The 144,179-nt window shown below is 39.0% G+C and overlaps 5 protein-coding genes across 9 annotated transcripts in view; 1 reads left to right on the top strand and 4 right to left on the bottom strand.

Moving 5' to 3' along the window:
* Window positions 1–30,086: 30,086 nt before the first annotated feature.
* On the top strand, window positions 30,087–32,468 carry rnf26 (ring finger protein 26). Its single transcript, NM_001078738.1, has 2 exons — window positions 30,087–30,162; window positions 30,890–32,468. Exon 2 carries the CDS (start codon window positions 31,024–31,026, stop codon window positions 32,356–32,358), a length of 1,335 nt encoding a protein of 444 aa, NP_001072206.1. The 5' UTR covers window positions 30,087–30,162; window positions 30,890–31,023; the 3' UTR covers window positions 32,359–32,468.
* Window positions 32,469–48,284: 15,816 nt separating this feature from the next.
* Window positions 48,285–57,985, bottom strand: c1qtnf5 (C1q and TNF related 5). Its single transcript, XM_018096071.2, has 3 exons — window positions 57,767–57,985; window positions 51,351–51,568; window positions 48,285–49,360 (listed from the first exon to the last, which is right to left on the bottom strand). Exons 2-3 carry the CDS (start codon window positions 51,565–51,567, stop codon window positions 48,831–48,833), a joined length of 747 nt encoding a protein of 248 aa, XP_017951560.1. The 5' UTR covers window position 51,568; window positions 57,767–57,985; the 3' UTR covers window positions 48,285–48,830.
* Window positions 57,986–58,140: 155 nt separating this feature from the next.
* Window positions 58,141–71,080, bottom strand: mfrp. Of its 2 annotated transcripts, XM_031906114.1 has the most exons (13): window positions 70,688–71,080; window positions 69,353–69,520; window positions 66,653–66,752; window positions 65,127–65,255; window positions 63,753–63,854; window positions 62,343–62,550; window positions 60,492–60,622; window positions 60,283–60,408; window positions 59,867–60,092; window positions 59,615–59,745; window positions 59,365–59,499; window positions 59,111–59,238; window positions 58,141–58,842 (listed from the first exon to the last, which is right to left on the bottom strand). In XM_031906114.1, the coding sequence occupies exons 2-13, from the start codon at window positions 69,497–69,499 to the stop codon at window positions 58,618–58,620; spliced, it is 1,788 nt and encodes a 595-aa protein (XP_031761974.1). In that variant the 5' UTR covers window positions 69,500–69,520; window positions 70,688–71,080; the 3' UTR covers window positions 58,141–58,617. The 2 variants fall into 2 exon arrangements, with proteins under 2 accessions (XP_031761974.1, XP_017951559.2); XM_018096070.2 differs by lacking the exon at window positions 69,353–69,520 and having other exon boundaries at window positions 70,688–71,077.
* A 1,867-nt stretch (window positions 71,081–72,947) lies between these two features.
* On the bottom strand, window positions 72,948–131,927 carry usp2 (ubiquitin specific peptidase 2). 3 transcript variants are annotated; one of them, XM_012966197.3, is made up of 13 exons: window positions 131,709–131,927; window positions 96,897–97,591; window positions 85,170–85,220; window positions 84,967–85,087; window positions 84,673–84,784; window positions 83,762–83,872; window positions 81,569–81,633; window positions 79,573–79,676; window positions 78,758–78,838; window positions 78,131–78,209; window positions 77,578–77,685; window positions 77,035–77,155; window positions 72,948–76,123 (listed from the first exon to the last, which is right to left on the bottom strand). In XM_012966197.3, the coding sequence occupies exons 2-13, from the start codon at window positions 97,548–97,550 to the stop codon at window positions 76,036–76,038; spliced, it is 1,695 nt and encodes a 564-aa protein (XP_012821651.1). In that variant the 5' UTR covers window positions 97,551–97,591; window positions 131,709–131,927; the 3' UTR covers window positions 72,948–76,035.
* A 4,321-nt stretch (window positions 131,928–136,248) lies between these two features.
* thy1 (Thy-1 cell surface antigen) overlaps window positions 136,249–144,179 on the bottom strand; it is a 9,446-nt gene continuing 1,515 nt past the window's right edge. The window contains exons 2-4 of one of the 2 annotated variants that reach the window (XM_002935007.5): window positions 142,846–142,902; window positions 141,161–141,508; window positions 136,249–138,624 (exon numbers count right to left, since the gene is read on the bottom strand). In XM_002935007.5, the coding sequence (XP_002935053.1) occupies window positions 138,512–138,624; window positions 141,161–141,508; window positions 142,846–142,882 (498 nt within the window). In that variant the 5' untranslated portion in view covers window positions 142,883–142,902 and the 3' untranslated portion in view covers window positions 136,249–138,511. The remainder of the gene's footprint in view (window positions 138,625–141,160; window positions 141,509–142,845; window positions 142,903–144,179) is intronic. The other variant, XM_031906253.1, reaches the window with a different exon arrangement.

Below are 144,179 nucleotides of genomic sequence, written 5' to 3'. Positions count from 1 at the left end.
TTTTTATATTTTTGTCTATTATCATATCCTCCCTATGTTTACTAAAGTCTAGTCCTAAATGATAGCATAGCCAAGCCAAAAATGATGACAATTTCTATTGCTATCCATTGTGTGGAGTTATTTAAAATGAAGTCACAAAACTGTCTAAAGACTGGTCTCCGTTAATAAATGAGGGATTTACTTGTGAATTAGCTGATAAAATTAATAACCAATATGAATTGACCATAAATAATTTGTTAATACAGGTATAGGATCCATTATCCAGAATCTCATTATAAGAAAGCTCCAAATTATGGGAAGGCCATTTCCCATAGATTTGATCCTAGCTAAGATATAATTAAAATGTATAGGTTGTAAAACAATTTTATTGGGTTTAATTAATATTTAAATTATTTTCGAGTAAACTTAAGGTATGGAGATCCAAATTACAGACCCCTTATCTAGAGAACCCCAGATACCGAGCATTCTGGATAACAGGTCCCATACCTGTACATTTATAAATTGTTTAGAGTTACTATATTATTACATGTTTATGATTATACATCTAAACCAGTGATCCCCAACCAGTCACTTGTGAGCAACTTGATGTTGCTCCCAGTGTTATCAAAGCAGGTGGTTATTTTTGAATTCCTGGCTTGATAACAAGTTTTGCTTGAATAAAAACAAGATGTATAACCAAACAAAGCATAGAGGCTACTAAATAGCCAACCACAGCCCTTATTTGGCACTCCAGGAACTTTTCATGTGTTTCATGTGGTGCTCTTTTTACCTTTGACTGTGGTAAGGGCAGTGGCATACGGGGAGATTAGTTGCCTGCGGTTAAATCTCAGCTACTGCAGGCAATAAATCTCCCCTGAATGCTTTGCCACTGGTGATAAAGTGAGTCACCGGTGGCAAAACACATGTGGCACTTCAAGTTTTTCTGAACAGAAAACTTTGAGTTTTTGGAAAACGAAGTGCCGTGTATGGTATGCCTTCCCACCAACGATTGAATTTATTGCTGGTGGGAAGGCATTTCTAGGCTACCGTGGGCAACTAATCTCCCTGTGTGCTACTGCCCTAAGAAAGGTTTGGGAACCCTGATCTAAACTATTTGTTAGCATCACCTTTTGTAATAATTACATTCTTAAAGCAAGAAAATATTCAAGGTTTATAGGTGAAACCGAAAGTGCCAGCAAAAAACTCTGAACTCACTAAAGTTAAATGGGGCCTGTCACCTTAAGAAATAATTCCAAATCCTTTCCTATCGTGTTGGTTGAGCAAAACACACTTTACTTACACTATATAAATTATTTTAATGCTTTTCTTTCAGTGGACTTTCAGTGGACTTTACAAATACAGCAAGCAGGCAGACACCATTTTGTGGACACTGGTTTTAATATATCCATATATCACTCCAAAATCTTGTGTATGTGTCAGAATAGGCGACCTAATTCCCATCCAAATGCTACATTATTATAGACAGTGAGGAGAGAGGGGGACTGTAGGGAATGCTGAATGGAAAGTAAAAGCACTTGACTGCCCCACCTCTATGCCACATAGAGGTTGGACAGGCAATATAAGATTGACAGATAAGATTTTATATATATTTGTAGGGATCCCCAAGAACTGGCCCCTTAGGTGGTTCTGGTATAGACAGGCACTAGAGGGTGATCCTGTGGGATTTGGACACCTAAGGTGGTCCTGTAAGTTTATGTGCTAAGAGGGAGTTTTCCTGCAGTTTCAAGCAGCAACCACTAGGTGGTGTGCTGGAATATAAAAGGGAATGTTTCCAAGTTCAGTAACGTTTTAGTCCTGGGATCTCCCTCTGTGAAGAGGTGATTTACAGGCTTGAGCTCTAGTTCAGAAGTTATTCTACTAGATCACTCTAGGAGTGGCAGACAGGGATAGTAAGAACGGGCAGGAGTAAGAGGGGTTAAGACCCCCCGGCAATCCATCGCCGGAGTTATATAGTGGTTAGTCTAGGTGGAGCAAGTGACCACCAGGGAGATTCCTAATCGAAGGGTGCTCAGGCGTGAGTACCGGGGTGAGGCCTCAGGGAGGGTCAGCCTGGCGGGAGTACCGGGGAGAGCTCTAAGAGAGAGTCTCCTGGCGAGAGTACCAGGGGAGCTCCCAAAGAGGATCACCTGGCGGGAGTACCGTGGGTAGCCCAGAGAGAGAGGTTCTCCCAAAGAGAAGTAAAGGAGAGTGTACCCTGAATTATGTGTGTGACATACTCTTGCCCTGTCTTCATTAAATAAACAAGTTCATCTGGTTCACCATCACAGCCAGTGTCTTGTCTCTTCCTGAAGAGTGGATCCTCAACTGCCCGGTAAGCAGCTACCCCAAGGGAGGGGCGAGGTACCGGGAGTGACTGGGAGTCCCACTCCTTGAGGACAGTACAGAGTTTCCCAGGGGGGGAGTGTTATAGTTCTACCTATACCTACCCTGGGTGGAGGCACGCCAGTAATATTGTACCTGCTACCCCATAGTAAGCGGGGACACAGGGCTCCTGTAGCGCCAAAAGCATACAATTGTATGGTAAAAGTAGCAGCACCGTCTAAAGTGGGCTACATATTTATAACAGGTAAGGATGTTTTATTAAAAAAAAAAGTATTTCATGTTTACTTTGCAAAGAATGTTTACTATACAGCATTTTATGTCTGGGTGACAGGTTCCCTTTAATGCTGATATTAGCTATTACACTTGTGTTAATAACCCCAGCTATCACAAGACAAATTACATGCACTGCACTGCACTTTATTGAACATAAGCAATGCATTAACTTTGGTGCTGAAAAAAACTGGGCCTTTATGGCAATGAGATATTAAAAATGATAAAATATAGAAAAAACACAATTTAGATAACAGACCCCTGTAATATAGCAATGCTTTAATGTTTGTAACTCTGGTATAAGCTTAGGGTGCCCATACCAAATATTGGACCTTAAGGGTACTGGCAAACAAGGAGATTAGTCACAATAAATATTTGCTACTGCAGGCAACTGATCTCCTGCAAATGCTTTCCTACCTGTTATAATAAATGTAAAAATATAAATGTAATTGCAATAGGTGTTTTTTCCCAAATGACAATGTTTTATGTATTTGGTTATTTCAATTAGTATGTAAAGGCAATTTAATAATAACAGATGTACAGTTTGCTCTAACCAATCAGCAAGAGGTATGTACTGATGTGCTCTTTGACAACTTGTTGGTTGCTTGCTATAGGGTACCAGACTACCATTTGGAATATTATAATGAAAAGTCAAAATTTTCCCTTCATCTAGTAACCCCAACCAATCACTTCTGAAATACATGTGAAAGTGCCTTTATTATTTTAGCATGGGCAGAGCTCTTTGTACATTATATTGCACTCAGGTCTGAAATGTTGCTTTTCATTTCTTTTTCATTTAATAGGAATTGCGCTGAATATACTTTTCGCCTGTTTTAATGATGAAAAATCAGTTTTTTGTTATTTCTTTAGCTAAACATGGCAAACAGGGAAACAGAGGCTAGCCTTTGCGAGGTTGATCATTATCGTGACGGGTCAGGATTTGGATTCACTAGAATCCCAATTGTTCAGCCAAACCAAATGCTTAAAGTCATATAACTTTAATACCAAGGAAAACTTAATAGCACATTTTTGTTCAAAATGCATAGAATTTTCTTGTTTTAATTTGGTACGGTATGGGCGAATTTAAAACTGATGGATTGTGCACATGTTCATTTCCTTTTACCCCAAATAGATGGTAAAACTGCTGTTTTCAGATTATTTGGGGAAGTTTACTTTAGAATTCAGGCAGCTAGAAACAGTAACAAATGGAGAAGAAAATAACCTTTTACCACCCAATGTATAATGTAGTTGCTTTGTCCCTTCTGATAAGCTGAGTAAAGCAGTATTAGGGGCAAATATACTTTCTAACAGCTTGAAAATTGTCCATTCCTCCTTAGCATTGTGATGACTGATGCTTCTTAAACTGTAAGGCCAGCCTCAACTGCTATTCTGGTGAGGCCCAAGAGAAATTCTTGCTCCCCATACATGGCAGTAGCTGCTGTAGTCCACAACTTTTCTTGTCTCCTTGATGCCCATCTGCCTTCTCACATCAAAATTTGGAACTGTGGCGTGATTTTTATCCAGCTTTGGTTGCTTTGGTGCTCCAACATAAAACATAGAGAAGAATGCCCAAAATTGTGTATCATTGGCTGCTAGCCCAGCATATTGAGGGAAATTTAACATATGCAATACTTTTCATATATCTCAGCAGAGCAGCGCCCCCAGAGATATCCAATGCTTCTTCATAGGATAAAGTGATTTGCCATATGTGCTAGACCAGGATGTCTCACATTGAGCACTGAGCTGTACAATTAATGGAGTCAACTCACACAAATCACATCATGAAGAAAGACATTCACTTAGGTGAGAGGGCACACATACTCAGACCCTGGAGAGTTTCCTTTTTTAATGTTAAGGTGAACCTACGAATCTTCAGATTTAGTCATATATCATGGATAATAATCTGGTAAACTAAGGATCCTGGGAGTTGCAGCCTGGGTAAAGTTGGTTAACCAAAGTGGATCTTGAGCTACATCACATTAGAATCTCCCCATGATGTCAAGATTTCACACTATATGACAATTGAAAACACTTGTTTTTAAACAGTATACCGGTATATATATATTTGTAGAAAAACGGACCGCTCCACACAGGACTTATAATGAGCAAAAATATTTATTACAGCAAATAAAAAAGACTGACGTTTCGGCTGGTATACCATCCTTTCTGAAGTTACAAAAAGCACTGTGGGACAAGCCTAAATACAGGATCTGGCGGGAACCAACACCAGTGACGTAGGGATATGAAGTAAGTGCACAATAGACACCAATCAATTGCATAAAAGCCACGTAAAAAATCGCAAAGAATATGCAAAAACACCAAAGTACACAACATAATATCTAATGAATGTGAACCAAAAACAGTGACCTACTGCGGAACAGTGTCAATATAAGTGCGCATCTAAACTTACCACTCTATAGACATTTGCAGCGCTGTTTAAACACTTTGCCGCTCCATGGTTGTTAGGGCTGGCATGCATGGCAACTGCAGGAGCAGTACAACCATTTCTAGATTACCACCAAAAAAACATGTAACTTACCCAAAAGGGAAAAAGTTGGTTCAGGAGATTCAGATACCAGGCTAAAGAAAAATTGCGGCACATAATAAATTACAGTTAGCCTGTGGTATCTGAATCTCCTGAACCAACTTTTTCTCTTTTGGGTAAGTTACATGTTGTGACACCGCTCTTTGTATGTTTTTATTTTTTCTGTATCTCCCACTTGTTACTTCTCATTTGAGTTCTCTTATTTCCTCACTCCTTGCTTACTCTCTAAAAACCGTTTTTTTGGTGGTAATCTGGAAGCGGTTCTACTGCTCCTGCAGTTGCCATGCACGCTGGCCCTAACAACCATGGAGCGGCAAAGTGTTTAAACAGCGCTGCAAATGTTTATAGAGTGGTAAGTTTGGATGTGCACTTATATTGACACTGTTCTGCAGTAGGTCACTGTTTTTGGTTCACATTCATTAGATATTATGTTGTGTACTTTGGTGTTTTTGCATATTTACGATTTTTTACGTGGCTTTTATGCAATTGATTGGTGTCTATTGTCACATTCCTACGTCACTGGTTTTGGTTCCCGCAAGATCCTGTATTTAGGTTTGTCCCACAGTGCATTTTGTAACTTTGAGAAAGGCGGTATACCAGCCGAAACGTCAGTCTTTGTTATTTGCTGCAATAAATATTTTTGCTCGTTATAAGTCCTGTGTGGAGCGGTCTGTTTTTCTACAAATATCTATGCATCAAACCTAGGACTGCACCCAGGCAACGGAGTTCTTTTTTTCGTGAGTGCCTACCTGTTGGGACTTTAGATATATATATATATATATATATATATATATATATATATATATATATACACAACACGGAGGTGCACACCAAAGAATGTAATACAAATCTTACCGAGTGCAAGGAAAAACAAAAAATAAGCAAGAAAAGTTCTGCACTCATGGGTCTTTGCTAATAACTCAAAATATTTATTTAATCAAAAGTCCAGTGTTTCAGTCACTACAGCCTGACCTTCATCAAGTACCTGTGTATGCACCCATGAGAAAGGTCACACTGTAGTGACCCAAACTTTGGAGTTTGCATTTCATTAAAGAAAATGTTTTATTTACTTTCCAAAGACCTGTGAGATACAAACATTTTTTTTAAATTATATTATATTTGATTATATTTACATATATATATGAAATTGCAAACAAACACCTCTTTACTCTCTTTTTTATGCAAGGCTCTCTTCTGTGCGCAACCTATATGGTTTTTCATTTCTTTATTTATCCTTTCTCAAACTTTGCTCTCCCCTGAGTAATAAAACTCCCTCACCCTTCTTCCATTTTTTCCTCCATGCAGATTCCCCACCCTTTCTATGGCCTCTGCAGCTGTCTCTGTCACTCAGCAGCCTCTGATGAGAATAAGCTCCTTCTTTCCCAGAGCAGCTCTTGTAGCTGAATCATCCACAGGAAAAGAAGACTGTAAGGGGGTGGAAGCACAACCCCCTCTATGTAATGTCAGGGCTCTTCTCACGAGCCCCAGACCCTTTCCCAGGGCTCCACATTCTATTTCCGTCTCAGAAAATGCTACTTTTAGAATAAGAGGCTCATCTGGAAATAGTGATCTCTTGGTCTGTTCTAACACAGCTGGATGGGAGTTTGCCCGAGAATGCCTTTGTCAATTGAAGACATATCACCTGTGGCAGGGAAAAACCGACCTTTAGAACTAACATGGTGTGGGAAAAACCATATGATACCTGATTGCTATAGTTTGTCCTGCGGGGAGGGAGAAAATGTCAAGAATACTGTAAAAAGGAATGTGCATATGCTCCTTTAAAGTAATATGTAATATGTAAGTAAAATGTGAGAAATAGTCATGCTGGGAGTTAATAAGAGAGCATAAATTAATATGGAGAAATTGCCAGGTCATTTAAATGCCTGTCTCCCCCCCAGCTTTAGGGTAATGTCACACACATCAATTTCTCTGCTGGTGGGAAACTCTCAGTGCTGCCCATGAAGGCTGCTATTCATTTTAATGGCCACTATTTATTACTTTATGTAAGTATGCTTTTCCAGTCAAAAATTCTTAGGAAAGAATTTATTCACATTCAGATTTCCAAGGTTTTACAGTTTTTTGAAATAATGACTAAACTCACTTCCAAAAATGTTGGTCAATTATCAAAAGTTTTGAATTGAATAAGCATGAACGTAAAAAAAAAAAAGACAGAAAAAATGTGAAAACAACGTTTTCATTTTGTTTCACGAAAACTGTATTTTTCATATTGTCATACAAAAGCCAGGGTAAAAAACCCCCAAAAAACTACAAAGCAAAGAAAGTTCTTCCAGCTGTAAAAGGGACACCTGCCATTGACTTCTACATGATCTAGTCAGGTTTTAAAATGGCGTATTTGTTGTGGATTTGTTGCAGATTCTTGGCATGTGGCTTAGGCTAATGCTGCACATAGTGTAGCTAGCATATTCTCAGCAAGCCGAAAACGCAGAGAATATGCTACGTTTGCTTCAAAATCCTCCTACCATGTAGCCGATATCCACCAAAAAACACTTCCATTTGACTTTGCATTTTCGGCAGATATTGGTTCTTGCTGAGAATACACTACCTATGCTATGTGTGGCATTAGACTTAAGGCTTTAAAAATCTGCATGTTGTTCCTGCATCTGGAAGTGTCACCTTGGTCTGGTGCAGGCAGACGCAGTGTATTTCAGCCCAAAACTGCATACTTGAGCAATTTCTGGCTGAAATATGCTGTGTGTCCCTGCACCCAGGCCGAAGCTATGCTTCTGGGTGCAGGCACAACTCACAGATTCTTCAAGCATAGGGGCAATTCTCTACCACATGTGACCTAAAATCTGGGAGAGGAAGTGCAGTGTATGATATTAGCATTAAGATCAGATCCCTAATAAGTCATAATTAGTGTGAAACACTGCACTAATAATATAAAAAAATTAGTAAAATAAACTCATTGCCTCTGTTACTTAGTTACAGCACAAAATAGCTGCAAACTATTGTACCTGAAAGCTTTAATGTAGTAAGGTATCAACAATGGTGCAAATTAATATTTTTTTTACACAAGTATTGTTTTAGAGCATACCAGTATAATAGTCTAGGCACAAGCCAGTATAAACCTTTGTGTCCAAATCTGAACCTAGTAGTGTATGTAAGTATATTAGTTACCAGTAAACATAAAGCCAGGTAAGGTGGATTCATAAATCCCATAAAAAGAAATCAAGTGCTTGGTGTCCATTATCACTTTGGGGTATATATTCATCCTGCTGTGTAAAAATGGAGTGAAGCATTACTGGTCATGTTTCCCAGGGCAACCAATTAGCAATTGGATTTCAACAGTTATAAAACCAATACAAAGCATCTGATTACAGAGAAAAAGTAAAACCATTTGAATTATTTGCTTATAATAGTCTATTGGAGACAGCCTTACCATAAGTCAGAGCTTTCTGGATAATAGGTTTCCGGATAATGTATCCCATACCTATAACAATAAGGTTTCCCAGAACTTAATAAAATCATTTAGTGCAGTGCCACCATATTCACTCATTTTTCCAGGGATCCCTTGCAATTTATGTATGTACAATAAATTACTGTACTGTGAATTTGTCTTTCTGGAGAGTTGCAGGTGGTTCCTAGAGCATGAACCAAAATGGTGAATGTGGAAAAAGCACAAAACATAGATAACTGGAGACTAACACATTTTACCATATCACCTCTGAGGGAGAACAGTGGAAATCAAAATGTTCTTCTCTGCCTGCAGTCATTACCAAATAACTGCCTATAACAGATGCTAGTGCTGTCAGGTGGAGATCACTCCAAAATGCTTACTTCCAGCAAAGGCACAGGTGGTCTTCTCTACTACTGTAAAAACGTTAGTGGAGAAAATGTCAATGTGGTTCGAACTGCATCCACTTGTCAAAATCAACCCTGTTAATTAATCAAAAGAACTATATTGGTTAAGGAGAGAAAGGCTAAAAGGCACCAAAGAGTTCTTCTAAAATGCAAGACATGCACTGAGGGCCTTCATAAAACAGAAGGTATTTACATCACTCATGCCATATACATAGTACTGCCTTAAAACCAAAAAAGAGAATATGTAATGTTCACTTGAGGAATTATGGGTGGAGACATGCAAATGACCCCTTAATGTCCCTGTGGCCAACTATGCATCCAGAGCCGCTGGTTTAATAGCACAGATACAGCTTAATAGTTTAGAGCTGTATATCCAAGAATGCATACAGCCAGTTTCAATCTCCTTAGATCTTATTAATGCAAGATATTGGAACAAGGCTTCTGAGAGGGTAGGCCTTGTGAAGCAGTGTAGCAAAAGAACCATACTGTATAGGGAAAGAAGGGTTAAAAAGAGCCAGAGGGCCCTTCTCAAATGCAAGCTATGGACAGAAAGCCTTAATGCAAGATTTGAGATATTTGAGTTATTTGCTGTCAAAGATATTCTCTGGCTATGGCTGAATGAAAGGTGCAGCAATGTTTTCTACAGTCCAACAAATATGGAAGCTCCAGCATCAAAGATCAACAGGCCAAGCGCTTCTCCCCCTCCACAACACTTCACATTCGGTCACCTGCTTCTCATCATGTGCTGCGTGTGCAGCTCTCAGTGCTGATGGATTCCAGGCACCTGCCTGGCTGAGAGGGGAATCATATAAGGGAGGTGAGGTTTTATGGAGAGGGAAAATAGAAAAGCAAGAAGAGAATGCATTGGTTTTTCCAGTGACCAGAGACATGTCTGAAGGGATCACATCATGCTCCAGATATCCACCCGTTAGCTGGAAATGAAATAAATGAAAATAAGAAAGACATGTTATGGGCATTTACAGGATAAAAGGGGAGGGGAACTTAGCTCAGCAGCTGCTTCCAGCTGGTAACTGCTCAGCAGTATTACAGTGGGTGCCGTGTTGACTTTGCGGAGGGGGTTGATGGGCAATGACTGTGACATTAGGTCTTTGTGTAAAGTGACAGCTGCCTTTTGCATGCTGTGTGGTATTATTTACTAAAGGACTATTTAGCAGCCCTGTCACTCCATTCAAAGTAGCACTGCTGTCTGTATGAGAATAGGAATCATATACAAACAAAATTGAAAATAAGCATTTAAAGGGGTGGTTCACCTTTAAGTTAACTTTTAGCATGGTATAGAATGACCTATTACTGGTCCTTTTTATTTTTTATAGCTTTTCAGTTATTTGCTTTTTCTTCTAACTCATTCCAGCTTTCAAATGGGGGTCACTGATACCGGCAGTCAAAAAACTATTCCTCTGTGAGGCTACAATTTTATTGCTGTTGTTGTTACTTTTATTACTTATCTTTCTTTTTAGGCCCTCCTCTATTAATATTCATTTAAACCACTGCTGGGTTACTAGGGAAAATAAGACCCTAGCAACCAATAGTTGTTGAAATACCAAACTGGAGAGTTTCTTAAAAAAAGCTAAATAACTTAAATAAAAAAAATAAGAAGGACGCCTAATTGCAAACTATCTAAGAATATCATTATCTACATCATATTAACATAACAGTTAATTTAAAGATGCCCTTTAATGGGCAGACTAACTGTATCAATGTTCTGGCAAAAACTATTATATTCTTATATGCAATTTCTAATGATGATCTGATTTTCTGTTGGGCAGAGCAACAGCTTGCATATTAATGAGAATGTCTTAAATAAAGAATTGAAATCAGTAACTAGAAACACATAGATGTATAGACAAGACATGCAAAAAGACAGACAGACTGAGAGAAAGAATAAATAAGGCAGAATTCTTTTTAGTCTAATCCTTATTCAGTTTGGTGTATATCAAACCCAAATGGTTCAAATCAACAAGAATACCAGCAACATACAAGCTACATACAGTATATTCTACTTTATGCATGGGCACTAGATATAGGCTTCATTTCATTTCCTTTAGTCCCTCAATCTGGTTGTCTTAATTGCAGACTAACTGGTCACTTTCCAAAATCTTAGTAAACATGCCACATGGTCCCTTCCTGATGGCCTGCCCGATATCTGGCACAAATCAGCCTGATATCTATCCAACAGGCTAGAAAATGTTATTAGGCAATATGGACCTCTCCCAGCACGTCTGCATAGGCCTTGCAGTTTGATATGATTGTTGCCCAGACAAGCAGATCTGTGAAAGTTAAAGCTCAGCTCAAGGCATCCATTTACTAAGGTACAATAGACAGCAATAATGACTTGTGGCAGAAAAACCACAAAAGCAGACTTACTAAAGTGCAAGCATTTTTGTCATTGTGAATTTCATGGTGCATTTTATGGTGCACATATATATTATCACCCATTATCGCATTCATGCTACCTAAGTTGTCTTGCAAGGTTTACTAAAGATTATTGCCAGAATTGTCTCCAAATATAGACTAAATTGTCGCCAATTTTTATCGCCACCTGGAGAGTGGTGTTATATTAAACAGTCAGAAACTGTATAGTGGGAGCAATATAAAGTTTTTAAACATGAGCAGCGAAAATTAGTGATTGCACTGGGGAATAATGATACTTATAAATGTATTATTATTCAAGTAATTAATAATAATTGAAAAATAATCAATTCCTGAAATTACTTTATTGACCATAAGTCTCATCACACTTTAGTAAACATTGGAGCAGCGTTTATTTTGTCATATGAATATTAATTAATAAATAGGCATTAGTTTATAGATAATTTTTATAAACTTTAGTAAACAGACGCCCAAGTCATGCAGCATTTACCTTGTTGTAAGGTGAACAAAAAAATGTAGTTTGACTAGCTAAGGCACCTATAACTAATAATAAAATAAAACAGAGGAAGACTCTGAACTTGTAGATAAAGTTGTAATACACTATAACTCAATACATCTTTATTTCAATGCTGAATGGTTTCTAAACCTTAATGCAGGGGTGGGGGTTATGATGACCCATGCAATAAACAGCATGGTGAACCATTTCTAGGTCCAAAACCATGTTAAAAACTGCTGCCATAGAGAAAAATGTTTTAACAACAATAAAGTGCACACAGTAAGTCTCCCAAATTAAGTTTTCAGTTAACAAGAACATTGGAGCCAGAAACGGGGGGGGGGAGGGGTCACTTGTCTAGAACAAAAATGGATAACTGTTTAGGAAACAGAAACCCCCAAGAGATATGATATGTTTTAATTAAATCAGTTTCTGGGAACCTTTTTGTAACTTTTCATGTATGTGAATGGAAAATATATCTGTCATTTCATGAAAAGGCATTATAGTCTGAGGTGGCTACAAATTTTACATTTGAACTACATAGCATTAATTTAAGTTGGTTCATCGCATTAGTTCAAGTTGATACATATTAGTTTATGTTGCTTTCATGAAATGTTATTTACTATCAGGTTTCAGTCACATCTATTGTGAAGAAACAGAGGCATAAGAGCAAAAGCAGTCACTTGAGAGGTTACAAGCAGGGACAATTGCCCAAAGACCCAGTCTTTGCTACCCCACCTACCAAGAATCAGTTTAAGGCAGATGCAGTAAAACAAACCCAATACTCTTCAAATATTTAAGACTTTTCATACGGTTGTGGCATATCGTGTTAAGAAGTGCAGGATTGGGGGCAAAAATAGATAGATGAGATCTATACAGCCTACAGCTCAAGGCTGTCAAGGGGTACTGGGAGCAACAGCAGGAGGTTGAATAGCCCTGTATTATATAAATAACCCAACACCATTTATATTACACAAGATTTTTCTTAATTTTTGATCTTTAATTGTTGAAACCTTATAGTGGTCATCATTTGGCAGACCTGTTGCTCAGGCTTTTTTTTCTACGTGGAATTCTCTAAATGTTCAAAAGTATGCAGCAACCATTTTTACTTAATAAAATGGTCTATTTAAGCCACACCCTCTGTTAAAACAGGAGTAATTAAACACACAGCCATGTAACAAACATCGGAAGTAGAATTAGTCATAATCAATAACTTAGTAACTATGGCACCATTACAGGATGTCACCTTTCAGACACGTAACATAGTAACATAAAACAGAGCTAAAATGTACCTGCTAAAATACATAAATACACACTGCCATTGTATTTGTATGTTCTATTCAGCCTTGGAGTGCTCCCACAACCCCCTCTTGTGTATTTATGCATTTTAGCAGAGTTACTCTGCACGAAGAATGGCCAGATTTCCATGTGGTTGCAGCAACCCCACACCTCTCCCTTTAATGATTGTCTTATGCCTTTAAAAAATGGGTGTTGGTCAATGGGTAGTCTTCTCCTTTACAAAGCTCAAGCAGGGGTGGCTTAAGCCAGTAGAACCAATGCTGTGGTCTCGGCAATCTCTCTGTACAAAAGCTAAAGGCATGGGAGTGGACTAAGTTCTCTAACTCAAACCAATGCCCAGGTCAGGAGACACTTATCCCAAGAAAGGCTACTATGCACGGGAATGCCAGCCTTTGAGAAATATGACCAGAGATAAACAGTTAGGTCCACCATATGGGGTTTACCTTGAAGTGGTGGTATGATGGCTTATCAATCTTATGATCATAATTTTGTAACTAAAAGCCCCTGTTTTTAAAAAAAATAAATGCACTAGCATAGATACTAATTGACTTATGAAACGGGACCAGGGAATGTGCATTGTTCAATCCCCCTCTCTTTTTTGCATGCTTGTAGCTAATTTGGCCAGATCAGTCACACTTCAATTGTATTTGTATATTCTATTCAGCCTTGGAGTGCTCCCAAAACCCCCTCTTGTTTAACATAGTAAGTTAGGTTGAAAAAAGAGATACGTCCATCAAGTTCAACCTTAATGTTAGTTGATCCAGAGAAAGGCAAAAAAACCCACCTGAAGTTTCTTCATCTAGAGCTGCTCTAATTGTGATGTGGAAGCAACTAGGAACAACAAAAACTCAGTTGTACAGTGGCAGATCACACAAACGCACAGAAATAGACCATTGAGTGCTGAAGTATTTTGGGTCCTCAGTTGGTATACTCACTGCCAAGTTCAGTAGCAGAACATGGAGTAAACTTCCAGAGCACCGCATTTTACCATAATTGGGATTCATCTTGAGTTGGGGGTTCAGTAAAAAAGAGGGTGTAGCTTACTTATTACATGACAACATTGCGGCTGTATGCATTTTGCATTATATCTTTAGCCGAATCAAAGCCTATTTTTTGACACCTCAGGGCATTCGTATGACAGTACTTGGATTTCGCACAAGCTGAAGCTGAGCTGACAGCTATATATGAGATACCAAACTGTCAGGAAACATAAACTGCTTTAGTATACCTATTAAACAGTATGTTCATACTAGAATTAGCTTTTACTGTGGTGACATTGCTATTTACAGGGAGTCTGCAATTGGTGTTCTTTTACTCTGCTCTGTGTAAGGTATTTTTTTTTAGTAATTTGTTTTTCTTTACTCTCTACCATAAAATGTAAAGCGCTGTCTTCTTGCCAGAGACACTGAAACCTGTCAAGTAGATTAATTCTGAGGCTAGATTTTTATTATTATTTTTCTTTCTATTAAGTGTCTCTACTATTTATCTTCCAGCCTGTCAATCATAGCATAACCTGATTGCTAGTGGAACCCTAACAACAAGATCTGTATCCACACATAGAGGGCCATTTTGACCAATGTATGCACAAAAGTTGATGAACAAACAGATCTCTGGCGGGTACAGAAGACTATTAGTAGATAACTGCTCACTTGAGCTTGCTATACATGACTAGATTTGGTTGGCCAGTCTGGCTAGTTTTGAACATACATTGTACTATGTGGGCATACTGTAAGTATTGTACAATCTGGGTATAACTGGGTATAACAGATCTTGCAAGCCTATCCTATCGATCATTTGGCACTATGGCCAAACAATCAAATTAGCCGATATCGGGAGAAGATCCGGTTGTTTTACTGTGTATGGCCACCTATTCAATGCATTGCATGTAATTTGATCAATCTCAGATGAGGGCAAGAGGTAAACACATACCATATAAGTAGAAAATATGTTTAGTTATAGGTATCGCAACATACAGCCTTATTTCAGAGCTTGACAACATGTGAAAATCCACTACAGACATAAAGATTAGAGAAATGTGACATATACTTTAAAGGGCAGCTATCACTGAAAAATTTTGTTCCCCCACTTATTATGCGCATGTATGTGATGTAAACATTCCTACATTACGTGCATGCACATAATGAGAGAGCCAAGAGACTAATGCATATGCGCATTAGCAAACATGGCCACCCACACCGGTAGGGAGTGCTAACAAGGAGCATTTATTTGGGGAAAAAGTATTGTTTCCCCACATCCAGAATGCAGGCTCTATTAGCCTTCACCTATGGTGGGAGAAACTATTTTTCAGTAATAAGGTAATGTTCACCTTTAAACAAACTTTTTGCTTACATAATAACATAATTTTTCAATTATCAGCCTTCCTATTCTGTTCTTTATGTCCTACAACTGAAAATGGTTGTCATGGTCACTGACTCCATTAAACAAAAATCAGATTGACTGAGGCTTTAGAACCATTCTTCTTATTTTTTATTGCTAATATTTCCTCTATTCAAAGTTAAATAAACCCTGACAACCAGTATGCTTTTAAAAATAATATAAATATGAAGGTGATGATCACCTACATTAAACATGAAGGTAAAAACCATTTTAAAGTGGAAGATTTTGCCTGGCAATCTGGGCTTTCTTTAAAAAATGGCAAAAGATTAGACTACAGCGGCCTCTCTGCTTTGTTTAGGAAAGCAGAGACTTGCCACTAGCCCCCCCCCCCACGAATACAGCACTGACTGCTTTTATCAGTGCTGAATTGGCGAGGGTTTTGAAGCCGGGAGGCTCATAGGCTTTTGCACCCTTTAATGGTCTAGCACTTGCCCCTGCGGAAATGTAAATGACCCAAGAGAATAGGAGTTGAGAAATGGGGTGAGCGCACAGAAATGCAAGGTCGAGGGCTTTGGGTATCAGCAAAGCCTGGGTGAGATGGTGGAAGTGCAAAGCTTATGAAATCCAAGAGATAGGAAGAGATGGTGCAGGGTGAGGGCAAAAGGAAATGTAGGGAGGAGGGGGCGAGGGCACAGAAACAATGAATAGGGAAAGAGAAATGGGATTGATGTTGGAGTGGCCTCACTGGGTTGAGGCTGAGGCAAGGAAACTTTTCAGAAATGTACTAACTACTGCAGGTGATGTCTCAGTTCACTAACACTAAATTATATTTAAATATTTTGCAATCACATCAGTGTGAGACAAATGCCTAGGCTAGTTCAGATATCTGGAAACTGAAGTTAGGCAAAGGTCTTAAAGGGGACATTCTGTCAAAGAATAAAAGTTGACATTCTTGTTACTCCAAAAGCCTCTTTAATTTAATTAAAAAAAATTCTCACAGAAATTTAAATTTTAGACACAGAACTCTTATCAGTGATGATGAGTGCTGCTCTAAAGTTAGGACAAAGGAATGCATTGCGCATGACTGTTTCACATTCATCATGGTTTCTTGTGATCCTGAACTGCTGAATGCTGCGGATTTTTTTTCATAAAATTAAATTTTTTGACAATATGTGCCCTTTAATGTGGCCATACACACACACATAATATCTACAAGACAAAGCTTTATATGTTGTCTTAGAAATCCTTTTAAACATTAACACTACCTGCAGCGCCGGATTTGTCTTGTGGCCCCCATTGGTCGCCCCGCCCCTCCCCGTGAGCGCAACCCCCCCGCCCATCCACCCACCACCCCCGGGCTGCAAGCGTAAGTGTGCATGCGCAAACGTTTAAAGTCCCATACGGAGCAGTGGGAAGAGGTCCCTATTGCTCCGTATGGGAGCCAAATTTAAAAATTTAGTTGCGGCGGGGCGGCATGCCGCCCCTAAATTTGTGCTGCCCTAGGCCCGGGCCTTTGTGGCCTCTCCACAAATCTGGGCCTGGCTACCTGAACAGACTGGATATTTTAGATTTTTTTGCAAGTATGATACTTTGGCTGGGTTTTCTCCAAGGGGACCAAAATGTATGACATAATGTTTTAAATCTGGCTTAAAATAGCATTATTCAGCACATTGTCTCAGCACATTTCCTTACCTTAACAATGCTAAGCAGACACTTATAATCCTAAAAACACTTCACAATAGGCGATTCCCAGTGTTTTTCTGCCCACAAAATTTCCAGTGTGTGCCCCATTTGAGTACAGGAGGTTAACATTCAAATGAATGGAGGGGCAATAACAAGCAGTTTGCTGACCATCCGCCAATTGGTGATCAGCCTGTGTGCCAGTTCCCTAAGGCTAATGGCACAAGGGTCAGTTTCTTAATTGGTGTATAAATGCCAATGAAAGCTGATTCATTGTCTTCTCCCTAAAGGCACAGGACCAGCATATACACAGAGCGGATTTTGGTGCAGAAAAGATATAGTATGAATTTTTGAGACAAAATCTGTTCAGTGTGAATACTGGCAGGTTGACCCCTGGCATCTCAGCAGGCACACATTATAAGTGGAAAGCAATAGATTGGCTTTTTCTGCTGGCATTAATACACAAGTGGAGAACCCGACCTGTGTGCCATTATCCTAAGGCCAAAGGCACACAATGTGTTGGCTCCACTGCTTCCAGCCTACGTTTTTTTCCACTCCAGCTCTGTTTATCTGCACTGAAAAGTACAGCTGATACTTGAGTGCTGGTACACAGAGCAGAGGCAGGCTGAAAAACACAAAAGCAGGCATTTTTGGGCTGACATCCACTTCATGTAACTGCACTCAAGCGGAAAATGTACTTTTGAGTACAGATACACAGAGATGCAAAAGAGAGTGTAAAAAATGCAGCCTGGGTGCAGCGGAGCCAACACTTTGAGTGTCCTTGGCCTAAGGGCTGTACATTTCATTTTATGGAGGTTGAACTAAAGAGCTAGAATATAAATCTAAATTCCATATACTTTGCCATTCAGAGGCATGCACCCTTCTGGGAGACGAAATAGTAAAATTGTCTGGTAAGCGAGATATGATTAATCAATTATTAGTACAATAGAGCATAAAAATGCTCATAATTTTCCTTGGTAAGATTCTAATTGCCCAAATTAGGTAGCTAAATCTGTAAGGAAGAAAGACTAGTTAAGTCTAGTGATAAAATTGTTGCAGATCTGATTGAGTACCAGAGCAGAGAGGGTAAAAAGGCAGGTTGTAGTTCCAGGTCTGCCGAATATGACCATATTGGACACTTTCACTGCTTGTTATCATTCAACATGCATGTGGAATTAGGCTCCAGCAGTCAGGGGAATAAATTAAGGAAGAGGGCACCATGGCAGAGATCCTGGTCACATATTGTTTTTGCAGAATGCTGCTGTAGTTGCATACAGCAAATCTCTGCAACTAGAGAAACAGTTACACAAACATTTATTTATTATAAATTATAGTGTACTTTCAGGGATATCTTGATATAAAGTTCTTATAAGAAATTCTATCAAGTACATTATTATCCTCTGGAATCAATACAATGTTTTCCTTTATTCCCCTATTCAAAGGAAAGGGCACAGACATGATGTTTACAGAGGATTTTCTTTGCATCCGCCTGGATAAGGAAGAGGGCACATATAGCCTTTGTTCCCTTTGTCTAGATAAAGAGTAAACTATTTAATTACGCACCCCATAATGAATGGTGTCGTGCTTAACAGGAATGTCTAGTTAAGTTAAATATTTCAGCTACTCCCTTGAGGAGCCTTGGAGGTACCAACACAAAGAAATGTGAGGAAAGACAAGTGAAAATTAACCCAGCAGAAGTGTGTTTATAAGCAAACATTAGGAATTGTCATTTCCAATCATCAGTACGTCAGGCTTAGTGTGTTTCCTGTCCTCACTTTTGGGTGCTGGTGCCTCAGCAGGAATTACAAAAGATGCAGTTGTCGTGACCAAGAACCAAGAACAGAGATTTAGGGGCCATTGATCTTAGTGTTTGAGTAAAAACCTAGGATTAGACTGAGCTGTGAAACAGGTAGTCAGGCAAACAGAAAGAAGCTTTATTACAACAGAACAAAACAAAAAGGCAGGCACATGAATTAATGGACAAGGCAAGTCCAGAAGAAAGTTTTATGGCTAAGCAGAGCAAGGGTTAAAGCGGCACAAAGTCCAGTGATCAGACAACAGGTCAGGGCTGGCAGCGTTCAGGCAAGGTCAGACAGATAAGAACAGAAACAAGGAAGCAGCAGCACCAACCATAGGCAACTAGGTGACTAGAAGAAATAGGGTCAGTAAACTTGCCACAATTATTGAAGTCCTGAAGCTTTAAAGGATATTTTCACACTTCATCAGAGAGCTCACTGACCTAAGTTCCAGAATCCTTGGTGTCTAGTGGGCATGGGCTGGACCTTTGCTTGTCAGCAAGTCACACCAGCTCAATAACTAACCACTCTGCAGATGCTCTGGTTTTTTTTTATCCGTAGAATCCACCGCTATGCTCCAAACTGCTTTCTTATGTGCCTACACCCAGAACCACTGCACTGGCCCAGGTGCAGGCACAAGGAGCAGGTTTTTAGCTCTGAAATGCATAGTTGAGCCTTTCAGTGACAAATTCCATTGCGTGTGTCTGCACCTGGGCTGATGCAGTGGCACTAGCCTTAATCTTGTGCCTATGATTAAGGGCAGATGCACCCAAAATGAGTAAGCCAATGGACACTGTTGCTTGTTTTTATTATACTCCAAGACTTTAGACTAAATCTAAGATTTGGAGTGTGCAGCCATTGTCTTCTTTTGCTTTACTAGCTTTTGTCTTGCCTAACTGTCTCTCAGGCTGGCTAGATAAAGCCTTACTTATCACATTCAGTAATGCTCCTTTAGTACTAAAAAGGGACTGGTGTGGTCAACTGTGCTTAGTACAGGCCCAGAAAAAACTTTGGATGATGCCCCTGCTATGTAGTATTCTGTTTGGCTAATGGCTGATGGCTTAACACAGCATTATTACTTCAGTGCTGACTTCAGAAGCCACACGAGAACAATTTGTCCCAAAAAGTGAAAAAGTGAGAGGAGTTCCTTATCAATATTCTTTATTTCAATTGTTTGTTTAAAGAGTTGTACTTACTTTACTTCTCATAAGGCATTGCACTGCACATAATCATCCTGGTACAACTGGCACAAGTATTTTGATCTGAAGATCCCAAACCCCTCAGATAATAGGGTGAGAGTCATGTAACTAACTTCCACCAAAGGAGTCTGACTTCTGCCCTCCAGGCGCTTTATGTGTTTTAAAAAAAGAAAAATGAATAGCTTCTCTTAGTAGCCTTGGAAATTGGGTGTATGAAGGCTTATGAATACTTGCCTACTTTTCTTTGAAATGATCAACAACCATTATTTGATTGGCTGTCTCACTTTGTGCTTTATAAGTCTACAGTCTTTATTAACCACCCACTAACACATTCCATTCCTTTCATCTCATCTTGAGGGTTCCCCCTCCTTTTATGCACATTGTACAGGAACTGTAGCTAAATATTTAATGAGCTTTTATGAGAAAAAATCGGCAGCAGTAAGTAGAGGGGGAGGACTAAAATGTAGAATGAAGAGTGAAAACTAAACACATGATAGGCTCTCTCTCTGCTGCCAGAATTGTGAGTTTAGAATGAACTGTTAAGAGCAGGTTTATTTTAGTAATTGGACTAAATCCTGAATATAAAGGGTTGTGTCAAATTGTAAAACTCCAGCTTGGTTGATTAGAATTCCAGAGTCTTTAACGTCCCTTAAAGCAGTAAGAAGTGGAAGCTGTAGTCCAACAATAGATGTAAGGCTGCAGGTTGGGAAACCCTGTTGAAGAAAAAATAGATGCTCCTTGTGATCCAATTGTTTAGATCATTAAAGGATAACTAAACCCAAACACAAATATGGCTTGAAATGCCTTCTTTTCTATATGGACTTACTGCACAAGTCTAGAAGTTATCCCTATAACACTAAAAATCTAGGCCTTTAAATTTGTGCAGAGGAACGTGTCATGTCAGATTTTTTAAGGCCATTTTGTGAGTGTTATTGACACTACACATGCAAAGTGTTTTCTGAGTAGCTTTTGAGATGCTTAGTTTAGGTATTGTTGCAAGCAGAAAATGGCATTCACCTATTATAGAAGCTGATGTTACAGGGCTGATTATTAAATTCTGATGCAAAATGCAATTGTTGTCTGAACTGCCATATAATGAGAATCAGCCTTTCTCTGTGACTTTTATAAATTCTGTATATTGTGAGTCGGTCCCTAAGTTGACAGCAACACAGAGCCTGGGAAATATTGAGGGCATCTTCAAGGCACAAATCTGCTAAAGGGCTGTGGTTGCCTTGGGCTGGTACAGGACCCTAAAACATACTTTATTGTTAAGCTTTAGTTCTCCTTAAGGTAGGCTTACATCAACAGTAGAACACTGCTTCAATAAGAAATAAATGTGGTAGCTATGCCCTATAAACTGTCTTATGCTTAAAGGAGAAGGAAAGGCTAATAAAGAGTTTATCTTAAGCTGCAGGCATACCTTCAGTTGTCTCAATAGTGCCCTTAAGTCTCCCCATATTTCACCTGTTCAGGAGATCAGAAGCCAAACATGAAAAAAAAACGCTGAGCTTTGTAAAAAAAGTTCCCATAATGCCTCACTCCTGCACAGACATGCAGACCCAAGTGAACATGCTCAGTTAGTCAGACTATGAGTCAGCTTCCTGCTGATTGGCTCAGATCCACATTCCTAAGGGGGGGGGAGTGAGTTCTTAGCATTCTTGAGGGAGGGGGTAGCAGGAAAGAGCAGAGAACAGAGAGCTGCATGTCTCTGGCACAGGAATTACAGACACAACTAATCTTTTTTCAGAGAAGTCAGTGAGTGAGAAGTCAGTCCTGCTGACTTATGGCTGTATTTACATAGACCTTTCTGATAAAGATTACTTAGTTTTTACCTTTCTTTCTCCTTTAAGGGCAACAAATCTGCTCTATTGCAGGCGACTAATGTTCTCTTAATGCCTTCCCACTGGCGATAATGTAAATTACTGGTGGGAAAACAAATGCTTTGTTTTATCAAATATCCTGTTCTATCCAATAGGCTTGCATGTTGATGTGAAGTGCATCAATATTTTGGAAATGCACCTGGAAGCACAGGAGAGATTTCAGCAGGGCTTAATGTGACAAAGAAAATTATCATTAGTATATTCTATAAACCATCCTGTATAAGTGAGGAGGATAAGGACTAATACAAATGGAGAAGGCTTCACAACTAGTTATTATGAAAGCATTCAATTTAGCTGGGACAGCTGAAACTTTCATCAGGTAGAAGGAAGTCAATTAAGCATGCAAAAAAAGCAAGCTAAAATAGAGAATGAAAGGGGTATTGCAGCTAGGGGTAAAATGAATCCCAAATTATTTGTTAAATATGTAAATAGCAAGAAGCAAGAGGGTACCTTATTATCACAGGAGGGGTCAGTTGGTTGATGAGAACAGGGAAAAAGCAGAAATTCTGAACTCTTATTTTTCATCTGTCTACACAGCTGAACCAGCTAATGAAGGCTTCCCTTTTAAATAAACCCAATTCTAGTAAAATAACTACTGATGCATGGGTAACTCAGGAGGGAATTCAAAAGATACTTGAACAAGGTAAACAAAGGTACAGAACCAGATGGTATTTATCCCAGGGTATTAAACGAGCTTTGCTTTGTGATTGCCAAACCTCTTAATTTTTTGATTCTGGGATGGCAGTGGATGTCATCTACTTGGACTTTGCTAAAGCATTTGATACAGTACCGCAAGAATAATATTTGTAACTGTATAGAGAACTGGCTAAAAGATAGATAACAAAAAGTGGTGGCTAATGAAAGATTTTCTTATTGACCCAGTGTTAGTGGAGTACCACAGGGTCAGTTCTTGGGCCTTTGCTTTTTAACTTCTTTATTAATGAACTGGAGGTGGGCATAGAAATGATGATGGCCCTGGGGCCAAACGATCGAATTATACCAATGGGTATAGGCAATGTTGGTCCGATCCGACTAGATTTTTTAACCTGCCCGATCGATATCTGGCCGATTTCAGACCAGATATCAGTTGGCAGGGTCGTTGGTAGTGCCCATACACAGGCTGATTAGCTGCCGAATCGGTCTAAGGGACCGATATCAGCAGCTAGAATCGGCCCGTGTATGGGGACCTTAATTCCAGACAATGTCATTTAATGGCTACGTAAGCAAATAAAGTGCTGTCTTGTATATAAAAGGAATTAACTCAAGGAATGAAAACATAATTTTGCCGCTTTATAGGTCCCTGGTAAGGCCTAACCTTGAGTATGCAGTGAAGTTTTGGGCTATAGTCCTTAACAAGGATATTAATGAGCTGGAGAGAGTACAGAGACGTGCAACTAAATTGGTAAAGGGGATGGAAGATTTAAACTATGAGGTTAGACTGTCATAGTTGGGGTTGTTTTGTCTGGAAAATCAGCATTTGAAGCTACATGTGGTTTTTCACAGTGAGGGCAGTGAGGTTGTGGTATTCTCTTCCTAGTGATGTTGTGATGGCAGATTCTGTTGATGCCTTTAAGAGGGGGTTGGATGATTTCTTGAACAAGCATAATATTCAAGGCTACTGGGATACTAAAACCTACAGTTAGTATTGCTGTTGGTATATATAGTTTATACAAAGTATTGAGTGTATAGATAGGTCAACATAGGTTATGTGTGTGGGGTTCACTTGGAGGGGTTGAACTTGAAGGACTTTGGTCTTTTTGCAATCCAATATAACTATATAACTATACAGGACCTTTTGAGATGGAATCTAGCAAATGCAATAAAAAAAATTAATGTGTATCACTTGCATACTTACCCCCCAACCCTTTCAAAAAGACCCAGAGGTTCCCAATAAACTGCTCACCCCTTCTTTCTGCATCATAGTTATGCAACCCATCCAAGTAAACCCAGCACACACAACCCACACCTAGCACATACATAAACTATATATACAACCACTAATACTAACTGTAGATATTAGTATCACGATAGCCTTGGATATTCTGATTGTTCAAGAACTCATCCAGGCCCCTCTTAAAGGCATTAACAGAATCTGCCATTACCACATCTCTAGGAAGGGCATTCCATAACCTCACTGCCCTCACCGTGAAAAATCAAAGGGGTGACCTTTGGTGCGTTGATTGTTTTTATGGGAAAAAAGAACATCCCCTATCTGCCTATAATCCCCTCTAATGTACTTGTACAGAGTAATCATGTCCCCTCGCAAGCGGCTTTTTTCCAGAGAAAACAACCCCAACCTCGATAGTCTAACCTCATAGTTTAAATCTTCCATCCTCTTAACCAGTTTAGTTGCACGTCTCTGCACTCTCTCCAGCTCATTAATATCCTTCTTAAGGACTGGAGCCCAAAACTGCACCGCATACTCAAGGTGAGGCCTTACCAAGGACCTATAAAGGGGCAAAATTATGTTCTCATCCCTTGAGTCAATGCCCTTTTTTATACAAGACAGCACTTTATTTGCTTTAGTAGCCACAGAATGACACTGCCTGGAATTAGACAACTTGTTATCTAAAACCCCTAGATCCTTCTCCATTAAGGATACCCCCAACACACTACCATTCAGTAGATAGTTCGCGTTTATATTATTTCTATCAAAGTGCATAACTTTGCACTTATCAACATTGAACCTCATTTTCCAGTTTGCTGCCCAGTTTTCCAATTTTTCATATTGCTCTGCAAAGCAGCAGCATCCAGCCTGGAACTTATAGTTTTGCACAATTTAGTATCATCAGCAAAAATAGAAACAGTACTGTCTATGCCCACCTCCAGGTCATTAATAAACAAGTTAAAAAGCAAAGGACCAAGGACTGACCCCTGCGGTACTCCACTAACCACACTGGTCCAATTAGAAAATGTTCCATTTACCACCACTCTTTGAAATCTATCCTTCAGTCAGTTCTCTATCCAATTACAAATATTATGTTCTAGGCCAATATTCCTCAATTTGATCATTAACCTTCTGTGAGGTACAGTATCAAACGCTTTAGCAAAGTCCAAGTAGATTACATCAACTGCCATTCCTGCATCGAGGTTCCTGCTCCCCTTCTCATAAAAGGCGACTAAATTAGTCTGGCAGGATCTGTTACGCATAAAATCATGCTGGCACAAACTTATAGTATTGTGAAATGCAATGTATTCAAGTACCCCATCCCTTATTACCCCTTCCAAAAGTTTTCCTACTACTGATGTCAGACTAACAGGCCTATAGTTTTCATGCTGAGAACGGGATCCCTTTTTAAATAACGGCACCACATTAGCAATTCGCCAGTCTCTCGGCACTATGCCAGACCTCAACGAATCCTGAAAAATTGTGAAGAAAAAGTGAAGAGGCTTGGCAATCACAGCGCTCAGCTCATTTAATACCCTGGGATGAATCCCATCCGGTCCTGGACCTTTGTTTACCTTTACATGTTCAAGTCTCTTTTGAATTTCCTCCCGAGTGACCCATGCATGGAAAAGAGGGTTAAATATGCAAAACTGCACAGAAACGAGAAATACAAAGCGCTGTCAGAGTAAAGGAAGGTGGGTGAAGAACAGGAGTTGGAAGAGGTGTGAGGTGAAAAGGGCAGAGGACAAATAAAAGAATGGCAGCTGGGACCATCTTTTAAAGAGAGCTGTTCAAGTTATAATTATCATTGTATCATTGGACCCCCTACAGTTATTGGATCCCTACCTATTACTGAGGCCGCTTTTTCTATTGTTTATCTCCAAGCTTCTTGGGCTAGGACTGTAACCAATTCTTCTACACCTAAACACTGTAGCACATACAGATCTTATGGTCTAGTAATCCCCAGGTGAGACTTTCTTGGGGAATTAACCCACTCAGGGCCACTATACATAAGGGAGTAGGAAATGAACCTAGGGGAAATATATCTCCCTTCAAACTGTTTTCCTGTTATCAGTTCACAGTATTTATTTAAGTATGAATGATGGTCTGCCTTTTAGTAAATCCTGCACCACTTCCATTGTGCCTCAGTCCACCAAAACCTCAAGCCACATATAACCTAAACAATTTTCATACAATGAAAGATTCAAACTGGTTAATTTTAATGTTTGCCTGATTTGGTCTCGAAAGTGGACTAATCCAATAGGTAATGATCAGATGCCATGGAGGGACTGTGAAGACCTGTCCAGAAAGGAACACATCCATGCCCAGTGAGGTCCTCAGCCAGCAGTATTTTCCTGTCTTAACAGCGCATGTCTGACCAATTATTCTGGTCTCATGGGCATGACAATAAGCTGCCTATTCAGTTAACAGTGGACAAGTCAGCAGCCAATATCAGTCTTTGTACGGCCTGTTTAAGGCTTTGTACTTCTGTTTTACAGAATAGCAATACATATTAGCCAAATTGCAACCACAGCAATGAGGGTGAACTTGTGGCTCCAACTTTTATTCTTTTCATGTGATGCCACAGGATCAGCGTTCATTCACTTCAGTCATTCTCTCTGGATCTAGACTGTCTGTACTAAGACCCTATATTTTCTTGCTTTTCTCTCTTCCCTTTAATTTTGTAAGGCACTGCATAAAGTGTGTGTACTATATAAATAACATAAATATTAAATAAGGCAGTTTTATCTCAGTAATGCATGTGTGTGGATTCTCTGTGTACAAGCAGTTACTCAGCATGCCAATATTGCTTTTGTTTCTTTATTGATTTTTCACTGATTTCCTTTCAGTTGTTCTTAACTGCCTCATTGCCAGCCTGCAACATTATTCTAGGTATGGGCAAACACTAGTGAAGGGCACTAAGGGATGCACAAGGGTAAAAAAAATAATTTATCTTATTTAACACAACGTCTAATCGAGGACAGTCATGAGTAACATTAAGCATGTTTTTGCTGGCCATACACACCCAGCTCTGTAAGGCAGCTTGGCTGCACCATCTGGGCATCTGCAAATACTTTGTCAATACTCAGTTACAATGGTGAAATGGCCAGTTCAGCATAGCACTAAAAGTTCTGTCCTATTCTAAGGCTTTTTTTGTAAGCAGTATCTATAGGGATCCATATGTCCCGGTTTTATCAGGAAAATAATAGATTCCCCAGGTTGCACTGCCTCTGGTCACTCTCTTTACCAGTGTTTCCAATGAACTTTAACAAAAATCTGAGCATGGTTTTTCCAGAAACATCTTATATTTTGCTGTCAGAATGCTAAATTGCCATGGTTTTACTGAAACATGTTAAATGCTACAATGGACCACTTATTGAATTATTTTTTTAATGGCATTCAGTTAGAAGTGATTGTAGCTTGCAAAAATTTTCCCTACATGTATTTTCCCCCACACCCCTGCAACCCCTCTTTAAGAAGGGAAATATTGGAATTTCTAACACAAAGGGGTCCATTACCTGAACGTTTATGCTCTAATATATAGATATATCCCTTTTATCATAGTTCATTAGCTATTTTAGTTATATTCAGATTACTGCCCTCATATAAGCTGACACTTGCCATGTCCAATTCTGCTTCTCATTATTTAATTATCCCAACTTCTGGATTAACCCAGCATAACACGCTCCCCCTCTCACATCCTCCACTAGCACAGGCCTGGCATATCTCCTGTTGCTTTGTATGTAGCAGAAATAGTTTTGTGCTTCTAAATTTGGACTGGCAATGACTTCAGCCAGACACGCACAACCAGCGTACAGTTAACCATGCTGTAAATAACTGCATACCAGGCTCAGTAAATCCATATAATTATTTGGGGATTTCTCAATTCTGGAGTCTATTTTGAAAAATTAGATAAATGTATGCCACAATACAAGAAAGGGATTTTGACATACATATAAGTTACTAAAGGTTAAAAAGCAAAATGTATATATAACATCTATATATATAAAGAGGCACCTTGCACATACTTAAGATGCTATAACACATACAGAAGATAGCCTAACATTTGATGCAATAAAGGCTTTCAACATGAGCCACAGGGAGAAAAATCAGTCTTATTAGGAAAATATTAGTATACCCTTACAGTATCTTTGTATATCAATGTCTGGAATTTTCAAGTGTTAAGGTTGCAACTCAAGCAAGCTATGACCTTTAGATATATGTATTCAACCTGTCATACCATACCACATTATATACACAGTATGACTAGTAAGTGGCCAGTTAGCAACTCTAGAAAGTAATTATTCCTATAACTCTGCAATATAAAGTGTCATACATGAACTCATGACATGACTCATGACCCAGACAGCTCCTCAGGTTATTAACAGAATGCTGATATACAGTAGCACCCCGAATTTACGTCCACGGATCTAATGTTTTCCCACCTTTTAACCCGTTTTGTTGTGGTTCCACCAATTTTAATGTATCTCTAGGGGCTTTATTCCTGGGTTTTACATATGAATTTCCCGCATTTTACAATGTTTTATGCCTCTCCACAGCAAATCACTTAATTTTAAGGTGAAAATACAGCTTACTTTAGAAATCAAAGTTTCCCCCATATCTTGTGATCACAGGCACTATCTTAGGAAGGTCAGCATCACCATTATTGCCTCATATGCACAAGAATGAGGAATTTGTAATTGTGCAACAGAAACACATGTAAAAGGTGCAGATCCTGGTTAAAAGGGTATAGATTTTTGTTTTAGATGGAACAATACAGCTATGTACAGTGTTCTTTTCTGCATCTTTTTATTAATTTATAGTGATATTCAAACTTTTAGCAAAGACATGCATTAAAGGAGAAGGAAAGTCATTTTGGCATTTTACTGCCAATAGATTTGCCACATTAGTGCCACCTAGAACACTATATTTATTCGGCAGCAAGCTTTATCATTCCTGAGTAAAGAGTCCTAGAAGCTTTCTCTGATTGCAGCTGCCATTTTAGCTTAGTGTTCATAGCTTCCTCCTTGCAGTCTAGCCGTTATAGCTCAGATCACGCATTCCTTTACGTAAACCTTTCCGATAAAGCTTACTTAGTTTTTACCTTTCCTTCTCCTTTAAATGCAAAATGTTTTACAGTACTGTATGAGTTTAAAGTTGTTTAGTAACTGCTAAAACCTGTGAAAATAACACTTTTGCTACCTGGCAGAAAAAAAGCCTAAAATAAAATATTGATGTTCAAGCACATAGGCTGCATTTATTCCAGAGAGCACACAAGGTCTACACAAGTGGCTGGGTATCTTGTCTGCAGGAATACTTAGGGCAGTGGCACACGGGGAGATTAGTCGCCCCACCACAAACCTTCATAACTGTGGGCAACAAATCTCTCCGCAATGCCATCCCACCGGCAACAATGTAAATCGCCGGTGGGATGGCATATGCGTTGCTAAGATTCGGGAAATCATGGGATGGCATTGCGTGGAGATTAGTTGCCTGTGGTAATGAAGATTTGCCATGGGGCGATTAATCTTCCCTGTGCCATTGGCCTTAGCCTCAGCAAAATGTAACTGACCTTTGATATTTGTGCCTTTTGCACTGGAATAAATCATTGTTTGAAAATTACCGCCATTATAATTGTGACATCATGGAGGCAAGAAATGGGCAGAAAGTGGGCATGACAACCGCCATATAGCTGCTTGTCATTAAGAGTGCGTCAGAAAGCTTAAAAATGCTTGTTGTGGCAGAAACTTCGGGGGCAGAGACTCTGGCGATAGAAGATATTGGGTGCAAAGTTCTTTTGTGGTTTGCTCCCTGGCAGGAAACAATCTCCAAGCAGATAAAACAAATGAATTGCACTTGGGTCAAATAACGTATTTATCTTTGACCCCTGGCACAAACAGGAGTTCAAGCAATCAAAAATAAATATGAATTGCTTTAGGTAAAATACTGGAAGAGGAGGTCGTGGTGCCGGCTCGTACTGCTGCTAAACACCAGTTTCTATTCTCTGCTCCCTGGCACAAGTCAGAGCTGTGGGCAGAGCATTCCGCCATATGCCTGCATTAGAACTCTCCCGCCCCCTACTGGCGCACCTCGCGTTACTACCGATGTATAAGTGAAAATCGCGACGTCGGAATCTCGCGAGATTATGACGCAATTGTGAGCGCGTCCGATAGAAGCCAAGGAGCGGGACATATAAACAGCTATACGGAAGTGAGTGTCGTAAAATCTGGCCTTTTGCAGGTATGCCAAGCATTTATTCCTTATTGTATTTGGTAAGAGATGTCTGTGTTTTCTTTGTCCTCACTGCTCCGTTCTGGTAAGACTGGAATGAGTGGTTGTGCTGTATGGCTTTTCCTTAGTAGGTATTAAGGTATTGATGCCAAAGATTTCCCAAGTCTTACCAAGTAATAATAACTACCGCACGTTTGTTTGCATTACTCATAATGATGCTTTATATCAGAAACTGGTAAATGGCGGTTGTTGTGACTGGGGGAAGCTGTTGGTGACCTCCTGCCCTGCCTTCCGAAAAGCCTGCACTTTGTTGTGTATCCCATTGACGGCAATAATGGACTGCCACAGTTGTTTCTCTGTTCACACTAAACCACCACAACATTGACCTTAAGGTGGCCATACATGCACCAATATTATTGTACGAAACAAGGTTCCATATTGTATTCCGTGTGTGTATAGGTGGTCTTACACAGGCAGCTTTCTGCTGCCAATTTGGGCCCGTCAGAACGATTTGGCAGCTTATCTGCCCATTAGTGATGTGCGGGCCGACCCAGTGCCCACAAGTTAACCCTCAGGTCGGGCAGCTTCGGGTCGACCCCACCCACAAACAAAAAGGATTTGCTACTTTAAGAACAGTTGGAGGGCCATAATCTTTATATACCTACACTGCATTATAACAAAATCAGCAATACAACATTTTATGTTTAATAGCTAAACCGCTTATGTTTTATTGCAGGAAGTAGAAGAAAATAACTATGATGGAAGTACTGCCTATTATCTGGCCCTGGAGATCCAAGTAAATGGCATGTCCATGAAGGGGAATTCTTTCCCCTATGTCTCACCCGCTAACAGCTTCATACTTCTTCAGACATGCAGGGAATCATTCTGTTCCTCAATGGGCTTGGCTGGACCCTGGACATGTTGTTCCTGTTGCTGGACTTAAATTACATGCTTGTTTCCTCTGTTGTATCAGTTTTGTGTTGGACCATTTGCTTTATCTTTAACCTTCCCTGGACCCTGACCAATGGCATTCTTCAGTTGTGGGAAGCTGTATTGGGATTTGTGCTTATGGTTGGTGATTCTTCCTGCAGCCTTGCACTGGGCACAGTGCAGACATTAGTGGATGCTTTATGGGGATGCCTTGCTGGTTTAGACAGTTTGAAGTTGATATGGAACTTGTTGTGCCACCTACTATTCCGCAGTAGGGAGCTGATCCATCGAGGGCTGCTGAATATCACATTCTCTGTACAGACTTTTCACAGGAATTTCTGGGAAGCATTAAGTATCACTGGAGGTTTGGCAGCTTACTTGGTTAATAGCCTGGTAAACATATGTCTTATTGCCATCCAAAACATTTTATCAGCTGCAGTGGCTCTATGGCTTTCCATGGTCAATGTCATCTTAATGGGAGCAGAACTAATGTTTATGCTGCTGTCTCAGTTTTCCAACAGTGCTGTGGCAGTGGCAATTCTCTTGTGGACGCCTTGTCAACTGATTTTAGATGGCTTTGCATCACTTAGTAGGGGAGTAGGAATAATATTTTATCAACACCTGTACAAGATTCTTATATTTCTGCTTCTCGCCATTATTTGCAGAATCATTTTTAGACCTTCCCCTGCTGTACGCCAATTTCAGTTGAAAGTAATTCAGATATACCGCATGGCCCTTGTGCTTGCCTGGTCACTGCTGCATTGTGAGGTTTTGAGAAGGGTTATTGCAAAAAGTGCTCAGATAATACGAATGTTTAGAATATATGGAGCAACCCTGGTCAGAGGATGGAACTTGAGAAGAACCAGGATACAAAATCCACCTGCTAGGCCTGCCACTGTGCAGAATCCAGCACGAATAAGGGAGCGGAACCAAGTTCCCATGAGAGAGCAAAATCCGCCTTTGAGACCTATTCAGAGCACAGTTCCTAACAGGGTACAGAACACACAACCTGCAACACACATTCCTCAAGCCAGCTCAGCATTCACAAAGAGAGGAGAGCCCTCGCAAGATCCATGGAAGTTACTGAAGCAGCAGGAAGAGAGCAAAAAATGTGTTATTTGCCAAGATGAAAATAAAACTGTGCTCCTTTTGCCTTGCCGCCACCTATGCCTCTGTGCCTCCTGCACAGAGATCCTTCTGCAGCAGCCTGTCCATCAGCGCAACTGCCCACTGTGTAGACAGATGATTCTGCAAACTCTAAATGTCTATATCTGACCATCCTGCAATGAGTTATCACTATGCTGGACACTGACTTGGATTACACTGACCTAAAGGATTTAAATAGGTTGAGAAAATGTGAAAAATTAAATATTTTGAAATGTTTACCAGGACTGCCTTCTTTTAAGCCACTGCAGGACATCTGTTATGGCAATTCCAAAGATGCACAAATGCATGAACTTCCTTACTTTCAACGTGCCTGCTGAGTTTTTAAATAGTTCATTGTTCTATAACTTATTTTTTGGACAATGGTGGCATATAATGTCAGTAAATATTAATGAATGTATGATGTGATCGCGCACAACTTAATGATTGTATGATGTGGTAGCGCACAACAGTGTGTCTCTGACGTTACTGATTACCTCGGTGTAACACATTTCTTGCTATGGGACCATAAACTGTATTATCTTCATTCACTGTTTAACAAAAGTTGTTAAATATCATTTCAATGTATATGTTGAATTTCCATGAAGATAAAAATGCTCTTTATTATCAGGAAACATTTGATGAGAACTACTGTATGTTTTGGTTTCCAGTTTTGCCATGGGGAAAATATATAGAGTGTGAGGTTGTCTGTGGGTGGTAAGGGCAAAACCTAAATGTCTAATTCAGTTATGTCAGAAGCAAAGATATTTTAGGACCAATACACCTTTGCAGCATAAAGCACAAATGGCAGACAATGTTTCACTTTGTTAGTAATGACATCCCGGTGTCTGACAAATACAATTACATGCATTCTATAAAGACTCTGAAAGTAATGGTCTTAAAAGTACCACATTCCGTTATAAGCATCTCTATAATTATTTCTTCCCACTTAGACTACGTGCTTTCTTTGCTTCCATCAAGGTTATTGCTAAATGTTAAAGGCTAACCGATTAAGTAGCCAAAATGTCTCTTTGTACAGCTGCTGGATTTAGGGGAATGGTTTTAGTAAATTTTATTCTCAATACTATACTTGTGCACTTAGCAGTCAGGCAATGCCAAGTCTAATGCTATTTAATGGGAAAACAGGCAATACATTAGTGCCTGCCATTAGGGGAATAATTTGCAGGGTAAAGAAAGGATAGATGTGCAGGTAAAGATAAAGGAATTGGTTTCATGCTCATGTTTATAGGTTAAACTGCATACTTTTGCCTGAAGGTGCTTTTATGTCACTATGTCCCTTCTTTGAGGGAAAAACAACTTCTGCTTTAAAGCACAAATAAAGCAAATATTTAGTACAATGTATATCAGCTGGGCACATCTTCCTCACCCAAATGGCATACATTTCATCAAGAATGCTGGCTCACACAGGCAGAACTATCTGTGATTAAAAAAAAGTCCTGCTTTTCTTGAGCACTGTAATGATTAAAAGCTGAGGTTAGGAGAAAAAAATAGGAGCAGACAGCTAGAGCTAAGTTTCTGTGGGAACCAGCAATGCCATCTCTTCATTGGCTGCTAGACTGGAGGATGTGTTTAGTAATCTGAGCTTAGAAAACTGAGCATGCCCAGGAGCCAACAGCTAAAGCAAATTCCTGAAGGGGAGTGAGTGGATTACACGAGGAGAAGGAATTTTAAGTGATTAAGGGAAGGCTGCAGCCTTACTGTTAACCTTTTAACATCCAAGTGGCAGGTATTGTTCACTGATTTTTGTGTGTGGGGTTTACATGTCCTTTAAAAAGGCAAGTAACCCCAAAGTTAAAAGGGCTTTTTATGTATGCAACCATTTAACTGCCAACTAGACGTACAGAGTGCCAGGCCATGTAGATTCCACAATTCTGGCTGACTTTGTTTTCTTACTGTGTTGCCCCCTCCCACCAAAGTGGTGGACAATGGTCAATTATCATACATGTGAGAGATGGAAGCAAATGCTCCTTCTGAATAAATGTCTTGCAACTGGCTTATCCAATTCCATCTCTCCGTAGAGTCCCTAAAGGCTGTCAGGTCTTACCTACACAATACATGGTCAGATATTATAGATTGTAATCTGATGTGCAGGTCACAGTGTTGAATACTGCACCTGAATACTGCATTCTGTGGTCTGCGTGAAGAAAAAAGTGGGTTTTTAACCATTTCATATTGGTCCCTATATAATGCATTGGCCTGCACATGAGCAGAAGTTGTACTTTTAAATGCAGATCCGCTTCTCTCAGCCTGTAAAAAAAAAAATGCAGTCTGAGAGCAGCAGAGCCATCACTCTGTGTGCTCTGGCTTTTATTAATCTTAGACATTTATGAGTGTTCTGAGCTATCAATAGCAGTCTGGTTTAAGAGGGTCTGTCTTCCTAAAAAATAATTCCAAATCCAATGTTATCCAAGTTCTTTGACCTGTATAAAGCTCATGGTTTTTTTTTTTTTTGGTTTTTTTTTGTAACATTTATTTTTGTTTTTCACAGATTTTCACAGAATAACAAAAATAAAGACAATATATATAACAAATTGGGGTAAGAAAAAAAATAAAAAGGGGGGAAGGTAAGTTACAAATGGAGATATGGAAATGGGGAGAGAGAGAGGAAAGAACAAAGTAATTAACTCGGGTACTCTTAAGATTTTTCTGGTTGGCTCTTGGATCTGCTATCCATGTAAATATACAGCTTACTATGCAGTCATGTTCTAAAATACTTAGGGAAGGTTTTCGGTATTCAGCTTTATCTGGTTTCAGTTTCTTAGTTTGGGGGGTTCAGTTTTATCCTCTTAGGTTGCCTAGGTAGGAGTGTTGGGAGGTTTTGCCAGGAGCTTGTAGGGGGCCCAGATATCCATATATTTTGATACCCTATTTTGTACTTGTGCTATTGCACTTTCGAAACTCATGTTTCTGACCAATCTTTTGTGAACTTCTGCAATTGATGGGGCTATTGTTTTTCTCCAATTCGCCGATATCCGTATGCGTGCTGCTGTCAGAACATGGTTTATCAGTTTCTGGGCACAGTTTGGGATGCCTTTTAACCGTTTTCCCAAAAGGATGATTAAGGGGTCCCTGGGTATAGATTTTTGAGTGACCTGCTCCATTACTTTGCATACTTCTTCTCAAAACTGGGTGATACAGGGGCAGGTCCAGAATAAATGGTACAAAGTACCGAAGTACTGGCATCCTCTCCAGCATGTATTGGGGACTAGGGGAGAGAATTTATTCACTCTCTTTTTGCTTTACACAAGTGACCATTTGTTTTGCATTATACCATATCGAGTCCCATGCCTCTGGCTTTATAGTTATGTTTAAGTCTCGCTCCCACTGCTGCATATACTTATGGCTCAGAGTTCCCATATCTGGGGGGGGGGGAGTAGTATTTTAGAAATATTTGATAGAAGAGCCATTTGAGGCCAACCTTTTTTAGCCAAATTCTCTATGAAATGCCTTATTTGTAGGTACTCACAGAATTTAATCTTAATATCAGGATTCTTGTTTAATATATCTTCATATTGCAGGCATTGTACTGTATTATGGGTTACAAAATCCAGTATTTTAAAGAAGCCTTTGACTTTCCAATTGTAATAGAAAGATTTCTGAGTTCCTGGGGGGAATACCGGATTGTAAAACACCGGGGCCATAGGGAATTATCGGGTGCCAACTTGTGTTTGTTTTTGAATCTCTTCCAAACTTGCAGTACAGTTTTGGTTGAGCTCAAAATTGTTTTGGGGGGGGTTTGTATGAGTGCTCGGGCTAAAGAGTAGAGCTCTGTAGATGGCCATTTTCAATCTGAGACCATAGGGACTTATTATTCGGGTATGTCCACACTGGGATATGCCGTACATGATATTTTTGTATAGAAGGAACTGCCAACCCTCCTTGGAGTTTGCTAGCTACTAAGACCGACCTTAGGACCCTAGGGAATGTTGCCCCATATATATTTGTAGAAAGCTACTTGTATTTTATTTAATATTTTGGCAGGGACTAGCACTGGTAAAGTTTCAAATAGGTATAAAAATTTTGGTAAAATATTCATTTTGATGGCTGCTATGCATCCGAATTAGGAGATTGGGTGATTTAGCCATTTTTGTAGTGATGTTTTTGTTTGCTGTATGAGGGTGGGGGGAGTTCTGTTTGTAAAGGTCCGAGTATTTGGGAGTAATCTGCATACCGAGGTAGGTAATGTAATCATTTTTCCACTTATACTCGAATTTTGATTGTAGAGCTTCTTTCATTGTTGCAGGCATACATAAGGGGAGAGCTTCTGATTTTTCTATGTTAAGTTTATAACCAGAAAGTTTACCGTATAGGTTTAGTGTGGTGTGGAGTATAGGCAATGATACTTGGGGGTTTGAAAGGGACAGCAGATCATCATCCGCAAAAAGGGCTATCTTGTATTCTTTCATAGCAGTTGTTATCCCTTTAATATTTTGTTGATTTATAATGTATGCTGCTAGGGGCTCGATGCTTAAAGCATATAAAAGAGAGGATAATGGGCAGCCCTGTCTGGTTCCATTGCTAATTGATACCAATTAGCAATGGAACCAGACAGGGCTGCCCATTATCCTCTTTTTTATATGCTTTAAGCATCGAGCCCCTAGCAACTCCCTGTTGCACCTGGGAGTTTAAGGTTGGTAGTTGGGTTGGACTATATTGACTTGATGGCAGTGAGGAAGGGGCCCCGTAATCCCATATGAGCCAGTAAGCTAAATAAATATGGCCAACTTAGGCGATCAAACGCCTTCTCCATGTCTAGGCCCAGAAGGATTGCGGGTTTATTTTGGCGTTGGATAGCTTCTAGTAGGTTAATAGTGCGTCTTGTATTATCTCCTGCTTGTCTGCCTAACATAAAGCCCACTTGGTCATCGTGGATTAGTTTAGGGGCAATTGTTGGCTAATATTTTAGTAAATAATTTTAAATCTGAGTTAAGTAGGGCTATAGGCCTATAACTGCTGCACAAGCTGGGGTCTTTTCCCTCTTTGGGTAGCAATGTAAGGTGGGATGTAAGCATAGTGGTCAGAACTGGGGCCCCTTTCAAGAGTTCGTTTTAGAGTTTTAGTAAATAAGGTAGAAAGATTTTTAAAGGTTTTATAATAAATGTAGGGAAATCCATCTGGTCCCAGGGGTTTTTCCATTGGGTAGGGCTTTTAGTGTTGCTAGAATTTCCTCTGCAGAGATATCTGCGTTCAGAAGCTTATTGTCCTCTGGATTCAGTTTGGGTAAGTTGGCGTCTGATAAAAAGTCTTGGAGTGATATTGATGGAGTTTGCGTATGGCTAGTCCCTGCCAAGTTTAAATTACTGTATATACTCGAGTATAAGCCGATCCGAATATAAGCCGAGGTACCTAATTTTACCTAAGAAAACTGGAAAAACTTATTGATTTGAGTATAATTTGCACACAAAGGTCAGAGGGTGCTAGTCTGGAGGGACCCATGGCACCCGTCTCGAGTATAAGCCGAGGGTGACTTTTTCAGCACATTTTGGTGCTGAAAAACTAGGCTTATACTCGAGTATATACAGTAACATTTTAAATAAATAACATATAAAACACATAATGAAAAGGTGGAACATCTAAGGAACAGAAAATTAAAATATGATCGCTTTTTGAAAAAATATAGATAATTATGATGGTATGTTTTTGATTTTAAGAAAGTTAACATGTTGCCCAATAGATTAATTTAGCAACACAGCAATGTATGCGCATGAGAATAACCTACATATGTCTGGGCTCCTGGAAATAAGCATTTTAAGTTGCACTCCATATCTAGCTAGTCATCTCGAAGGAGTAAATGAGAGCTGTGTAATTAACAAGTTGCTAGCTATCTCTTGTGAAACAGGACACATGGTGTACATTGCTAATCATTCATTTATTTAGATGCATATTGCTAATCTCCTGGTCCTTTTAGTGTTTCACATTTTCCTTATTGTTACTTGGATAGTTTTCATAGATGGTGGTTACAGTCTGCCTTTGTTTCCAAGTAGCCATCAGTTTAAAATCAGGATCAGTTTAAAAAGGCCATGTGCTTGATTGCTTTTTAAGAACAACATATATAAACACCTCTTTATGGCTTATTTTATGTGTTCTTTTTAAATGTGATTGCAGGCAGCAGTGCAGCACAGGTTATTTACTTGCAGGTTGGGTTGAGTCTGGCAGAACTGCTTCTCCCCTTCCCATCATGCCTTTCTCCTGTCCCTCTAATTTCTTGTCTTAGGTGAGCTTTGGGGGTTACCTCTAACATACCTGGTATATTTTTTTTCTACTTTGCTTCTAGATTTAAAGGAATCATATGGCAAGTATAGCAGACCTGACCTGAGATAACTTTAGGTTTTTAATATTTGTTGTTACTACTGACTCTTAGATTAGCTGTGCTAGCTATTCCACTTCATCTTTTAACCTAGACACATATTAAATACTTACCAATGCCCACTAATAATTTACAAACATACAGACTAGGTATAATAATAAAATTCATAAGGAGTTTTACCCAATGTTCTTTCAAAACGGTACACCTCAAGTACTTACAAATTAGTACTTCAAAAATACTATGTATCCTCCCCACCTCTCTACACTTGTGCCATTTCTTTGCATTATTGTAAGACTGGCAGCCCAAGGGGTTGATATTCTGTGCAGGAGGCTTCACCACTCACAAGTCAATGATACAGATATATATAGAAACTGGTTTAACAGTCATCCCTCTGTAATTCCAGGAGTGTCCAGGGCTGGAAATAAACACTTGCAACACAAAGATAATGCATAGTTTAAAGTGCTTCCCTTGGTTTCAACAATCCCCATGGGGCTTATTGGTGCCATGCAGAAAGTGTTCACTGTGGAGAGTCAATAGTATTAATGCAGAGAATGCTTCAGCAAAAGCTAAAGACACATTTAAATTCTGCAGTGTGCATGCTTTATATATGTTGCTACACATTTCCACTGGATTAATAAATGGCTAAAAAGGCACAAGGAATATTAGAAAAAAGAGAAAAAAGAAGAATAAAGTACCAAGAGGAAAGAATGAGAAAAATAGGCCAAAAGACATGAGTGCTTAAAATGAGGAAGTGAACTGGACTTCAGAAAGGAATAAAAGACAGAGGGAGAGACAAAGGGTGAAAGCATAAACTGGATGATGAAATGGAAGTGGAGAAATATATAGCAGGAAAATGGATTAAGAAGAAAAGCAAGAAGAAAAAAGTAATAAAAGACAAAAAAAGGAAAAAGAGACCAGGCCAAAACAGGATAGAAAAATATAAGGCAATGCTGTCCAGTGTAGTGGGCCAGTTAAGTGACATGCTACATATTTGTGATTTGTGGTATAACAAATATGATGATGTCATACACAGCAGTCTATTGAGATTGTAGGCACGGGGCTGTAGCATTTCTTTGGGTGGCCACATCCAGCCTGAGGGCCACAAATTGGACAGCCCTAGTACAGAGCTAAGAAGAGATTTGAAGGGATATAGGGAAAGGACAAAATAGGAAGAGAGGAAACAGTGACAGAACACACAAAAGTGTAAAATGGACATGCATAATAGAGAGTTGAGAATAATTAAAGGGTAAAACAATATAAAGTAAGTGGTGAGAGAAGAAGAAAATGAGAGCAGAAGGAAAAATAAGGAAAATCAGAAAAGAAATATGAAAATAAGATTTTAAAAAAATGTGAGCAACAAAAAGTATGAAAATGACGCAAGAGTAGGAGGAAAGATGAGAAAGGTGAGAGGCTAAAGAATGTGAAACCGGAAAATAAAAAAAACATGATGAAGAGGTGAAACAATGTAAGATGTTTGCCAACAGGAGAAATGCCATGATACAAAACAGGTCTATACAAGGAAAGCAATGGAGAGAAGGGCCTAAAAAAGGTAAAATAGAAAAGGACAGAAAGGTAGTGTAAAGGTATTTAGCGCCATGGAATGACTAGAATGAAGTACAAAAAATGGTTGTAATATACACATTACAGTACATTACCAATCTACGTATAAGGATTTGCTACGTAACTGAGTCTTTGAATAAACAAAATTAATTTTGTTTCTAGATTTCAAAATCATGTAACCTCAAGTTACATAGTTACATATATGTATTTTGCATTTTGTCTTCTTCTGCCATCCTGCAGTATAAGCATCTTGTCCTCATGATGGTATTAAAAAGCAAGAACCCTGCCCAGTACACATACAGAAGGCAGTGGTGGTCGAAATGTCCAGTGGTCCATGAGCTTTAACAAAAAGCAAAGTGGCTCTGTACTTGCTGAAAGGAGATAATGATTTGAATAAGGTATTGTAATGGTATTATTTTACTATTTGGCAAGATGGTAGTAATGTAGAAACATTACAGATATTAATGGCATACAAAGCAAGGAAGACTGGTATGGAAATTGGTGCCCACATAGGCTAGGGCTTAAAGCAATGTGGTCTTGGTAGCATTGGAATGATGTAATTTCACTATCTGGCAAGATGATAATGCATAGATCCTAAACAAACATTTGTGCTTGTTGGAGATTGTGAATTGAATAAGGTATTGGGTCAAAGTAATCGTGACAAATAACAAAATAACAAATAATATAGCAATCAGGAGAGCACCCAGTATAAGGGCTAAGGCACACAGAACTACTTAGTAGCAGATACTTATCACAGTTACAAACTACCAGAAAATCCCCTGCCATAGACAATACTGAGGATTGCCTCTGCTAAAACACACATAGAGACAATTATCAGTAAATTATCAGCATTGTCTATTTTTGTAGCTGCTACAAGTAGCTCCTCATGTCTTCGCTCTAAGTGACAAGCTTGTACATAGTTTTCACGTGGTCACTGGGCAATATGTACAAAAATGGTTAAAAAGAATGGCAATAGGAAATATATCAATTCATTTATTAATTGCCATATATAATATTGTCATATATTGTTTAATATGTCTGTGTGAAACTGTATTGTAAAACTACTGAAGTGTTGAAAACCAGAATAAGAGAACCCGGTAATCCCATAGACAACTAGCAGAAATCTATTCAGCAATATAAGAAATAAACAGTGGTGGGCAGACATTTTTATCGATGAAGATGACAAGAATAATTTAGTGAGGTATAGGGAAATGTAATTAATAGCCACCGGTTTGCCCAAATCTTGTAGCCCATTGTAACCAATCCGATGGTTTTTTTTATACAGCTGACCAGCTGTATAAATGCTATTTACTGATTGGTTGCTATTAGTTACTACAGAAGTAGCAAATGTAAGTCTTTGAGTCAAATTTATTTTGGGGGCATGAATTCACTTGGGGAATGCTATTTTTGTGTAAGTAGGAGTAATATAAGGAAAAGTGCACTAACTTATTCTTTTTCATGTTTCCTGGAATAAAGTGGCAGAAACAGCGAAGTGCAGATTTCTTGTAACTTTTCTTGTTACTTGCAAACGTGTGCAACAATATATATTAAATGACTGATGCTCAAAAGCCCTGCAAAGTGAAAGTGTACATAACTTTACATGTTCATTTTAAATAAAGCTATCTTTCTTACTTAGAGACACACTTTTTTCCTTAGGGTTAAGGGATGGTGTTATTAATGTTTACATTATATTCAAATATATATGGTGATTGTACTTTTTCTCTATATATAATGACTACAATGAATAAATTAATCCTAAATGTTGGATGGCAGCTGCCAAGACTCTCTCGCACCCTTGTTTACCTAGGGAAATGGTTAATTAGGCTGTGAGATTTTGGTTTGTTATGAAACAATTCTTATCACTCCGGATTCTCAGGGTTGGGGTAATGCGAGAGGATGTGGTGGATGACTATGCAAGAAAGTGATTAATGCACTTGAATGATAACATAAAAGAATAAAAATAATGTCTTGCAAAACCTTGATAACTTTGCTTTGACAGCATATTGCCCAGCATTTTTATAGGGATACCAAATGTATGTACCAGTGTACTTTCATGGTTGCAGCTAACCATTTGTGGCCAAAGTTCTGTGACAGGTGCTGCATATGATGGGGCACGCCTGTGATTGGATCGAGTGACCATACAAGTCAAGTTTAAAATGCTAATATTCCAAACTGCAACCACTGTGCAGTTGCAATGTAGGTGGTGTATGACCACCAGAGGAACATGTATTTTTTAGAGTTAAGGGTCAATAACGATAGTACATGTGGGAAAATAATCATATTCAAAAAGGCCTTTCAAACCACAGCACAAATACCACTGTAATGTTGCACGGTGGTATTACATCCGAAAATGTGCTACCTGTGATCCCTCCCCCTATTGTTATTGGCCACCCTTTACTGTCATGTGGTGCTGAAGGTGGTAATTCAATTTCAGTTGCTTATGCCTTTTACACTATATTTTTGCCAAACGTATCAGGACACTCAGTTTGCACACTTCTGAGTTCCAAACTTTGTCCAGAAAGCAATGTCAATACAATTTTACTGACTGACAGAAAAATGAATCAATGTCAATTCAGATGTAAAACGGGTGGTTCACCTTTCTGTTGACTTTTAGTATGTTATAGAATGCCCTATTTCCTAGCATCCTTTCAAATAGTCTTTATAATTTATTTTTTATAGTTTTTTAAATTATTTTCATGCCTCTTTCTAGCCTCTTTCTTTAGCTTTAGTTCTCCTTTAGGGCTCTGGTACACGGGGAGATTAGTCGCCCGCGGCAAAACTCCCTGCTCGCGGGCGACTAATCTCCCCGAGTACCAGAGCCCTTAAAGGTGAACTACCTCTTTAAAACTCATGAAATATTTTGTTGTGCGCTTCTGTGTAGCCTGCATATTTGCCCCATTGGGATGAAGAGAATCAGCATGATCAAATCTGATCAGATTACAACTGTATCCATCCCAATTGAGCTGCTATACAGAACTACAGCCCGTGCATGAATATCAACTTTACTTCCCATAAATGTTGCTTGTTTAAAGATGTATGATATAACTGCAGCGCTCAAAGAGTTAAAGCTAGAGACAACTTTCCAACCCCATTTCAGGGTGTTATTTTTATGATGGCATGTGATACTGGGTTATTTCTTGTGTTTAAAGCTTTTTGTTTAACCAGAGATTCCAGTAATGACACTGCAGAAAACATGCCGTTTCCTTTTCCTTTTATTTTCCTTTGTATAATATAATTGTTCTGTCAGTTCAGGTATGTGTAGAATTAATAGTATATATGTGAGCTTTACAAACATCCAGCTCCGCAGCTAATTTGAATGGGAGCTGCAACTCCCTGTTTTGTGGTCAAGGAACTGTACATACAAGCTGCAGGTTATGAAGTTGGTGCAACATTGACAATATTGAAAAAAGGGCAGTGTGACACACAGATTAGGTTTTCCACATAAAAGGGAATGTTAATCCTTTGTTTTAAGAAAGAGGCAACTGCTTTATCTGTATGCTCGTGTAAATGCAGCATAGCAATACTGTTGCCTTAATATAGATTAATCTGAGACACTTAAAGGAAAACTATACCCCCAGAATGAACACTTAACCAACAGATAGTTTACATTATGTTAAGTGACCTATTAAAGAATCTCGCCAAACTGGAATATATATATCAGTAAATATTGCCCTTTTACACCCTTTCCCTTGATCCACCATTTAGTGATGGGCTGTGTGCTCCCTCAGAGTTCACATGACCAGAAATAATGCAGCTCTAACTGTAACAGGAAGTAATGTGGAAGGAAAAATAAGAACTTTGCCCATTAATTGGCTGATGTGACCTAGCATGTATGTGTGCCTTGGCGTGTTTGTGTGCACTGTGAATCCTATGATCCCAGGAGGTGGCACTTAATTCTTAAAATGGCAATTTTCTATTTAGTAGTACCCAATAGCACATACTACTAAAAAAGTATACTTGTATGAAAATGGTTTATTAGATGAAGCAGGGGTTTACATATGAGCTTGTTTATGCTATATATTTTTATAGAGACCAACATTGTTTGGGAGTATAGTTTTAAATACAGAATGAGAAACTACACCTACAATGCAATATGATTTTCTCTCATCTTATTTGGTACATATTTTCCTGCAATTGCCTATTTTGAAAATGCCCCTATTGTTGTGCAAATTTCCATAGAAAGGAGCAGAATTTTGCTGTTGTTAGTCTTATTTGATTTGAGAATCAGAAGATGTCTTGGTGGCTGAGTGGTTAGTTTTGTTGTAGCCCTGAGTTAAGTTCGGCCTAGAATGCCATTTGCAAGTAGCTTGCATGCGCTCCTATGTCTGCATGGGTTCCTTTAGATGCCCCACATTCCAAAAGCACACAAAACAAATGTACAGCAGGTATTTGTATAAAAAGACATTCCTTGTACAGTCTGTTCCGGCTCCTGTCTGAAATGAGCGCAGTGTGTCTTTTGATTCAAACCATGGAGCTGCCTTCATCTGCAAAGGTGCTAATAGCTCCAAGGTTTTAACAAAGCCAATTAGCACATCACCATTACAGCTAAAAAATCATGCACAGGCATTGTTCTGATGGTGAGCAGCAGAAGTGCCGCCATCTTGGCATCTTCAATGCAGTTTGATTTGCACTTAAATGCAGGCGGAAGTGCCCAAATTTTGCCTGATCTGCCACAATTGCGTCAGATGCACTGCATTGTACATTGACCACAATTACACTGGAATTGAGGGGAAAAACATGGTGAAATTGCACTTTGTATGCTACGTTTGCAGTCATAAGTGTATTTACTAGGTAGAATACCAAGTGAAGGTACAGAGGCCATTTAAAATATGTTAACTAATGTAGTACTGTGACCATTTAAGGTGGGAGAATAATGATATTATAGTAGTGGAGTGGTCGAATTGAGAATACAATGAGACTATTACTTTAGTAAGCCACTGTTTAAAATATGGAATTTTATTTTGTAGTTACAGCATCACAGATTACAAGAGTTTATTACAGCAGATTAAATGGATCACATTATAGGATTTAATGCTGCAACAATTGCATCACTTGTCATTTTAGGGTGTTACTGTGCATTTGCAGTAATTGTAAATAGAACAGATTGCAGATAATGCCCAAATTTCTTACAATAGGAGAGCAAAAACAGCCTCTTGCTCTGCAGAGCATGAACTAATATAATTAAAAATCAAAGGTATTTTGCTTTATCCTCTAACCAAAATACAATGTAAAACATCCTTTCATTTAGGTTAAGAAAACTAAACTAATGCCTGCAGTTACATAGTTATACAAGAAAGACAAGTGCTTTCTATATTGTTACTGCAGTTAAAGGGGACCTGTCACCCTAAGAAATAATTCCAGATTGTTTTCACTGTGTTTGTCAAGCAAAATAAACTTCATGTACACCATATAAATTAGTTTAATATTATTTTATTCATTACTTGGAATTCACAGTTGCAGCCAGCAGGCAGGTGCCATTTTGTGGACACTGTCTTTAAGGCAAACTTTGCATTCTGCTAAAATCTTGTTTCTGTGCCAGTATGGGGGGCCTGATGCCCATGTCCATGCACTGGTTACACCAGGGGGCTCAAACTCAATTTACCTGGGGGCCGCAGGAGGCAAAGTCAGGATGAGGCTGGGCCGCATAAGGGATTTCACAAAAAATTGGCTTTCAAGGGATAATGCAAGGCACGGCGGGCGGGAGCTGCTGATTGCGGAAATGACGTTATGCCATCATAACAGTTATTATGGGAAGACGTTCTGTGTGCACAATTAGCTGCTAAGGAGCTAATTGTGCACATTACATTACATTACATTAACATTTATTTATATAGCGCCAACATATTCTGCAGCGCTGTACAATAAGTGGATTACATACATTGGACATACAGAGTAACATATAAAGCAATCAATAACCGATACAAGAGGTGAAGAGGGCCCTGCCCAAAAGAGCTTACAATCTACACAGAACGTCTTCCCATAATAACTGTTATGATGGCATAACGTCATTTCCGCAATCAGCAGCTCCCGCCCGCCGTGCCTTGCATTATCCCTTGAATCGCAATAAAAATCGCGATCCATTCATTGCTTTTGAGAAGGCGTTGGTGCGGGCCACAAATTACTGTACCGAGGGCCGCAAATGGCCCGCGGGCCGCGAGTTTGAGACCCCTGGGTTACACAATTAGATGGTGAGGAGGGAGGGGGAATGTGGGGAGTGCAGCAACATCAAAGAAGTTCTGAATTGAAAGTGAAAGTAACTGTCTGCCCCACCTCTATGCCTAAGGCATAGAGGCGGGGCAGGCAATATATGATTGACAGTTGGGATTTTTAAATGCTTTTATAATGGGTATGGAGGTGTTAATAAAAAAATGAGTTTGGGGTACATATTTAATTTGAAATGGGCTTTTATTATACAGCTTTTTATGCCTGGGTAGGTCCATTTTAACCAATCATAAATAATTTTAGGTGCTGCACTGATGGAAAGTGGTGGTAATAATATTAAATGAGGGCAAATTTGCTGTTTGGTAACAGCAAATGATCATAGCACAAGCAAATATTCTGTAAAAAATGGAAACAGCCATATAAAAAACAAGAGTCCCATTGTATAGGCTAACATACTGTTATGTCTATGTTAAACTTCTCAAGGAGTTTCTTTAAGGAAACTGTGGGCGACTTCAGAAAGCCGAAGCGACACACATGTTTTCCCACCACCAATTTACCTCTGGTGGGAGAGCATTCAGAGGACATTAGTTGCCGCTAGAGGAGATTAATTGTGGGGTGACTAATCTCTTCATGTGTCATTGGCCTTAAAATCAGGGATTATGGCAAATTATCAGCCTGAGCAAAAAGTAAGGTAACCGTTTCTTTTGAAAAGAAAGAAAGAATCCAGCACAGTGGATTGGTTTTTATCATGTATTGGTCTTGATGTAAACAAATACGAGAAATATTTGCTTTCATTTAATGATATCCTACTGTATCTAGTTTCGAAATGAGCAGCAATAAAATCTGCTAAAATCTGCTATCACAAACCAGTTTATTACTGACTGTCCTGTGATTTTTATCTCCTTTCCACTGTTCCAATAACAAAGATAATGTATGACACATATTTCCTAAATGACACATATTTTCTAACAGAGTTAGTTTATATCTCTGAACATATGATTTTAAATATATTCAGTAGACACAGAACTGGTACAAACTACTGCAAAAAAGGGCCAGCATACCCAAAAATGCACCTGATCTATTACGTTTAGTTAAAGGGGTTGTCCACCTTTGAGTCAACTTTTAGTATGATGTAGAGAGTCTTCATTTTTTATTATTTGTAGTTTTTTTAATTATTTCGGTTTTTGTTCGGCAGCTCTCCAGCTTGGAGTTTCAGCAGCTTTTTGGTTACTAGGGTCTAAATTATCTTAGCAAGCAGGGTGTGGTTTGAATGTAAGACTAATATATGAATAGGAGAGGACCTGAATAGAAAAATCAGTTATATAAAGTCACAATAACAATTAAACAGTAGCTTCACAGAGGAATCGTTTTTTGGCTGCCGGGGTCAGTGACCTCTATTTGAAAGCTGCAAAGAGTTAGAAGAAGAAGGCAAATAATTCAAAAACAGTGAAAAACAAATAATAAAGACTAACTGAAAAGTTGCTTAGAATTGGCCTTTCTATAACATACTAAAAGGTAATTTAAAGGTGAACCACACCTTTTAAATAAATATAATTTAGTCCGTTCCCCGTGGGTGACTGGTAAAAACTGGTATAAAGCAATAGGACTGCTGCAAAATATAAGGGGGCCAGTCCCTTTGCAACAGTGGGAAATTATGCAAGGCTAAATCTGCCAACTGGGTCAGTAACGCCTGCACTTCTTAATGGCAGACTACATAGTATTATGTAATGCAAAACTTGGGGTTTCAGTTTGAATTCTGTCCCAGGAAAAATCTTTGGTACAAAACACCTAGAGCTGCTTGAAGCTGCATTCCATGATACTGTATGATAAATTGCTTTGGTAATAGAACATGACCTTGCCCATGATAAGAACTAGTTTTGCTAGCTCCAGGGTGCACTTTACTTATCTGTGTTTCATCCTCATCCAAATTAAGATTATACCCCCAGCCTGCCCAGTGACCCCTATGATTATGCCCATCCACTAGAAATTAATGTTTATTACAGGGAAAGAAAGAAAACATATATAATTTTAATATATCATTATTTTTGCAAAACAAGTTTTCAACCTTACTGGGAAAGAGCATAAAATGGTTTTGATGCAAATGACAGTACTGGATACTGTGGTTACAATTTGTAGACTGATTTGAGAATTCATGTGTTAAATCTGCCAGACTAGTGTTTCTGTGAAACATGCTTGCAGCTCATACCTAACACTTGTCTTAAGATTTTCTGCTAAAATACATTTTTCTTTAGTTTTTTTGATGAAGCAAGTCACACATTTTCTGTAGATGCAATGTAAACAGTAATCTTTACAGACAGTATGATAAGTTTGGACACCTTAAGACTGTGTAGGGTTGTATGGGTAGAATCAGTAGAGTGTTATTATGCACAGGGTGGAATGGTTTGAATGTGTGTCTATAAATAGTGTAAACAGTGCATTGTGTGATGGTTATAATGTGATGTAGTAATTTTTGCTGAACTTGAGTATCAGCCAGAATATAAACTGCGGTTACCTGCCCAGCTGTAGATAGGGATGATGCCTGTGACTTTTTGGTTTATGAATCAGTGTTAGCGAGGGGGTTGAATACAGGATGTGGTTCCCAGTCAGAGTAGATTAAGAATCCAGTAAACACACTGTCAGTCCCCTCACTAGCATATAGGCCTGGATAGTCTCCCAGCTGCACCCACACTTCATCCCCTTGATCAAGGCGTAATGCAGCACCTCCACACAAACCCACAGGCTTTTTTGCATCACCAAGTTGGAAAAAGGATGCTTGAGAATGTCCATTCTTCATCAGCTGAAGGTGAAGGGATCCACGGAAGACAGTGCCATGGATGGAGAAGTAGTAGAGCCCTGGTACAACACAGTTGAAACGTCCAGTTTCTGGGTTATAATGCCCCTGTTCATTTATTAGAACCTTGCCAAAGGGAACAGGCTGCCCAGGTATGGGGGATGTGCGGGACTCTGATAGCTTGGCACTAAACGCAGAGCGGGGGGGCACAGCACACTCCCCCTGCACTCCTTTATCACCTTGTACACCAGGAGGACCTGCCATACCTGGGAAACCTCGAGCACCAGGGATTCCTGTGGAACAGTTGAAGGGTTTACAATGGTCTGAACCAACATTAAAAACATAAACACACACTCAAATCTCTTGTCATCCTGATGACAATCCTCTGGGGATTGAAATGTGTAGATGCAAATGTGACAAATAAAGCCCTATTGAATTTTCTGCAAACTGACCATTTGTGCTCTCTTTTGCACATATATATATATATATATGCGCAAAAGAGAGCACAAACGGTCAACATATATATATATATGTGTATATATACAGTATATATATATATATATATACACCATGTTACTGAGGCAAAGATTTCCTCCTACAAACAGAGTTATATATATATATATATATATATACAGTATATATATATATATAGCAAGACAATGAGCCGCACACACTCAAAAAAAACAAAATTTTTTTTAATGAAAATGATCCAACGTTTCGAGCACCAACTGTGCTCTTCCTCAGGGACAAACTCAGGGTTTGTCCCTGTGTGTGCGGCTCATTGTCTTGCTATATACAGTACATGGTTTTTGCAAGCACCCGGGGCATTTGATTACTATTAGGGTGTGCTCTGTTCTTTTCTGTATATATATATATATGTATATATATATATATATATATACATATACATACGTATATACTCGAGTGTAAGCCGATCCGAATATAAGCCGAGGTACCTAATTTTACATAAGAAAACCTGGAAAAACTTATTGACTCGAGTATAAGCCTAGGGTGGGAAATGCAGCAGCTACTGCTAAGTTTTAACATCAAAATAAATACCAATAAAATTACATTAATTGAGGCATCAGTGGGGTATATGTTTTTCAATATTTATTTCAAAGAAAAATAGTAAACTAGCTCTGTAAGCGGAGAAGAGTGTCAACAAAAACAATATGAGTACTACCCCACGCTCATTGCACATTGGCAAACTGGCAGCAGACCCAGTCCCAGAGGAGATGTAAGGGGAAATAAGTATTGCTAGTGGGAGCCTAGGCCAGGGCACTGAAGGGTCTGGTTGAGGGTGGCCTAATTTGCACACAAAGGAGAGAGGGTGCTAGTCTAGAGGGACCCATGGCACCCGACTCAAGTATAAGCCGACCCACATTTTGGGTGCTGAAAAACTAGGCTTATACTCGAGTATATACAGTGTATATATATAATATATATATATATATATATAGGAAGAGCACAGAGGACGTCTTGTTCTATCTATACAATATAATATAACTCCTGATCTAAGGAGTCCTCTGTCCGAACAACTGAGGACCTATTGTCTTATATGGTCCAGGGAGCAACCTCTATTGAAAATGTTACCAGTCAACCAGTCCTCATGATATAGGGTAACAAAAGTGGACAATATAAACGGTACAAAGGCTCCTTTTCTGTTACTTTAAAAAAATGTCTGTTGGTAGGGGAAAATCTTTGCCTCAGTAACATGGTAGATGAGGGTATGCCTATACAGACAAATAAGATACTGCTTATGTAAGTAACACGCAAGCCTCCCTTCTGCACATAAACACACACCTTGGTTAGAACAAAAGTACCAATTGCCAAAATTAGGCTGTTTTTAGTTTATAGTAGACAATAGCAAATTAATCTCAGCACTGCCCTATCAGTTCAACAAGCATAGCAGGCCATCTAGTGGCAGATGTTATGAAATGAATCTTTCATGCAAGAATTTGATGGATTTCAAGCCATAGCTTTTCGAGAGAAATAATAGAGTCCCTGTCCCATGAAATAATAATCATTTTAACCTGTACTTTTAACCCTGTCCTATTCATGTTCCATTCTTTAAGGTGGCTAGGGTAATTAAGCAACCATAAAGCAGATTAATTTATTTAAAAATGAAGTCTAATTGCAGTTTTCTTAGGATATTGATGCTTACATCATACTATAATGTGTGCTGCCCTGATAAACTGTACTGGAAATCGTTTTGTTTTGGTGTTATCATTCCCTCCCACCAACACTTAAACATGCGCCAATATGTGACCAAATATTTATTACCTGGTTCTCCAGAATCACCTTTAGGTCCACTTGTGCCTGGGCTCCCATCCTTTCCATCTCTCCCATCCCTTCCAGGTAATCCAGCATTACCATGTGTCCCGGGTATACCTGGAATTCCTGGCATTCCGCAGCAGGAAGAGGCAATCTTGTTATCCCCTATTGGACTGGTGATTGGTATTAAAGTGACCAGGGATAGCAGATGGAGCAATGGTATCATCCTATGGTTGAAAAGGTTAGGAATAAATAATAACCATAGGAATGAGACTATGCTTAGTAAAAGAGAAAAGACATACAGTATGTAATATAATTCTGTGCAATTAAAAAGAAGTAATTCACAAACAGCGTGGCAGATATCAGCCAAATATATAGCCTAGGCAATTCAATTCACTGTTGCCCAAAATTGTAATTTCATCAAGTGCAGTTGCGGTCTTCAGTTTGGAATTGAGAGCTGCTGTGTGTATTGAGTCGAAGGCAACTGCATCAGGTGCAGTACAGTTGTGTCACGTACGTCGCCTCCTTTCACATGCAACAACAGTGGAATTCTTGGACAAAAGCTGTAGTGTGGGAAAAAAATATGATGATTGCATTCTAAATTGCACTTTGCTCACTGCACACTGGTGGACATAAATGAGCCCTAATGTCTCTAAGCTGGAATGATTCAAATCATTTTAATAACAATGGCCAAATAAAATGTTTTTGCTAAATTGATTTTGGATACAAAATAGGTGAAATGATAGCATTTAGCCAGTTATTCACAATATTGCCAATTCCTTTTTAGGTTTAAGGTAAAATAAAGTAGAATAAAATAAAATCTTCAATAAAATATTCTACTTTATTTCACCTTAAACACACATGTATATTCTACTACTGTGGGTTGAATTGTGTCACTGGCTGTGTTTTCATGGTTTTTATTGGCTACTGTGTACCTTCATTTGACTGGCCACAAGCCCTATAAAAATCGATTACAGGGTTGTATCCACTAGCCCATGAATAACTGCCCCAACAGGCACGAAATGCGTTAGGTTTTCTGTTCTTGTCTAAATAAATGATTTTTTAACTTTACTTTATTATTTTCTACTGTATTTGCGGAACCCACATTTCTCCCTAAATAGATAAAAATGAGTACTACAGAACTAACTAGCACTTCGCACTGGCTAAATATAGAGGCAGCCTGACTCAGTGGTGCCTGGTTACTAATAAAGGCATGGGCCTCTCTGCTCAGGTGTCCCATGACTCATACCAGAGATCACTGTTTTTTTTACCATGTTTGCACTAGCAAATTATGTCAAGAAATGATTGGACAGTTGTGATCACCTGCCATGCTTACCTTTATATACTCATGCATAGTGATACTCATGCATAGTGTCTGGCTCACATTAGTTTTATCACACTGTTTTGTTCTCCTAAAAAATAGGGCATGTGGTATGTTGGAGGATTACAATATTAGAATATAACTATAGGGGATCTGGGCAACTGAATTTGTTCCACCAGAGTGAGATGGCTGTAACGCCACCCCACATACATGTTTTAAGGGATACAGGTATGTAGAGGGGTGGGATGGTGGCAATAAAGTGGTGATGGCCCTGTCAAAAGTTCCACCTTTGCACTTATTTAGTTTTTTCAGTATAGCTGGTCTGTCTTAAGCTCACAGTGCATTCCATGCACTGATACTGCAAGCCTGCCAGGGATTAATATAATGCACAAAGCCCATCCTTTGTATTATATTATGATCTTCTGGTTTGCTGGCATGTGTTTGTGTAGAGCTGCGCAACTTCTGTGGTACAAGGGCCGAAATGTTTCTATCCTACATGGAGTGTTTCACTTTTAAAGGAAAACTGAAATTTGACTAAAGAAGTAGTGAAAAAATGTTAAATGATGTTTTTGGCTTCTGTAATAGCCCAAGCCAACCACAGTCCTTTAGCAAGATCTGTAACTTTGATGATACCCCAGTAGCTCCCCAACTTCTTTTCTGCTGATTCCCTGCACATGCTCTGTGCTGCTGTCGGTTACTGAGCTTAGGGACCAACTCACAATATACTGTATATAAAGCATTCGTAATGAGACAAGGGTGATTAGTAATTCAGATTCTCATTACATGGCAGCTTTGTAAGCAGTGCAGTTTACATATAATGATCAGCTCTGTAGCATCAGCACATATGACAGACAAACCTTTAGGCTGAAACTTTAGGCTGGTGCAGTAAGTTCAGTATATAAAATATTGCATTTTTAGCATACCTCCTAATTGTACTGATTTTTGCGGGACAGTCCCGATTTTAAAAGCTTATCCTGCAGCCAGAGAGTCTTACAGAAAAGTCCCTCATTTCCCTTTGATCTCCTGCATGGAATGCTAAAAAAGATACAATGTTTCTCAAACTTAATTAAATAAGTAGCTTTTGGTAGAAAAGTTAACAGGCAACACCTGCACTGAGATACAATTGTAACTAATAAACTAAACAGATCTCTTGGGGGAACTGAGACTTGCAGCTTAAAGAGCAATTTCACTTTTGTTAGTAAAACTGTAATAACATGTAACCCCTATTTGGCTGTAAAAACAGGCAACACCAGCTAGAATAGCTTTAGAGCATGGGGTACATAGGACTCTACACATCATATGGGCTTTTGCTAAGTGGAAATATCCTTGGGGTGTAGTGCAACTAAAACTCACTTATTCTGTGCAAAGTAATTGAAAAAAATGGATGCCAGAAGGTTCTTTGAATAACTGGTTTATTGTCCCAACAAGTAGGGTTGATGCCTGTGTCTTAACCGTGGCCCTATGCTAAGGCCCTATGCTTATGCTTGTAAGGAAAGGTACTTCCCAGCTAACCTCCTGGTTGGGGCCAGAAACTGCTCTTACTAACTAATCCTACACTGCCTCACTTTCCTATAAAGAGCTCTAAGGAGTTCTTCTATTTAGCTATTCTTTGTTCATGGGGTCCCTGTTCCCCGACTTCGCTAGAGTTGGATGGTGACTCTAGGGTAGGTTGGCTTTACTGGGGCCCTGTTGATCCCAGGCTCAATGGAACTTCTATCAAAAAGAGTCAAAAGATGCAGCCAAAGAGGAAGACCTGTGGTCAACCTATAAATGAATAAGGCACATAATGCAAATGGTAAACTCGATACATGGGTCTTTGCCCAGTGACAGCATAAAGAAGGAAATGGTAGGTTTTAAAGCCATAGGGGCATATTACCCTATGTATCCCTACAAACACATAAAACAAGACCCCCAACCCCCCAGAAATGTTTTCAAACTTTAAATAACCTGCCAAATTCTGTAAAATGGAAGTGGTATATAGGGGATGTGGTTGCAAAAATGGGCATGGTCAAAACATTTTGCTGAGCTATGGGCACCGTTTCTTTTTGTCCCTGTTTACATTTTTCAAATGTTGGGAGGTATATTTTTAGCCATATTCATTTTTAGGGTTTACTTCTCCTTTAAGTTAACTTTTAGTATGTTATACAATGGCCTATTCTTGGCAACTTTTTTTATTATACATTTTTAGTTATTTATTTATTTTGCTTCTGCTGACTCCAGCTTTCAAAGGGGGTCACTGACCATAGCAGCCAAAAACTGTTGCTGCATGCCAAGACTACAATGTTATTGTTGCAATTTATTACTTATCATTCTATTTAGGCCCTCCACTTTTCAAACTCCTGTCTCTCTTTTAAACCACTGCCTCAGTGAGTCCCCTGAAGCGCTCCATTTCTTGTCAATATTCATTTCTTTCAGATGCACCTGGGTCATTTTCCTCAATATTGGGAGTATGTTACAATCATTTGTGTATATATACAGGGTCGGACTGGTCCCCAGGTCCCCAGACCTGATCCCCAAAGGGCGATTCACTGATCCTCTGGCCCCCCTCCCCCGACATGCTGCAGGTAATTTTCCTTTACACACGCTCAGGGATAGGGTCAAATGGGTGGGGGGCCTCTGCGGGTGTGTATTAGGAGCCATTGGGAGATGCAGGGGCCCCTAAAGCAGAAGCCGCGGTGGGCCCTGCACCCCCAGTCTGACCCTGTATATGTATATATTTATTTAAAATATACATAGAAAATGTGCCCACTCAAATATTTAAAGGGGATGTACAGTCAAAATCTATACTAAGAGGCCTATTTAATAATTTACAAAGTTAAGGCACAAAAAAAAAATAAAGTGACAAAACTTGTGCAACTTTATTCCTCAAATGCTAGCATTTTTAAGAAAAAACGCAACAGACTATTCCCTCGGCAGAAAAAAGTCACACACCAGTGAGAATCACATTATTCTATTGATTTTCAATGAGGCTTAAATTATGGTAAAATAAGAAACATTTTTAATGTGCTAAGGAAACAGGGATGTGCAGGGTTTATAAGTTGTATGTCTATATAAAAGTGAGCAGAAAATGTATTGTCCACTGAATCAGAAACCACATTGGTGAAACCTTGCAACAATGTTATTATGCATGTTATAAAGCCCAACCAAGAGTTTTAACTTCTGAGGGATGTTTATTTTAGCACATTAAAATGTCTCACTGGGGCAAATCCTAGACTAATAGCCCTGCTACCTTTGGTAGTGACTTCTTCAGGTGCTGAGTGATCCTACTGGATGTTTTATATACAGTAATTGCTTTGCGATACCAAAGCCAGTGGCGTAACAAAATATTACTGGGTCCCACAACAAATGTATTTTTAGCCAACAAAATGTCAGGACTTTGACCTGTTTTACAAATATTTTTTATTAGTTAGTGCCCCCTATACCTCCTGAGCCCCCCTGCAGCATCAAGATCTGCTTCCCTGTATAGTTATGCCCCTGGCAAAAGCCCAACATGTAATTTTTCCTACAAGGTGTTTCACCGTGTCATATTTGGGGCCCCTTTTTATAACCTTTAACTTACTAGATGTCCCAATGCGCTCTTAGATAGCGGCAAGTTGTAAATAAACACCAATAATGTAAAGGGTAACTATTTAATTACTTTTTATATGTGTATGTCTAGTGAAATTATTAAAGGGGATCTCAATCCAGATTTTTGCATAATGAAAGAAAAGTTATTTGTAATTGCTATTGAAAGCTATTTCCTCACGCTTTTTTTCTGTTCTCTGTTTCTGACTCTTAAGACAATATAACAGAAGTCAGTCCTCTCCATGTCTCTTAATAAGTTGACTTGTTTCATATGTTTTAGGGTGAGAAGTGCAGATAATGTACACAACCAGAGAGATACCTCAATAGTTATTACACAAATTAATAACTTACAAAAACAAGAAAGCTTTTTATAGCAAGACATATTGGATTATTTCTTAGAATCACTTTTTTCTTGACTGTGCAAAAATCAGTTTTTGGGTGGCATTCCCCTTTAAAACCTTCTTTTCAGTTTGCAATAGCTGTCCTTAATGTATCCAATCAAGGAACAGGGGGTGTGGCATGAGATTATTGTTTTTTATTATTACCAACAGGGCTATAAATTGAATTTGCCATTACAGGGTCAACTCTCTGTTTTCGTTTATGCTATGCACAATAAAACAAAGCTGGAATGGGTATTCCCTTGTGTTAAACACAATTCAGTAGGAACACTTTATGGTATAGTGGTCATTAAGCCCACTTGTTCCTTGAGTTAAGAAAACACATTTCGGAACACATAGTAAGGCAACTTTGCAACAGTACAGTTATATATAGCAACACACAGACTTTTCATCTGTACTAGAAGAATGAAAGCTAATTGCTAAATGGCTGCTTTTGATTACAGAACTGCTCGATGACTGCGACCACAGTTTTATTTTTTTTTGGAAAAACCTCAGAGATAATGTTAGGATATACACCAAATACCTTTCTTTTAGGTACTAACTTGTGTGCCACAGCTTTATTCCTTTTGTGTGCAGCTAACTCATTTTGGCATGTCAGTCTTCATGGATTAATATAGGACTAGTGAATTCTAACAAGTGGTGATTTCATATACAATCAACAGGTTACCAAGCTGGAAAGCTTGCAAACTCAAGCATCAGCTCATTTAGTAGTCCCCCATATAGCTAGGAGACACTTTAACTCTAGTGTACTCAAAGGTAACAAAGAAAGATCTTAGAGAGCAAGTAGCAAGTGAATGCAGAAAAACCTTTCCCCACTCTATAAGGAATCCCACACACACACTGGCCCCACGTATTGCTTGTATCCTACTCTATATGCCTTTAGTTGTGTGTAAAATACAAACTGCTTTGCTTTCTGTTCTACAAAAGTTATTCCAGTCTGTTAGGACAATGCTATCATTTGATATTAGCACACAGTCACAATGTCTGTACACACCCATCTCCCCCTCTCTCTTTCTTTTCCAGTCAGTGTTTATTTTTCCACTTTTATCTAAAATCCCCTTCTTTTTTACTTTGAAATACTTTTTAGTGTATTCTTCTCTAATGTCCCAGTAAAGATAATTATTTTGTCAGTCTGTACTCACTTTAGCTGTTTGTCTTTCTTGCCCTCCTGATGCCGGGCTGTCTACTCCTTTATCCCCAGTACAGGCGTTCTCACCCTCTCTCTCCCCCCGTCTTCGTGAGTCAAACTATTCTATTAGGGAGCCAAAAACCACAAGGGAAATATCAGCATAACAGGGAGGGGGAGAGAGAATGTATGAGACGGGAAGAGAAAGAACTAGTGAGACAGAGAATGGATGAAAAAAGGCAAACCTGACAGAAAAGAGGAGGTCTCAGAGAAGCCAAATGGTGCACAATAAAGATGGGGTATGACAAATGTATGACGTTAAAGCGTGGGGCACTATATGACTGAGAAATAAAGCAAATGGAGACCACCAGGAAACAGGAGACACAAAAATGGGCAATCAATTTTTGTATAATATTTTGCCGAATTTGCATACAAACAATGGATTATCGAAAATGGTGAAGCTTTTGTTCTTCTGATGTTCCATCCAGGGTAGACAGGCCTGGCAAATAACATTACGACCACATGGCATGGTGAAGTTGTCAGTGTTCCATACAGTTTACCCTGCTGGTCTTGCCAGCACTCAAGTTATCATCTATCCCACAATGAGAATGGCCCAAGGTCTTGTTTTTCGTGTCCTATGAGTGTCTTTCTTTTGAAGATGTGGGGAGACAGAGGATGTTTGAAGGAGGGCTATAAATATTAATGGGGGGGGGATGAGGAAAGAAAGGAATAAAAAAGGGAAACAAAATTAAGTCATTAATATAGGACCACAAAGGGGGCAGACCTTTGATTCTTTGAGAGTGAGAGGTGATGTACATAATGGTGTGGGGATGGATTGTGTGTGGCCTTCCAAGTACATTGAGTCCCTTAGGGAATGACACAGTCTGGCTGCTGGGCGTGAGGTGGGAGTAAATTGCAGTTAAATGGCCAGGCTAACCCAAGCTGATGCAGCTGTGCAAGGCAGTGCTGTTCTGCATTTACACAGACAGAGCGACATGGCTGTAAAACACCTCCCTCTGCAGAGCAACTGGGAACCAGCAAAGCACAGAAAAAGGGCCTTAAAACTGGGAAACATGGCAGCTCCTGAAGGATCTGTTAGGAAATAAAAAGGTAACAAATTAATAATATGGACACCACTACAATCAGTTATGTACATATACAGACCAATTTACAAACAACAATAAATACAGGAAGAAAAATAAATATATTACCCTTCTTTGAAGGGCAATCCATAAAACATCCCCATTGCAACCCTTATCACCCTTACCAATGCTACATTGGTCAGCTTGCTGTTATCTAACATGGGCACATTTTCATATAGATCTGAGTAACCAGAATGTCTTTAAATTGCTCAAAATACCTTGTATCCTGTGAGAAGCTCACTGGCTGCTTGCTGTTCATGGAGTGACACCCAAAGATTAGGGAATGCCGTTTGTGAATAAGAAAGTCCCTGGCACATAGGAACCTGCACAGGCTGGCACGGAACCTCTAAAAATCAGTAACAACAGTAAAAAGTTAGTTTAGTGGGAAAAGTAAAAGACACTAAAAATGAAAACAAAATAGTTTAAGTTGAAAAATAAAAATGCAGAGGCCCCATAGGGACAAACATCATACCTGGCTTGATGTCTGGTGTCTCGGGACAGCCTAGTTCATCTCTTCCATCTGGACAGTCAAGCCACCCATCACAAGCCCACTGCAGAGACAAACATTCACCACTGCCGCATCTCAGCTCCTTGGGATTACACTCATCTAGAAAAAATAAAGGTGAGACATAGGCAGTAGTAATAGGCAACAAAACAAAAGCATAGCCGTAAGGCTATGAGACATCAACAAATAAAACTCTGAGACAAGTATCAGCACTTACTTTCTGTGATATTTATGGCTTCATAGGTGGCAGAGAAACCTAATCCAGATGTTACTTCATCTGCTACAAACAGAACAGTCATTTGTGCCCCAGAGGAAGTAAGGGTTGGAGGAACCTGAGACCCACAAAACCTGGGGAGGAGAAAACAATTTGTCACAAAACTGAGTTAAGAAGTACTATAACTGAGTTATTTTAACTAATTATGTAGGCCCCAATAGTCCAAGGTATGATTCTATACCAGCTTCAACTAACCTCCCCATAAGGCTGGGCGTGCCCAGACCAGCACTATCATGGATTTCCACGTAGTCAAATCTGCATCTTAGATCTGATTCTAGGCTGAAGTTATGGAACTGAAGTTTAATGATGAGACCATCTTGCACAGAAAGAAGCCACCGGCATATAATTTTCCCAGGGTAGAATCCAGGGTGATTAGGAGACTGGAGAGATCCCTGCATGCTGTTTAGTAAGCCCCCACAGTCTGAGAACACAAATAAATATTTGCAGATGTAGTTGGAGAGATAGGTAGATAGACATAGATAGATACATACTGTCGAATATCTGTTTGCCCAATACACTTCAAACACAGAACAGATATTTTCTCATGTATTTCTGCATACATGCACCTTCATTATAACACTATTAGTATTATATTGTCTCTCTTATAATACCCTTGTTTGTCTGGTTGCAGTTCTCCTCATCTCTCCTGTCAGCACAGTCTGCAAGCCCATCGCAAAGTGCAGGAAGAAGGATACATCGCCTTTCATCACACAAGAACTCATCCCATGAACAGCTTCCTGTTTGAGGTCACAGGTTAGTCACATCAGTCCTCTAAGGCACCTAGTCCCGCTCTTACCCACATTTCAGAACCTGGACCTACCCTGACTGGGCTTTATCATCCGGTATGTCGCAAGAAAACCTGTGGCCCCCACACTTCCATCTGATACAAACACTACATGTAGCCAGTGGGAATGAGAGATGAAAGTAGTAGGAGCAACTGAGCCACAGAATCTGCCATAAAGCACAGTGAAAATACAGAAACAAAGATATTAAATCAAATGTATATAGAAAATGTTTTGTTTTCATGATTCCTTTATTTGATGTAACCTCTAATATTGAAAGCCTAGCCTGGTTGAGAATAACGCTAGAATACAGAAAGCTTGAGAAGGCCTAATGCTGGTCATACATTGACATAATATTATTACTGTTGTTATTATATGACACACACATTAAAGTTCTATAAGGGGTTATGACCACAAGCACATTTGCAGGGCCCCAAAATTAGTGTCAGTCAGTTGTGCAAAAAATCCAGTTTATCAGTACGTGTATTCACACATTCGCCCTAAACTTCTGTATAGCTGTGGCTGGCGCCTCTGCCTTCCTCCTGCCACATGGTCCGAGGCACCTATTGAAGCAGAGGAACCCTGGAGCTACTACCACTTCCTCCAAACCAGGTGGTAGCTCCAGGGTTCCTACAATGACCTGTGTCAACTGTCTCTAGCACAGTCATGCACACGTCACTCTCACGCCAACCAATGTAAATGATACGAACTGGACTACAGAAATTTTACAGTGTATTTGCATTAGATTCATGTAGACAATGCACTTAGCCTACTGCATTTGCAGTCATAAATGGGCCATAAAATATTATTATTATCAAAAGAAAAGATAGTGTCTATTAACACTAGTAACTAACGCAGTGTTACAGATCTAGGGGAAACACTGCATTCTATGTTGCTTTTTAGATAACACCAGTGTCACTGTGCGCGTGCAGTAGCCAGACAGATCTTCAGTGGAAATAATGTGCTTTATTTTTATCCAATGCAGAAAAAACTCAGTATTTGCAAAGGTGCAATACAGACTTTTACCAGCAGGGGATCAACAGTAACCCTGCAAGTACACTCCTGGAAATCTAGAACTGCCTCTTACTAAAGGTGGCCACACATCGGTCGCACGAAAGATCGTTCCAAACCGCCACTAACGTTCAGGGCTGAAACGGCTGATAAGGAGGTAGAAACAATAGGATTTCTACCTCCTTCTGCCGATTCAGCCCTGATGGCAGATTTTGCTCAGGCGTCTTCTATGGAGCCCGATCAAAATGTTTTAACCCACCCGATTGGCGAGTCAACCGATATCAGCAGCCTCCTGCGATATTGGCCGTCTCGCCGACTTGTCGTCTCGTACGAAACATATTATCGGTGCATGTATGGCCAGCTTAAGGCTTAACACAGACGTTCAAAAGTAACCAGTCTGCAGCTTTTATAGCCTCCAAACTGCTCTATGCCGCCCCCAGGTGGTCAGCATCTAATCTATAAATATTCATTCAGAGAGACTGCCCACCCCTTTAGGAAGTAGCTTCTCTGAGAGCTCCAGGTAAGTGCTTTATGAAACTTTACTTACATAGTAACATAGTAAGTTAGTACTTCCATTACAGCTCATACACATGCTTCAAACAAAGTAGGCCTCAGTTTGTTAACCAAAGCTAATACTGTTGGCACTTTTAACACATATATACCACATATATATACAGATTATACACATAGCTATTTACACAAATTACTGAAATACTGAATTAATGAATTACTGGCCAGTAAATTAACATTTAAAGACTTACAAACAAACAAAGAATTTTAGCTAAATTCACTCCATCCCAACCAGATTTACAGCTTATTTCTTCTGCTGTATGCCCTCGACCTAAAAAGGTGTTTTCCAGTGGATTTAGTAATGTTACCTGCTAGTTATATTCCCATCACTAAGCTCCAACCAATCAACAAGGCAGCTTCCATAGCCCTCAACATCTAACACTATAATCTTCAACTGGACCAGATGACCTGGCTCTGCTTCCAGAAACCAGGAGCAATGAGAGTTGGGAGGATAAAGGTATGGGTAGTTTGGTGAGTTGAAAGATCCTTCCGGGTCATTCAAGGTGCCTCCACAAACTAGAGAGAGAAAAATATAACAACTTGTTCTAAAACAGCATGATTCATGTAATATTAAAATTGAAGAGTTTACAAGCCCCTTGGCATCATAAAAAACATTAAATGACTGGATTAGACAAGAAGTTAAGACACAAAACATTATATCAGCTCAGTTATTATCTCTTACCTTATAATATTCTTCTATCTTTCACACAGTAACAGGTCTGGTAACGTTAATATAAGCTGCTACTATATAGGCAAAGCCTTGTGGTCCAAATGTATCTAAAACTAATTTATGTATGGCAAAGCCAAGGGGGACTAAAACCCTACAATAACTTTGCTCCTTTAATTTACTTTAATGATAAGCAGACCTATGTCACATGAAATACTATGACCATGCTACCCAAACTTTCCTTTCATGGTTCTTCTGGCACTGCTTTCCTCCCATAAGTTCAATACTTAATGGACACTCAGTACATGCCTGGGTACACAGGTTACTGTAATTGATTTGTGAGTGCATTGATACCTGCATGTCAGGGTAGTCCCACACACATGCAGTTACCCCAAAGAAGCATGAATTGCATTGGTGGAACCCAGAAGTAAAGCTGTAGAGCTTTAACTCGTGCTGTATAGGGTTGTTGTTTCACCATAAATATAAGTGATATAAGCAACTTAATCTTAAAGGAGAAGGAAAGGCATTTTGGCATTTTACCACTAATAGATTAGCCGCATTATTGCAACCTAGAATGCTCTATTTATTTAGTAGAAAGCTTTACCATTCTGGAGTAAACAGCTCTAGAAGCTCCCTCTGCTTGTCTAAGATAGCAGCTGTCATTTTAGCTTGGTCTTGGTAGCTCAGATTACAAAGTTAGGAGAGGAGAGCGAATGCTGATGGGAGGGGGAGGAGGAAAAGGGGGAGAGTGAGTGAGGAGCAAACTGAGCAGATTCCTGCCCATACCCTGAAGAATTTTTCTAAAAGCAGGAAGTCTGACACTGAAGAACATGTGTACACAAAAGAAAAGAAATCCTGTGTTTCTTTTTATAGAGTGCAGCGTTTCTGTGAGTGCTAATGGCTGTATTTACATAGACCTTTCTGATGAAGCTTACTTAGTTTTTACCTTTCCTTCTGCTTTAAAGCTTTACGTTCTCTAGTGATCAAAGGTTCCAGTTTGTGGTCAGTAATGGGAAGCTATTTATAATACATTAACAGGACTTTGACTCACCTGTTGAGATGGATTCTGTAAAATCCCTAGAGTCTGGGGATGAAATGTTGCTGTTGTTATTTGGTGAGACACCAGTTAGTGCCAAATCTTCTACTTTGTGTTCTGTTTGAAAACAAATAATTGTAAAAGGCATATAATATACTTGGGGGCCCAGTACCTACTTTCACTTTATAATGTGCTTGGGGTGCTAAAACCTCTCACTTTCAGTTGGCACTGGCACTCCAAGTACAGTATGTTAAAGTGCTTGGATGCACCAGTGCTAACTGCTTCTTACTATATAATGTGCTTGGGGTGTCAGTGCCATCTGCCATTTGATGTTTAATATTCTTTGGGTCATGACCCACTGCTCTTATAGTCTATTGTAATGGGGATGTCATTACCCATTTCTGCCACTGTATAATATGCTGTAAGTGTGTTATTGCTATCTATTATGTGCTGTTACCTATTGCTCTTGCAGTATAATATGCTGTGGCTGCTATTTCATTACAAGTTGCAGTATGGCTTTTATAGCCATATTTTTCAAGGGTGAAAATAGAGCAGTATATATATCTACTCTGATAAATATGCCTAAAAGTCATTACAGCTGATTTCTGAAATGCTATGATTGCTCACTAATCCAGTGAAGGAATTGTAAACAACTGCAATGCAGAGTCATAACCAGACTTTGTTTTTGGTGAATTAAAAATCATCAAAAAAAGCCAAACTACTTGCTGAGGATACGCCCCTGCCCTTGCACCCGAATTAATGGAATATGCTCGGGTGCAGGCACATGTAGCCGATATCTGCCAAAAAATGTGAGACTTCATATCTTCAGTGGATATCGTCTACACGTGCCTGTACCCGAGCATATTCCATTCATTTGGGGGCAGGCACAGGTAAGAGCGTATGGCGATATTTTCTGCAGACATTTTTCATCTTGCCAAAAATATACGCCATACGCTAAGTGTGGCATCAGCCTTAGACTTTTGGTGGATGCAGGGAGCTGATCGTCAGCAGCACCTGAAGGGATACAGTTTATGAATATGTTTTAGTCAGGGCATATCAACATAGAAAGCAGACCCTGCAATTGCTTGGGGGCCTAAGAGGTCCCAATGAATCAGTTTTAACATATGGTTATAAAAAATGTTTTCCCTTTATTTAAGGGGGCCCTACAATAATTTTGCTTTAGAGCTTCTCTTGCCACTGGTTCAGCCCTACTAAACCTACAATTTATCACTATAACTAAAATCTAAAATCACTCTCCAATATATGCAGTGCCCAAGGGAGTCAACAATTTTGTGAAGCATAAATCACAGCTCTAGTCATAACCACACAGATCCTAACCACAAGACTGACCATACTGATGCTAACCACAAGTGCAATACTGGAGCTTACTGGAGATCAAGATTCCCAATGTGAAGCTGAAGATCAGAACAAAAAGAACCAGCAGTGTAGTAAGAATTATGATGATGGTGTGGTTGGCTCGGGGCCTGTTGGAACAACACCTTCCCCTTGGTCTAGGAACTGGTAGAGAAGAATAAGAGAGGAATATAATCATTCTCTGACAAAAAAGAAGCTGTAGCAGCTGCAGAAAATAGGACACTACTGACATTTTGGGTTCTGTTATCCAGAAAGAAAGCTCTATAATAAGAGAATGCCATTTCCTGTTTTATAAAGGGGTTATCGGCTGTTTTTGGTACAGTTCTAGTGATGAGCGCATCTGTCCCCCTTGTTACGAAACTGTGGGTTCTGTGACTTTGGGGACATTTTGCAGCAAAAATGTTCATTTTCTGCATTTTGCAAACAGCAACTGCAGACAAAAATTTGCCAATTGAAAAATGCAGAATGTCACCATGAACACATACCAAAAACTTTTGCTTATCACTAGCGATTACAGATATTTTTCAGCAGGCCTGGATTTGCGGCAAAATTCCAAATTTCAAAGTTGCACGTGTATATAAAAAGTCATGCGCATTTGGTGAATTTTTCGTCATGTTGCAAATACTTTGCATATTTATATATGGCTCCTTAAACAATGTTGCAAGCCAGCTGATTAAAACTGATTAAAGCACCTTGAGGAAATCTGGGTCCTGTTACATTGTTTTAAGTGTCAGAACCAGAGAGCAAAAAGATGCTGAAAACTGAAATTGCATGTATAAATGATTTTTTTTAAATGTATATTGGAAAGTTGCTTGTAATTACACATTAAATGTTTTAGGGTGAAGGACAGCGCTGGATTTCAATTCCGGGCGTCCCTAGGCTGCCAACCATTCGCGCCCCACCCCCCCGCGCGCATTCGCGAACAAACATCTCTCCCCCCCCTGTGCCGACACAAGCGTGCATGCGTGGGTATTTAAACTCCCATACGGCGCAGTGGGGAGAAGTCCCCATTGCTCCGTATGGGAGCAAAATGTCTGCCCCTAAATTTGTGCCACCCTAGGCCCGGGTCTTGAAGATGACTTTTTACTCTGTAGGAATAAAAAAGTACCTTGTACTTAATGCTAACTAAGCTGAAATCTTTGTTGGGGGCAAAATGTTAGCATTATGGTATAGAGATCTAAAATTATGTTCAGACCTCTTATCTGGAAAGTTTCTGGCCCCAAGCACACAGTGATGCTTCTGTCATTAGGCAAGGGAAGAACCTTATCCTAAAAGGCAGTGTGCTGCACTTTTGCCATCCCATCCTAGGTTCATTTAAAATTGTGTTATTTTTACCCAAAAAACGGTTTCTTCTAGAGCAAAGAACACAATTGCAGAATCTCTATCCTTGACAACAGATAGGTCTTACTGTTACAAAATGTTTCTGTTGCTGTCTGCATTTACAATAGTTACTTTTTATATGAATCTTTTGTTTATATCGAGCTAATATATCATGCAAAAACATGCAAATCTTTACCAAAGCATCAATTCAAGGTACTTACCAGTGCTGACCTGGGAGGTTGGTGGCACAGTATCTTCTCCAATAGTTTCTGTTAAGAAGACCTCAGACATAGAGTCAAAGGCAGGATTGCAGAACTTCACCTGTAGCAAAGAGGAAAAACCTAAGACATTTTAACAATACTTTCAAGAATGCCAACATATGTGAACAAGAAAAGATCAGAAAAGACTAAGGCCAATGGCACATAGCATTTTTCCTCTAGTATATTACAGCCAGTTTAGAATCTGGTATTGGCCTACACCAAATGTTTTCTTAGCTGGAAACCATTGTGCTTCTTTCCATTGACTTGAATAGCAACCGCCTGTCATCTGAGGTTTTCGGATAGCATCCCCCTTTACAAGCAGATTAACAGGGGTGGGTTCATACAATCTATGCTGGGGGTAATACACTAGTGTAGAAAATAACTCCTGTGGCAATAACCTAAGAAGCTTTTACCATAAGGATCTTGAAGACACTGCTTATTTTATATATTACATGTATTTCAAGTTACATTAAGACCATATCTATTAATAAAGCTGAAGCTAGAAACATATAGGTGAATTTACAAGTTTGATCAGATTGACAAATGGGTTAATTTTGGCCAGTTTCGGTGTACACAAGGAGTAGATTTTTTATATGTATAAATACTGTTATTTTAATTCTAGTCACTAGATGGCGCTGCTAGGTAGGACAGCCTTTTTAAGGAGGTCCTAGGGTTTATCTAATCTTAGCAACCTCCTCACTGGATCCATGTCTGGTGAGGTACAACTGGGGCCCCCCCTTTTTCCTTATTGGCTGGCATACCACTATCTCTCTCTACATACAGTGAGCTCCTGGAGGTAATAGGACTCAGGCTCCCTGGTGTCATTTACTCTTGTATTCTCACATCAGCCAAACAGAGAGAGAGTGGCACACTGCTTTCTCCCTTACATATTCTATCTCTATACCCCTTTCTAAGGGGGTGATTAATCAACGTTCGAATTTTGGAATTTTTTCCATGATTTCAAATTTTTTGCAGTAAAACCCCCAATATTTGAATTATAGTTCGACTGATATCATCTGATATTTATTAAGTGCAAAAAAACTCAAATGCATCTAAAAGCTTGCAAGTTCATGTATAAATCAATGGGAATTGTCCTAGGCAAAATTCAAGCCATTTTTCCAATTCACGATTTTTGAGTTTTTCAAAGTGTTCTTTTGAGCTTGTAAACTCCCAAATTTGAGATATTTAGTTTTTTTTTTACATGTTTTATTCGAGCTTTTCATATACAGATTTTTTAATAAATAAGCAAACATTTACTTTTTTTTTTTAATTGTTTATTCAAAGTAGAGAAAAATTCTAAAATTCACAAACTTGAAAACTGATAAATGAGCCCATAAGTGTTGCAGAGAAAAACTTGCTGTAGGACCTCATTCACAGACTTACTTGTATGTCTGTAGTCTGTGTTGTAAAGAGCCCCTGACCTGAAGAGAAGAGGCAGGATGGTAGGCAACAGGCAGGGAAAAGGGGCCTGGGAATCCAAGGAGTACCTTATTACTGAGTACTGTGTCTCAGAGACAACAGTACAGGTATGGGACCCCTTATCCAGAAACCCATTATCCAGAAAGCCCGAATTATGGATAGCCCATCTCCCATAGACTCCATTTTAATGAAATAATTCAGATTTTTAAAACTGATTTCCTTTTTCTCTGAAGTAATAAAACAGTACCTTGTAATTGTTCTTAAATAAGATATAAATAATCCTTATTGGATGCAAAACAATCCTATTGGGTTTAATTCATGTTTTATTGATTTTTTAGTAGACTTAAGGTATGGAGATCTAAATTACGGAAAGACCCCTTATCCGGAATACCCTTGGTCCCAAGCATTCCGGATAACGGGTCCTATACCTGTAGATATTTGTTTAATAAATTAAATGTACAATTAGACTTTTGACTCAAATTATAACAAAAAAATTTGATGACATTTGGGTCTGGGCTGGGAATTAAAATAGTCCCTGGCATTTCAACAACACTGAGGCCCAAACAGCCCAATAAATTGTGACAGTCTATGGCATCTTACTGCAGCCCCTGTGGCATTTGCCATGACCTACAGATTGCCAGTCTGGGCTTGGGTGGCATGGTACCAGAAGTGAAGAAAGATTGGAAGACCAGAATTTTTTTCTAGAGAAGTTTATATGTGTAACTTGGCCTGTCCAACTTGTTTTGCTTGTGATACTAAACTCTTCAGGAGTGTATAGTAAATGCGCCTAAAATTATTTAAGGTTAATTAAAGTACAAACAAATGTACAATGCATGTGTATGTATGTGATACAAGCAGGCCAGAACTGGGATTAAATAGGCCCTGGCATTTCAAGTACACAGAGGCCCAAACAGCCCCCCAACAGCACAATAAATAGTGACTGTCTATGGCATCTTACAGCAGCCCCTCCACAGATTCCCAGGCCAGGTCTGGCTACTAGACTTTATTGTGTGGAACTATATATAAGGATTTTGTATAAAATGGGTAAAACACAGATATGCAGCAGTTAAAAAATATAATGACATTAAATTATAATTTCCCTTTAAATACAATTCAAATTAAGAGAAAAGCTTATGTCATATTGTAACTGCGTACAGGCATAGTTATGTTTATCAAGTCTGTAAATCTGAATAGGAAAGCTGGATATACATTAAGGTAAATAATATTTTCAATGTATCTCACCTCATCTTCAGATGTGGCACAGAGGGGCAGCCTATTAACTTCACTCATTCCCTCTTCTTGAAATAGGCTGGTATCTCTAGATTCACCAAGTTCCAAATCTGAGGAATTTGGAGAAGCCCAACCCTGAATATGACGTGTGATTGTCATTGATAGGGCTGTTGGAAAGTCCTATTTAAGCAATTATTGCACATCAGTATATAGCCTAAATTGACATGGCAATTGAAAAAAATATTTACATTTTTATAATGGATGCCTTTGAGGAGCTATATAGCTACATCTGCTCTATTAACAGTTTCTCCATCTGAAATGTATCTTGTACCTGGCTCTATTTAATATTCATAAATCATGAATTATTTACTCATTGCTAACACCCAGTTTTAAAAATTTGAATAAACTAATTTCCATGAATGTCTGACATTTACTAAAACGTCTGAGCTGAAGAAGTATGTGCAGGAAAATGGCACAGAAAAGTTGCAAAACTGTGAATTTGTTTAAATTGTTGCACCAAAAACCAGTGTCCAAAATCCAAAAACCTCTAAAGTTTAGAAGCAAAGAAGGTCAAGGGACATGTGCCATTGACTACATGACCTCGACAGGTTTTATCTTGTGAATCGTCAGACTCAGCTTTGTCGCATAATAAATCTCGAAAAAGTCACAACTTTTTTTGGTGACTTTTAGTGCTAAAAAATCATGGAGAGATAAAAATCAGACCATTAGTAAATGGTCCCCTAAAGGGGTAATGTAATCAATGGACTCAAGTTTGCTACTAGTCTACTATATCAACCAATCATCACATGGCATTTACAGGTCAATTGTTTTGAAACAAACATCTGGTTGCAATGGGTTACACAATGTAGGCAAAAAGTATAAAGGACAGAGTTGTAAAAATAATGAATGATAAAGCCATATAGGTAGGGCTATTCACAGGCAGCGGGAAAGAAAAGGCTGCAAGTTTTTTATTACTGGGCATTTTGATTATGCAAAAATTTACTGCAGTAGCAGTACTGCTAGCAACTGTAGCAAACAATGCACTTTATATTACACTGCTGGAATCACTTCCTCCCCTGTTGCCTCCCTAACTAACCCACCTTGTTGCATTGTCATTCAGAGCTAGTTTTATCTACTTGCTCTGCACCCACACACAACAGTTAGCGTATCCATTGCCTGCTGCCTCACATGCATTTGTAGGAGCCTCTTTCTATCCTGGCCTTTGTAACCTCACTTACGACCGTACGTCATACAAATATAAGAATTTTAGGGAAGGTCTACATTATCATGAGCATATTTCTCCAATGAAAAAGCAAGTCACTGTTAATAAAAAAGCACAAAACCTACCTGTTGTGTATTTATTTAACAAAGGTGGTGCTCAGCATAACTTAAATAGATGCCTTCATGCAGTGATCTTAACAGTGTCCAGCTCTGGAATTCTGGCTGCCCTCTGTGGTATTGTGAAGGTTCCTTTGCAATTCTCTCTCAGCGTTCAGAAGGTTAGAAAAATATGCTAAACAGTCTAATCCCAGTCAGGTGAGCACCCCAAGCCCTCCCTCCAGCCTAAGGAATCTGTGTGCTAACAACTGCATTAAAATATCTTGGGCAGGATTTGGTTTTCCTGGAATAAATAATACCCAGAAAATGAAAATATATATGTATGTACTTAATATGCACTTATTAAGTAAACTGTCAGGTTCTTCCTCCTCCTAACTGGACATTTACTCAAACTTGGTGTTGCAGGACTAAGGCTCCCAGCTTACTGCAACATATTAGTAAAGGTTAGATTCCTAACTTTTTTTTACCCATTTCAAATGTAAAATGAGTCCAGGAGCAACACAAGCATGAAAAATTATAACTAGCGGTACTAAATAAGGGCTGTGATTGGTTATTTGGTAGAACCCATGTAAACTGGTACCCTACAGGAGGTTCCTGGTTTTTATGCCTCCAAAACTTGCCTCAAAGTCAGGAATTCACAAATAAGCACCAGCTTTGAGGCCACTGGGAGCAACATGTTGCTCGGGAGCCATGGGTTGGGGATCATTTGGTTAAAGTTGCTGGAAGGTGCAGACCAACAACAGGGATACATTCTTAAAGGAACACCATTAAAAACTTTATGTGAGCTATCCAGGAAAAGATTTCCACTTATTGTAAGAGGATCCAATGAGATTCATTCCTCCTCTGTGTACACCAAATAACCTGCTCTTTGTTTTTCCATCTGCCCTAATATGGTAGCTTATTGGCCCATGTAGATATTTGTATAAGGCAGGTTAGAAAATCATGTTGCACAAGGAGATTATAAATGTGTTAATGTCTTAATAGAGACCAGCATGTAGGTGGCCATATCAGCAAAGATCCACTCATGCCAACCTCACAGGTCATGCTATGTGTGTCCAGCTGCTATGATTGTGCATACACTTTTTAGTTCAAAAGCTCTCATACAATGGAGTTTGCAGTGATGAGCATTTTTAACCTTTTAGTGCCCCTAAAACAACTAGTTGTCTCTTTACAGGTCTCGACCACAGAGTTGCATTTTGTAAGTAGTACTTTTCTAGTGCAAATGCTTGTTATATCTACCCACAGTGCATCTGTAGATAAACCAACTGGCAAGCCATCAGCCTTCCTCTTTTGTTCCAAACCAAAGGTAATAATTGAACATGTTACACTCTGCTGTATAGAAGCAACGGCTAAGGGGCATATTTATTATGCTGTGTAAAAACGGCGAGAAAATTCGCCACACATCAGCAGGCTTCGCCGTGTAAAAGCGGCTTAATTTTTTACGCGTTTTTTCTTCCCCCGGAACGTATGGAAAATAATGGCGTAATATCTGGCGTGATATCCGGCGTAATATCCGGTGTTCAGGCGATGATCTTTTCCATTTATTTTACACAGCTTTTTACTCCGTTTTTTCGGCGAATTAGTTTTACACAGCATAATAAATACGCCCCTTAATGTCATAAAGTACTTTGATCACATACTTAAAGTATGATTAGTAATAGGAAAGCATTGTTTGGCTGATGGAATTTAGAAATCAAATGCTTGGCATCCCCTCCCTCACATTTGGCCACAACCCTCCCTCACAATATTGACCAGTGAACCTAAAAGACATTTACCACATAGGTAGTACATTTCAAGGATGTTGTTTGTCCAGATTCAATTTAATGAGAAAAACTTCTTACTTTTCTCTCATGATCATGCAATTAAATGTTGGGGATACCTACTGTACATGCCTTCCACTCCTTATAAAACATCAGGGCAGAAACAGGTCTCTGCAATGGAGCACAAAGGCCTGTAGCAATTCAGAAACTATGAGCGGCAGTGTGCAAAGTGCAATTGCAGACTTACTTTGCCCACTGCCTTCCAGTAAATAAATTACCCATATGGCCTTTTCTTTTCCAATCAAACACTGGGTATTTCTATATGTTCTTATAATGTAGTGTGGGGTAGGGTTATTTTTGGAATTTTTCCATGGGTTATTGCAGTTAATGGGTGCCTAGTGTGTACTTAATCTTGGTCACTGGTCCCAGATTTATCTGTGTAGTTGAGTGCCAAAGCTTGCCTTATTCTGGTGTAGAGTGTATTGAACAGAACACACAAGAGACAGATATTGCAGAGTACAGAGTATAATTAGTTTACATTTGCATAAAACACACAGTTCTTTAGGCTGATATGTAGCTCTTATTACAAATCTCACACTTACATGGTAAGCACCACCTCAGTGCCTCCTGATATTTGCCTGTGTGGTAATTTTATAAAGATTCACTGTACATAAAATGTGCTGTTGACCCCAAATTAACTTACAGATAGGCCACCAGACTATTCACACAAAATGATAGGTAAAACACACCATTTTCTGTGTACGTGTAACACAGTGTTATACTCATCAGGCACAGACTGCAATGTTTAGCACATTATCAGTAACAGCCTGTCACTTCTCCCAACAGCAAGTAGGCTAATTCTTCCCCATTAAACACAATGCTGTTAATGGCACAGATGGCTAACAGCTCTGAAATGTACAAATATTCTCATCACATGCTCAAAGCTCTGCATAGGACATGCACACAATCTAAGTCTTCTTAACTTTCAATAAACTGACTGTTTTAAATAAATAAGCTAATGTTTGAGTGGACTGTTCAATTATAGGACTAACATAACAAACTATTTACTAATTTCTATCAGTCCCTTCTCCAGCAGAGCTTACAGACTAATGGCTTTATTACATACTCTGTGAAAAGTTTCATTAGGAATTATTGATGCATATAAACATGGAGAGAATATGCCCATGCAGATAGAACACCAAGTGCTTCCAGGTATCAATACTAACCACTGTAAATAACACAATAAAAATTTAGTTATGGGGAAATGAAGTTAAATGTGTAGGTGCAAAGTAATGGAGCAAACATTATATGCACATTGTACACACATGGGATTCCTCTTTAAACCCATTTGCGGTGGTATTTGGTAAACAAACTGAAAATGTTGTACATTTGCTTCATTTTCTCTTCAATTATGTATATAAGTGTGAATTTGTGATGGTATTACCTAGGAAGTTCGTGTGATTTGATATAAACACCTAATGAAACCATTTCTTATGAACAAAAGCCCAATAACACAGAAAATGTAACCAAAATAAGCCCAAGCCTATAGGTGATTACATCAATCTGCAGGTGTGGGTGTCGCGCAGGTATAAGACTTAGCACAACAGGGGTTGTCCATGGCAGATTGAGGCATAGCCTAATATATGAAATGTTTTTATTTCCAGTGATGGGGAATGGATAAATACATATAAATTACAGTTAAATTACAATTAAAGTGTGTTGGGGGTGGTGTAAATCAATTTTCTGTTTTATTTATTTAAGGGCAGGGCCATGGCTCAACACTCTATTTAGGGATGGGTAAACAGATTGGTAACGCCAGTGCTGTCTTTAATCAATTTTTTTTAGAAACTAACAGGGCCTTGTCTACATTCTGTGGTTCTCCGGTTGCTGAATTATGGTTCCCTAAAATGCAGTGGTTGCCTGTTCTGTAATTTACACTTCAACAACAATAAAAAAAAAATAGCACCAATTCCTGTGTTCAGAGTTGATGGAACTGAAAAAACTTTTGCACATCAACGGTTTACCAGACCTTGCTGTAGTACAACTATCAACATCCTCTGATATAACAGTAAAAGTTATAGGGGACATAAACCTCCTTCTATATATCGCCATCTTGCTATATCTATCATTTTGCTGTTATCTAACATAGGGACAGATTCAGTTCTTTGAGAAAACATTATTTTATTGTTTATCCTGCCAAATCCAAATCAATGGGTAAAAATTTTTTTGGTTCATCATATGAAAACTTATGGATGAGATTCAATTTGAGGAGAAAAAAACTCTTCTCATTCAGTTCCAGTTTGTCCCATAGACTTCAATAGAGTTTTCATGCGATAAACATGAGATGATTTTTTCTCATTGCATTGCATCTGGATACATGGAATTGAATTAGGAGATACAATTTTCTCATTAAACTGAATCTAGACCATAGTGAGATGACCACTCCAGTGTTGATGGAGAAACATGATTAGGGAAGAGTTATGCCGCCTTTACGCTTGGATACTCTGTATTTAATACTGCCTTTGTTCACTTCAAATACATCTTTGTTTGTCTTAAGCATCACTACTTTTGGTACAGCAACAAAATAATTGCTCAGTCTAGCTTCTAGTAACAGCCCTCATAAGAACTTATAGACAGTGCTTTGAAGGTTACAGTTTTGCTGAATTAGATATATAGTATAAAGAGAGAGTTTTAAGGCCTAAGATACCTTTTGTTTTGCTTCTCTTATCCCTTTAAAAGACAAATATCTACTATGTGTTCTTCTCAGGGACCTTAAAATCCAACTGCATTATTTTGAAATGAGAGACCTTCCCTCTCACAAGATCTGCCATATTCATTTACAAAGCTTGTTCAAACTTCGAGTTACAGATAAATTACAGCAAACAATAAAACACACAGCACCTCAGACAGATAACATTATGTACAATGACCATCCAAAGTGGGACATCCACACTACACTGCTCTTCCAAAAAGTGGCCCCCAATGAGTAAGACTTTCAACCAAATGAAATTGACATTCCAATTAGTGAGACTTACACTTAAATATTTTTATAGATGAAATCCTTTCCTGAGTAAGGCTTGATAGTACTACATTTCTTTATTTCTCAGTTAGTGTAACTGATACTTTACCTTTTTCAATTTTTTCACAATAATAAATAAGAAGAATATCTCAACTGCAGCTCCTTTCAATGCACGACTTAAACCACTGAGCCGTGCTACCATTTGCCAACATCAGAAGGTGAATTATATAAAATATCTGCAACATAATCTAGTCTGAACGACACAATTCATTCTTCATGCATAATTAAGCTCTGATACTTAAGGTGCTCAGCCTGTATTATCCCACTGGTCCACCACTGGTCCAATACTTAGCACTTTTCCTTTTCGTGTCATTTTGTAAGGCAGACAATGGTTCTGTATAAAATGCTGGTTTTGTTTATTCCATACACAAACTATGGAATTAAAAGTATAGTATAAAAATATAGTCAAATGGCTCTGTGCAGAAGGTGTGTCCCAGTTAGGTCCTATCCAGATATTGCAGCTTGGGTAAAGTCTTAAATATTCCACTGCAGGTTTGCAAGTTCTTATAGTTGCAACTTTACATTCTGGATGAAGGCCCAGACAGCTCGTAGAATAAAACATAAGCATCACTACTTCTGACCTGATTGGAAGACATTGCTGTGACTCTGCAGGGGGTACGAAAATGTTGGTTAGAACTGTCTTGTGGATTAAACAGTGTAAACAATAAAATGAAGAGGTAATTCGAAAATTAAAGAAGAATAGAGAATCTCAAGGAAGACAGAGAAAAGAAAAGGTATTATAGTAGATTAAGTGAAAGGTGGTTGGTAAATAAAGGTTGCCAAGAAGATGGATGAAGGGAAATAAAATATGACCAGTTTATAGGCGTAATCTATTTTCAAACCAACAAAAAGGAAAGATAGCACTCATCTGTGGACACTGAACATTCTTTCTCTATATATGATAGATAGGAGCTTTCATGAATTCAAAATTCTGCATAGATTTCTTCAGAACAGCACCCCTATGGCATTTTGTTGAGATAAGCAGTATGGCAGTTCCATTCCTTAGGGCTCTGGTACACGGGGAGATTAGTCGCCCGCGGCAAAACTCCCTGCTCGCGGGCGACTAATCTCCCCGAGTTGCCTTCCCCCTGCCATCCCACCGGCGAACATGTAAGTCGCCGGCGGGATGGCAGACGCGGTGGGGCGTTTTCGGGAAATCGCCGAAAAAGCCTCGCGAGTCTTTTTCGGCGATTTGCGCGAAATTGCGCCGCCGCGTCTGCCATCCCGTCGGCGACTTACATGTTCGCCGGTGGGATGGCAGGGGGAAGGCAACTCGGGGAGATTAGTCGCCCGCGAGCAGGGAGTTTTGCCGCGGGCGACTAATCTCCCCGTGTACCAGAGCCCTTATGAATGCATGTTTTGTAAACACCATAAGCTGTTAGCTAATCTTTCTAGAAAGACTATAGGTTCTCTTAAGGGGAAAGGCATAGAAGTAGCAGAAGAGAAGATAAGTAGATGAGGAAAAGGGTGTAGGTCTTGAGCTGACAAAAAGACACGAAAAACATGCCTTTCTTTACCTAGAATCGTTAAATGTGTACCACTCTCCATTACTTGGGTTTTTGCAATAGGCTGTGTAATGTCCTCCCATAGTGGTTCCAGAGTGATTGGATACAGCGTAAAGATTATATGTTGCATGAGCTGTAACAGACAATTCAAAGAAATGTAACAATGTAACATCATTGTTAGTATAAAGCTACAGTATCAGTGATAAAGGTTATAATGCAATTTATAATTTTTCATGTCCTGAGTTTATGAACATGTGAAGCATGCATAACCCTTGTAGTAAAGTTTGGCAACAAGTGTTAATAGGTCACATTCCTTATATCATTATTATTATTATTATTATTATTATTATTGGGGTTAATCATCTGTGCGGTTACAGCACAAATATGTCTTAAGCAATGTTATGTGTTTAAAGATAGCTTACTGTGCCTATTTAGATATTGAAGGTACTGTATTAGGGTCATTGTGGATTTCAAGTACAATACTGTGGACATTATGGGGCAATGGTGGATGTGCATGCCCAAATATTAATATAAAAAATATAGCATCTAACTTACGGTTCGATTCTGAAGAGAACTCCCGCAGATCCAGGTCTTTAAGAGGGAAATTCACAAATGTGGAGAGTTTGCCACTTCTGATGCGCCCTTCAGAAAATCGCTTTAGATCTAAGTTTGGGAGTAAGTCAAGGAGGACAGAGCAGAACGATTGGAAATATATTTTAGGGGACTTTGTCCTAAAACAGGTGAAGAAAACTAACCAAGGGTCAAAAAGGTGGGCCTACAATAGGAATGACTTATTATCTAGGACTTGTAAAGTGTACATATAAAATATAGACAAGATGTTTCACCCACATCAGAAAACCAATAAACTAGAACTATAAGTGCTATATGAGTAAACACTGAATTCCAGAGGAAGAAGATAAACTGAAAATCTTTGAAAAGGGAATATGGAAAAGTCAACATGAAATCAGAGATATGAGTATAGTGGATCAGGGAACAGAGCCTAGAAGTTGCTGTAATTCAAGCCTTGGGCATGTCGCTTAGTTGAAAGATAAGGCAAGTGTGAGTGCAGTCATGTGAATACAGGATAAACACAAAGCTGAAAGGATACGAAGCACAAGAATCTTAGGGAATTTTTGGATGGTGAATTTCTTTGTGCACCTTCTGCGAGCTTTACATCTGCAGCATGTCTGAAAGGAAGAAATTTTAAATTTTAAAGGAGAAAGAAAGGTAAAAACTAAGTAAGCTTTATCAGAAAGGTCTACATAAATACAGCTCCAATGAGTCCTCTATCAAAAGAAACACATGGTTTCTTGTCTCCTTAATTCCTGTGCCAGAGTCTGTGCAGCTCTCTCCTCTCTACCCTCTCCTGCTACCCCTCCCATAATAATGCTAACAACTCCCTCCCCCTCCCTTAGGAATCTGTGATCTAAGCTATACAGCAGGAAGCTTTCTCATAGTCTTACAAACTGCACCTTTACAGGGATCTTGGTCTTGGTGCAGGAGCATGGCATTATGGGAATTTTGTTTACAGAGCTCAGCATTTTTCCCTATGAGGCTTCTGATCACCTGAACAGGCGAAATATGGGGAGACTTTAGGGCACTATTGAGAGAACTGAAGGTATGCCTGCAGCTTGATATTAACACTTTATTAGCCTTTCCTTCTCCTTTAAGAGCCTGTGTGTTATAACCAAAAGCTTGGCTATTCAATAGAAAGTGAAACATAGTGCAAACTCACTGGCTTTTCGTCACCATCTAAAACATCTTCCTTAGTAAAAAGACGCATACAATCTACGAGGGATACTTCAGAGGCACTCTTCTGTTGAAAGGGAACAAAATCAATTTATATAAATAATTCAGATCTAAAATACAAATGGTGTTCTGCTGTGGAGAAAAATGTTCGGCTCTGGGCCTCTTTTGTTTTTTTTTACATGCACAATAGTTTGTTCTATAAGCCTAAGATACTGTGTGCTTAGAGACAGAATTGATTAACGTTGTAAATATCAAATACATATAAAGAAGATATTAATAAAAATGGTATGGCCAACAAATTGGGTGTAAACTTTAATACAGTGTTAGGAAAGGCAGGTAATTAATAATTTGATTAGAGCCAAACTTTGTAAAACATCTGAATAATATCAATTACATAAATGCTATTAGTGGCAGGTGATAGTATCAAAATGATCAAGTTCTAGTGTGATCTAAGACCAGTACAGGCCAGAAGCCACCTGTACCAGCAATGATGGTCAGTTTCCATTAAACTGAATGACAGATGGCAGGGATGATTTGGGGCATTTCCAGATATGACTCTTCATTAGTCTACAACTTATAAAAAGTCAATCTTTTCACTTTTTTTTACATCAATACGCATTATAGTATTTATCACAATTGTTAAGTAGGAATAAAGGATAATTCCCACACCTTTACAACTCTATTCAAATGCAATGCTTGTCACAAACTTTGCTCAAAGTTTTAATGCAAATAAAAATCTTGCCTACATGGAAACAAAGAGTTTTTTTGTGTATAAAAATGGCATTGGAGGGAGGAACTTGCCTTAGCTATTGGAAGTGAGAGGTCCCAGAATGGGTCAAATACAGTGGAACAGTATCCGCATTCTGTGCAGGTGAGGGAACTCTTCAGCTGGCCAACAAACAGTTCTGCAATTGGGAGAGCAAATTCAGAAAGATAAGAAGCTGACAGACAAGAAGTGATTAGCTAGTTACAGAGAAGACATATGGGAAACAGAAGAGCTGTCATCACTCCCCATCATTTGTTTTACAAAAGGGATGTATTGGTAGACCATTCATCTGCAAAGCTACTACAAAAGGTGCTATCCTAAAAATATAACCAACATTTCTTAATCAGTATATGTCCATCATTAAGGTCCCTAAAGTATGCTTTTGGCATGTTACCTTTAATGTGCATAGGTGTAAGGACAAGAATGCATCTTCTGTGGGGTATGTAGCTCCTAAAAGACAACATTTTGTACAGGTATTGGACCTATTATCCAGAATGCTCAGGACTTGGTGTTTTCCGGATAAGGGATCTTTCTGTAATGTGTTTCTCTGTGTCTGCTAAAAAATCACTTTAACATTAATTAAACCAGCGTTTTTCAACCTTTTTTGGGCAAAGGCACACTTGTTTCATGAAAAAAATCACGAGGCACACCACCATTAGAAAATGTTAAAAAATTTAACTCTGTGCCCAGCAGCAGTGCCCCCCTAGTACATTGGTGCCCAGCAGCAGTGCCCCCCTAGTACATTGGTGCCAAGAGCAGTGCCCCCCTAGTACATTGGTGCCCAGCATCAGTGCCCCCCTAGTACATTGGTGCCCTGCCCTTGGCACACCAGGCAACATCTCGCGGCACACTAAACAGTGGTTGAAAAACGCTGAATTAAACCCAACAGGGTTACTTTGCCTCCAGTGAGGATTTTATAAAATGTGAATTATTCAGTTACAGTGGAGTCTTCCTGTAATTCTGAGCTTTCTGGATAACGGATTTCCGGATAATGGATCCCATACCTGTATTAAAAATCATCCAACTACACCTAAAAAGTAGAAATTAGCTCTAATGAGAGATCCAGGAAAAGATTATCCTTGATAGTGTCTAGAGGACTGAAGCCATTTTGCTACTTTTCAGTTTTTTATAAGGGAGGTGACACATGGGAAGATTAGTCGCTGGTGGGATGGCATATGCTTCACTTCGATTTTCCTAAGTCACAGGAAACTTCAGATGACTTCGGAAAACCAAAGCAATGCGTATGCCTTCCCTCTGGCGATTTACATTCTTGCTGGTGGGATGGCATTTCAGGGAGATTAGTTGCCCATGGTAGCGAAGATTTATCGCAGGCGACTAATCACCCCGTGTGCCACCTCCCTATGACCTGTCACCCTAATATATAAAGCTGTATAATAGAAGTCCTTTAAAAATGAAACATAAAACCCAAATTCTTTTTTTACCTGTTATTAATGTTTTTAAAAATACATTTAGGCATATAATTATGATTGCAATTAATTTAACTTTCAATTCAGCACTTCCTAGATATCAACTAGATGGCAAATGCATAATATTTTGGAGTGATACAAAGCTTTCCTTAATAACAGTGTTCACAAAATGGCCCCTGACTTTTCAAGATTAAAGGGAAAAACTTGAAAAATGTAAATAGTGTTAGTTAAGTTCAAAGGATTTGAAATAATTTCTTATGGTGACTGGTCCCTTTTAAAAATCCCCAGTCCTCAAAAATGGGAGTAATTGCTTAAGCAAATGTTCCAATTATACCGTATGATTATATCTCAAACGTAACCCTACAATGTACTTTCACACTCATTTACATAAAAAAAACATCATACACAAATCTAGATTCACAGCCAAAGACGGTAAGCAAATTTGCGCAAGATGCCATTTGCGATTGTAGGTCAGATGAATCACAATTTTTTTTTCTTGTTACTTGGATTGTAATAGTAAGTTTTAACATCATGTAAATCTTATGAAATCTTTCTTTACAACACTTTTCCTTAGATCAAAACCCACTAAAGCAGTACAACTTACCCACAATTCTGCTGTCCTCCCTCTCCAGATATCGCTTCCACATATGTTTGCCTTTCTCCGAGTCACTGAGAGAAGAAAAAAAAAATGTTGTTTGTTTTCTTCATTATATACATTTTAATCTTCCTTTGCCTCTTTTTCTATTTCCCCTGGTTAAAATCAGGGTCATTTCAGTAAATATGACAATGTTAATATTCATAGTACTATAGTGATTTTTGAATGTAAAGGGTGGTATTCAATCTGGCATGATCGAGGCACCATCTGTCCATTTCTTGCCATGATAAAGCACAAGACAAATACTTTTTCAGGTAGACTTTCATTAGTACAGTTATACAGAGAGGAATGCTGTTGCACAGCAATTATTCTTTGTAATGTTGTCATGGAATTGTAATGTAAAGACTACTCAGTTGCTCATAGTTATGTACCTGTGTAGTGTGTTAACACTTTATGTAACCTAAAGAAAAAAACATAGAAATAGCTCTATCTGCTGATGTTTGAAGGCCAACATCATCAGTTACTGATCATCAGTTACAGCTGAACACTAACCACCACCATTTACCTTCAGTAGTAGCCATTGCTAATGTTGTGTAAGCCTTTTAATGTTGTAAAATTGTTGGGTAAGCCTTATAAGATTTATAGAGCATTAACAAGTTTGCTCATGTGTGCAATTTTGTAGCCATTGTTGTTTCGACTATGTGAGCTAAAATAATGGAAACTTGGACAGTATTGCAATTTTATGAGAAAATGTTATTTTATAGTTTACCAAGTGAAAAACGTCAGGTCCAGTTTTTCCCCATAGTTTTTATGTGATAAACATTTTTCTCATTGAATTCTATCTGGCCCTGTGGGAAAATCTAGAATTGAATTAGGAGATAAACTTTTCTAATATATGTTTATACCTTTTTTTCCCCCAATATCTCACTCTGGGCCTATACAGGTATATGGCCATCCTGTCTTCTCTGGGGCATACAATCTACCATCTTGTTGTCAAAAATGTTCATGTTCTATTGAAAGTGAAAATTCCTTTCTTTTAATCTAAATGTTACAGTTTATTATAAAACTAGAAGAAAACAAACTATGCTAATTTCTGAGTATGAGCAAAGGAGGGCTGTAATGTTTTGGTCTCCTTTGACGTTGTGAAACAAATGGGTATGTTTGTTTTAGCAACAAGAAGTGCCATACAATACATGTGATTATAGACTGTAATAACATGTAAATACAGTTACATAATGAAGAATGATTCACTTAATTATTATGGTAGGACAGTAATGAAACCTTGTGTCTGGAAGGACTCCAGGTTTCAACTCTGTTTTGTAAAGCTGATTTCCCAAGGACGTTCTCTAGACGACAGAGATTTTTGTAGACAAGGTCAAACCGAGAAAAGATTTTTCAAATATATATCTCACTAAAGCCTAAAGGCTAATTATTTTATATGCTTGTTTCAAGCAACCTCAATGCCAGAGAGCTAATATACTTTAAAGCTGGCAAAAGAAATGCAGATTTATACTTTCTGACAAAACTGTATGATCAACCATGTATTTGTGCACCCCCCTGCAGCAGATTTGGTCAGTTATCCTGTAGTGTGGCTTCCTATTTTGAAATAGGACCCAGAAAATATGTGTGTCCACTGAACTGGGTTCCATCTCCATAGGTAGATACGTTTCTATCAGTGGAATCTGCTAATACTTATGTGCAGCCAACTTGTACAAATCCAACATTTAGGCTTGTGAAGTGAGCATCCAGATATCTTAGTAGAAGAAAACATAGAGTTCTACATAGTAGGATCTACTGCAAATCTCACCCTGGCTGGACTGTTTAAAGTTCAGAAAGCTAAATCTAAGCCCCAAGCACTGCGTTTTTGTGGCAATTAATTGCTAATTTGCCTACTTTGTTGTAATTTCCAGTATCCCCAGTGGTTTACAGATTAATTAAATGCAGATGTATTCCTTCCTCTAGGGAGACATCAACCACAAATTCCATTCCTGTCCTCCCCCATACAATTGGCAGTAGCACAAACCAAGGTCATAAGGCAGAGACCAAAAGTGCTTGTGTTCAGTTTAAATATAAAAGACGACTGTAAAATCAAGCCAGGCAGTCAGAAACACTTTGACTTAAACACTGATTTACATCAATTAATGTAGTATGCACATGCACTGAGTACTCTCTACTTTCTCTTGACTTATAACCAATACTCACGGCATATGGTCCAAATCCTGGCTGGAAGGTCTGGGTTTGACTGTTACCCTGTTGACTTCATTGTGTAAACCATCCAAGAGAAATCGTAGAAATTCCTGAGCGTCTTGCTGGCTGTGTAAATGGACAGACAAAAAGCAAACTGTAATCAAAGGCTTTAATTTAATATATAATATAGTTCCTCTTGGAAGAATAAAATATGGGAATATAAACGTAGACTGGAACATAGTAGAAATGAAAGAATTTTACTCAGGAAAGTGAAATATGATATCCAGAATCATACATAAAACTAACTGTAGCCCATGATTGAAAGCCCATCACAGTATCACCAGGTAGAAGATTTTACAGCCCTCACGATGAAGAACCATTTACATTGCTTTAGTTAAAACCAGGGTCAGTTGGGGCTGCCAGGACACCGGGAAAATTCTTTTGGGCCCCACCGACCTAGACTTTCTCCACTACATAAGTATGAAAGCCCATAAGCAGGTGGTTTAGACTTAACTAATAAATCCAAGATAAATGTTTACTGAGCATTAACTTTATCAAGTCAATAACATTATCAAGGGGAATGGCATTTGTCCTGGCTATGTAGCTAAATGCAATATAAAACTAACATTTCCCTCATGCATGTTAATATTCCAAGTTAAAATCCCTGCCCATGCCCCAAATAAGGTCACACCTCAAACTGAACCATATCTACTTTTAAGGAGAAGGAAAGTTAAAATCACTGGTGGTGCCAATGAGACCCCCCCAGTAATTAGAATAGTGTACCTGATACCCTGGGCCAGTGCTCCTGCTAGCAGAAAACTGCACAAACCAAGGGTAGTTGTAGTTTTAGCACTTAAGTTTGACTATGTTTTTAACAGATGGGAAGATGACACAGTGTTAAATAAAAAAACATTAAGTTTGCTTACTTATATCCCATGAAGCGAGGAGCATATTTCTGTATCTGAGTTTTGAACTCAGAAGGGCTCACTACTTCATTGGCTGAACTAGTCCAAATTGCCTGGAGCAATCGTGCAAACTCTGGAATAATAAAAATCAAATCAGTAATGCATATCATATTGCATATCACCAATTCTGCTATGGAATTTTGTCAGTTCATGTTTTGCTATAAATTTAATATTGTGCCTGTAGTATTTTATATTGCCAGTTGCCTGGTTCTTTGCTTTGTGTGTGTGCAGTGTTTATTTTTGAAAATCTCTTACCTTCCATAATTGCAGTATTACATTTTTTTGAACTCAGATCTCGACGATATGAATTCTGCAGACAGTAATCTCGTAGGTCCTTGGTATTGCTTAAACATTGCAGTATGGAGTTCATAAAACACTGGAGTAAAATAAAACACATGTAAGAGAGATCCCGAGAAGCTGGTATGCACAAAAAACAAAACAAAAACTCACAGACTTACCGTATTACCCAGATTCCGAAGGCCAACTAGACCCTGTACGTGTTTGGAAGACTGCAAAACGAAGAAAAACAAAGAAAAGAAAAGTATTATAGTCTTACCTAGGGGCCCAGTAAAAGGATTCACAAGATAAGGTGACAACACGAACAAATGAGTAGAAATGAAATATTTAATGCATTCTTCAATGCACACACAATTTTATAGATTCGCCAATGCATGTTTGCATGTATTAACATGTGTGTTTCTAATTACCTGGTGTATGCAAAATCTTTTACTTTGAACAACTATTATGCCACAGGGTCAGAGATCCCCATACAGTCACACACAGACCTATATTCAAGCGAAGAGGTTTGGCTGGTTTCTGTGTTAGAGAAGTAAAACAACATGCACTGGGCAGTAAACTAAATGGCAAATGTCCAGTAGCTGTAGACTGTGGTCTACAGGGACAGGGAAGATGCTAAGTAAACAATAATAACAGTTAAGGCTTCAGTTGAATACCTGAAAATTGCAATGCTGTCTTCACAGCATTAATATGTAAAAGGACATTTATGGTAGTTAATTAATATTTTTGCATCTTAGGATATGTGCACATAGGTTGTTTTGAACTGCCTGGTGTATGCTATGTTTATCCTAGCCACTAAGTGTCTGCCAGTAGAGATCTTATGGCCACCAAAATAAAGATTGTGGCTAAAGGGCTGCTGAGGCATCTGGCATCTGGCTAAATATTAAAGCTAAATATTAAAGGAACAGTAACACCAAAAAATTGTGTATAAAAGTAACTAAAATATAATGTGCTGCTGCCCTGCACTGGTAAAAGTTGTGTGTTTACTTCAGAAAGTCTACTATAATTTATATAAATAAGCTGCTATGTAGCCATGGAGGCAGGCATTCAAATGAGAAAAGGCACAGGAACATAGCAGATAACAGATAAAACACTACTGTATTCTACAGAACTTATCTGTTATCTGCTATGTAACCTGTGCCTTTTCGCCTTTTTTCCAGCTTGAATGGCTGCCCCCATGGCTACACAGCAGCTTATTATATAAATCATAGTAGTGTTACTGTAGCAAACACACCAGTTTTACCAGTGCAGGGCAACAGTGCATTATATTTTTATTACTTTAAAGCTCTTTCATTTTTTGGTGTTACTGTTCCTTTAAGTTGGTAGAGGGTGTGGCTTCCCAGAGAAGGAGGTTTCCTCCCCTCTCCATGTGGTAGATCTTGTACATGGCTAGAATTAAAATGCTATTGTGGCAACAAAGTTAAGAAATAAATAACTATATATTATTATATAAATATAGAAGGTGCTTGAGAGAGGGTCAGCACTCACAGGACTTATATAAACAAATTATTTTTTATTATTATTATAAAGAGGAGACTAACGTTTCGGCTAGTACTTTAGCCTTTATCAAAGACTTTATATATATATATATAAAGTTGCGGTAAGAATTGCGATGCCGGTTATGTCACAGCAGGGAGATGGTAATTTGTATCATAGCCACGGGCTTATGATTTTCTGTACCTTGCATATCTGTCACCTGGTGATGCTGTCATTGGTTGGTTGTTTTATGGAGACTTATTTAAAATCTGTGTTTCCTAAACTCAAAATAATTAATGGCATGGTCTTGGTTAATGTTCTCTTTAATAAAGAAAGAAACCACAAAGGAGGACTGGCATCTGTTTCTTTCTTCATCTGTTTCTCCTGGCGAGTCCCTAAAATATCCAGCACTTGCAGAATACGAGAAATGGGGACAAACAAACTACACATATCAAACTATTTGTGGATTAATAATTTAGACTTTACTCTTACTTTACTTTTTTCCTTTTTTTCTTACTTTTTTCTAAACTTTATACAGCACTGTGATGTGAATAGGGGGTAAGAGGTGACCTTTGTTGTAGTGTTAGCTACTTAAACCGAATTCCAAGAATTCCTTCACTCCTGGCTGCTAATCTCTTTCTTACTTGTAAATGGTAATGGTATGCTCGTTACTATGACACATGCCAGAATGGAGCATGGGTGGTGCTGGCTGAGCAGGCACTGCAATTAATGACATCATAAGAGGCTGGTTTTGTTACCAGAGTAAAATGTAACTGAATGAATGCAGCGATATAACTATAACCTGACAATCTATCAGCCATTTCCCTGCAGATATTCTGAGCCTTAGGGGGAGGTTGCTATGCACTTCTGGCAGTCAGCGCTTTGCAGGTCTCCTTCGTTTGCATTCATACATTGTCCTATAGACTTGGACTCCTGCCATGTGTACAGTGTTCTGTCAATTAATATTTTTTCTTTAGAGCTGAAGCTGGGAAATGTGATCTATGTGTGGCACTGCACTGCAGAGATTTACTTTTGCTCGGTTAATCTACAGGCTTTTTCTTTGCCACCTCCTACCAGTGTCCCATTTTCACTTTAGAAGTGCAAACTGGAATTAGCTGGTCTTAGCTAGCATTCTACAGGGTCACAGAGTCCAAAGCGTGAGAAGGTTGCTGGGATGATAAGCATTTTCTAAGGCTGATAAGCAATCTTCATTCTAATTCCTGCTCAGCCATGTGCGCAAAAGAATAAATGTGTGCATTTTAAAATCTGTTTGCTCAGGTCAGAATGAATGCAAAATGTTGCATGTGTTTACGCAAAACATTCTTTGGGCACACTTGTTGTGTGCTGCCCTCCAAATGTATGTGCGCCAGCAGGAGTGCACATCTTAGAGGGAATATTGCTGATAAGGATCAATCATATTCTGTAATGTTCCTTCAATTCTCACTAAAATCTTGCAGAAACCTTAATAGAGCTTGGCATCATGACACAAGTGTTTCAGACAAGTCCCACTTTTCCATATTTTCTTTCTATTGCTGCATTGACAGTTACTAAATCAGGACACGTTAGAGAGAGCTGAGTTGATCTCTAAATTCTGGGGTTGCAGAGCTGACCTTGGGCCAGGGGCAGGATTGTAAGCATTCTGCTGACGCTTGGAGTTATAGAGTTCACAAAGATATAACCCCTGCTCCTTCAGATAAGCACAAAGGGTGATAAGTAACTCCCTCCTTCCTATGAAATTTGTCACATTTTTCTTGGGGAAACAAACTTTTTGCTAACTCCACTTTTTTAGAAATAGTATTTGCTAAATATGAGGAACGTTCAGTTTTAACTCAGGTATCTAAGACCATGTCCACACTTTTGCTCATATTTTGAACTAGTTACATTTTTTCACCCTATAGTCACCCTATAACCAATGTTTGTATGTATGTATAACTTCATTTATAAAGCACTAATCTAAGTGTTGTCTGCTTTATAGGTTGGTGACAACACAATGTCACTACATACAACAGGCTCCAAATCAATTTTGCCACACCACATGATTAAATACATACTTCTGTATTTCTGTGATTGGCTTTTTTTCAGCCAGCTGCAGGTAGAACAATGACTGCAACATTCTGATTGGTTGCCATAGATTACTGTTCATGGGCAAATTTGGCAACTATTGTTAACTGAACCCCACAAATACATGGGTTGTCACAAAGCCCTTTTATCATTACATTAATTAAAACATTTTTCCACAACACCTAAAATGTTTGAAACTGGCAAAATATAAAAAATCCTTTTAAAGGCAATATTGCATCCCCTAAAAAGCTGTCAAATGTATTAGTGAACATTCTATAATCTTGCAGAATGTATATTCTCTATATTTACATTTTACAGAAACTGTTGCACTCTGATTACCTACCACCTGACAGGAGGAGTCCCTACCAACCCCTGTAGACTATTGTTAGCCCCCATACCAAAAGGAATACATGGAAAATAGGTAAACTTGGCAATGCCGTTTAAGTTGTGAACACATGGTGAGGCCTGCGGATCATGAGACTGCACCGCAGAGAATCTACATGGTGTACAAAGTTTAAGCTCTGTCCTTGCACGTATCATTTGACTTTGCTTATTTTAATTAGGAAAACTAAGCTGTCTCTTTCCCATTGACTATTCCTTATTCTGTTGATAATCTCTCCAAATCTTCCCTTTTTTATCCCTTTTGTAGATATCTCACCTTTGCTCTGTGGAGCATGAAATCCACAATGCTGGAAAGTATGACTGTTCCGGGTATTTGGTGCTCTCTGCCAGCACCTATGCCATGTATTCTTAGAGTGTGGGTACGCATCTTGAGTTTGGGATGGCTGATGAAATGCTCTGATAAATTCCCACTTCTGGATCACTCCTGGTTAGATCTTGGTCTGTACTCTAGGAAATAACTAATCCTGGTTCTGCATTGAAGCTGGCTCTAGAAAATTACTTAGAATTTGTGCAGCTTTGATTTCAGAGCCTTTTTCTTGAAATAATATTCAGTTGCAATATCCTATTCTTGGTGCTGCTGATTTCTGCTGGCACCAGAGAAGCAGATCAGGGTTACTAATTCCTAGTGCAGGATTCTTGGTTTTTCAAAGAGGCACAGTGTGACCTGCTTCCTCTCCAGCTATTACAGCCTCAGCAGGAGGAGACGGCTGCATGTGGAATTTGACAAGTTCCTGACGTCAGGTGGGAGGAATAGAAATACATACTGAGCACATAGTGATCTCTCCCTGGGAGGTGTGTCACCTACTTAGTCATGACACAGAGGTGTGTGCCTGTGTGTCTGTGTGTGTGCGTGTTAGTGCCACAGGACACAGAGCTACTTAGATGACAGGCCAATTATTATTGGTGTGCCCGATATGTACAAAAATAAAGGAATATTTAAATTTCACAAAGAAAAAAAATCAGATGTAATATAACGATAAAAAAACAGTGCAGGAAAGATTTGCAAATGTTGACAGAGATTATGTGCTGGATAGGTCTAACAGAGTCCGTCCTTATTTTTTAAAAGGTCTCAATTAGAATTTCATGGACTCCCCTATATAAGTATTGAGTCCTGCTCTGTCCCTTAGTTACATTGGGGTTTTTGGCTTTTGACAAGTTACTGGCAAGGTGGTAATAACCAGGTAATATCTGGTGCAAGTTCAGCTTTTGTTGCTTCACAGAGAACATGCTCTATGCTGCTGTCAGTTACTATGCCTAGGGGCTAATGCACAATATGCTGTATACATATGTATATATGTAAAAAAATAAGACTGTTAATAGCACTGACTGTTAGTTTGTGCCACCCTAGGCCCAGACCTTTGTGGCATTGCCACAAATCCGGGCCTGCTCAAACCAGTACAATTAGCATCAGAATTAAATAACCGGCCTGGTAGCATAAGTTTTTATGACAGGTGAACCTCATTTTCTGCTTGAGAATTTGTGACAATCGCTAAGCTCAGCCTCTGAACAGCTTCCCAGGGAACACTGAGCATGTGCGTGTCATTGGCACTTCTAACAAAAGGCAAGATTTGGAGCTCCTGTGAAGTGCTAGATCATTATTTTGAACAATAATGCTGAACATTTAGGATAATGCAGTAAGTTCTGTATATAAAATATGGCATTTCTAGCCATTTTAGTTTTTCTTTTAGAAAAGACATATGATCAATACTTGCCTACCCATGGCTATACACACACCAACCCCATACTGTATCATACAGGCTAAAACATCAAGCCTATCCAACTGACAAATTTACAATATACATATTACTGAAAATTGTAATTTCATATAATTTTATTGGTAAATGTATGGCAAATTATTTTACAGTACAAGGGGACTACTATAGGCAAGCAGCCATGAACAAGCCCAACATTACCATGTACTTAAAAATAGAATGCTTACAATCACATACAAAATAATTCTGTTTGCCTCTTATTGCTCCTAATGTAATTGTAAGTAAAGTGCCCTGTCTGACACTCGTAGAAAGCAACACCCAGATATCAGCAACAAAATACTCTATCATTTTGGAGCCGAAGACAAAAGCCGTTTATGCCACTGGCCTTCCCGTTTCAGCGTGATAATGCCCCTATGCATAAATTAGCCCAGATGAACACCTCTGTGAGGAACTGGCTTCCTGCAAGCCAGGCTGAATCAGCCCAACATCAGGATCTAACCTGCACTGTTACTAATTTGAATTGAATTTTAAAGTATTCACTCTTACTGAGGTTTAAATAAATCTTTCTATTTTCATCCATCAGCAAAAGTACTAATTTCTAACTCCTAATATTATTCAGCTTACATGAGCAGTAAGGTATAGTTTAAGCTTAACTGAACTTTTAGTATGATGTAGGGAGTGATATTCTGAGACAATTTGCAGTTGGTCTTCATATTATTTATTAGTGGTTTTTTAATTATTTGACTTTTTATGTAGCAGCTCTCCAGTCTGAAATTTCAGCAGCCATCTGGTTGCTAGCGTCTAAAGTACAGGCACTGATTTGAATGAGAGACTGAAATATTAATTGTAGAGGGCATGAATAGAAAAGTAAGTAATAAAAAATAACAGTAACAATAAAAAATTTAGCCTTTACAGAGCATTCATTTTTTGGCTGCTGAGGTCAGTGATCCCCATTTAAAAGCCCAGGCAGATGAATAAGACAAATAAGTTAAAATCTATAAAAAGAGAAAATGAAGACCAATTGAAAAGTTGCTCAGAATTAGCTATACTGTAACATACTAAAAGTTAACTTAAAGGTGAACTACTCCTTGAACCCCACCAGAAGACTGCTGTATCTTTTAGTGAAAACACATATAAGGGTGAAGACACACAGAGCTACTAGTGGCAGCTACTTTTTAACAGCTACTAAAAGCCAGAAAATGCCCTGCCATAGACAGGACAGGGATGAGATCCCTTTTTGGGAAACCTGATATCCAGAAAGCTCCGAATTACAGAAAGCCTGTCTACCATAGACTGCATTTTAATCAAATAATTCAGATTTTTAAAATAAATGCGTTTTTCTCTGTAAAAATAAAACAGATCTTTTTATTTGATCCCAACTAAAATATAATTAATCCTTACTGGATGCAAAAATAATCCTATTGGGTTTAATTAATGTTTTATTGATTTCTTAGCAGACTTAAGGTATGGAGATCCAAATTACGGAAAGACCCCTTATCCGGAATACCCTTAGTACCAAGCATTCTGGATAACAGTCCCTATATCTGTATTGAGAATTGCCTCTGCTAAAACACACATAGAGACAATTATCAGTAAACAACCAGCATTGTCTATTTTAGTAGCCACAACAAGTAGCTGCTACTAGTAGCTGTGTGTGTCTTCACCCTAAAACAAACTAAAATTCTACAGATCCACTAGCGTTAACTAAAGGCTAAAATGATTTATGTGAAGATATGTAAGCATAAAGTGAACAAAAAAAAATACTATTTTTATACAGTTCTTTTTTAAATTCCCTTTTTACAGAATCTGTAGCTTTATGTGTGTGGGATTTGAGTCTAAACTATACTGGTTGTTTATGACGATGGTGTTGTTTTTGCTAAAATGTCTCCCACTTCCAAATAAATAAAGGAACAAAAGGGTACACAGAATCTACTCCTGTACATGTTCCATGGAAAAAGTAATTATGAGTGTGCAGGTTTTGATTCCCAGAATGTTGTGTCAGTAGCACATATCCAGCAATTTACTTTAAGTGTCTAATGCTCCATTTAATGTGTTTATGATGAGTGATTATGAAGACAGTGCTTCAGGTTACTGCATCAGTACTGGCTTCACTAAGATACAGAACTGGATTTCTAATGGCAGACTCTATGTGGAACAGTTTTTAAGGTAAGAGCAGATAGCAAAGTTCAGGCTGCTGATGGGAAACCAGCCCAATCTGCTTTTATTCTTTGAGGAACTAGTCCTTAAATGAACAAAGTCTAAAAGCAGATCTGGCTGGTTTGTACATTGCAGACATCTTTATTTGGCTGGTCAGGCCAATATATGACATATAGTGAATAATGTACCCCCATTTGTAAAATATAAAGATATTATAAGTCACCTAGGAGTTTCATGATATAAAGACATGAGGCCAAATGCTGAGTGCTTTAATACAGGTCATGGAACTCTGAAGTGTCTCTTAATATCCTAATATTTTACAATAGTGGGGACATTATTTATTATAATACACACATTTCAGTGAGTTATATGACAGAAGTTACACCACTGATTGCTGATTATAATGGATAACATCACTAAGCATTGTTTATAAGAATATAATTTACTGGATATTTATGGCTCTTGGGTATTATATATGTATAATCAGCGCCAGACTGGGCCACCCAGATCCATTTCCCCTATGGTGCTTCCGCGATCCGCTGTCTCTTTCCCCCGACGTGCTGCAGGTAAGTTTCTTTCAGGAGCACTCAGGGGAGGGGGTCGGAGGGTGCTGGGGGCCTCTGCAGGGGGGGGGGGTGAGGGGGGTGAAGGCAGCGGTGGGCCCTGCACCCCCCAGTCCAACCCTGTGTATAATACATAAAAGCCATGAATATCCTGCAAATTATATCCTTATAAATGGTGCAGAGTAATGTAATCTCTGTCATATGCCTCACTGAAATGTGCGTATTTAAATAAATAATGTACCCCCTGTTGTTAAATATGAGGATATTAGAAGACACCTTAGAGGTCCATGAAGCCTTTTGCTTCATGCTTTAATATGGTCATAGACCTCTGCTGTTGTTTCTATTATACGTATATTTTAAAATACGGGGTATGCTATTCACTATATAATGATAATATTTATGTTTAGTCATTGTGAATGCAGTGCTTCAGGTTACTGCAGCATTACAAGCTTCTCTGGCACTAAGGTACAGGACCAATAACTGGGTACATTATAACAGAACAGTATTTAAGGTAAGAACAAAGTTCAGGCTGCTGATGGGAAACCAGCCCGATCTGCTTTGATTCTTTGAGGAACTAGTCCTTAAATGAACAAAGCTGAAAAGCAGATCTAACTGGTTTGTACATTGCAGTCCTATGTGGACTAAAATAATCAGCTTCTTGCATTTGGCGGTTTAAACAAGGTATTCTAGAGTTTTTAATAGAATGGTGACATTCCTGGGTACAATGTGTCTAACAGAGTGAACCGCTATACATATTCACATGTAAACCAGTACTGTACAATAGGAGATTTCTCTCACCAACAGTGCCCAGCACTCAGTAGGAGACACAACTAACAAGAAGTGAATGCCATCAGGCTGGATGACCTGTGAATTTGCTCTAAAATCTCAAGAAAAACTCAAAGATTTGTGCCCAAGGAGAAAACACCAAAAGCACCATATGCTGTCATCTACCAATATGTATAAAATAACTTCAGTAAGTATTGTAGTACAAACATTGGGGTCCTTGGTTCGATTCCACACAGGGCACTATCTGCAAGGAGTTCCTATGTTGTTTCTGTGTCTGAGTAGGTTTCTTTCAACACCCCAAAAATATACAGGTTGAAAAACTTGACCATAGCATGTGTGGACATGATAGGTAGGGATGTAGTGAACCTCAAAAAAAAAGTTCGCGAACTTACGCCAAAAAGTGCGAAAGTTCGCGAACTTTGCGAACCCCATAGATTTCAATGGTAAGGTGAACTTTAAAACCTAAAAAAGCCATTTCTGGCCAGAAAACTGATTTTAAAGTTATTTAAAGGGTGCCACGACCTGGACAGTGGCATGCAGGAGGGGGATCAAGGGCAAAAATTTCTCTGAAAAATACGTTGTTGACACAGCGTTGCGTAAAAACGCAAGCTATTCCTATGTATATGCAAAGGCAGCTGGCAGACCTAGCGGAAATACGCGGCGTTTTTTGCTATTTCGCACTATTAGCACCATGGAAACAGGATTTGCTGAAAAACGCCATGTGTGGCTTGTGTGGCGTTTTTAGGGCGAGAAAAAACACAGCGGAAAAACGCCACGCGAACCCAAATTGCGAACATACGCGAAAAGTTTGCGAACTTGCGAACACCGTTGTTCGCGCGAATTAGTTCGCCGGCAAACAGTTCACTACATCTCTAATGATAGGGACTGTAAGAGCAAATAGTGCAGGGACTGATGTGAATGCTGTATAATATCTAAAGTTCTGCAGAATATCTCAATGCTATATAAATAAAGAATAATATTAACAGATTCACATTCTGTTATGTGTATTGGAAAAATCTGGCTGAAAAACCAGTAAACAAAATGTCTTACACCACATTCTATACATATTATGCTTTGTGCAGTTGGTGAAATTGGCAGACCCACAAGTGTTTTCCAGTAATGGGTGGGCCATTCTCTGACCTCTGCCTGAGAGCAGATCAGTACATTTGTGTGACTGAATGGTAAAACTTTGATAATATAGCACAGTTCCTATGCATGGTCCATGCAGTCTGCTTGCAAGCTACACCGTACATGGTGCATAAAACTTGCTTTAACTACCTAACACCTACCTGTTCTTCCAGGGCTCCCTTTCCACCCACACATGAACTGACTTGTACCTTACAAATCTCACGCTACTGCATAACATAACTTGTTCCAGAATAAAATAATATATACAGTACTAAAATCGCACCAACTGCAGACATGTAATATACTAAAACTATCCTCAGATTTGTACTATAACACAATATCATCAATCCTTCTTCCTCTTACACTCCTTTCCCCCCTCTGTTGGTAGTGTGCACTATATTATACATCTGACACTGTTTTTGAGCACCCAGAAACAACAAACATATTTGGTGCAATCAGTTTATGGACCCTAGCGCTGCCCTGAGGCCACCTAGGGAATAGTGCCCCCCTTCTCTCCTCTATTCTTTCATTTTGTGTGTTGGAGGGGGCCGGTGGGGGGGGGGGGGGAATTATTTTGACTCTTGAATTTACCCGGTGCAGCATTTTGCGGCCCCTGAGCTGAGTTTCTCAACTCGCCTCATTGCGGCAGTGCCCTGGGTGTAATTGCAAGCAATTTGACTGTTAAATGAAAAAGGCCCATATTTAAGTAAATGGAAAGTTGGTATGTAAAAATGTTATGCATTTAAAATTGATACCTGTGCCATCACTTCTATGGTCTGGTACCAGCACCCAGAAACATAAGCAAAAGATAATATAAAGCAAATGCAATTACAATAAAGAAGGAAGGAAGTCTCCTCTCTCAAATGAGAGAGGAGACAAGAAGTTTGACAGTAGAAAAAAATGTGGTAAAACAAGGTAAGATATGCCAGAGGCCATAAGTTTGAAATATGGGAGAGAGATATGTGTGGAGATTGAAACACTGAATAAAGCAGGTTAGCACTAGCTGAAGAAGATAAATACCATCTTAGGGTGTATATGATACTGTCCGCTTTAAAGGAGAAGGAAAGTCATTTTACTGCCAATAGATTTGCCACATTAAGGTCCCTATACACGGGCCGATTCTAGCTGCCAATATCGGTCCCTTAGACCAATTTGGGCACTACCGTCGGGAGAAGATCCGCTTGCTTGGCTACATCGCCAAGTGAGTGGATCTTAAGGTGTACGGGCACCTTTAGTGCCACCTAGAACAATATATTTATTCTGCAGAAACCATTACTGAGTAAACAGCTTTAGAAGCTTTCCCTGTTTGCTTAAGATACCAGCTGCCATTTTAAGTAGCTTCCTGCTTCAGCTCTAGCTGTAAGGGAGGGGGAGGGAGTTCTTAGCATCCTGGTGGGAGGGGGGAGCAGGAGAACTGCGCAGACTCTGGCCCAAGGAATTAAGGATGTTTATGAGAGAGGAAGTCAGACACAGGAACATCATGTTTACAAATGTAAACATGCTTATGGCTGTAGTTACATAGACCTTTCTGATAAAGCTTACTTAATTTTTACCTTTCCTTCTCCTTTAAACACACTTTCATTAAACAAAATAAATGACTTACTTTCTCCTCTTTGCTACTTGGTTCCTCCTTTTTATCATAGCTATAAAGGAAGCGTGTGTTGGACTTTGGAGAAGAAGGTGCTGGGTCTTGAACAGTAGTACGGGAAATTCCATACCCATTGGTGCTTCCCCGTTTTTTTCCATATATATCACTGACATCACTGAGATTTGTGGTTCTAGAAACTCGATAGTTTCCATCGGCTTCAAGACGGCTGCAGGTCAGTGCTGGACTGGGAGAGTAGTAAGTATCAGAAGCCCGCAACTCTGAAAGTCCATGGGACAGGTCTGTGTGACTGGAGGACTTTCTGCGTGTCAGAGAGGTGACGGGAGAGGCTGTAATGGGTGAGTATGTAGTGTTGTAGCCATAGGAGTATGTGGGGAAATTACTCGTCCCATATTTGGATGTAGAACGTCCCACAATGTCAGTCCTTTTGCTAGTTACATCTAGACGAGGAAGGCTTCGCTCCAACTCTGGGTAGGATCGGAGATGTGGGGAACTGGAAAGATATGAGCTACCAAAACTTGTCTTATATGGGATTTTATCACGGTCAATGTAGGATGAATTGAGATTGGAGGTGTATGAGCTGAAGCTCCCATAACTTTTGGTATAAGATGTATCTGTATATCTCTTGAGGGTAGAGGAAGAGTGGGACATGCTGTGGGTGCTGAGGAATCAAGAAAACAGGCCAGCATGGGCTACAAGAAGAGAAAGAGGATACAGTCAATACAACAGTTGTAATACAAACTACATTCTAAGTACCAAAGCTATCATTATATTCAACATATCTATTATATTATATACTACAACATTTAACATATATCAAAACTAGGTACACTCTGAAATTGCTTATAGAAATAGCAGATCCTTTAATAACTAGAGATATTTGCCTTTTATGAGACCTTTGTGGAGTATGGAATGATTTCAACATTAAACTATACTTACAGTTTACAAAACACAGATACAATATATATAGCTAAATATATTACGTCCCTTTCAAAATACACAAGGTATTATATGCCCCTTACAGTACAGAACCAGTGGAGAAAGCAGCAACACCAGCACCGAGTAAAGGGGAGAAAGAGGGCTGCAAGAGCCTGGCAGGGGCATAAAGGATTTTTAAGGGACATGCAGACTGCTGTGCTAATGGTCACATAATTGCAGAACTTATTATAGTTTAAAATAAGAACTAAAGAATAAAAATGACTCTACCTAGAAATGCCATATATTATATACTGAACCTACTGCACCAGTGTAAAGGTTTAGCATATCTATAGTAGTAATGATTCAGGCCTAGTTGGCCTAAAGCTCCCCATCTTGGATTTTTTTAGGCGTGCCAGTGACCCTCACATGCTCAGTGTGCTCTCAGCAGGTGTTGAAAAGCTAAACTTAGGGGATGTCACAAATTATCAAGCAGAAAATAAGGCATGCCTGGCATATAAGCTGAAGCTACAGAGCTGATTATTAAATGATGATGCTAGCTGGTTTCAGAGATGCCATGTACTTAAAATCTGAATTACTTAGTAATAAGGCTTATATTGTGACATTTATATTCTAAATATAAAGTATATTGTAAGTTGGTCCCTAAGCTCAATAACTGACAGCAACACAGAAGATGTGCAGTGAATAAGCAGAAAAGGAGATAAGGAGCTACTGGGGGACATATTTGAATTTACAGATCTTTATTGCTAAGAGGCTGGGTTGCCTTGGGCTGGTACAGAAGCCCAAAACATAATGTACAACATTTCTGCCCTGCTTCTTTGTTAAGCTTTAGTTCTGGCATTCATTCGGCTTTATGTTAATACAGTGTATACCCTTATATCATTTACAAAGGTATTAGAAGCCACCAGCAGTTTTATGACCATGTACATAAACAGTGATTTTATTTAGAGCACAGAACTCTGATGATATGGGTAAAATTATTTTATATAAAACAAAAATGACAATTTAAAACAACAAAAATAAAATGAAATAAAAACCTACTCATATCTGTGTAACAGTGCAAGTGTTTAAAGGAATACTGACATGGGAAAACATGTTTTTTTTCAAAACGCATCAGTTAATAGAGCTTCTCCAGCAGAATCCTGTATTAAAATCTGTTTTTCAAAAACACAAACAGATTTTTAATATTTAATTTTGAAATTTTACATGGGACTAGTCATATTCTTCATTTTCCATGGTGCTACAGCCATGTGACCCGTGCACTGATAAACTTAAGTCACACTTATCAGCATAGCACTCAATAAAGTCCAATTCCAACTTGCAAGTCACTGAGATGGCTGCCTACTCACCAATATTACAACTAAAAAAATATTTTTTTGGTTCAAGAATAGAATTTTAAATGGTAGAGTGAATTATTTCCTATATAAATAATAATAAATAAAAAGTATACCATAAAAATCATGACACTATCCCTTTAAAATCCATTTTTTTAGCAACATCATCAATTGCATCAACTTGCTACCTTTGATGTCAGAAGTAGCTGTTAATTAGAGTATACATTGGAAAAGGCAATTTATATGCCTGTAAATTACAGAAGGTTGAAGTATATATATATTATATATATATATATATATACAGTGGCTTGCAAAAGTATTCGGCCCCCTTGAACTTTTCCACATTTTGTCATATTACAGCCACAGACATGAATCAGTTTTATTGGAATTCCACGTGAAAGACCAATACAAAGTGGTGTACACGTGAGAAATGGAACGAAAATCATACATGATTCCAAACATTTTTTAAATAATAAATGCCTGCAAAGTGGGGTGTGCGTAATTATTCAGCCCCCTGAGTCAATACTTTGTAGAACCATCTTTTGCTGCAATTACAGCTGCCAGTCTTTTAGGGTATGTCTCTACCAGCTTTGCACATCTAGAGACTGAAATCCTTGCCCATTCTTCTTTGCAAAACAGCTCCAGCTCAGTCAGATTAGATGGACAGCATTTGTGAACAGCAGTTTTCAGATCTTGCCACAGATTCTCGATTGGATTTAGATCTGGACTTTGACTGGGCCATTCTAACACATGGATATGTTTTGTTTTAAACCATTCCATTGTTGCCCTGGCTTTATGTTTAGGGTCATTGTCTGCTGGAAGGTGAACCTCTGCCCCAGTCTCAAGTCTTTTGCAGACTCCAAGAGGGTTTCTTCCAAGATTGCCCTGTATTTGGCTCCATCCATCTTCCCATCAACTCTGACCAGCTTCCCTGTCCCTGCTGAAGAGAAGCACCCCCAGAGCATGATGCTGCCACAATAAAATGCCACAATGCGGCCTTGTCTTGGTAGGTTTACAGTTGTGCCATACTCCTTCCATTTCTGAATGATCGCTTGAACAGTGCTCCGTGGGATGTTCAAGGCTTTGGAAATCTTTTTGTAGCCTAAGCCTGCTTTAAATTTCTCAATAACTTTATCCCTGACCTGTCTGGTGTGTTCTTTGGACTTCACGGTGTTGTTGCTCCCAATATTCTCTTAGACAACCTCTGAGGCCGTCACAGAGCAGCTGTATTTGTACTGACATTAGATTACACACAGGTGCACTCTATTTAGTCATTAGCACTCATCAGGCAATGTCTATGGGCAACTGACTGCACTCAGACCAAAGGGGGCTGAATAATTACGCACACCCCACTTTGCAGTTATTTATTTGTAAAAAATGTTTGGAATCATGTATGATTTTCGTTCCACTTCTCACGTGTACACCACTTTGTATTGGTCTTTCACGTGGAATTCCAATAAAATTGATTCATGTTTGTGGCTGTAATGTGACAAAATGTGGAAAAGTTCAAGGGGGCCGAATACTTTTGCAAGCCACTGTATATATGTCTTGTGTATAATAAAAGAATATTCACCTCTAGTACCTGTGAAACAGTCTGCCAGTTAATGAGCAGTATGCACTTATGCTGACAAAGTATTCTGCCTATGCTTTACATTTAAAAATCCATATTTTATTGTTTTTATTGTAAGGTTCTAGTAGAGAACTGTTTTGTTTTTACACTTAGTAACTGTCCCCCTCTTGTATCAGCTCAAGTTAGTTTAAGTAGTGGTAATGAGCTCTGTATAAGCAACCCCCTTCTTTATTAGCAACTCCTTTCATTATATCTGTTTTAGCTTGCAGGTAAGTAGAAGTCCATTAGGCAGGGGGTTTATCTGTGTGCTTGTGATCCTCTCATAATTGTGCTCAAGAACCAGGAAGCTGACCCATTTAGCTCATGAAATAAAAAAAATTGTAGATCTTTCTTAATTAAAGCAATAGGCAAAAAGTGTGTTTACATAAGTGCTATTCATTTAACTCATGTTAAACAAGAGGATATACTGCCCTATGTCCCTTTATGATTTACCATTGTAAACCTTGATACAAAATTACCATATTCCATTTTACTGCACAATTCTATACAGACCAAACTTTTTGTTTTATGATCTAGTACTGTGTTTTGTATCAGACATAATGCATCCAAATATACATAGCCAAGGATGCTCCTTCCTTGCTATTTCCAAGTTAATTACATTTATTATGCATCATTTGCACAGACACCCAAATCACTGGTAATTTTTTTTAAAGTATCAACTCGCAGTATCAATTATTGAAATACAAGAACACCAAGGTATTGAGTGATGAGTGATGAGTGATGTAACTCAGATATTAGCAGTACTGCCGAGATCGTGTAATTGCACCTTTTACAATGACTACATCCTAAAATTATTTGCAGGAATAGCTTGTCCCTGGGCATTTGTGCTGTATGAAGATTGGGTTAAAAGGTAAATTCGTAGCACTCCCCAACATGCAGCTATATTATATAGCCAGCCAGCTGACCTACCTACACAACTGGTTCAACCCTGATCCTGACAATCCACTTACAACACTGCATGGGAATCTAATTGGCTCATTGGAAGCGCTTCGCAACGCACCTTATAGGAAACAAAGGGATATAAACTACTCCGATGATAGCATGGGCTAAATTGACAAAGCAAAACAAGGCAAACATTAAGGGCTACTCACTACAAACGCCACTATGGAATAATACTAACCTACAACACTTTAAAGAACTGCCTGATTTTCAATACTGGCCAGCCAATGGGGTAAGATGACTCTCGGACGTGGTAATTGATGGTAACTTTGTCCAATTCAATGTACTCAAAGAGAAATTAGACAAGCCGAACCTACAATTTTTCAGATACCTCCAATTAAGGCACGTATTCAAAGCACAATTTGGCTCACTAACAATTGACACAGGCTCAACCCCATGGGAAATTAGACTCTGGGACCCGGGAGGAAAGAAGCTCCTCTCCCAACTATACAAGGTTATACTGAAAATAACACCCTCCCCATTTGATAAAGCCAAAATAAAATGGAACCAGGCACTCCCACAACTAAATGAGGAACAATGGGAAGAAGCAACGGACCACATATATGACTTCCTCATAGCCACTAGAGATAGAGTCATACAATTTAAATTTTACCACCAAGTGTATATCACCCCAACCAGACTCAAAGCAATGGGCAGATCGCCAAACGCAGAATGTCCCAAATGTCACAGTGTCAATGCAGGATTTATCCATATGGTATGGGACTGTATCCACATAGCTAACTATTGGTCTGGAATCATGCAATATCTTAATGAACAACTACTCCTACCGAGAGTCAGGACCCCAGAAGTATGCCTCCTAGGTCTCATAGACGAGTTAGGTCTGCAAAATCAGCCCAGAAACTTAATGAGGGCAACACTATTCTATGCAAAAAAACTACTCATCATGAAATGGATGAGTCCCTCAGCACCCACAATAGCAGAATGGGTGGCGATGATCAACAAAACAGTACCACTTATAAAATTAACGTACTTAGCAAGAGGCACTCCACTAAAATTCGATAAGATATGGACCCCCTGGCTGGATGCCAACCCTACGTTAACTATACCCCCCCTTAGTAGCTAAGCCCAAAGCAAAAACTGCAAATCCTAAACGCAACTGCCATATAGCAGAAACAAGTGAACCCAGACCAATAGTAAGCTACGGTAAACGAATTTGACTCTGCAATATCTGAAATAATATAACAACAGCAAATCTCTGTACTGTACCTTCTAACCTGACTGCAAAAGTTAAGGCTACATTGATTGTAGCTAATGTTTTGTATGTGTTGTATTGTCTTTAAATTGAAAAATAAACACCTTTCAAAAAAAAAGGTAAATTCGTAGTAGTTAGAACAACACAGGTCCACAACAGTTGCTCACTGCAGGAACCAGTTCACAAGTAGGAACCAGATAATGTGCTTTCAGTATTTGAAATATTTCAAGATTTGATTTGATTTAAATGGGCACAGTGCCTCACCCACCGTACCTGCCATGCTTAATATGTATGAGTTTTATAAAAAAATGTTTTTTGCAAAGTGAAAGAAAATGTTATTCAATGCAACTTTCCAGTGTATGTTAATTCAAAATGTTTAGTGGTTTAAAATGTATTTGAAAATATAATTGCTATTGGAAGCATCTTATATCCCTTTCTGTTCTCTGGTTCTAACCAACACCTTGATGGACACTGGTCTTTTTTCAACCCTATGTAACTATGTAACTATGTAACCTTGTTTGAGGCCATCAGTACCAGCACCCAGCCAAGGGGAATGAATAAGAGGGCTGCAAGAGCCAGGCAGGGGCATAAAGATTTCTGAGAGAGACACTGACTTAAGCAGAAAGTTGAGGCAAAGATCATGAATGTGAGAAGCAGGACTAAACACAGGGAAGGTATAAATGACAAACAAGACAGGATTAACATTACATTAACATTTATTTATAAAGAGCCAACATATTCCGCAGCGCTGTACAATAAGTGGGTTACATACATTGGACATACAGAGTAACATATAAAGCAATCAGTTACCGATACAAGAGGTGAAGAGGGCCCTGCCCAAAAGAGCTTACAATCTACAAGGAGAAAGGGTTGAGACACAAGGTGTGGGAATGGGCATGACCAGAGTTGTGAGAGGTGTGGCACAGGGTATTGCTAAACTAGATTAGGGTAAGCTTCTCTGAATAAATGTGTTTTTAGAGATCTCTTGAAGGCAGAGAAAGTCTGACAGTTTGTGGGAGCGAATTCCAGAGAAGGGGGGCAGCCCTTGCAAAGTCTTGAATGCGAGCGTGTGAGGAGGGAATGAGAGAGGAGTTGAGGAGCAGGTCAGTAGAGAAGCGTAACAAGCGGGTTGGATGGTATCTAGAGATGAGTTCAGAGATGTAGGGTGGAGCAGAGTTATGGACTGCTTTAAATGTGAGGGTCATTAGTTTGAATTTTATCCTGGATGGTAAGGGAAGCCAGTGCAGGGATTGGCAGAGTGGGATGGCAGAGGAGGAGCGGTTGGAGAGGTGTATGAGCCTGGCAGCAGTATTCATTATGGACTGGAGAGGGGACAGTCTTTGAAGGGGAAGGCCAATTAATAGGGAGTTACAGTAGTCCAGGCGAGATATTATAAGAGAGTGAATAAGAATTTTGGCAGCATCTTGGGTGATAAATGATCGGATTTTGGAGATATTTCTTAGGTGAAAGTGAAATGATTTGATAAGTGATTGGATATGAGGGGTGAAGGACAGGGCAGAATCAAGGATAACCCCAAGGCACCGGGCCTGGGAAGATGGGGTAATGGTAGAATTGTTAACCGTTATAGATACCTCGGGAACAATGTGGGCGTTGGATGGGGGAAAGAGAACCAGTTCAGTTTTAGAGAGGTTTAATTTAAGGTAACATTGGGACATCCAAGTGGAGATAGCGGACAGGCAGGAAGAGACACGAGTTAGAAGCTCTGGGTTGAGATCAGGAGAGGAAAGATAGATTTGAGTATCGTCAGCATAGAGGTGGTACTGAAAGAACTGATTATTTTGCCAAGTGAGGAGGTATAGAGAGAAAATAGTAAGGGGCCCAGGAGAGAGCCTTGAGGAACCCCGACAGAAAGAGGCAAGGGAGAAGATGACTCCCCATTGTAAGAGACACTGAAGGATCGATCTGAGAGATAAGATGAAAACCAGGATAAGGCAGTGTCACGAAGGCCAAGAGAGCGGAGAGTCTGGAGGAGAAGAGGGTGATCCACAGTGTCAAAAGCAGCAGAGAGATCCAGAAGTATTAGTAGCGAGTAGTGTTTTTTGGATTTAGCCGAAAGGAGGTCATTTGTTAGTCGGGTTAGAGCAGTTTCGGTGGAGTGTTGTTGTCTAAAACCAGATTGTAGGGGATCCAGGAGGTTATTGTCAGAGAGGAATAGCGTCAGTCGGTTGTATACTAGGCGCTCAAGCAGTTTGGAGATGAATGGGAGGAGAGAGATATGTCGGAGGTTAGTAGGATTGGAAGGATCAAGGGAGGGTTTTTTCAGAATAGGGGTTACCAGTGCATGTTTCAGTTGGGAGGGAAAGATTCCAGTAGAGAGCGAGAGATTGAATAGATGAGTTAAGGCTTTGATAAGACAGGGGTTGGCATTGCGTAGAAGTTTGGTAGGAATGGGATCAAGCAGGCAGGTAGTAAGGTGAGAGGAAGACAGCAGTTTTGAGACTTCCTCTTCAGTCACTGGGGAGAAGGAGCCAAGAAGAGACTGGGTAGCATGTAGGGAGGGAGGTGAATGGTTATGGGGATTTAGTTGTGCAATGTCACTTCGGATGGTGTCAATTTTATTTTTAAAGTGCTTAGCAATAGCTTGAGCAGTGACTGAAGCACACGGAGGTGGTGGAGGAGGGGACAGCAGAGAGTTAAAGGTAGAGAAGAGTTGTGCAGGTTTTTTAGAGACGGAGTTAATAAGTGCAGTGAAGTAGGTTTGTTTAGCTTGGCAGCGGGTGGTGTTGTAGGAGAGCAGAGCAGATTTGTAGCTGATTTGTAGCTGTGGAAATCTGACTCTGACCTTGATTCAGGAAATACTTCTTATCCCTATAAAACCATGGCTCAAGGAAATTAAATTTTCAGTCATTAAATAGGGGTGGGGATGAATCAGAGAAGGATTAGATTGACCTGGCACTGCTGGTATGGATGCCACTAGTACAGCCTGCACACATGGGAGGATCAGGTATTGCCCATTGTGTTGTGGCAGCCAGTGGATCTTCAGGTAAAGCAAGTTCAGAGTTCAGTGACAGAATGTGTTCCACTGAAGCTCAAAATAAATAAAGTAGCTTGAGCAGTTATTTTACAAAATCAGTATTGCATGCAGTTCTTTTTTTTAATTCACGAGTCTGCAGGTTTTGAGAGGGAAACCGTGACTGGTACTACACTTGCTTCATATTTAATGTCAGACCTTTAAAAGGGTTGGCAATACACACAATCTGGTAAACAAAATAGGTGGAAAGCACAAAGAGCATTATTGACTGGCTAATTATTTTTTTGGTTAGGTCGGATGAGAAGTCCAATAGGCTGAGTGGGGTTTTAGCAGGTGTGGGCACTATCACAGAGAGGGATAGCTCAATGGCTGGGGCTTGGAGGGCTACAGTAGAGGTTACAGAAGGACAGGCTGTTGGGGAAACAGAAAGATAACTAGCAAGACAGAGAAGCAGGTTGTGACAGAGGTTATGATTATGTCCAGGATAGTTGCCACAATTAACTCTTTTAGGGCTCTGGCACACGGGGGGATTAGTCACCCGCGACAAAACTCCCTGTTCTCGGGCGACTAATCTCCCCGAATTGCCATCCCACCGGTGAAAATGTAAATCGCCGGTGGAATGGTATACGGGGCTGCGCGATTTCAGTTGCCTCACTGAAATCGCGCCGCTGCGTATACCATCCCACTGGCGTTTTACATTTTCACTGGTGGGATGGCATTTCGGGGAGATTAGTCGCCCGAGACACGGGAGATTTGTCGCGGGCGACTAATCTCCCCGTGTGCCAGAGCCCTTATAGAATACATTTCTGCAAAGATAAATATATGAAGGCATTGGCAGAGATAGTGATAAAGCACTTTTACAGAGCAGCAAAAATGTGTCAGAGGGTGTAACAGTATTAGGATTCTCTCCTGAGAAGTATGTAGCAGGAGCAATAAAGCACTTTTATGACATGACCAGGAAAGCTGAGATAGCTGTGATTCAAGTAAAAACAGTGTTTTCTCTAATTTACTTCAACAAAGGATAATTTTCCTCTAGTGGTATCGTATTATTATCCCTGCATTGTATGGCTCTAGTGGTATTGTAGTATTATACCTGTTTAGCAGTATTATATCATTATAGTATTGATTGATTACTATAGTATTAGTATACTAGTAATACCAGTATACCAGCAAATTATGTTGCTTTATGTATACCTTTATTGTATTATTACCAGCTAATATAATATTATTGGTATCTTATATTATTTTATATATATGTTATTGTGGTGGCAGTACTGTTATAGCCATACTAACATATTGTTTTAATTTGTTACATGGTCCTTCTTTGTTGTTATTTATTTAATATTTTATTATAGTGGAATATTTAATATTGTTGTGTATTTTGGGTGCCACTGGTACGTACTTTGCCTTATTCCTGAGCGATTCATGCGATTTTCGCATATAAACACTCACAACGTGTGCTGCCGCAGTCAAACAGACTCAGGAATGAACTGGAAGCGTTGGAGCGCTTGTTACTAAGCGCCGACGTGCGCGATGACGTCACCGATGACGTCATCACGCACTGAAGCAAGAGAGGGCAACGCTGGACCGTCGCCGATTGGTTGAAAGGTGAGTGGTTTTTTTGATTGCAGGGGCGGCATTCCAGGAAGCCGGAAGGGAAGAAAGAAGATGGCGGCGGCGTGGGACTCTGAGGAGCAGCTGGACTGAGGGATTTTTTTTTTCAGCGTTTAAGAAGCTAACATGTAAGTATATAACATGACCAGAAAAAAAAAAATTTACACCATGTCAGAATCGCTTTAAGCCATTAACCGTATGACTGGGGCTCAACATTTTATTCAGTAGCCAGCAGAAAGCTGTGGATGCATTTAAACTGATATTTGTTTTTCCCTTTATATTTACACTTTATTTACATTTTTATTATTAGTAGTAGTAGTACAAACCGGATTCCAAAAAAGTTGGGACACTAAACAAATTGTGAATAAAAACTGAACGCAATGATGTGGAGGTGCCAACTTCTAATATTTTATTCAGAATAGAACATAAATCACGGAACAAAAGTTTAAACTGAGAAAATGTACCATTTTAGCGGAAAATATGTTGATTCAGAATTTCATGGTGTCAACAAATCCCAAAAAAGTTGGGACAAGTAGCAATAAGAGGCTGGAAAAAGTAAATTTGAGCATAACGAAGAGCTGGAAGACCAAATAACACTAATTAGGTCAATTGGCAACATGATTGGGTATAAAAAGACCTTCTCAGAGTTGAAGTCTCTCAGAAGCCAAGATGGGTAGAGGATCACCAATTCCCACAATGTTGCGCAGAAAGATAGTGGAGCAATATCAGAAATGTGTTACCCAGCGAAAAATTGCAAAGATTTTGCATCTATCATCATCAACTGTGCATAACATCATCCGAAGATTCAGAGAATCTGGAACAATCTCTGTGCGTAAGGGTCAAGGCCGTAAAACCATACTGGATGCCCGTGATCTCCGGGCCCTTAAATGACACTGCACCACAAACAGGAATGCTACTGTAAAGGAAATCACAGAATGGGCTCACCGTGCCATCCGCCGTTTCCAGCTGAAACTCTACAGTGCAAAGAAGAAGCCATTTCTAAGCAAGATCCACAAGCTCAGGCGTTTTCACTGGGCCAGGGATCATTTAAAATGGAGTGTGGCAAAATGGAAGACTGTTCTGTGGTCAGACGAGTCACAATTCGAAGTTCTTTTTGGAAATCTGGGACGCCATGTCATCCAGACCAAAGAGGACAAGGACAACCCAAGTTGTTATCAACGCTCAGTTCAGAAGCCTGCATCTCTGATGGTATGGGGTTGCATGAGTGTGTGTGGCATGGGCAGCTTGCATGTCTGGAAAGACAGCATTAATGCAGAAAAATATATTCAGGTTCTAGAACAACATATGCTCCCATCCAGACGTCACCTCTTTCAGGGAAGACCCTGCATTTTTCAACAAGATAATGCCAGACCACATTCTGCATCAATCACAACATCATGGCTGCGTAGGAGAAGGATCCGGGTACTGAAATGGCCAGTCTGCAGTCCAGATCTTTCACCTATAGAGAACATTTGGCGCATCATAAAGAGGAAGGTGCGACAAAGAAGGCCCAAGACGATTGAACACTTAGAGGCCTGTATTAGACAAAAATGGGAGAGCATTCCTATTCCTAAACTTGAGAAACTGGTCTACTTGGTCCCCAGACGTCTGTTGAGTGTTGTAAGAAGAAGGGGAGATGCCACACAGTGGTGAAAATGGCCTTGTCCCAACTTTTTTGGGATTTGTTGATACCATGAAATTCTGAATCAACATATTTTTCCCTTAAAATGGTACATTTTCTCAGTTTAAACTTTTGTTCCGTGATTTATGTTCTATTCTGAATAAAATATCAGAAGTTGGCACCTCCACATCATTGCGTTCAGTTTTTATTCACAATTTGTTTAGTGTCCCAACTTTTTTGGAATCCGGGTTGTACATTAATGCTTGTGTGTGACATTGATTGTGGATATAGATGGTCAGTTTCAAGTTTTGCCTACAACTTGGTTTGTACCTTAGTCCTTGGAAAGAGTTATTTGTTTATTCCCAAGGATGGTCATGTAGCCTGACTAAGATGAACATCGTTTCCATAAACTTAATTATTTTTATCTTGTTACAAAATCCTGTTCAGTAGGAAGATTTGTTTATTTCCCCTTAACAGTTTTGTATACATGTATCAAAACTTAACATATTTAAAAGGTTACATAATCCAATATCATAACCAAATGAAGAATTACAGCATCATATTATATTATGGATTTCTACCGTTACTAATATTACTTCATTCTGTAATGTGCAATGACACACATATCGAAAGCTGCAAAGCAATGAAGAGATTGAGTTTACAATAATTTGTGTTTGCCAGTGTCAGGCCAACCAACTACCAATATGGCAGTTTTAACATCCCATTCTAATCTGGTAAGTACAGCATATCTATCCATGGAACTCTCTTACTGATACCAGTGTACCTGAGGACTGCCATCATAAACCCACTTGGACCTCTCATGCTTATTACAAGTATGTCCTGTGCAACTGGGCATGGGGCTCTATATCCATGTTCTCCCCTTATGGATACCTAAATGTACTTACTTGTGCTTAAGAATACAATTGATATGTATTGAGCACTGAGCATAGATAGAATAGTACAAGTATAGGAAACCCATTATCCAGAAAGCCCCGAGCAGGGCCAAAACTAGGGGCAGGCAGAAGAGGCACTTGCCTAGGCCTCAACAATGATGGGGGCACCATGCAGGTACTTCTAATGCTTAGCCAAAGTTCACGTACCCATTGCCCCCCCTGCTTGTCATTGCAATGTGGGGGCAATGAACGCCTTGCAATGGCACACTTGTGGGGGGGGGGGGGTTGCAGGGGCCAGGTGGCTGACCGGGTTGCCTAGGCCACCCCGGTTAGCTTGGCCTGCCCCTGGGCCTGAGTTATGGGTCAGCCATTCCCAATAGGATCCATTTTAATAAAATAGTTCTAATTTTAAAAAATGATTTACTTTTTCTCTGTAATAATAAAACAGTACCTTGTACTTGATCCTAACTAACCTGTTTGAATCCACATTATTTTTTTTAGAGTAGACTAGTAGAAGTATGTTGATCCAAATTACAGAAAGACCCCTTATCCAGAAATCCCCTGTCCTGAGCATTGTGGATAAAAAGTTCCATACCTGTATGTTTATTCTGAGGTGTAAAAAAGCACCTAAATAACCATGATGGATAGGACAAAACTGACGAGTACACATAAAAAATAATTTTTGAGGTTGGAAGCTCTATAATACAGTTTCATGTTGACATTAAGAACCCTGTGGTTTGTACAGTATTACAGTACAGTATATATATAAGTCACCCTCTAGTGACAAGATAGAAGCATTACAGAAGAGCAGGATTTTCTGAGGCTGGGCTGATTGATTTAGCAGCCTTCTCTTAATCCCAGCTGCCCTCTCCTTTTTTACCTCCTCCTCAATTTCTAGTGAAAGTATATAGCCCCCACAAATAAATTAGCAGTTCTCAGCACAACCATCTAGCTTTGGTTTTCTACAGCCAGAGGTGAAGATGTATTCAGGCATAACACAGGTGTCAGCCACCTAGTACACCTTTCCTGTCTATGTAAGTATACATTATGACTATAATTATTGAGTCTTTACATATTTACAAAGATGTAGGCAAAAACATAACCAGAAGGAGGCCGTGAAGCACGCCACAAGGAGTCAGTTGTATGATATAAAGAATGAGAAACAAACATAGCTAGTGAGAAACAGTAAAATAAGGACTAAAGAGCATTATATATATATATATGTAGGGGTTTGACAAAATAGGCCCCGTAGCATGGACACCCCTAGGACAGGCCCCAGGCTGGTACTGGTTAATGGGACACTTGGTTTGGTCTGGGATATCACTAGTTAACAGGGAGTATCCTTGTCGTTCGAGTTACAGCCACAGGGTGGTGTGTAAGGTTATAAAAAGGGATGCAGCCATGTGCTGTTAGGTTTTGCTGACGGGACCTCCCTCTGCACAGGGGCAACCAACGGGTCTGTGCTCTAGTTAGCAAGTTCCTATAATAGATCGCACTAGAAGTGATATGTAGGGAGATAAGCTAGAAAGGGCAGACATTGCCCCTCCAGGAATGATAAAGCAATCCATCAGCTGGAGGTCAGGACCCACAGTGACTAGGTAGGTGGATCAAGCCCCCGCTAGAGGGAGATTCCTAATTTGAGGCTACCTAGGCGTGAGTACAGGGGTGAGTCCTTGTGGTGGGTCAGCCTGGGGTGAGTACCGGGGAGAGCCCTAAGAGAGTGTCTCTCAGCGAGAGTACCGGGGGGAGCATCTAGATAGGGTCACTTGGTGGAAGTACCGTGGGTTACCCAACAGGAGAGAGGTTCTCTTAAGGTGAAGTAAGGAGACGGTGCCCTGATAAATGTACTTCACTCCTGGAGAGGTCCTGCCCTGAATAAAGATACTCATCTGGTTCACTATAAACTCTTGTGTCTGGCTCCTTCATATACAAGGGATCACCTACTGGCCGGTAAGCAACTACCCCAAGGGAGGGGCAAGGTGCCAGGAGTTGCATGAGTTCCAGTCAAGGAGTAACGTATAATATCAAGTTCCCAGGGTGGAAGTTGTAATCCCACAGTATCACCCCGGGGTGGAGGCACGCCATTAAAGTGTACAGCACCTGTCCCCCATAGTAAGGCTCAGGACTCCTGTAGTGCCAAAGTATAACAAGTAGTAGCACTGCCAGCAAAAGTGGGCTACATAGAGTAGAGAGCTGTGCAGGCTCTGGCCCCAGGAATTAAGGATTTTTCTGAGAGAGGAAGTCAGACACGCAAACAACATTTTTACAAAAAAAGGAGACAAGAAATCCTGTGCAGCTTTTCTGTGAGTGCTTATGGCTGTATTTACATAGACCTTTCTGATAAAGCTTACCTTTCCTTCTTTTAATGTGCAAAAATCTTTTTTTTTTTCATGTCAGGTTTCATACTGATCATGAGCTCTGTAACATCAGTATGGATGAAATATTTTAAAGGAGACATACTGTATAGTGTAATTGAACATTTTGAAGGCAATAATGAACAATATTTGTATAAGCTTTCACTTTGGACTAAAAATTATCATTATTTTTAAAAGTGGCCCCTTTATTGGAGTTCCCCATAAATGTTCTTTACTCCCTGTCCAGCATATGAGGGGTGTTTGTGTCCTAACAATCCCTGCCAGGGAATAGCCAATCACAGTCCTGCATTCATGCAAGCAAAGACAGGGTTCAGTTCCCTATCAGGTCAGCCTAGCAGCTAATTGATTCCTATTTTACAGTGCAGTGTGCAAAGCGGCGTGCGCACTGCCTGGAAAAGGAGGCACCAGAGAATGGAAAAAATGGATGGAACTAGCAGGATTTCTAGTGACTTTAATAAAGGTCATTAATAAATTAATTTAACAATTGTCCCATTCTTAGCATTATGAAATTTGTATGTATGTATAACTTTATTTATAAAGCACCACAAGGGTACGCAGTGCTGTACAATCTTACAAAATACAAAATTACACACAGGGAGGACAAGTGTTGTAATAAATAAATATAATAAATATATATAAATGCACAGGGAATAAGTGCCATGTGGTATGCGACACAGTAGCAAGGAGGTCCCTGCCCCATAGAGCTTGCAATCTAAGTGGTTGGGTAACATACAGGCACAAATTGGAAGGTAAAAATGCACCAGGTATGGGCATTTGCCCTTAAGCGCAGGACTAGGCAAAATAATGTTTTAGTGCTCCAGAAGGTAACAGCTGAGCTTTTTCATAAAGAGAGCGGGTGAGTGTTCCCTACAGAGGGATTCAGGGATAGAGTTCCAGAGGTAAAGAGTAGCAAGATAGAAAGGTTTAAGACGAGAGAGCGCAGTGGGTGTGCATGGTGTAAAAGGATGGTGGCGGAGGAGATGACCAGTAACATGCAGGGAGACCAGTGAAGAAATTTAGTGAGGAGCAGAGGAGTGAAGGGCTTTGAATGTTAGCAGAAGGATTTTGTAAGCTATCCTTTGCTTAACAGGCAGCCATGTAAGAGAGCTTAAGTGAGGCTGAACAGGTTCCCTCTTTGGAGAGAGCAGGAGGATCCTTGCAGCAGAGTTTAAGATTGATTGCAGGGGGGAGGGGTGGAAGTCTGGGAGGCCGGTTAGTAGGAGATTGCAGTAATCTAAGCGGGAAAGGATAAGGGCATGTATTAGTGTTTTAGCTGTTACTTATAAAAGAAAGGGGCGTATCTTGACAATATTGCGGAGGAAAGAATGGCAGGTTTTGGCAGTGTTATTAATATGGTTAGAGAAGGAGAGTGACTGGTCAAAGATAACCCCAAGGCAGCATGCAGAATTAACAGGGTCTTGCCCTCAATAGTATTGGTGAAAGGAGGAGAAGGGCTAGATTTGGGTGGGAAGACCATGAGCTCTGTTTTAGCTAGGTTAAGTTTGAGGTGGCATTGGTTCATCCAGGAGGAGATAGCCAGGAGGCAGTTAGCAACCTGGGTTTGAACATCAGTGGTTAGTGCAGGGGTGTCTAAATATATCTGGATGTCATCTGCATATAAGTGATATTTAAGACCAAAAGAAGAAATAAGGTCTCCTAAAAAGAGAGTGTACAGGGAGAACAGCAAAGGACCAAGTACAGAGCCCTGAGGCACTCCCACGCTAAGTGGAACCAGGGTAGAGGATTTGTTAGCAAGAGCAACAGAGAAGGAGCGGTTAGAAAGATAGGAAGAGAACCAAGATGCAGCCTGATCCCGGATCCCCAGAGAATAGAGAATTTGCAGACAGGACAGAATGGTTGACAGTATCAAAAGCAGAGGAAAGGTCTAGGAGAATGAGAACTGAGTAGCGTCCTTTGGTCTTGGCAGTCTGGAGATCATTTGCCACTCATAAGGCCGTCTCAGTGGAGTGCACAGGCCGAAAACCAGACTGCATAGGATCCAGCAGATTATGGGTGTAGAGGAAGTTAGTGACACGAGAAAAGACAAGACGTTCCAGGAGTTTAGAGGCTAGGGTAGGAGATAGATGGGATGGTAGTAAGAAAGGCAGGATGGGTCCTGAAATTTGTCCTGTAATCCAAAAAAAAAAAAAATCTGGACTCATTGACTAAACTAAAAAGGGAATTCACTTGGAGGTGCAACTCTTTTATACTTGGAATGGAGCAGGTACTTGCTTTTTGCCTGTAACAGGTATTAATAAGTACAAGGCTTTACTTGCATGATGTCTCTGCTCTGTGTTTTGGATTTTAATTTGGCACAAGATACATGGCACTGCTTGCTCCACTGATCCCATTGCCAATGCTTTGTGGATAGACCTTAATCCATCTACAAATGTTTTTTTGTAGAAACATAGTAGTATTTTGTAGTCACTAAAAACTAATGGATTGCAGTTCTGTTGATGGAAATTTTTCTCTTAACTTGTACAGATTATGTAAAAGGAGAAATGTTGAAATTCCATTTTCTCAGAACAGAATCCATTTACATGAATTGACCTTGGTACAAAACGGTGTTAGTTTCATAATTTAATGGGCAAGTGGGTTTGATGTTAATTTCTGTCCATCCACACATCTATGCAAATGTATTTCCCCAGGCCTCTTGACTAATGCAGTCAGTTTAGATATTGTCTCCACATCCATATCCTTTAACTAAGATCACCTTTCCAATACCAGTCGCCCCAAGTCTGCCCTCTATAGCTGGATTCCCTTCCCCTTCAGCTTAAAATTCTTCCCTTCCAGCCTGCAATTGTCCTTCACCTGCCCACACATTTTCTTAAAGCAGCTGAGCTAGCAAGCCTTGCCCTCCCACCCACACCTCACATTTAATTGGGTTGCACTCCCTACCCTGCCCTCCCAAACCTCTTTTTAATGCAGCTGGTTTACCTTGCTCAGTTGCCTTCATTTTTTCTACTAACAAAACTGGCCTCCAACCAGTCTGTATCTCTCACATTTAGCTATGTCCTAAGGCAACAGGTCCACCTTCCCCTTCTCTTCTTATCTGTCTGACTGCAAAACGTCTTTTGAACTTTTGCCTGTGTCTGGAACTCCACGCCAATCCATATCAGATTATCTGTTTATAGAACTATAATTAGTGCTTTTTGATTGTTGAGAAGTTGGTCTAAACAATCTAAACAACTGTTTTAAACATCCCTATGTTTAATTGTTTCCTCAAACTGTAGATTGTAAGCTCTTTAACCTTATTTGCTACACTACTGTAATACCCCTGTTAATAATTTAATGTGAAGTGCTTCATAACTTTCTGGCGCTATATAACTAATAAAACAAAATAGTGCTCTTTATATCTAGAAAAAATGTGCTTTGTACTTCCAGTCTTGGCCCCCCTGTGGATCCCATCACCACCAACACCTGAAGGTCTCCCTGCTTCCCACACGTGTAGGCCAATAACACCGGCAGAAGCAAGAAATGGTAGGAAAAATATTTACAAGCCCCCCCTTTCCATGGCACCCCCTCATGGCGGGGGGGGGGGTCTGCTCCCCTTATAGTTACACTACTGCTTCCAGTTCTGATCACGGGAACAAAGAACAGGGAAACGTAGGTACACAAATCTGACAGGATTGACATTGGAGCATCCTGGCACTGTGAAAATGTAGCCAAATAATTATACAGGAGGAGTTGCGAAATTGTTTTCATTCCATTGTTTCTTTTAAAAGCTGCTTTACCTTTTCTTCTCCCATCCAGCAAGGTTTTTATTGCTACTTTAAAAAGATACTGACATGAGGTTAAATTCATCCAACTTCCTCATCTTTAATAATAAATTATAGATGTGTGATGTGTTATTAGTTTTTTTACCACCTGGTTATTGAGATTGTGTGAATTGTAATGGTCACATGACTAATTGATTCATATAATGAAAATATTTTGAGTGTTCGAGCTGATCACAGTTCCACAATATATCACACAACTACAGCAGTTACTGTCACAGGTTGTTGAGGAGCCAACCAGGAACCATGCTATATTGGATCTAGTGATCTCTAATGGCCCAGAGCGTATAGCAAATGTTCAAGTGGTTGAACCCCTGGGTAATAGTGACCATAATGTTATTTCATTTGATGTTTGGTGCAGGAAACAAATTTACACTGGGGCAACAAAGACACTGAATTTTAGGAAGGCAAATTTTAGCTCCTTAAAGGGGAAGGAAAGGCTAAGTCACTTGGGGGTGCTAAAATGTTAAGCACCCCCAAGTGACTTGAATCGCTTACCTCGTACCCCAGGCTGGTGCCCCTGTTAGAAGAAAACCGCACCAGCCCGGGACGATGCGCTTCCTCCTTCCGCCTTCGTTCGCTGCGACTCCGAGTCCGGCACATGTGCAGTAGAGTGAAAAAGCCGACTTCTCTGTTAAACTTCGGCTTTTCACTCTACTGCGCATGCGCGCGCATCGAAGAAGGAAGTAGAAAGCGATCGCTGCTACCTCGGGCTGGTGCTGTTCTCTCCATACAGGGGCACCATCCCGGGGTAGAAGGTAAGCGATTCAACTCACTTGGGGGTGCCTAACATTTTGGCACCCTCAAGTGACTTAGCTTTTCCTTCTCCTTTAAGGGCAGCACTTCAGGGCATAGATTGGGGCATTATATTTTCTGATAAAAACACAGAGCAGAAATGGTTGCCATTTAAAATGATATTAAATCATTACTGTTCTCAATTAATTCCATTAATAAGAAAAAGTAGAAGTGTTAAGAATCACCCTATGTGGCTTAACACTGAGGTAAAGAAGTTAAGGGAGAAGGAACGTGAAAAGATGATATCGGTATATTTTTTTAGACCATCAGCCCCCCTCCTGAACCGCCGCATTAAAAACTCACTCGCTGCTTCTGTATCGGCGCACCATCCAGCCGAAGAATGTCCGGTCTTCATACTTTGGCGCCGACATTTTAAAAATGTTTACATCATTTCCGCCGCTGCGTCTGCTTCCAATGCGCATGCGCGGCTTCGTGACCCCGGTGATGTAATCGGTATTGGCGCGCTTCTGTCACTGCCCTTACTACCCTTAACGGAGCCATATTTGCTCAGCACGGTTACTATTAAATGTAAGTGGCTTATACAGTTGTTTTTATTATATGATATCTTTAATAAATAATCCTAATTCTGTTTGTTACTGCTTTTGTGTGGGATGGCTTATGGATGTGGGACTGTGGCTGTGGGATAGTGGGACTGTGACTATGGGATGGCTGGGAATGTGGGATAGTGGCACTGTGGGATGGCTGGTGAATGTGGGATAGTGGGACTGTGGCTGTGGGATAGTGGGACTGTGGCAGGACTAGAAAAAACAGGAGCATTCCGATTGGACAATAGAGTGAAGTGGGTGGGGCTAATGGGGTCTAGCATTTCTTCAGGGACTGCAGATCTTGAAAGGAATAAAAAAAAAAACGGAGCTCTCTGCTCTGCACTGAGCATGTCTGTGTCCTGGACAATCTGTGTTCAGTGAGACAGGAAGCTGCACAGGCTTAGAGCAGGTACTGCATTTACTGACAAGACTTTTCCATGTCAGAGGCAGATTAAGCAACAGCACGGTGAGTTCAGGAAATATGTTTATGACTGTATTAAGGCTAAGTTATTGAGCTCATGTTGTTTTTAGACTTTCCTTCTCCTTTATTAATAGAGAAAAAAGGAAAGCTTTTAAGAAATATAAGTCAGAGGGGACAGTAGCTGCGTTTAATGAATATAAACACTATAACAAGTGTTGTAAAACAGCAATCCGGAAGGCAAAGATAGAAAATGAGGAGCGCATCGCGGCAGAGGCCAAGACTAACCCCAAGAAGTTTTTTAAGTATATGCAGGTTTAGGGTGTGGCCCTATTGAGTTATAGTAACAATATGGTTACAGCGGATACAGAAAAGGCAGATGTGCTTAACCAGTTCTTTTCTTGTGTATACAGTAGAGGAGCCAGAGTGCCAAGTCCCACCCAATAGCTGCACTGTTGCCTCAGCTCCAACTACACAGTGGTTGACTCAGGATATGGTGCTTAAAGGGTTACACAAGATAAATGTAAACAAGGCACCTGGGCCAGATGGAATACACCCTCGGGTACTGAGAGAGCTAGGGTCAGATTTACAGTGGCCTTTGTTTCTGATATTCTCAGACTCACTTTCATCAGGTATGGTACCTAGGGATTGGAAGAAGGCGAATGTCATTCCTATATTTAAAAAGGGAGTAAGATCTCAGCCTGGCAATTATAGGCCTGTAAGTTTGACATCCGTGGTGGGCAAGTTATTTGAAGGCTTGTTAAGGGATCACATACAAAATTATGTACTGGAGAATGGCATTATGAGCAGTAATCAGCATGGCTTTATGAAGGACAGGTCATGTCAGACCAATTTAATTGCTTTTTATGATGAGGTAAGTAAGAAGCTGGACAGTGGGGATGCAGTAGATATAATCTATTTGGATTTTGCCAAAGCATTTCCCCACAAACGTCTGCTTTCTAAACTAAGGTCTATTGGTCTTAGTGAAGTCGTTTGCACGTGGATAGAAAACTGGCTACAGGATCGGGTACAGAGGGTGGTTGTTAATGGTACATTCTCTACTTGGAATAAGGTTCTCAGTGGGGTCCCTAAGGGTTCTGTACTGAGTCCACTTTTGTTTAACTTGTTCATAAATGACTTGGGGGAGGGTATTATAAGTAATGTATCAGTGTTTGCAGATGACACAAAACTCTGCAGACCAGTCAATTCTATCCAAGATGTGGCATCCTTGCAGCAGGATCTTGACCAACTGGCAATCTGGGCGGCTAAGTGGCAGATGAGATTTAATGTGGATAAATGTAAGGTCATGCACCTGGGATGTAAAAATATGCAAGCCACTTATACACTTAATGGGACTGCACTAGGCAAATCCATAATGGAGAAGGACCTTGGAGTCCTTGTAGATAATAAACTTGGCTGTAGCAAGCAATGCCAGGCAGCAGCTGCAAGGGCAAACAAGGTTTTGAGCTGTATTATAAGGGGTATAGATTCACGGGAGGAGGGCGTTATTCTTCCCCTTTACAGAGCGCTGGTAAGGCCCCATCTAGAATATGCTGTTCAGTTTTGGTCTCCAGTGCTCAAACGGGACATGATTGAGTTAGAGAGGGTCCAGAGAAGGGCAACTAAGTTGGTAAAGGGTATGGAAAGCCTCAGTTATGAAGAAAGACTGGCCAAGTTGGGTCTGTTTACACTGGAGAAGAGGCGCTTAAGAGGTGACATGATAAATATGTATAAATATATAAGGGGATCATATAATAACCTTTCTAATGTTTTATTTACCAGTAGGTCCTTCCAACGGACACAAGGGCACCCACTCCGTTTAGAAGAAGGGAGGTTCCGTTTAAATATTCAGAAAGGATGATTTACTGTAAGAGCTGTGGAATTCCCTCCCCGAATCAGTCGTGCTGGCTGATACATTATATAACTTTAAGAAGGGGCTGGATGGATTCTTAGCAAGTGAGGGAATACAGGGTTATGGGAGATAGCTCTTAGTACAAGTTGATCCAGGGACTGGTCCGATTGCCATCAGGAAGGAATTTTTTCCCCTCTGCGGCAAATTAGAGAGGCTTCAGATGGGGTTTTTTGCCTTCCTCTGGATCAGCTAGAAGTTAGGCAGGTTATATATAGGCATTATGGTTGAACATGATGGACGTATGTCTTTTTTCAACCCAACTTACTACTATGTTACTGTTGATTGATCAGTTGGCTGTGAGCTTGGCTACTACTCAAGGCCCACTTTATCCTGTTTGCAACAGGCTAAAAGTTGCCTGCCTCAGTGGTTTTAATAAGGGCCCTACAGGCCCCATGCTGCATGGGGGACCAGGGTCTTGAGGGGCCCATCTGGTCACTGAAATTGTCGGTGAAGTCAACGGAGAAGAGCCATGAATCACACCGCCATTGTACTTACAGTGGACTAGAGTGCTGCTCTACTGATGCAAAATATACTCATACAAAGTTACTCCATTGTCGTGCCTTCCCCTGACGAAATACAAGTAGAGAAGGGCACTGAACCTGTGTTTGCTTAGTAAAGTGTATTACAATGCAGAATTGCCATGGCTGCTGCAAAATTTAGTGGAACATAATATGAGTGCAAAATATTGTGATGGTTAAAGTATTATTTGGGCCCAGTTTGTACTCCCAGTATTTGGGAGTACAAGCTGAGGTAAGATATGCACATGGGCCTATACACCCTCCCAAAATGTATCTGTGTGGACGCAACACACAACTGAATAAATGTGTACAGAAGTTTAACATTAATGTAGGCAGCAGTGCTGGGAGATTAGAAGGCTGCAACTGGTTGGTCCATGTCTGGTTGCTAGGTTAAATTGGACCCTAGCAACTAGATAGCTGCTGAAATTCCATATTATTTTTCAATAATAAAAAATGAAAAAACTTCTGTGTTTACATATCAAAAAGTCATGATTTTTAGGATTTGGATTTGGTTCGGCCTGGACCATGAATTCAGCCGAATCCTGCCGAAAAAGACAGAATCTTGGCCAAATCCCAAACCGAATCCTGGATTCGGTGCATGCCTAGTTTCTATATATGCAATTCTGAATTCATATTTGTGTCTAATGCTGTGTTTGCTACTTATAAATGAATCCCTTGCCTTAAACATATTTTAAAAGCCTAACGTCTACTACTAATTATCAGTTTAATTAATGCTATGATAGAAAAAGGAAACAATAGTACTTACAAAACAATTAGGAATACTGCATTTATTTAGAGATATAAAATTGTCCCACATTAATTAGAAGTTCAGAAAAATGAAAAAGTGCTGGTTATTGTGATGACTGCATAATTTCTGCTTAATACTAAATCTGGAGTCAGTTACCAAATTCCAAATTGAATCATGGATGTGGTGTATTTTATAATTCTGCAAAAAATATATATTTAAATGCAAAGCCTAGCCCAGTCATTGATATTTTGGCAAGTGAGGGGGGGGGGGCAGGACTGTAGAGGGCCCAGTAATGCCCAAATTAATGAGCAATTTTACTATGTCTTGGTAGAATGGGTCAACTTAGATTGGGGGCCAAAAACATCTATTTACACCACTGGTTAGCATGCTAATCTCCTCATCCTAGAGCTTAATTTTCAAAAGAGGATCACTGATTAGTGATACAGTTTTCAACACCCCTTTCATTTAATTTTTTTTAACATGTACAGTGTTTAGGATTCCATTTGTTCTACCACTGAAAGCAACCAGAAAGGTCAGTGGGCTTAAATGAATCTAAAAAAGCTCTAAATAAAACATAGTAAGGACCTGTTTAAAACAGAAGACATTCATATGTTTCAACTATACATTTAGAATTGCCCCACAAAACCATGTAGAGAACAACAAGCCAGAACTATATTATGCTCCTTTAATTTGGTTTAATGCATCTGTAAATTGCTACACTGGGAGCAGCTATGCATATTTCCCTTCTCATTGGAGGAGAACTAAATCTCTGGTGAATATGAGCCCAAACAAAAAGAGAACTGAGGAACCAGAAATGCATTGAAAACCCTATTGCTTGAAATAAAAGTTTGATCTTGGTACTTACTGTTCAGTTAAGCGATAAAACAGAGCAGAAAGAAAGACAGCTGCTTCTAGTAACAGTGTTCCCATGTGCTTCAGTCTTTGCCATTTAAAAGTTAGTTGTGACAAGCTAGCAGTTATGTTGTCTTATAAAAGCAGTTCATCTACTGGCTGTCTCCCAGACAAAGTTTATGCATGCTGCTAAGGAAGATGACATCAAGGATAAAGTATTAATTTGGCTGTGTCATCACATAACCACTTTTTTATATGCTTTGATAATTATGAATTGATATGATGTTTGTGTTCTGCATCGTGACTCAAAAAGTCAATTCATTTCTCAATCACATTTCTGTAGCTGAACAGTAGTTGGCAAGTATCTGACATAGCAGAAATATAGGAAGTGATATAACCATTATACTCATGAATAGATAGTGATTGTTCTTGATATAACACAATAATTTACATTATAGGGCTAAAAAGAAAGGCAAAACGCTTTGTGCTGTGTTCTAAGATTTCAAAGAGTTGTCCCTGTCAAGGGGAACAAGTGTTTTTTGCCCAGTAATAAATGAGCCTTGCATGTATCTGACAAAGATACCTCAGACTACAACTCCCAGACTCCTCCTCTATGTGTTGTCTGTTGAAGGATACAAAAAACTACTTTTGCCAAGTGGGAGTTGCACACAACACGGCTTGGGACAACATCAGGTGCATCTATGATCTATGTGATAAAAATGGTCTGGACCCATTTGCAGCATAATTAAGTGCGCAGTGACTATACAAGGAAACAAGAACAAAATATATACTACAATGTTTGTGCAGATATCATGCTACTTTAAATTCGACAGATTGCAATTAATCAGCACCCCTCCCTGTTCTAAACTCTAGGATTGTACCTCACAAGCCAACATACCACACCCTTAAAAGCTGATCACTTTTATTTACAGAAAAAAGATTAATTGCCTCAGCTATTAAGGACAAAGTAGGCTGTGGAGCTAGGCCACTAAATCTTTGAAAGCAATCTGCCATACCAGATTCCATACCAGATACCAATGACCACACAGTGAACTGCAAATATCACCTTCAGCATTGTGCACAGGTGGGGCATGTTTTAAAACCATGACTTCAGCACTGATTTATGCTTAGAACCAGATGCACAAATTTGTAATGATTATTATACATGGAAATTATAAACAACTGGCAAATGGATGTACCAAAATGTCTAATTTAAATCAATACAACCCTGAGCAGATTCTGATGAATGAAAAAAGTCCCTCAGTTTTTACCAAAAATTTGCCAAATTAGCCAACAATGAGACAGATCCAATCTTTCTTACACTCCGCTCTTCATGCATGAAAACTGAATATAAATTAAATCAGATTTTACCTGGCCCACAAAATCATTTCATGCAACACCACGCATCAACAGCACAAGATTTTGTAGGATCCTAAAACATGACAGCTATCATGGTAGTTGGATCAGATAAAGTAGGATGTTTTCTTTTGTTCCTGCATCTACATCTGTCAATGTATATCATTGAGAAAAAGCCTTTCTGACATCATAAGATTTTATTCTGTTGGACGTGAATGCAGCATACCATGTTTCCTTCTGACATGCATGCTGCGTCGGATAGCAAATGTTCCATGTAGTTTACACATCAGCTTTTTCTATCAGTCCCATTATATTTTGACTCCAGCGACTACATCTGACTTGTAGGTTTTGTAGATCAAGCACCATCCTACAAAATCTCCCATACAGTTTAGCTCCAAGCCTCTCATTGCTAAATGTATTAGCAGGCAGAGTTTAGAGCACCTGATTGCTGGAGCTACAAGAATGACTATTAGGGAAACCATTCATATTGTAAGTAGAACAGGGAAAGGGTAAATAGTGAAATATATAATTATATCAACAAATAACTGCATAATTAAGTAGAATAGGGAGATTCATATTAATATTTTTAATTTCTTAGCAATTGTTTCCTCATATATGTCATATAATAATATGCAAGTTATTGACAATAGTAAAGCAGATATGTCGACTCACCCTTGGTCGTCACTTTTGTGCCAAGTATTACTGGGGAAAAAGTGGATACGAAAATTCTGTTTTATTGTTCCACATTGTCCTGTTCCTTGTTCTCTTATGTTTCCATAACTTTATTGGCTGTTACCCTCTCTGCCCTGCTCTCATCGCTACTCTTGTTGTATTATATCTCCTCTTGAAAATAATCCTTCCTTGTCTCTAAGGCCACCGTTTCTGTACACTTCGGATTCCAAGGGTCAGGCTTAAATAAATATACCACTAGTAAGGTTTACTTAGTTTAGTTCTAATCCACTTGTCTGTAGAACTATTTCATTGCCTCAGAAGTTTGATTTTACTTTTTTTACTCTCCACCTTATATTCTTGTCTTCATGTCTTTTCTATCTCCTTTTCTGTGTTTTACCAACCTCTATTTGGTCGCTTTTTCTATTCTGTTTTTCTCTCTAACCCTCCCTCTCTCTCACTTGTAAGAGGAGCTGCGCTGTCTCACATGGCTGCTGAGTCCCTGTTACCTAGGAAACGACCCTGATTACAAACACTTTTCATGCTGCTCATTGAACTAGCTGCAAACACACAGAGACTTCCTCTTCCCTGTGTTTACTGAGGGAGAACAAGCACAGACCTGTCCTACAGAGAAGAGGCTTTGTACACAGGCCATTCCTACGGACTGGTGGGACCTATTAACAAGACCATAGTGCAGCCACCTGGCTGCTGTCTTGCCATCTTGGCTGGTAAAAATTATGCTTGATGCCAATGTTATTAATAGGGAAGAAAGTTAAAAGCATAAAAAGGCTGGCATGTTTTCCCAGAAAAAGTGGCAACCATAAAGGAGACCTTTCACAAACTAATTTATAGCTATAGTAATAAATGTGCCCTTTACAGAGACCAAACATAATATAAATTAGATGACCCTTAATCAAAATGTGACTGCCAAACATATAATACTTTACAAAAATAGATACAAGCCTATAACAGTGACTGTAGCTCTAAAAAAATGACAGCAGAGGAGCAAAAATGTAATAACATGTAAATGTATTTTCTTACATCTAGTGGAAACAGCACAATTTCCCTACAAGTGCTGATAGAAGTCAGCAATGTAAGTGATATGGAATAAATTGTGTATGTAGATTTATCACAGGACCCCCTGACAAATTATTTTTGGTATCTGAAATTTCCAACATAAGTCTAATGTAAAAATGTAGTTGTTATGGTTACCAAAACTGCCTTATATGCCCCACTCTAAAATGCAGACACTCTAAAATGCATGGCCATGCAGGTATTTGTAAATTAGGTGCAAGTTGAATCCATGGCATTATTGGCATTTATCATACAGTTTTGTAGCGCACATTTATAGCGCACACAGGCACAGTGTGTAAAAGACAACCTGGACTTAGAACCAGGTTAACTGCCAATGTAGAGTATTAAGGTTACATTTGGAGTCCCACATTCTCTCATCATTTTAATGGGGAAACTGATCAACAAGTGCTGTGTATGATTTCTTTTCCTTTTCTTTTTCAATATGACATCTCTCAGCATCGACTACAAGAAAACATAGGGAGATGTTCCTGCTACAGGTATATAGGATTCTTTTATGGCTTTTTTGGTTGGCCACACACCCAAAAACAACATGCATATCCCCTGGACCACTTGTCCATGCACCCCTGTAACCTTTTAAGGGAATTATAACACAACAGAAGGCTGCTGGAGGAAGCTTGTGAACATCCTGGCTGTGAGACAATAAGACTCATTTATGTCTACAAATTCAGTTGTGGACCCTGCAATTTCCCTGCAGTCAGTTAAACGTAAAACCACGTTTATTAAATTTGCTTGCATCAATAAACGCTCCTTATACTTCTGTATAGTTGCGTTCATGCCACTCAGTCCTTCCTGCCTTTTATTCCAAATCGAGTGCTGCTGCTGCACCTATTGACAAAAGGAACTAGGCAGTGGCTGCAGGGTTTCCTTTGCAGCATCAATAGGCACAGAACAGGTGTGCCTAAAGAATTAGGGGCAGGCATGACTCGCACAGCGATCACCAGAAATGACCCAAGATAGGCTTTAGAATGGTGTCCATGGAAAGTGCACATGCAGTTATGTTAAATTTGTCAAAATGAACACAACTGCAGTAGACACAGCATAGTTGTACCAAGCACATCTTTCCCTTGCAACCACAACGATGCTGGAATTCTGTGAAAAAAGAGCTGCATTGTGGGGAAAAAATTTCGTTTTTGTGCTAGAAATTGCACTTTGTTTATTGTATTTATGGACCTAAATGAGTCCTTATGACTGCTTAGGTAAAGCTATCTTTATAGAAGGTAGGGAAATGCCTTGGGCAAGTATTAAGATGAGGACCATTTGTATGTCCACATCTTGCCTCCATTTTGGAATATCTTATCTGGTACACTATTAACACTAGCACAAGCTTGCATGATGCAAAAAGAAGCAAAACACATATCTTGTAGTTCCCAAATACCCAGGGGCATAACTACAGAGGAAGCAGACTCTGTGGTTGCAGGGGGCCTAGAGTTTAGGGGGTCCGGTAAGGCCCTAAATAATGACCAATTTCAATATATCTTGGTAAAATAGGTCAACTTACCAATGTTTTGGGTGACTTAAAAAGCTGAAATTGCTATGGGGCCCAGTAATGTCTAGTTACGCCACTGCAAATACCTTTCATATTTCCCACTAATCAAACATAGCTGTTGCTAAAAAGCCACCAGTTAAAGCAATACTAACTATCAGAAATTGGAGTTCTAAATAATGCAAAAATGCCATCCCCAGAACCCACTATTATGGGGATAGCAATACATTTTCAAAGTATTAAGTGTCAGGCATATGGAAGCCTAATATATAGAACTGACAGCCTACAGAGCATTTTAGGCAGCCTGAATGCTGGGCACACCCAAAAGGAATAACCAGCAGTGAGCTGCGTTTGGGTTCTTAATAGGCAGTCAGGTCTGTATTTCAGGTGTCTCTAATCACAAAATGTAATAAATGTAGGTTCATAGGGATCTTAAGATATTTTGACACTGGATTTGGTATCTGGTATTTTAAAATAAAAATAAAAACAAAAACAAGTTAATTCCAGCAGAAAGAAAAGCATCTTTATGAAGGCAATTTCCAAGCTAAGCCATTACAAAAGCAATGGGCAATGGTAGGGGTCCTGTTCTGGCTGAAAGAATGGAAATTCACCTCTTTGCGCCTCAAAAAATTCACCTGTTTTTTGCACTTTTAGATTTGCCTTCCATGTTTCCATGACCTCTACTTCCTGTAGGGGCTTTTTACATGACACTGTCATTATGTATCCAAAATGAAGATATTTGTGTTTTTGTGGTTAGATTTCATTTTATATAGATTTAGGGGCAGATTTATAAAAACTCTATAATTTTTCATTTTTTTTATTTTCAAATTCAACTAAACTCATTTTCCCAAATGGCTTATATTTACCAAAAAAGTAAATAGTTTTAGCCATTTAGATGCATAGTAAATCTTGGAGAAGTGTTTTTTATCTGCAACTTTTTCTAAAAAAAATTCATATCAAGTTTAAAATTAAAAATCAATATCAATGTCTGGATTAATCACATTGATGCTCCTTTATACACCAGGTTCCAGAGCATTGTTTGGTTTATAATTTAATGTATATGAATGTAATACTGCAAATTGTTAGGCAACAATAGAAAGGGTGAGAAAAAAATTCTTACTAATCTGATCTAGCTGGTTGGAATTTCCCTTGGATGAGTCATTATTCAATAATTATATCTGGTTATACCTTGAAAGCATTTGGTAGGTAGGTAAACACATTGCCACCACATGAATCCCATTCCATCGCCACCATTTTCTTTATTTGTCTATATTAATATCTTGTGTCTTCATTGCCAATAGTATCTATTTCTAGGATTAGACACTGTGCATATAAGCACACAGATAAGCCCATGGATTTGGCAACAGAAAGCAATTAGAAAGCCAGAAATTGCTCCTCAATCACTTTATTAACAGGCTGATATTGTATTCTGAGAATAAAGGCTTATTGGCCAATGCTGCAACCTATTGTCTTTTTTATTTATTAGTTTGCTGTATTCATTAATTGACATGGCAGAATAAGCTCTTGGACTCAAACCATCAGATATGTAGCCAATTTTGCCATGAATATGGAGTGCCAAATTTGCCATTGAAAGACAGATTTATACAGTAGTCCAAAATACCTGCCGGCTAACTGAAAACACACAGGCCAATTGATCACAGGTTTAATAAATCTGCCATGTTGAAATTTCCTTTCTGAATCTTCCATTCAAAGACACAATATAGATTTTCTAGAGTTCTGCTGAGTTTGCCGCACTTATATAAAATAACGTGGATAAAATGCTGACTACATATCTTATGCAACACCCACTTGGAAAGGAAGCTACCAGTTTTCTTAGTAACATGCATATGCTGTACTGTGCCAATAAGGTGCCACCAGTTCCGTACTGCAGCCTATAGGAAAGATTAGTCACTGGCCTCCCTTTGTAAATAGCTGATTGTAATGTTCCAGCAAGAATAACATTTTTGCTGTTTACTCTTACTGGTACAGCACAAAACAACTAAGTTAATAAATGTTGCAATCCAATCCATGCTCCACCTTCTTTAATTTTTGGGAAATTTTTGGTTTTCCTTTTATTACAGGTATGGGATCCGTTATACAGAAACCTGTTATCTAGAAAACTCCTAATTATGGGAAAGCCATCTCTTATAGATAATCAAATTATTCACATTATTATTAATTATTATTATTATTAATTATTCACAAGTATTTCCTTTATCTCTAATAAAAAAACAGTGCTGTGTCCTTGATTCTAACTAAGATATAATTAATCCTATTAGGTTTATTTTATTTTTTTAGTAGACTTGAGGTGTGGAAATCAAATTATGGAAAAAACCCTTATCCAGAAAACCCCAGGTCCCGACTATTCTGGATAACAGGTCCCGTACCTCTACCATGTATTTTATAACCAGACAGTAATACAGATACTATATATCATACTTTATAGTGTTTATTACCTACACCAGTGTTTTGAGAGCAAGTACACTAACAGGCAATGCACTAAAATACCCATGTAGCCCTTATAGTAAAAGATATTTTGCTTTACTTAATTTGTTGGCTTTTTTGATATCTAGTAACTAGTGCTAGTTATTATGTACCATAATATGGCTGTCACTAAATATATTATTTATATACAATCTCCAATCTCTATACATTATTCATTGTATAAGTCTCTATTTAATGATCTGTTACATGACTAATACTATTATGTACTCTTTGTTTTTCAGAAACCAAACTAACAGAATGAGAAGCTAATACATACAGTATGTTACTCACTAGTTTCATCATTATTATTGTATTGGTTTGGCACTGCTCTCTAAAAGTGCCATCTTACATCATTAACCACCAGAAACTACCATCATGAAACCTCAAGTCACTCTTCTTCTGTTGCAGTAATTAAGGACTCCCATGTTTCACCCTGACTGACCATAAGTCTGGGCCCCTTTAACAATGCTATTAGCCTTCTTAAGGCCTACATCATAGTTTAGGAATTATTGTCTTAAAGGGATGGTTCACCTTTAAGTTAATTTGTAGTATTTCTTATTTTTCTATTCAGTCCCTCTCCTATTCATATCGCAGTCTCTCATTCAAACCACTCTCTACCAACCAGATAGCTGCTCAAATTCCAAACTGAAGAGTTGCTGAACAAGAATTGAAGTAATTAAAAATGACAAATAATAATAACTGAAGACCAATTGCAAATTGTCTTACAATATTACTCTCTACATTATACTAAAAGTTAACTCAGCGGTCAACAACCCCTATAATTTCATCTAAGTTAGAATGAAGTACAAAGGTACTCTTTTATTATTACAGAGAAAAAGAAAAAAAATTATTTGTTTAAAATGGAGTCTATGGGAGATGGCCTTCCAGTAATTCAGAGCATTCTGGATAACAGGTTTCCAGATAAAGGACCCCATACTAGACTAATGGCAATGACACATTCAGGGCATTTTGTCACCCAGTGGATATATAGCTTTTTGGGCAGGTGACAAAATGCTGCCGGTCATCTCTTATTCATTTTAATCACATTACCTGGTAGGAATAAGTATACACTAAAAAGTGGTTGTCATTTCACAGTTCGTTACTGTTTGGTTTAACATTTATTGAAATAGCACTATTAGACAGCAGTGTACGTTTGAAAATATTTGCAACACAACCTCTATTTTGTGAGTTCATGTTCAATGAAGATATATGATTAACTGTAAGATTTAAGCAGTGGTATAAATATATAAATGAACGTAACTATAAAGAGTAAAATGTCAACAGTTGTTGACATGTAGGTTTATCATAAATGTTCCTGCATAAGCCTCTACAAAACAATGTGATATGCAACTAAAAATACTAATTATCAATAAAACATATGTATTTCACAAGTATCTGGTTTTAAAGGGATGACTTGGCAGCCCTTTTTCTTGTCTAAATGGTAGACAGATACAGAGAGAGACTGATTTCTCATTTATTAAAATCATACTGATTAGACATTACAGGATTACATCGATCAAAACTGGCCTGCTACAGTTTAAGGTCATAATTTTTGGTGTTTGATAAAACAATATAGTTACTAGCCTGGGCCTGTTAAATAAATACCCTGTTTTCTAAAAAAAAAACAGTACTGCAGTTCTCCTGCCTGACTGGACTGGGATAATTACCTTTCAAAACAAAAATATCCCTTAGAAAGAGTGGGGCTGCATTTTTTTGATGGAAACTATATAAGCTATTTACGACCGATATGATTTTAGAATCCTAGCCAGGACATACTGTATGCTGAAGAGTTTCCATCAATACAGTTTTGCTCTTGCTGGAGCTCATTAGTATAACAGTGAGATCAGGAAATGTTCAGCTAGTTGGGTGGATTTGCAGGGAAATAAAATGATGTGACCAAACGTCCACTTATATATATATGCAGAACAGTTTTCCTGTGAGATTCTTTCATGGGAAGAATTTTAATTAACTAATGAAACTACATACTACCCTTTCATGGTTTTAACATGAGTAATTTATATGTTATAAAATACAGTATACATTTGTTTAAAATGTGTTGTTTTTATAGCAGGAAAGGAGAAAGGCAAAAAAGAAATTTCAGAAATTCGAAATTTCTATAGAAATATCTAATAAGGAATAAGGAAGAATATATGCTAGCATAGGAGGTGTGTGGTGTAGCTAGTTTTCCAGTTTGCCTAAAATGAATATATATGTATTTGTATGTGTACAGGTGTATTCCCCTGTATTAATGGAATGAAAGAGGTCACATTTTAGTGTATGGTAAAATGTTAACTGAATTTGCCGCAATGTAAGTGACCAGCACCCAACAAGTCACTGTATAGAAAGCTAACACCAGCTCAGCAATAGGGCCCTCTGAAACTGTGTCTGTGTGATATTGGTTACAGACTAGTACCCATAGTGAGCCAAGAGAGCTGACACCTGCACGATTGGCTACTTACACTACAAAATTGTTTATTATAAAGAATTATTAGTTAAACAAACACATAAAAGCTTGGTTAGCACAGCACAGAGAAGAAAGAAGAAGTGATGAGAAGATAGCAGGACATTTTGGGTTTCACAGTACATAGGCAGAAGTGTATGAATCTCTCACCTTTGCGTGGGGGCAGCTGCTTTATGTTCAGTGTTCAAGTTTCTTAACTCCCATCCAACATTATACTGGAGACAAATCAGGAAGGCCGAGAAGGGGAATCACACATAAAATCTGCCCAGCCTGGTTCTCTCTCTTGGTGTGGTGGTTACTAACAGGACCCAAGGTCTACTCATCCCCCAGGAATACTCAGCTTGGGTTACTAGCAGGCTATATATAGCTGCTGACTCGCTCTCTATCTCAGATTCCAACCTCTCAGGGCATTTAACCTCTCATCTGCCAATACAGCTATATATAGTACACATAACTTTGAACTGTATTTTACCTACTTACATTACGACTTTTTTAATTTAAGCTGGAACATAATTGCCACTTAATTTTGCTTTCTCTATGACAAAAAAAAGTACTTGGTTATTATAGGTGATTGAAAACTAATAGATCACAAACAATTTCATATATAGGGCAGAAAAATATTGTATAGATCCTTTTCACAACCAGAAGACTAAGCACTGCATGAATATGGATGGCTTTGTGGGAAGACAATTTAGACCCTTTGTCCGATTTGTCCTGGAAAAATACCTGCAAACAAACATCCAGCATACTGATGGTACATTGTGATCCCTAGATACACATTCCTCCATGACGTGCATGTTTGTTTTATTTGTGTCCTAATGAAAGGAATCAGGTTTTGGTTTTGTGCAGGAACACTGAAACCCAGCCTGTCAGCTGCTGCCTCTGTTTACTCTGGTTAATGATGGAACTAGAAGGGAGTAGAGTGTCAAGAACAGCTGATTTCTAGCTGAGGGTTGACAGTCCTGTCACTATATAACACTTAAAGGGTCTGGTGAGTAAGTATGAATGTGAGGTAAATCACTCCTTTAAGCGTTTTCTCACCCCAGTGCACACTTCCCTAGTTTCACATATTTAACTGCATGGGGTGTTGTTGCACTAAAGTGTTGAAAAAACATGTTTCTTGCACTGCATGCACCTGTAGATGCTTTCCTTTCACTAGTGGCTTGGAAAGGCTGCTGGTATCATTTTAAATGGAAAGTAAAGCTCAATCTAGTGAGATCAAGTGTGGGCAAACCTAAGTAGATGTTACTGGGCCCCGCAGCAAATTCATTTAGGGCCCTAAAACATTGGTATGCCTACCAAGATATATTGAAATCTCTCATTAATTATGGCTTTACTGGGCTTCCTACACTCCTGCCCCCCCCCCTTCCCGCAACCACAGGGTTTGCTTCCTCTGTAGTTATACTTTTGGGAAACCCCTGCCTTTATAACAACAATGTATAGGAACCATGTCCACAAGTACAGTGAACAAAATGCAATATTGAGAGCAATCATCACACAGTTTTTACCCACAATGCAGTATTTTCCAGAATTATTGCAGCTGATGCATTTGCAATTATCAGATTCAATGTCATTGTCTGATTCACCACAATTATGCAACTGCTCGTGAAAGTCTGTCTGGTATCATTTGGGCAACTCTGACCGAATCTTAAAGGGGTGGGAGCCTAGCTACCAAATACCTGCTGAAACTTCAAACTGGAGAGCTCCTGGACTGAATATGAAATAACTAAAAAACTATAAATAATAGAAAATGAAGACCAATTGCAAATTGTCTCAGAACATTAAACTCAAAGGTGGACAACCCCTTTAACATTTTTACGTGAAAATGCTTTATCTGCTAAGCACATATGACACACGTGCTTCGCAGATCAAGCTTTTCTTTCTGCACTGGTGGCTTTTGCCGGTGCGCCCCCAACCCCCTAGGCAACGAGCCAAGGGGGCTGGCAAGTCGGTCCTGCGACGTGATGCAACGCTTGGTGTAGAACATTGTCCTTACCCATGTTTGATTTGTCAGAATGTGTACTTTCTAAAAATATATGGGGTTCTTATGACACATTATACGCAGTCTGGGTACTCTGTTTGCAGGCTAGAAAATTCACATGCATGACTTCCATTTGGGGTCTGTACATATCACATACTTAGGTAAATCTATGGATATTGGGTATCAAACTGTTCAGTAGACCTTTGGCATTCATATTTTGGGTGATTTATGTTTGTATATAAGAAATTGTGCATGATAAATGTGGCAAACTGCAACATTTTTAGGTGATTTTCAGAATTATCATAAAAAATGCTAACTTTAGTTAAGTTTTGCAGATTGGTACTTTGGTGTAGAAAGGTGTCTAAAGTTGGCCATACACGCACCGATAATATCGTCCGAAACCTCGTTTCGTACGATATTCGGTGCGTGTATGGCATGTCGGCGAGTCGACTGATATCGCAGGAAGCTGCTGAAATCGGTCGACTCGCCGATCGGCCAGGTTAGAAAATTTTGATTGGGCGCCATAGAAGACGCCTGACCAAAATCTGCCGTCAGGGCTAAATCGGCAGAAGGAGGTAGAAATCCTATTGTTTCTACCTCCTTGTCTGCTGTTTCAGCCCTGAACGGTGTGTGGCAGATCTGACGATGTTTCGTGCGTGTGTGGCCACCTTTAGGTAGTCTTGTCTGCAGAAACTGAGTTGGCTGATAAGAAAATTTATATGCACTATTGTCATTTGGGGTCTGTACATAACCACATACTTTGGTATATCAATGCATATTGGGCTTTACACTGTTCAGCAGACCTCTGGCGTTCAAATTTGGGATGATTATATGTAAAAAACTGTGTGAGATAAATGCAGCAAATTACATTTTTAGGTGATTTTCAGAAATAACATAAAAAACGTTAATTTGAGGAAAGCTTTGAAGATTGGTACTTTTATGTAGATTTGTCTGTATGTGTACTGTTTAAAAATATATAGTTTATATAGCATAGTATATATAGTTTTCAGGGGTCGCCCTACATTTTTGCCTTTTTTACCAAACACAAAACTGCCCGTGTGTTTATGAATTAGATAAATGTAAGCCATGAAATTAGTGTGTACAAGGTATATTTTGGGGTACAACATTAGGAGGTTTTATTTTGGCACCTAATAGTATGTTGGAGTTAGGTGGGATGCTGCAAAGTAAAAGCTTTGAGGTGATTTTCGAAATTCCAATTTTAGGAAAGTTTTGCGGTTTGGTACTTTGAAGTAGAAAGACATGGGTGCCCATTTTAGATTTGGGGGAATGTGTACTTTACAAAAATATATGGTTGTATGGTGTTAATGTACTTTTTGTTATAGCTTTACCCCCCTTAAAATGCAGTAAATGTGTTGATTTTGCAGTAACTAAAATGACAGAAATGATAGATCGTATGAGGTATCTTCACCTTGAGGCCCCTACATGCCACATACTTAGGTAAACCTTTACAGATTGGGCATCAAACTGTTCAGTGGACCCCTGGGGTACGTAATTAGGATATTTTATCTTGGTACCTAATGGTATGTTGGAGAAAAGATGCCGCAAAGTGAAATCTTTGAGGCGATTTTCGGAAATCTTCTTAAAATCACCAATTTTAGAAAAGCTTGTAGCTTGGTACTTTGAAGTAGAAAGACACAGATTTGGAGGAATGTGTACTTTCCAGAAATATATGGTTTTCTGGGGTAAACTTAGTTTTTTTGTGGCTTTGCCCCTCATAAAATGCAGTAAATGTGTTGATTTTGCAATAACTGAAATTACAGAAATGATACACCGTATGGGGGTATTTTCATTTTGGGCCTCTACATGCCATATACTTAGGTAAACCTATGCACATTGGGTATCAAACTGTTTAGTGGACACCTGGCATTCACATTTAGGGTGTTTTATCTTGGTACCTAATGATATGTGGGAGACAAGAAGTTGTAAAGTGGAAGCTTTGAAATAATTTTTAAAACATTTCACAAATTTGTATAAATACTGGTACATTTAGGAAAGCATTGCAACTTGGTAATATAGAGTAGAAAGACAGATGTGCCTATTCTGGATTCATTAGAATCTGTTTTTTCCAAAAATGTACAGTTTTCTAGGGTAAACCTACTCTAAGTGGAATATCTGACCTTGAAATCTAAAGTATGTAGAAACCTGGAGCGTACTGCTGGGACTTTATGACCTATACAAGTGAGAAATCTCCATAAACTTATACATATTTGGTATTGGCTCGTTCAAAACAGATTGAACTTTCCAAGTCAGTTGTATTTTTGAGCATAAAATAATTCATGTTTCTGATATATGTGTTCATATTATGGAAAATATTTTATTTCTTCATGTTTTAGACATTTAGAAGCTTGTTACAGAAGAGTAATTACACAAAAATTCTAGCATATTTTGAAAGCTTAGGTTGTCCCAAAAAAATAATTTATTATTTTACCCAGGTAAAAACTAAAAGTACCCTCTAGGAAAGGCCCCTAAACTGAAAGAGCGTAAAGTTAAAAAATGGTCTGGCAATACAAGTTCTGCTTTGACCAAATTGGCTGGCAGTTAAAGGGTTAAGGTACAAGTGTGTTGTGCCTATTGATGCTGGCCGCAAAGGTTCCCCTTTGTAAATAGTCACAGCAGCGCAGTATGGAATGGAAGGCAGAAAGGACTGAGTGAAGCCAAGCACCATTAAGCAAAAGTGCAAAGAACATATTTTGACTCAAGTACTTTTATTGAACAGTGACTAACGTGCAAATGACTGCAGGTAAAACTGTGGGAGTGTAATTGTGCTTAAGGCCCTTTATGGTTGTCAGTGGGGCAATCACATTACTGCCCGATTTTTACCAATTGGGACACAAGTTTACACCAGTAACTAAGAGTGCGACCATTAAAAAAATTTAAATTGCCTTTCCTCTTCCTGTTTTCTCCCTGTTAAAGGGAATATAAACCAAAATAAAATGTAAATTTTAAAATAAAATTGCAATTATAAACAATTGTCCGATATACGTATCCTTTTGTAATGGTTTTAAAGTTATTTGTAAATATACCTACTACTGAAAGCAGTATCTGTCTTTCCTATTTATTCTTTGGGCTGGTGGTTCTGACTTTTAAATCAGTGAAGCATGTCTTAAGAGACAAAACCAGCAGGGCACAGAAGGGACAAATAGTTCTATTTTTGATTCCAATGACTAATAACCACTAAAATGTTTTATTCATGTAAACCAAGTCTCACCAAATCTCCTTTTTTTGTTCAGACCCAGTAAAATACCAACCAGGTAGCAATCCAAGTAGTATCCAATACCTAAATATCTGCAGACAGTAATTGTTGATCATCTGTTGGAAATCCCTTACTTCCAGGTGTTTAAATAAGTCAATAAGTGACCTGGATCAGCATATCCCAGTTCTGGCACAGGGGGGTGATATAAAATGAGATTATTTCAACATGTCATATTGACTAAATTATTAAACGAAACATGTCACAGCTTTTCTTCTACAATTTCACGTAAACACAGATTGAGACTTTATTGTAGTCACTTCTCAAACAAAACATTTATTTCTAGCTGACATTCATCAAAGAGAAATTAAATTGTTCTCTTTAGGCACTAATACAAATTGTATATTTCCTGTGTGTGAAGATATTTTGTGTATGCTACAAATAATGACTATTATGACAAATGCTGACACCAACCTCACACTAGAACAGACAACACCTTACTGTAAGAAGGAGCAAGTAGGAATAAAGAACAGGTTAAAGGAGAATATTTAAAAATTAGTGGTGTTGTGCCACTGACACGTGGCAGCAAATTGACCTGACAAGTACTTTTCTTTAGCATTTGGACTAGAAATCAGAAAGACTTTGGTTTTCAGCACACCACAAATCTTACCATTCTAACTTCACATCTCTCATCACCAATATTTTTAGAAAGTACACAGAAGTGATGTCCCCAATGAACCCTTAATACTCCTTAGCCCTCCAGAAACAACAGGGTCTGTTGTGCCTACACCTTTACACCTACACAAACAGGAAAAATATGTAAAAGTAGCTTTAGAAAGCAAGTATCCCCATGACACACCAAAATAAGGAGATAAGGAATTAAAAAACACATAATGAATGTCCAAGAATAGTCTGAATTTTTGCTATACAAACATCTAATATGATAACATGGTAATATGATAACATGATGACATTATAAACTAGAATTTTGTTGTAAAGTAAAATGATAAAAAAAGCATACAGTATTTTATGTATAAAATATATGAGTAGTCTAGTCTTTTGAGTCTGGTAAAACATGAAATTGGGGAGTTCAAGGTCTTGAGAGTAAAATGTGAGGAAGAAACATAAACATAGATAAAGGAGAGAGAAGTGTCGTTATAGCACTGGGAGATGATGAAGATGATAACATAGAGTAAGTGTGGAATAGGATCAAAGCTGCAGGGCCAATTGGGGAAACTATGCTAGCTGGCAATGGGACAATATATGTAAGGGATAGAGAGAAGATATGTGGGAATAGTGGGAGAATTGCAATATGGGTGAAAGATGGATGAGATGTTTTATAAAGCAAACATATTACTGCATTTTTCCATTATTGTGTGAAATTAATAGACCTGCATTATCTGCTCTAGGTTTTGCATATTAACCATTAGATGAAATATCCCAGGAAAGTTGATTGGAGGCATATTGGTAGATAGTGGTATTTTTGTTCTATTGAATATAAATAACGCGTGTAACACTCAGGAACTTGTAAAATGACCTCTCACCCTGAGAAAGTGGCAGATTTGCAAGAATTTGATTGTTTGTTGGAATGCATCCTATGAACTGTGATTTGTCCATATTTTTATTGATAAAATCCAGGGACAGGTTCTTAACAAATGACATGGGACAGGGGAAGGTGTGGACTCCATGCTTTGGCACAGGGTTCCCTTCTTGTGGTCTAGTCGTGCTGCCAGAGGGCTTCATACTAGTATCAAAATGTTGCTAGAAAGACACAAAACCTCCAGCGAGGAGTAAATGAAGTGAAAGTAGGAAGGCAAATGGCCAAGAAGAGCCATGGTTAAAAAGACTGACTCCGCCACAGGTCTCCAGTTTGTCTGTATGAAAAAAAGATGACAGTTACGTTACATTTGAATTAATTCCTTTAAACCCAATTCTGTAATCTGGTGATACATGACAGAACCAAATAAGACTTATACAATAATTTGGCATCTTTTTCCAACAATTAGGAGGCACAGACCCATCAGGAGAGGAATAAATGTATGGTCATTTGTATTTCTTGCCCAATTAGATTTTCCATCTTTTTTGAGTGAAATTTGACTCATCTCTGATGAGCTATTATTTTTTAGCAACTGAGGGGACCTGTTATGCCAGGGCTAATAGTGTAATGTTATGTATCAGTCTGTTAGCTCTTTGTATTGGATAATGTGTACAGTAAATCTTTAAAATTTATAAATCATTAAAATATACCCCATATGTGCTAATGTTACATTGTATGTTAATAGAGGTACTAGGTAAATCTAATATCCCGAAAGTTCCAAATTACAGAAAATATCCTAATATAAACAAATAATTGATGAAAGCTGAGCAAGCATATATTAATGGCAAAACAATCCTTTTGGGTTTATTTAAGCACAGGTATGGCATCTGGAAACCCATAATCTAGAAAGGTCCGAATTATGGGAAGGCCATCTCCCATAGACTCAATTTTAATCATATAATTTTATTTTTCTCTGTAGCAATAACACAGTACCTTGTACTTAATACACATATAATATAAAACAAACCTATTGGGTTTAATTAATGTTTAAATTATTTTTAAGTAGCCTTAAGGTATGGAGATATGGACATCCATATTACAGAAATATCCTTTATCAGTAAAACTCCATTTTGGCACCCCCAGTGACTTAGCCTTTCCTTCTCCTTGAATTAAGGTATGGTGATATAAATTATGGAAAAACCCCAAGTCACAAGCATTATGTTTAACAGTTCCATTCCTGCATTGTTTTGATGATGGATTTGCCTGCCTATCCTACCTTAAACTAGTATAGAACACCATCTAGCAGCCATTCTTAACATTACAGTTTGATGTGAGAGAAAAGTTGAAGCAAACTTTTCTGGTATACTGTATACAGGCATTGGTTTAAAGTATGTTCTGCCTTAGCACAGAGCTGTCCAATTGGAGGCATGTAGGTAAACATGTGGCAAGGTTTACATCACCTTAAACACATTTCATTATTTATAGAGTAAGCTTATAGGATAACCCTTTGAAATAAAAAATAACAAAAGTAGTATAAAGGTGATACCTTTATTGGCTAACTGAGATAATCATAGCAAACTTTCAAAACATTTTAGTTCCTTTTTCAAGCTTCAGAATGGTACTTATCTATGATAACTTGCATATAAACTCACCTCATGAATGAAACCTCACATTCCCCCTGACAGGCACCTATGATTTTTTTGCTTATGATGCCTATATGCTGGCATAATCTATAAGAACCACATACATACATTATCCATAATGATTTGACCTAATGAACTTAATGGATTGTCACGACTCTGATCCAAATACAAGCATAGTAATAATTTGACATAGTGGATTGATCCAAATACAAACACCCACCCTCCTTTCATCTCAAAGATGCATTCCCCCCAAAAAATAACAGCAATTCACACTTCCACACTTACATTGTAAGATTAACACCTTCCTCAATGAGAATCATGGTACCATTGTGACTGGATCATACTTTCACACACCTGTAAGTTTCAGCCAACGTCTGAATAAGTTCAATGGAACCATTGTGACTGGATCTCTGTAACTGTACTACCCTTAAGGCTGATGGAAGACGAGGCGTAGGGCGGATATTTTCGGCAAGCAGAAAAGCGCTTGCTGAAAATACCGCCCTACGCCTCCTACATGTTCCTGCACCCGAATGAATGGGATACCCTGGGTGCAGGCACATGTAGCCGAAATACGCATAAAAATGCGAGAGAATGCAAAGTCTCGGGTGCAGTCCAGTTGCATTAATTCTACTAGATACTGTATATCATGACCTGGATAAATAAAAATCATATGCCAAAAATTCACACCTTTAATTTATGTTATCCATGTCAGAAATTGTGAAAAGTACTACTACTACTACTACTACTACTAATTAACTGCAGATTAACCACTCACCTGTCAATGACATTGCTTGGGAAGGTTTTATGTGGTGGTGCTTCACTAAAAATCTTCCTTTTAGTGGGAAGGTAAATAGTCTGTTCTGATCTTTAAAACTATTCCATAGTTTAAAAGGTTTTGAATTGCATTATTAGGTATGTAAGTTGTTGAAGGTCGGCACTGACTCTTTAATTAACCCTCACACAAGGGGGAATGTATTCTACTAGCTCCCCGTGGGCCTTGTGCCTCAAGTACAAGAAAATAACATGTCCCTGGTTCTGCCTGCAGCATTCCCTTTCACTTAGAGTGGCATTCAGAAAAATTTTGGCACACTGCATGAATTCTGATTGGAGCAGGGAGCCCTGATTTACAGGGATATATTTGAGGCCCTGCACCATAAATTAGGTTACACCATGTTTGTAAATTATTCTATATAATCCCATCTTAATTTTTGTCTCCACGTTTTCACTCACCCTTTTGGACTCCGATAGAGGCTGTCTGATTAATCGTTAGATCGTTAGGGATAAACAAATTGCAGGTATACAACCCAGCATCTGAAGCATTGAAACGCTCAAGGTGCAGCTGAACTAGGCCACGGGTGATGGAAGGGCTTGCCCTGTTATGGTACTTGTCGCTGAAAAAGTTGACGTTAATGGTACTGAGGATGATCTGTGGCTCTCCACCTCGGTTTACTTTGAATTCATAGCGCATTGGGTTGTTTGTGGTGTTTAGGTAACGACAATCTATCCGTAGCTTTGGACCAGGTCTCATCAGACAGGCAGTGAGGCTTGTAATTCTCTGGCAGTCTGTGGCCTGAAGGACTGATACAGAATGAAGGGAGAGAAAATAACAACAATCAGTACAACTAATGTACCTGGTACATAGAATATTTGAAAATTAGCAATATTAATAATAAATAATTAATAAATAACTGTACCCTGTTGCAGGGCGACAAGTAGGTGGTGGCAAATATCCAAAAGCACTGAGTTGCCCATTACCCCCCCTCAATAGCTTATGTCCTACTGAAACCATCAGGGCAGTTGATGCTTTCTTACCCCAACTGCATTCCCAGTGGGGTCTGCTTTAAAGGAACAGTAACACCAAAAAATGAAAGTGTATTAAAGTAACTAAAACATAATGTGCTGTTGCCATGCACTGGTAAAAGTTGTGTGTTTACTTCAGAAAGTCTACTATAATTTATATAAATAAACTGCTATGTAGCCATGGAGGCAGCCATTCAAAGGAGAAAAGGCACAGGCACACAGCAGATAACAGATAAGTTCTGTAGAATACAATAGTGTTTTATCTGTTATCTGCTATGTAACCTGTGCCTTTTCTCCTTTTTTCCAGCTTGAATGGCTGCCCCCGTGGCTACACAGCAGCTTATTATATAAATTATTGTAGTGTTACTGTAGCAAACACACCAGTTTTACCAGTGCAGGGCAACAGTGCATTATATTTTTATTACTTTAAAGCTCTTTCATTTTTTGGTGTTACTGTTCCTTTAAAGTAATTAAAGCCTATCTTACCCTTCCAGCTCTTGTCTGCTGCTTAAGGGACAAATAAGAATCATTATCCCTAACTTTGATACCATTTTATGTGCAATTAGGCAGTTTGGAATATAATATATAATAAAAATGCTTTCAGATTATATATTGTTTCTCCTACTCATTGTAACCGGAAGAGTCATGACATGGCAGAGCCAGACTTGGATTTTTACTATTACATGCTATTCTCATATCTACCTCTAGGTGCGACATGGGAACATGTTTAGCAATACAGGTGTCAGGTAGCTGCTTGCTACCTTCCCATTGTTCTGCTGATTGTTGGCTGGGGGTGGAAAGGGAGGGGGGTGATATCACTCCAACTTTTAGTGCAGCAGTAAAGTGTGGCTGAAGTTTATCAGAGTCACATGAGTGAGGGCACCCGGGAAACTAAGACTATGGCTAGCACCATGTTAAATTTCAAAATTGAATATAAAAAATTGTTTGGTTTTTTGAAAAATGGATTTAAATGTAGGATTTAATGTAGGAGCACTATTAACTGATGCATTTTGTAAAAAACATGTTTTCCCTTGACAAAATCCCTTAAATAATATTCCATGTATTCCTTAGCCACTGTGTCAGGGAGAGACCATCTTTATGAATATGGTACATACCACTCAAAATAAAGGTAACCAGTAGAAAGTAGTTCATGTTCTGTTTTTGCTTGGATTCTGGAATAAAAAAGTACACAAAATATTTTTGTTGTTGATATACAAAATACAAATAATAAGTAAAAGAGACACTTGCATAATACTATATAAAATGTTCATGGCCTAGTAGAAGAATGTATTTGATACAACATTATGAAGACTTCAAAAGTAGAACATTTAAGCTTGACTGCCCCATATGATGTTCAGTACTTAGATACTGAGATACAAATATGGCTAATGTTTTTTGCAGGAGGTTTGATGATAGTCATCTGACATTTTTATTCCATGTGTATCATAAAAGAGCTGTTAGCAGGGACCTTTGAAGGGCCCATATAGGGCAAAAGGAGACTGGATTATCCACCAGAAAAAAACAGAAAGGTACGTGCCAGTTACATAAGTAAAAATTATTGGGGGTTATGTCTAGGATATACAGGGAAGTAGCATGCACAAATGGCCTAAGAGCAGAGCCTAAAATGGAGTCTCAGACTCATGTAAATAAATAAATAGTAAATAAATCCTGAAAATGTGCAGAAGGCCATTAAGTCCCTAGTATGCTTGTAGATTATAGAAGATAAAATTGGGAGGAGAAGAGGATGCAAAACTCAATATCTGTTTGATATTTTCATTGCAAAAGCAGCTTATAACATCACAGTATATATCCCAATAAAGTGGTTGCCATAAAAGAATAAAAACAGATAGATTTCTGATACTGCACTATATATATATATATATAGAGAGAGAGAGAGAGAGAGAGAGAGAGAGAGAGAGAGAGAGAGAGAGAGAGAGAGAGAGAGAGAGAGATTATACAGCTCTCTCTTTCCTAAAGTTAGGGCGGGGCAACCTGGGGGAATATATAATGTAAAAACCATTTATTAAGTACCCAGCTACATAAAGCATGGCCATATTAGCATGAAAGATGCTGGATATAAATATATTGTGAAAACTCCAGTCTGGTCATGGCAAAACCCTTAAACCAATATAACAAAGAAGCAATCTCAGTCAATAAATATGACTGGGAACACCATCATAAGCATAAATCCCACACATGTCACACAAAAGCCAAATGTTTTGTCCATGATCAGGGCTTCCTCAGGGGCACAACAGTAAATGTAGGCACCTACTTTGTGGATGCTTATTTTTATTGAATATATTTAACCATATACTTAATCTCCTTAAGTGGTAGTATATAATTACACTTTCCCTTATTAGACAAATACATTTAACCACTGTGGAACTGTGATATATCAAGCTGACCGTTTGGATATGGGTTTCCATTAGGCTTTAAGCCCATTGCCCCA

The sequence above is a fragment of the Xenopus tropicalis genome, chromosome 7, assembly GCF_000004195.4.
Source record: "Xenopus tropicalis strain Nigerian chromosome 7, UCB_Xtro_10.0, whole genome shotgun sequence".
Taxonomy (NCBI): domain Eukaryota; kingdom Metazoa; phylum Chordata; class Amphibia; order Anura; family Pipidae; genus Xenopus; species Xenopus tropicalis.
This window is presented reverse-complemented; position numbering and strand designations above follow the sequence as displayed.

Bases quoted from the DNA above. Each gene is read 5' to 3' on its own strand.
- rnf26 (NM_001078738.1), top strand. From the start codon at position 31,024: ATGCAGGGAATCATTCTGTTCCTCAATGGGCTTGGCTGGACCCTGGAC.
- usp2 (XM_012966197.3), bottom strand. From the start codon at position 97,550: ATGTCCCACTCTTCCTCTACCCTCAAGAGATATACAGATACATCTTAT. The intron at 81,634-83,761 runs GTGAGTATTGGT...TTCTTCTCTCAG, and splicing joins CAGGATTTGGACCATATGCC to TGACTCGGAGAAAGGCAAAC. The intron at 78,210-78,757 runs GTGAGTTTGCAC...TCTTCCTTTCAG, and splicing joins TAGATGGTGACGAAAAGCCA to ACATGCTGCAGATGTAAAGC.
- mfrp (XM_031906114.1), bottom strand. From the start codon at position 69,499: ATGACAATCACACGTCATATTCAGGGTTGGGCTTCTCCAAATTCCTCA. The intron at 60,409-60,491 runs GTAGGTCCAGGT...GACCTCAAACAG, and splicing joins GATGATAAAGCCCAGTCAGG to GAAGCTGTTCATGGGATGAG. The intron at 60,093-60,282 runs GTATTATAAGAG...TTGTGTTCTCAG, and splicing joins CTGCAACCAGACAAACAAGG to ACTGTGGGGGCTTACTAAAC.
- c1qtnf5 (XM_018096071.2), bottom strand. From the start codon at position 51,567: ATGATACCATTGCTCCATCTGCTATCCCTGGTCACTTTAATACCAATC. The intron at 49,361-51,350 runs GTAATAAATATT...ACTGTTCCACAG, and splicing joins AGGTGATTCTGGAGAACCAG to GAATCCCTGGTGCTCGAGGT.